We start from the raw sequence: 141383 nt of genomic DNA on the forward strand, positions 1-141383 counted from the left end.
TGATTGCAGTTACTGCTCATTGCCATAGGTGCCGCCAAAGAGAAGGAAACGTAGATCTTCAAGATAGTCACTTAAAAAAAGAATATACAGCACGGATGCAGTTATAAAATCAATCTCATCACTAGGTCAGTTTAGTAGCTGGAGTTCTGGAACTTTCAATCATATCACATTATCTTCATCAGTAGATGGAGTCTTAAAAAGTGTAAAAATATAAAACAATGAAATGCATTTAAAAGAAGAATAAGGAGTCTTTAAAGTGCATCGAGGGTGGAAGACATATCATGATCCTTTTCTTTAATAAAGTCATTTTATAACTATATAAAAATGCTCCGCTACAAGTAAAAGTACTACATTAAAAGACGGTAGTAAAAGTATTTTTGGCAAACTTGTCAATATTAAAATCAATCAATATCAATGGCCCATTTCAAAGTATTGTATATAGAATATAAATGTGTTAGTAGCATTTTACTACTGCAACTGCTCAAGGTTGAGCTACTTTAACTTCATTATATATTGTTAGGCAGTTCAATTAAACAAAAGCCCCAAACTTAAAAACTTTTTTAAAGTTCCTAGAAAACGTATTTTCATAAAAAACAGGGAATAAATCTACAGGATTTCAGATTTTCAACAGATTTTTATTTTAGATGAACTTGTGTAAAGAGCTGACTCCAAACAAGAGTGTACAACGCACATAGTTGAAGTAGACCTATGAAAAATGAAACTTGATTTTAGAAAATACTTGAACTGAATTGGTTTGCACTGAAAGTAAAATAAATGGGTTAGGACACAAATAGCGACTAAAATGACTTGATAAATTGATATTTTTGCAGGGAACAAACATAGGTGACCATATATATGTTTTGTATGAAAAAAAGGAATATGGGTTGTACGTCTACTTTTCTGTTCCAAAATGTGCATATTATTTTGTCACATATTCAATATCGTAAAGTTTATTATATTTTAGCCCAAACTTTAATCTAACACCAAAAGAAATATGAACAAAATCTCAATTTAAATCAATTCTGGACTCATACTACACTAATTTTCCAGTCTGTCTTGGTCTGCTATTCTATCTATTCTAATCTTTGCCTGTTAGCTTTTTTTTGCCTGAGGTAACTGTGTCCACCAAAGTGTGTTTTTTCCAGCTGAAAATGCCAGGCTCTCTTCTGAAAACATCCAGCTCGGAGCACTTGAGAGTCATATAGCGGACTAGATGTAAAAATAGCATCCCTATTCTGACCCTTTTCCACCATCATGTAAATATAAACATCACAAATAATATGCAATTGCGGCAAAAAGCCTCTGCACAGTGCATGAAGAGGTCAGCTTGGTAAGAGAACACGCGACTTGAATCTAAGACTTAGTTTAGACGAGTGCAGATGAGACCAAGAACAGAAAATTTGGACCAAACTAAATATAGCAATTGGAGGATGATTTTTTTTTTTACAGGCAGAAAAGACTAACAAAAGAAATCTCTGCACAGGAGAGAGGTCAACATAAGAAACATAACCGGGAACAAATCATCTCAGAAACCACGACAGAACCTCCACTCATCTCAGCTTTTTCCAAGCCTGAAAATGAGCAGTGCCTTGTTGGGCGCAGGTCGTAGGTGGGCACCTCTTTTCCTGACAGCCTCTGACTCCTGGCTCAGAGTAATAACAAGGCAGGAGCACAGAGCATGGCAACAAACACAGGGCCGTTCCAGTTGAGGCCCGCTGCTTCGGTGTGACCCCTGACCCCACGGATGACAATTTCAGTGCAACCCTTGTTCCCTGTCAGTCAAAATGTTGCCGGAGAGACAGCAAAAGCTCACACACTCACACTCTGAAGCTGTCATTCGGCAGGCAGACTTTGTCTCTGATAATGGGAGGGAAATGGTAATACAGAAAACAATTATACCCTTGCATGGCTCCAGCCCTCACCTGATGAGAGCGTTCATCTCCAGCCATGTTATTCTCCGTCTCCCTCTGAAATATTCATAATGCAAAGATGGGGCTTCAGAGCATGCAGCGTGTTGTACTCGCAGGCTGAAACCATGGGTGAACTTGAAAAATGCTCATCCGTGTTGCATTGCTTTTGTTTAAAAAGGCACCCGGCACACCTGCCAGCTGGAAATACCACACTGATTTGCATTTTTATTTGATTTTAATGTATTCTTCGGAGGTGATGATTTCCAAATATAGAGTATCCCGATTCTTTGCCCTGTTTGCTAGCAACAAGCATTGCAAGTTAATTCTGTTGCGTCGAGTGTTTTTAATAGATCAAAGAGGAAATCTAGGGCTGTCTTATGCAATTAAGGAGATGCATTAAGAAGAACAAACCCCTGTGGGCTGTTGTTTTCAAATGATGCCCCACTGCTTCCACTGGTGCATCACGATTAAAGTTGCACAGACATGCCCTTTTGTTGAGTGCATCAGACAGGAGGCAACATTCTCCCAGACCAGATACAAGATCTGGATATTTTTCCGTTAAACCAAAGGCTGTTGATGTTTTCTGAAATAAAGAGCCAGGAGTCATCATATCCCCAAGAAACTCTACCGATTTGGCAAGAGGCAGGAAAAAAGACACCCTCTCTTTATTCTTTCCTCCTCCCGTCTGGAAATGTGGCTATCAATTTTGTAACTTAAAAACTGCCTTATCCAATCAACACCTTGACACTAGTTCTGTTTATTATTACTTGTTATTTAACTATTTAACACGAGCAGATTTACAACCAGGCACTGCGCATATTCTGCATACCCAGGCTTGAGAAAAACACACAAATCCCAAATGAACTTTAATCAATTTGATTCTGATTTCTGTTAAAAGTTTTATGGACATAAGAAGAGAGATTTTTTTTTTATAATAGAATGTGGTAGAGCTGAGAGAATCAAGAGTGAGACGAGCCCACTGATCTACTTCTATCCTGCAGGTCAAGTGGGGCGCTGATGGTTATTCCCCACAGGAGCTCGCTTGATGGTTCAATTATATCCAGAAACTGACATTCAACTCTTTCTCTCTGTCCTCAATGACTTTAAGCTACTTCATGGCTTAGTTCCCAATTAACAAGTGTCCTATGTAACGAAACCATCTGAAAACTGATGCATCCTCACTCTTGTAATCTAAAATGACTTGACATGTTTTCACAATAACACTTAATTTTAGCATTCAGGCAGTAAATAAACACAAATATATGATTTTTAAGCTATTTTAGATGCCAAACAATTAGTAGATTAATCTGTTATTTAATTAACAGAATGTCATTCTGCAATCATTTCTAACTTGACTCATTGTTTTAGTCATTGCTTTGAGTTTTGGACTGCTGGATAAATAAAACAAGCTATCTGAATAACCTGCATTACCCTAAGGGAAATTATAACAGGCAATTCTTTAACTATTGTTTTACATTTTATAGACAAAACAATTAGTCTATTAACTGGGAATATTAGTCTATATTGAAAATAATTGTTGTTGCTTTAAATCAATGTTTAAACTCCTACAAAACATCTATAATTGTTGTTCCAGCAGTTAAGGAATTGTGTAGCTATAATCCTATATGATGATCTGTTTATAATCCACACTGACATATTATTAAGACTTCAATTGAAAACAAATTTCTTTATCGATTAAACCACCAAGTTCTGAGAGTCCAAGATGACTTCTTCATATTTCTTGTTTCATCCAACCAACAGTCACCAACTCGTTTACTTTAATCCCCTTTATTTAGCATTTTAATTATATAAACATTGAATAAATAGTTTATAACACACTATATTAGTTGTTTGCAGATATAAGGTTTTCATTAATATACAGTATTTATCAACAATTATAACTTTTTCCACTTATAAGTGCCCACGGGAGGAGTTATATGACAAAATACTTATAATTAAATGTTTATATATATTGGTTTTTAAATCTTATATATGATGGGGGCGTTTAAGGTAATTTAGTATAATATAAAAATGCAGAAAAGCTGCCAATCGTCACATTTAAGATGCTGGAACAAGAAAATATTTGGTATTTGTATTCTTTCTCAAAATTGTTGCAAACATTTCAACTAATCAATTAATCTTCACTTCTTTCAGTTTACATATAATTATATGGTTACAACTGCCATACTATGTTTTCAATGGAGTAATTATCCATTTATATACCAGAAATGGATGCTTCATAGAACAAGCTATAAAGGAGTATAGTTACTGACAAATGAGAATGTCTTTATATCCGCTTACAACTATGTTAAGTGTGTTATTAAGTGGAGTGAATGTTTAAATTAACACTAATAAATTTCAACACTTGGCTTTTATATTGATTGAATTAGGATTGACTGAGCTGCAGTGATTAAATGCTTGCTGTTCTAACTACGGTAGTTTTTTTCTAAGATGCTGAATTCCTGCTTATAACTGATCGGGCCTCACAAACCAAAATATTCAAATGTAGTGAAGCGATATATGCAAATCCAGCCATGACACATTTCACAAACCCACAGCTCATTGTCAAACATTACTTCAAATCACTTTGCAGGCAAAATACCGGCAACTTTTTCCCCCTCTCTCTGCTTTTTCTCTCTGCAACCTCCTTGATCTTGTGTCGTGCTGACGGGTGTAATTGTCAGATGGTCCTCTGCTGCACAACTCTCATATGTGGAGAGTCTGAGCGCAGTGGGTGGGAGAGGCCAGCGGTCGAGGTGGGTCGAGTCCGTTCGGTCCAGTCCTCTTAGCCTTCGGGGCAAAGTCAGTAGCTCGGCGATAATTGCATGGTTGAGCCAGTGTTCATATTCATGATAACCCTGAAGCAGGCCTCTTCTCCTACGAATAGATGTAGTTTTCTTTCTGCCTGCTCTCACACATCTCTTCATCAATTCAACAAGCTGCAGGGGTCTCGCTCGCTCAAAGAGTGTAAAGCACAATTATTCTTGTTTACAGGACACTTGTTTAATGTTTCGCACTTATTTTTGATTAAGCATGCGATAAATGCCATTAAGGTACCTTAAAATACATTTTACAAAAGAAACAATGATATGACAGTCAGTAGTGGAGGAAGTATGCAGATATTTTAATAGCAAAAGTAATAGTATTGCAGTGTAATAATAGACTGTTGTAAGTAGAGTTCCTAAATTCAAAATCCTAGATAAATGAAATGAAAGGAGAAAAAAAAGTTACATTCTTTTTCTATTTTTCACTTTGTTGTGACATATTGGATAATGTGAGCATTTATTCAAATTCAAATTATGAGAGAAGTCTAGAGAGGAACTGCTAACAACTCGCATGTGAAACAGGATAAAGGGCCACAAGCACGCACTGCTTTTTAATTATCAGTGTACAACCAAAAAGCTTGGAAACCACTGGTTTGACCTTCAACAATGCATTTTATAGTCTTGTTACATTTTTATCGAAAAAGTTAGTTGTAACTACAGTTTTCTGATTAATTTCAAGGGAAATGTATTTTTCTTCCCAACCGAAAGGTCCCAGTTTGAAATAGTCTGAGACGGTTTGAAACAAGTCAAGGACATAAACAAACAAAAAACAGAGCAAAACTACTTTGTTTGGGTACTTTTTTAGGTTTAGAACAAACATCATGGTTTGGAATAAAATGAAATTGAAATTGAAAACAAACAAAAATGCAATAAAAGTACTTGGTTACGTTCAGGATACAAACAACAATCTCCTTGGCGATAGCCCTGTGTTTTTTGACACTATTCGATACTTTTTTGTGACATGTGGTTATTTACCACAAAATACGTTTCATTGTATGGGAACTCATTTCTTTCTAAAATGTAGTGAAGAAGTATAAGTAGCCTAAAAAAGAAATACTTGAGAAAAGTCTGTTTGGCCACCACACAGTGAGCAGTTCTGTTTGATCCCCCTTGAGATGCTGATTTAATGTAGTATGTGTCTGTTTTTTTTCCTTTCTGCTCAGAGGGGGGCACATGTGAAGTAATCGCTGCTCACCGATGCTGTAATAAAAATCGTATTGAGGAGCGGTCTCAGACGGTCAAGTGTTCTTGCCTGCCAGGGAAGGTGGCTGGAACCACCAGAAACAGACCTTCATGTGTCGACGGTGAGTATTTTAGCAGATAAGGAAAAATAGCATAATGGGTTTTACTACAATGCTGTACAAAAGTGGCACAAAAAAGAAAAAAATAAATCGTAGTTTTCAATGCAAGCCACACTGCAGGAAAAGAAAGGTTTCCATTTTCTTTATATAGTAAAACTAAATATGCACTGTATACAAATAGTAATATTTTGACAAAACTGCTTTGCACATGTATTGTAAAGATACAGAGATTTGTTCAAATAAAAGCTTAAGTCCCCCATGCAATGCCTTGTCCAAGATAAGAACAACATTACATTGGATAATGTCACAGCCAAATACTGGTGCTGACAGACAGCAGAAGGGATCTGCAGGGGTAAGCTTTACTCCAACAGTCACACACAACTGCTGAATATATCGCACCTCAGGGATGAGTAAAGAAGGTAGGAATAAAAAATAAAAAAAGCAAAGAGATGCAGAGGAAAGCGGCTGTTGATTACACAGGTATCTTGTAGATATTTAATGATGGTTTTATACATGCTTTGACATATGTCGTACACAGACTCAATCCTTTGTAAACAATGGATTTGGTGCCAAGGTCTGACACAACTAAAACACATATTGGCTTGAGGAAAACCTCTTACCTGCAGCTTTTATCCTAAATCCTTTTGCAAATATTACTGAAATCTCAGAGCGGTCACGGGGAATAGGAGGTTGCTGGATGTCAACTCTGACAGATCCCTTTCCTCTGCCACACATTACAAACCATTTACTGTCTACTTACCCTGTATTTAAGGCAATTTTCTCTCCTGACGGCAGAAATGTGGCTTGCATTGAAGTCAAGTCACAGTCAAATATACCGATCCACTCACTCGGTGAAAAGCCTCAGTTCAACCCACTGCATTCATGTAGCCTATGACTGCATCTAATTAAGAAACTGCATTGTAATTGGCAAGGGCTTTGCACGGTAACAAGTTGTCGGAAGCACATACATGTGACACAAAACGCCAACTGTCTTACTGCCACCTTTGATGCTTAGAATTAGACACCCCCGCCTAATGGCCATCCATCTGCAAAGTGTTGCGCTGTGCAATCAGGTTTTGCACTCTGTTAGGGTGAAAGGCACCTGCATCACCATTTCTCTTGTCTTCATTGCCTGCAGCATCCATAGTAATTGGGAAGTGGTGGTGTGAGATGGAGCCTTGCCTGGAGGGGGAGGAATGCAAGACGCTCCCTGACAACTCGGGCTGGATGTGTTACGCCGGCAACAAGATCAAAACCACAAGGGTAAGATAACCGCTCTTGACCACGGTAAAACGAGACGTTATAGCAGAGAGGTGGGAGAGAAATGTGCAGCGCTGCGACACTCGCTGTGGCATCAACGAGGCAGCATAGTTGGCGCGATTGAATTTTAGTGGAAATTGACTTGTTAACAACACGCTCCAACCCCTCATTTCCTCTTTTTCTTTTTCTCGTCAGAACACTCAGCCATACACAACATCAACATATTAACACTTCGTGGAATGGACGCAAGGGCACGCCTCCGGTGGAAAGGTTAATCTAAAGGTCAGCCTCTTCATTTATACTGGGACACTGGTATGCTAATTCAGTTCGTAATTGCTAAACTTAGTGGAGGGCGAAACACACAATTTATGATAATTTCTGTGATACTCACATCATCCTAAATACATCTTTCCTTCTTGTTTCAGCACTGTCACAGGACCAATTATCACAAAGACAATGAACCTATTGTTGCTTTCAGAAATGTGAACACTTCTCAGATTAAAGTGTAAAAAGATGTAGAATACATAAAGCACATCCTGCTCAAGGCCACCGAAAATACTGACGCTCCATGATGCCTGCGGGGAACTTCATCATAACCTTGTAATGAGTATATTTTCATCATTTCTTTCCAACTTTGAGATGGAATGTGAATGTCTGTGCATTTGAATTAGTACCTGGAGAGCATTTAACGCGCCTCCTCAGACATCAGTAGGACAGATTTTCACTAACAAGCACCAAACAAGACAAGAATACATCAAAAGGACACGAGATGAGCAAGTACAGTAGACAGCCCTCAGGTTTTTCTTTTTTTATATATATACTGTAAGAGGAAAAATATTGTACAGAAATTGTTTGTCTTTTTCTTGTGTACATGAACTTTATTTATGGTGGTGTGGAAAAACAATCTTTCGAGTCCCTGAATGCAGTCTTGACCATCCCTCTTGTTACCCACAAAACCCAACACAGCCAAATTCTGATGAGTTCAATGATGTGACGTTAAGATAAAACAGATGAAATTGTGAGGAAGACGTTTTGCAAATACAGCTTGTGTGTCTTGACACTGTACATTTTACCATTTTGTTTGTATGGTTCTTGTATGCCTTTGATCACCTCTTAAATGGCTTTACCAGTCAAACTTGGTAATGTGTCAGCTACCCTGAAACTGATTGATTCACCAAAAAACGTGATACCAGTAGGTTGTTTTCGATACTTGAAATGCCTTATTTGTGTTAAATCATTCAAAGATGATATTGTACATATGATTGATATGTGCTGAAATTTCATTAAAGTCACTGTTCCTGTAATAAATGTGAGTGCATCCTTGCTACGGCCCTCACAAGTGTCAGTTACAGTACCAGCGCCTATAATATCTGAATACACCTTGATTCTACAGAAGCCAAACCAATGGGTTTGACATTTTGGAAAATAGGTATACCTTTCTCACCAAGAGCTAGATGAGAAGATAAGTACAACTCTCATCATGTCTGTATGGTAGATATGAACTTGGAATCAGGCACCAGTTAGCTTAGCTTAGCATTAAAACTGGAAACAGGTGGAAACAGCTAGCCTGGCTCTTTCAAAAGGTAACAAAACCTGACAAAAAGCACCTCTAAAGCTCACTCATTAACACATTATATCTAATCTATTTAATTAAACTGAAATGGAATCGTAAAAATTACAAGTTGTGGTTTTACAGGGGATATTCTGTCAGGCTATAGAGAGCCGAGGTGAAACCTGCCCTTTTTTTTTTCGAGAGGTAAACCCAATTCAAAAACATGTTGACACGCAATTAACAAAAAATCCAGCATTGTAGGAACCTGGACACTTGCTGCATTTTTTATGCATTCAAATTCACAGTCGTCAATGTAGGCACGGGGAAGGTGCACAGACGTAAAAGTTATCCCCCGAAGTAAGCAACAACTTAGGCCAAGGCTCACTTAAGCCGCCTCTCATCAGTATGTCATGTTCAAGATAAGGATAGCAATTTTTAAAAAACAAGATATAACATTGCTGCCTATTCAATACTCTATTTTAAGAGGACCTGGTAACCATGCGGATACATTTCCACAGGACCTGTAGGTTTTGTACTTTCACAGAGTAATTGTGGTTGGAGTTTATTAAAATCATGTAGGTTACAATTCCATGCTGCAGTGGATAATAGGACTATAGCTTTACATTTAATAGACAAAAATGAGACTGGTGTTAATCTTACTCCCGTCAAGAAAGCAAATAAGCATTAAATGTCAAACTATTCCTTTAATCATAATTATCTCAACCGAAAACATCTCGGTCATCCCTTAAGACCTGCATCTTTAAGCCAGACACCCAGGTTATCAACTGGAGTTACTCTTGCTCTCTGTACACACAGATATATAAAGCTACGAACACTCTTGCACATAGATGAATGGGTAACGGGACTTGCTCCTGTATTTACAACACTTTGATGCAGTATCACAGTGGGATGCTGGCCATTGCTTTCACAGCCTCTGCCCCTCTGAAATTATTCCAGGAGGAACTCTGGGTGACTGCTGGTGCTGTGGGTCATCCATCTTCTGGAAAAATGTTACCAGAAGAAAAGGAAGAAAAAAAATCCTGGATCTAACACTTGTTTTGTTATTTTCCACTGTGCACTTACTGTGCGTATATTCAGCTTGTCAGTTCAAGCAATTGCACCACTTCGCCCATCCATGAGATCAAAATATAAAAGCTTGATTGTGGTCCATCCTGCTTTTAAACTTAGAAATAAATTTGACTCAGCTTCTGACCAATTATCTGCCATCATCAACAATGTTTGGAACAGGAATAGAGAGCCTCTGCTTCAATAGCATCTTGCACAGTTTATTTATGCAATGAAGGTTTCTTTTATAGTTTTTTCTGAAATGATATCGGGTATCTACCACTGTACCTGTGAGTGACATTTGATCATCTTGTCATTTTAACTTAAATAAAACTGTGATAATTTTTTGGCATTAGACAATGACAGCTTCTTCTCTAAAAACCCTGCTTCCAAATTTAAGACTCTGTGATTTGTTTACACAGTATTAAATCTTAGGAGGAAAGTCACAATGTTATTTTTTACTTGTAATCCAGGATGCATCTTTAAATGATTGTCCTGATCCCACAAATGTCCACTTCATACCCGGTAAGATAAAATAAAGGCAAAGCTACTGATTCAATCTAATATTTTCACAGAATATGTTGTTCTGCTCTTTGCTAGAACATGCGTTAAGTCCATTGCGCTCATTGTTGGATTTAAAAGTTGGTTGTGACCCAAGGAAAAAAATATATTTTTCCTGGGCTGAAAAAAAGAAATCTGTGTGGTCACGACAATATCTCTGAAGACCTGACTGCTGTAAAACAGCTGAAAAAACCCTTAAATAATGGTTTGACTTTTCCCATAAGTTTGATTAGGGAGTATTCTTGTATGTGACAGAATCACAGGGTGCTGATGGAGTGCTGCAAACACAAATCAAAGCCCCAACCAAGTATGAATTTCAGCTTTCTAGAAAGACTTGTGAAAGAAACTCACAGTTCAAAAATGCAGTGCGAAGGCAAGTGGAACAGAGGCAGACCTGGAAGTGTGGTGAGACTTTGGCTCAATAAAACCCTTCTTAAAGATATTTGCATGGCAACTAGAGTCAATTTGCATTGTTGAAATTGTCATTTTTGCAGTTGTCATCCCCATTCATTGCCATACAGATGAAGAGGTGAATTCGACACAATTAAACACTTCAATGAGGAGAGACAACCGTGTTCAGCTGTAATGAGAAGTACATTTGATTGTCAATCCAGGTGAGGCTGTATTAGCAATCATAAGTGAATTAATAGGCATCTAAATTTGCATGTGTTCAGGGTTTCCCTGCTATATTTCTGCCATTGCATGTGTTGTCTGTTAGCTCCATGTACTCCAGCCCAGTATCATGGAAGTTTGTGAAATAGGGGCAAAATGCAGTCTATTGGTTAGTGTCCATGGACACAAATCGTCTTTTTTTCCGTGTAGCTGAGCAGGAAAATATGGCCAATGGAGAGTCAATTAGGAGCTATATTCGTGGTGGAGACACAAATTAAATGCACCCATGTGACTAAGCAACAGCCGTTAGTGGATTTCTTGCCAAACCTTACCCTTCGCCGATTTGTTGCCTAAACCTGAGCTAAACCATGATGTTTTTCCCTAACTTAATAAATTGGTTTTGTTGCCTTAACCTAAGTCGTCATGAAAAGAAAGTTGAGATGAGTGACAAGAAAAAAAAAAAGCAATTTGTGCTCCTGAACATGAAACCAATAGATTTTATTTGGTGACTATTTCACGAATTTCTGTGAGACTGTGTTGTGTACGCTGTGTATCATGCAGCTTAAAGACTGAGGCCAAACTTGAAAGGTGCATTCAAAAGAGTGCAGATAACTGCCAGGTGTGTCTGTAAAAAACACTGCTGTATTGTGTGATTAAATGAATACAACCCACAATTGACTTACCTCCCGTCCAGACACTTATGGCCTGTAAGGCGCTGATAAACACACTTCATCCAAACTCAAAAACAAGCAGCAATGCATGCAGGCTCAAAGTAGGCGTATGCAGCATTTCATCGGGTCTGAGATGCACTCAGCTGTGTTATCACAAGCAGACCGTATCGGTTCTTGAGCCATAACTGGGCAACAAAAATATAATGCAGTTTGCTGCAGCAGAATCTGAAATCAGCTGTGGAGAGACACGAAAGTGCACATTCTCTCGCTCACAGAGCTGATAATTACATCATGCTGTCCATCATCCATCGCGCTTAATTTATAACTTGTATGCAGCAGCAGTGACTGCTAAACATGGCTGCATGAATATAAGAAAATTCTATTGCCTTTCAAACTAGCCTTTCAAATAATGTTTCTGGTCCAACATGGGATTGCTAAATGGGCATAATATGTGCAATATGGCAGCGAGCGGCATCTCATTTTCCGTCAGTCTTCGCTGTGGCTCTCTGGGCTGCCGCTTTAGGCTCTGATGTCTCACATCAAGCTGCAGAACAGTGAGAAATAAGACACAAGTGATGGTGATTTGCCCTGACTTCTTTTTATGATGCACCAGGGATGTCCTGGGAATGGAGGCTCCCATGGGTTTGTTAAGAAGACACATTTCATTCAAAACACTCAGACAGTCTAGTCATGCTCTATTCACTGCACTTGGAAGTCACTACTCTGTTTCCCATGAATATCAAGGTGCAGCTTAAAGCAACAGGATATCATGATAAGGTGTAAAGTGTGAAATAACTCCATCGAGACAAAATCCCCACACACCTCTAATTATCTGCTTGAGAGAGGATCAATGCTTAAGATGCCTTTTTTATTAGTGGTGTATAAAATTAACTGTATGGCTGTTGCGAATACCAGATCTGCACTGGATACACATACAGTAAACTGCAAAGGTGCACATATACTGTGTACACAAAGCATTTAACAAGATAAAAGCCATTAGCTTCTCTTTGCAGTTGTTTTCTGTGGTATCAAGCAATCGGCAAGATTACCCAGTCTAATCACATCCTGTAACCGAGAACAGTCTCCACTGCCCCTGCAGGATTCTCAGATTTTAAAGTCAAGGTAATGCCGACCAAACTGGATTCTAATTAAAGTTGACATCAGGTGCCTCATGCTCCTTCCCCCCCACCCTCCTCCTCAGGCTTTCATCTAAATGATTCATGCAGAGAGCACCAGGCCTTTCATGCCGTTAGGTCCCCACAAAGGAATAACAACTTGATCATACATAGCAAACATAGATAGATTTACAATGACACCGGCACAGTGTCTGTTGCACCGACTTATATCAAGTTATGTCAGACGGATGTCGAGGCACTCAGCTGACATGTTGTGTTTTTTTGCATGAACGTTTTTACTGATATTCGTGCTGACAAATGTGAGAGAGAAAATTAAATCAGAGAGCTAAAAATGGTTTTCTAATTGAATCACATTGCACCGTTGAGACTAAATACAACTAAATGTTGAGTTCCTTGGTGGGATAATTTGACTAGGTTGTGACCTGCTGTGAACCTGAAGTGATTGTTTAGAAATGAACCTGACAAGTGTGTGTCAGCCATATGTTGTGGGACGGAAACTCTGGCATCGTGGAAAAGGATCAGTTTGAGCCACTCAGTGTTGCTCTGGGTAAGAGCATCAGCGTAATGCCTAACGGAAACATTAAATTGAATCCTTGGCTGAAATTGAAGTCGACACAGGTAGGCTAAATAATTGCAGAATAGAGAAATGAATACTTGGAGGCTTTTTTTCTTCTTCCTCTTATGAGTGGGAAGAGGATTTATCTCTGTGTGAGAACGACTGCCTTGAATTAAAGATGAGCTCCCCCTGCATTTTGTCAAGCTATTGTGAACAGCACAGCATATAGTACACAATAACTACAGGTATGCAAAAATAGGTTTGGTATAATGGTTCAGCTTTGTGGAAAAGATGAACAGACTTACCATGGCATGGAAATGACTCCAGGCTGAGTAAGTGGGTTGTGTGTTCTTTTATCGATGAATTGGAAAGCCGCAAACCGTGTCTCTGAAAAAACAAAAAATGTGTTAAATGTTGCACTGCTAATGAAAACAAACAACTTTATTCAGACTGGTAGTTTGGTTTGTCATGTCCATCCTTGAAATGAAAAGGTTTGTGCCTTAAGAAGGGACAGAAAGGACTTCTAACATCATCATATTTCCGATGGATATCCTTGAAACACAGATAGGGATACTATTGTGTTCATCACCAAAAACCGTCTTGTCTGAGATTTTTAATTAGTTTGTTTCATGGCAGACAATGACATAATGTGAGCGTCATATTTTTGAGGTGAAGGACGTGAAATGAGCTGCGACCGTCTCATGTCCAATCCTTCTCTCCGACTGTGGTGTCTTGCTGTAGGTTATTTTCTTCCTCACCACTCTGGCCTCAGCCTTATACGTGACTTTAATGGAGGCTGACAGTAAATCACAATTACCCATACAAGACACTTTAAAAATAGTTTAGGGAAATTAGGCTACCCTAAATTGAAGGGTAAACACATGAACACATGGCCTGCGCTGAACAGGGTTCTGTGAGTGCACGTCATTTGAGGATTCAAAGTTCAGGACAGTTAAGATTTAAGATGTGTAAGAATTTACACCCCAAAAAAAAGAAAAACAGATCAGAGGCAAATTGGCGTTGGCATTGGCACAGCGTTCACTGAGCTACAGCTAATGAGATTGCATCAGCACAACCCTAACCCATGCTACAAAAGTACCTACTTTTTCAAATCTGACTACTGAGAGACACTGACATCACAAAAAAGAAAGACCCCCAGGCACACTGAATACTGTCGGCCTCATGAAGATGGTTCGAAATGTTTTGCTACAGTCCGATACAGAATCGCAAGTATTGTTAATCTCACATTTAAATGTTGCACATTGATGGTTTTTGTTTTTTAGGAAATTTAGAAATGTTGTCTTTACAAATCCATGGTCCACTTTAAAATCCATGACCACATAACCTGCTTATACTGCAGAAATACACAACTGTTATATTGTGTATATGATTAGAAAAAGAGGGAGAAATATAGCACTATCTCTATTGAAAGGATGTGGAAAGAGTAGGCCTACCAGATGTTTTAAGATGAAATGTGATTCTAGTATTAAATACAAGAACACCTTTAGGCTGCATAATATATTTTGCGATAAATGTCAACCTACACACTAGTGGAGCAACATCAGCAACAAGAGCCTTTATGTCCATCCAATAATTAACAACTTTGCAGCCTGTACATGCAACAGATTATCAGTTATAAATATGCAATCGCCTTCCTCAGTGCACCAGCCTCACTAGAATAAAACAGAAATTACGCAAAACAGAAAAAAAGAAAAAAGAAAAAGAAAGACTAATGGACACCACGAAGGGCAAACATTCAGCCGCATTAATTAAATAGTGACTTCTTATAATCAACAGCAGGATTAAACATCACCAAGGCAGACACGAAAAACAAAGATGTATCAACAGTAAACTTAACAGCGTGAGCATCAAGGGCAAAGGAGAAACTCAAAGTAACTAGGCAACACTCTCATCTGTACAGTCACAACTATGCCTGAACTTGTTACTGTACTCACCTGTCTGAACAGGACATTATAATGTGAGACTGCTCGTTCATAGTCAAAGCATAGCATAACCAGTCCACTCAGCCAATGTTCATGACCTGTTGGTGACCCCAGATCGTGGCTGCGTTTGATTTGTGTCACTTAGAATGCTGGCCGGGTTGGGCATATAATTACTGTTTGATTATGGCAGATGAAACCTTTTTTTTTTATATATGCCAAAAAGCATATAAGCCATGAGGCATAATGAACAATACTTGTGCTTAAAAGTACTAACAAATACTCAAAATGGTATGCCTACACATTTTAATAGTTGCCTTGGAAACAAGATTAGGCCTTGGGAAACTTGATTGGTGTGGAGGGCAAGCCGTAGAACAGCAAGAAAACACACATAATATAATACACTGAATATAATAGCATGATCATTTTATTGATGCTTCTTGTCCTAATCTTTAAAGGAATTGTTTGACATTTTAGGAAACACACGTGGCCATTAGCCCTCTTGCTGAGAGTTGGTTAAGGGGATTATTATCAATTTGAAGTAGTCAGTGTATGGTTAGTTTAGCATTAAGACAGGAAACAGGCAAAATCAATTCTTTCCAAATGTTACAAAATCTGCCTTCCAGCACCGCTGAAGCTCGACAACGACAAGACTCCAACAAGAAAAAGAAAAAGTCCTGCACATAAAACCAGTAAAACCACAAATTAACCTATAACAGATCTCACTTGCTAAATTTAAATGTTTATTCAAATGCTTATATTTATTTGTTTTGGTTTTGAAAAGTGACATATGAATAGCGTTTGCACATTGCAACAACCCCGATCTTCAAAAGCCATTCAGTTTCATCTCCTGACCTTACATTTTTATTAAATTAAATTAGAATGAAACCTTATTATCACTTGGTTGAGGATAGTTATTACAATGTGGGATCCATCCACTTTTTTTTCCCACCCTATTTCAGAAATAAACAAAACATTTAAACAATATATATCAAACCAACGTCTATGATTCTCAGTGCAGTTTGGCCCTTTCCTCCCTGAACCAAACAGTGTCTGTTTCATTAGTTCAACATGCAGCCACGAGGCATGAATGCATATGAATACATCACACGGAGCTGATAACATTAATATCGTTCAATTAATGTTTGTTCGTTAAAGTTTAATTGTTCAGCTCTCTCTTTTAATTAAGCAAAAAAATGTAATTTCTTTTCTAGATAGTATGGATGCATAATGACAAAGAAAATAGATGAAACCTTTCAGCCATGACCAAACTACTTTCAGTCTATTGCTCTGAGTCGCCTATATGGTTGCCTGCAGTAAAATAAGGCTAATTTAGTTCACACACACACACACACACACACACACACACACACACACACACACAGAGTAATACACATAGAAAGAGGGAGAGAGACAAGGAGATTTGTGTTTACATTTTTTATTACAAGTGTCAACTCCATATGAGGAAAAAGTTGTTAAAGGGGAATAGAACAGCGTTTTCATTATGTTTTTCATGTGCCCCAGGACAGTTTATTTTCTATTAGTGAGTATGAACTACTGTCCCCAAAAGACACCCACAAGAGAGGGAAGGTTCTCTGCCACATATCACCAGCAAACTGATATCAAATTAGCTGCCAGAATGTGTTATTTGTGAGGGGGTTTGATGTACGAGACTCAAATCTAAAGAATTGTTCAGGCCTTTGTAAATAACAACTCTAAATTGAGGTTACTTCTGTCTCATTTTAGTGGATGGAATGGAGAAAATTGTGCACTTATTTAATCGTTTGTTCATCTGTTGTTGCCTCATCTGTGATGCATTTTTCTTGTGTGCAAACATGTTCAAGCTAAGAGCGAGGATCCCATAACTCCATCCTTAATTACCTTATTTTGGCTGCTTTCATTTTGAATTCAGGATATGATTTTTTGTTTTAAAGCCATGCATTATGACAGGTGCTCAGAGGGTTTCTGCTCAATTTCTTCAGACTAACAGAGATAAAGCTCTTTTGAGTCGCTTTAAAGTTATTTTAAACATAAAAGATAATCAAGCGGTGTGGAAAGATTTCTTAAACTTTTTCTAAGGAATGTGTATGAACCACAGAGTTTACCTAAGACACATCTGAAAGTCACCTAATGAATGTCACACCAGCTCCTTTGAAAACAAATTTGAAAAAAGAAAGTTGTGTGCGCTGCATGGGATTTAAGGATATAGGCACAAATTTGAGAATGCTTGCTGTCATCGTTGACATAAATCCCACTGGGGCGCAAAATATTTTTACCTTATTTCAAACTTTTATCCCAGAAAGTTAGTTCTTGTTGAGAATTTGAAAAACAAAATCTCTTATTTGAACAAATATGGCCATAAAGGTTACAAACAATACACAAGTGCATTATTTATACTGTGTAGTTTATCGAAATGAAAAATGTAAAATCTCAATATTTTTGTGAAAAAATAAACACAGAAGTGAGTGTGAGGATGGTAATAGTATGGAAGTCACACATCAACCTATTCAGTTTAATTCCCAGTGGATTCATTCAGTGCAGCTTCTGTATAGTTGGAGAGAAAATGTAGCTCCATGAGTTCCTGATCTTTCCAACACTTTCTTGTCCAGATCTACTCAGATTTTAAGAACAGTCAGGGAATCTTGGGACCTTTAACTTCAATGAGCTCTGTATGTCTGTACAATATGAATGGTACAAGGAGCAGGAATATCAGATAGGACTACTGTGGGGCTTCTAGCGAAGCCCAACCCGAGTTGAACTTGCAGTATTATATTAAATCTAACTCCTCTGTGTAAACTCAATTTTCAAGCCTGCAAGTTAAATCAGTCACCACAAAGCATCTTTAACAATATACCAATCCCAATCGATTTGCATGAAGACGACACAAATAATTGTTTGTATTTATTGGTTTATTCCCAGAGTTTATGTATAGATCATTAACAATATTCTGTGTGCGTTCAAGAGGAGCTTCAGTTGCCAAAACTGAACTAGATCAAAATAAAAAATGCATATCACGATTTCTTAAAGCCCAGTGTGATGTCTTCAGATTGCATATTTTGTCTGACCAATGCTTAAAAAACTAAATATGTTGAATTAACAACCACATAAGACAAAGAAAAGCAGCTAATCACAATTTAGATGCTGGAACCAGATGATGGTTTTGCATTTTTGCTTGAAGAAATATTTAGGCAGTTAAAAGGTGAAGCCGTATGTTAAGTAATTAATCTGGTTAAGACGTTCTGAAATAATACTGTATAAATGTGGTTTAATCACAAGTCATTGTAGCACTCCTTTAAATCTTAAACATAGTACAATAGAACAGCTGCACCCTGATCAAGCTCGTCAGAGAGATGTTGATTAAAATCATTTTGATGCCACGGAGCAATTTGTATCGTGGTTGGAAGGGATTGCATTGTATTGAAAGCAATTTCTATCATTGCATTCACTTATTTTAAAGTCAGCACTCAAATTAAACACACCGAGGTCTTTTGTAAACATTATGCTGAACCACCATCTTCATGTTACCTGACTGATGTTGTCAGATCGTTTTTATAATACTGTTGTCAGCTGCATCACAAGCTTCTGATGGGTTTATAAAAGTAGTTACGATATGACACATAGTTATGTTAAAAGACGCCCATGAACAGAATCCACAATTTGTTATGTGATCGGCTTCACCAGAGGCATATTACTCCATCCTCTACAAGTGGATTGATTTTGAGGAGGGGTTTTCTAAAATATCCAACACATTCAATATCATTATATTGATCTGAAAACGACAAGATTTTGATGACATTCACAACACTGCTACCATTAAATGACAATCAGAACTTGAATGTTTACAAAACAAAGTCACGCATAAAGTGCCTTGGACTGCATGACAGCTCAGTGAAGAATCTTGTCCCTACCAAGACAACCATAATGTAAAATTGTATTAAGTAAGTGTTGAGAAAACTGCTTAGAATTCAGCAGATTTCATCTAGCACAGCATGAGGCATTCATACAAGTCTGAGGCCTCCGACGGGATGATTTGCAGTCACCGTGTTAGTGTTTTTATAAAATGTCTCTTCATTGCAAAGGTAAAATGCAAAGTGTGTGACTGAACTCGAGAGATAAAAGAGAGGCAATCGGGGTGGGTCCAGGAGGAAATATTATTCATGTAATAAGGACAACTGACGAAATGGTAATAACAGTAAATATTCTGTACTGCTAGTGGTTACAATTTGCTTCAAGGCAGAGCATCTTCAATATTTCCTATCATTACTATGAGCAGAGTTCCCTCCACAGAGAGACAAACAAAGCATGATGTAAATACTCGCAGCAGTGAAGAAGCTCCTCTTCTCCTCTCTCCCATTTCTCCCCATGATTAGCATTTCAAACAGTCCTTGTTTTGCATCAGAGCTTCATGCTTGTGTGCATGCCATCACAGCCTTGCAGGTGGTGGTAAGTCCAACCAATGGAGTTGAAAAGAAGTGTGTTTGTGTTTGGGAAAGTGCCTCTTCGTGGTAAGGAGGAGTCCAAAGGGATCTGACCTCTTTAAAAAGCTCAGAGTAAGTCTACTGGAGGGCATTGTTTACAAATGCTACATAATCATAAATTTCTCAGTATTTGTGGTCTTCTGCCTCGATCGGCTGGGACAGTCACAAGCAAACTGACTGGATTCACATTCTGCCTCCTGAAAATCCACAAAATCTCTTCTTAAGTGTCTGCCAGCAGGCCCATCCAAACTTTGATTGAGTGCATCACAATGTGCCCAGCATATCAAGCGCTGAAACAATGATAGAGACTTTGCAGTAGCTGCCTGTTTGGACGGGGAAGGGGTGATGCGTCATTTTATCTTAAGTCAGCTGCTAATAGATTGTCCACTCCGTGGGATTAACCCCAACCAAAATTGTGTTCAAGCAAAATGGAAATTAAAATAATGAGTTCCTGCAGTTTAAAGCGAAGCAAGGAGATATCTAATTAAATCTATATTGTTCTTCGCTCTATCTGATGGGCGTTCCCTGTCCTCAGAGTCCAGTGTTAGTTGAGGTGACTGCAGCAGACCGGGACAGGCTTGTGCTGATTAAATGGAGCTTCTGTCGTGCTACCGCGCCACCTGAAACAACAATATAAGAAAGTACAAAATGTCACAACTCTGCTTTTGTTCATCGATTATTTCAATATATTTTTTACAAAATCATGCAGAGATATAATACATTTGTATTCAGTATACAAAGTAATTAGTTTCCCCTTTTACCAGCTACAACATTAATATAATTATGCATTAATGAATCAATGATTATAATTTAAAAAATATGAATTATTCTGAAATTGGCCATTCTGCATAATGAGCACTTTTCTCATTTGTACTTAAAGTATAGTTTAATGCTTATATTCTTGCACTTTTACTCAAAAGTCCAGTGTGTAGGATTTAGGGGGATCTAGCAGTGAGGTTTCAGATTGCCACCAACTAAATACCACTCTAATCACCCCTCCCATTCCAAGTCTGGAGGAGAACTACGGTGGCCTTCAGGTAACGTGAAAACGCCAAAGGCCACTAGAGCCTCTGTTTGGTTTGTCTGTTCTGGGTTACTGTAGAAACATTGTTGTTAAACATGGCGTACTCTGTTCAGTCAATTCTTAGTGTCAGGTAATTCACTAATAAAGACATAGTCTTGGATATTATTTCTATTTCTGCCTATAGATCCCTCTAAATTCTACACAATGCTTCTTTTTGTGTTGATTTTGGCAGTCCCTGTGGACAAAAGTGGTAGTGTTTCTGAAAACCAGTGTTCCCATAGATCAACTCTACTTTTATTTGATTAATTTGTTAATTAGTATAATCTGATTGACCACACGACTACTGGGTATCTTGGATCAGTGGCGGCATGCTGCCAGTGAGCCGGTTTGCCTCTGTTTCACTGTAAAATGTTTCCCCCAGGAATCTTACATACATAAAACAGTTCAGCAAAAAAGGCAACTTATGAGAAAGTGCATTTCTAAATGCAGCGGGGTTTCCTTTGGCCGTCAGATTTAATTACATGGGTTTTACTGTTCAGTATTAGTTTACAGCTTATTTCATGTTTGTCCTCTTGGCCCCGTCATTCACCAGATTATAGAACTGGGTTTTGTGAGCCAACTGTGCCGGGCGTAGAGCAAGAGTGTTGATATGGCCAATGGGAGCAGTGATTATGCTTGATTGTGGAATCATTCAGCATCAAAGGAGAGATTACTAAAATAATGCTTTATCATAAGTATTCACAAGTCTGTCGGCCCCTGCTTTGCATAAGACTCTACCGACGGATTGCATTTAAGCCTCTATAAATACCATGCCATAAACTAAAGCCATTTTGTGTTATGGACCTTGTACAGTATTGGTGCATCTGTGATTCAGACTAATGCAGGCCTTACCTTTGTGGTCTTTACTTTGTTCCCTGAGATGCACGACCAACCAGTGAGGTCAGGGAGAACTCGGCACTCTTCCCCCTCCAGACACGGCGCCATTTTACACCACCACTTCTGACGAACAATGGAGGCTGGAGAAAAAACATACCACAGCAGAAGGTCACTTTGTAGACGGAAGGACTTCAAAAAGGACTTGTTTGGAAAAAAGCATTTCAATCAGATGTCACACTCTCTGGTCCTTGTCAGCCTCAGTATCAGTGGATTTTGGTGAAATTTACTAACCTGAATGTACTTTTACAAATAATGTATTCCAGTCATGTCAGACTATTTCTGGTCAAGAGAGGTAAAAGAGGGTCCCACTAATATTACCTTCAACACAAGAGGGCAAAGCCCTCGTTGTCCCCGCCACCTGTCCTGGGAAGCAGGAGCACTTGACTGTTTGAGAGCGTTCCTCAATCTTGTTCTTATTGCAGCAACGATGAGCGGCAACCACTTCACAAGTCCCTGTCCTCTCCTGCGATGACCCTGAGGAAGAGAGAATTTAGAGGAAAATAAGACAATTTTTACACTGTGTTTTGTAGGTAGGGACAGCCTGAGTGACTTCAGCCTTTACAGTTGGCAGAAATATACTCAAATTGTAATGATTTCTTGTTTTTTAGATGTCATTTTGATTAATACAGTAGTATTTTTGTTACACCAAATAAGCAAAGTCATAAAAAGTCTAAAGCTACAGCACCACCAAGTGGATAAAAAGCATCAACACTCATGCCACAGTGAAGGAAAAACACATTTAAATGCCAAACATTTAAGCAGCAATCGCCGTGTTCAGCTGCCTGATCCAATGTTTTAGATTGCGTGAATAAGGAGAATTGGCCTGAATAACCAGCATGAACATACTGTCCCACACCTCCTTCTGCATCATTTAACCCAAAACAAAAACAAAATAACAAAGGCAGTGAATGTTGCTTGTGATGATTATTACACTGCTGATAGTTAGTACTGATACACCTAACCTGAACTTCCAATAGAATGGGTGCAACAATGCTGAAGTTAATACGTAAAGTGAGAAACCCATGCATGTATATTGCTTATTTACAACTGAGGTGTCAGTGTGGCTGCATAAGTGGCTACATCTGCAGGAGTGGAAGGTTTATTCATATTAAGAATAGGGTTTAAAATTTGAATACAATAAAAAAAAAAAATGAAACATGTAATTTAACAAAACAAGGACAAATCTTATGTTTAATGTCCGAGGACTTCGGAAGTAGATTTACTTAAGTGCTGTACTTTAGTAGATTTTTTTTCATTTAATGCCACTATTCTTCTACTCAACAACAACATTTCAGTTGAAAATATTATATATATACCAAACACTGGATGTACTTATGAAATACAATAGAATATTATGGATTAAACCAGTGGTTCACAACATTATCAGCTTGTGATCCCTTACAAAAAAGCTACTGAATATAAATGTGGGTTGCATCATCTTACAGTCTCTCCTTGGAAGAGGCCTGACCCCTAAATTGGGAAATGCTGGTTCAAGGCATCTATATAAAGCACTAAGTATACACCATATGCATTGATTCATCGATATCAACAATCGAATGCAAATACATTATAATTAAGTATAAGACATTAAGTGTAGGACCTTTTTCTGATGTACTTTTACTTTTGATACTCAAAGTAAATGTTCATGATGATACATTGGTGCTATTAAAGACTTTAACTTCTAATGGAGTACTTTTTACATTCTGATATTAGTACTTTCTTTTAATGGAGCTGTGTTAAGCATTTTGAACATTAATGTAGAAGCAAACCATATTTGCTTTGTAAAGATAAAGTGGTGTATTGCGTCTACCTGATCAAAAAATGAAGTAGCTTTGCCCTCTAACTGTTGTGTGCTGTTATCCGAGCTTCTCCTTGCTCTGTTGAAGTCGGCAGGCCAGCCACTCCTGCTTTTAATGCATGTGAGTGTGCCCCATTGGTTAGCTCCAGCTATCTCTGTCAGCACTGTGGCTGTGGTTTGCACTGTTAGTGCTGTTGATAAGATAAAAATAATCCTTTATTAGTCCCGCAGCGGGGAAATTTGCAGGTTTAGCCATGTTAGCCATGAAATGATGGCCATGTTTAGAGCCGTTGAGAGACAATCTAAATGCTCCTAATCTCTGATCTTGCACCTTTAAGTAATTGACCTTAATACTTCTACAACAACTGCCATAATGAATCAATCTGTCTCTCATGTGATACTGCAGAGGTTCATAAGCCATATAGCCTACTTTCATTACAACAGTGGATTATCTGTTGGAGTACAAGGCTCTGAGTAAACAAAGAAAACCACATCCTCAATAATAATTTCTGTTTCTAATGAGACGCATTGTGGGTTTCAGGTTCTTGTTGCTTGAGCTGAAATCTCTACCTGGAGACCAGAATGGTGACCAGGAGCCATAATGAGTCCCCCAGGGGAGTGTGACTGGTCTGGTTGCGTCTCAAACCTACCTGTCTGTCCTCGGGAGCTTTGGTTGCCAGTGGACACAAGCTGGCTGCACAAGCCTACTATACAAAGAAGCAGGAGGCCCCAGTGTAATGGTCCAGCCATCATGTTCAGCTTCATATTGCCTGCACAGACAAAGAGGTTCACGCACTGCAAAAAAAGTAAAATCTTACAAAGTATGTCTAGTCAAAATATTATATATAAAATAACACTTAATATAAGGCACCATCACCTAAAAAGTAACATTTCCGTGAGATATAGGGACCTGCTTTAACCAATTCATCTTTTAAAAAGATACTTCTTTTAAGCATTACAGGCTTATGATGCACTTCCAAATGTGAATTGTAGCTCAAAATTAGTTTTTTCAGCTATTTCAAGATCTCTTTTTTTGTGAAAACCCTTAATATTTCATCTTAATTCAAGAAATTTTACCAAGTGTTTTTTTTTCCTTCTTCCATTAGTAGAATTTGTTGTAACTCTTACAAGAAAAAAAACCTTTTTATTCAGTGTTTTTCTAAATTTTAAGATTCCTTTTTTCCCTGTACGCACAGTAAATCAGAATTAGGCCGATGGTTTCCCTAAAGTGTGTGATCAAAAAGTAAATATTAAATGCATTTGATGTATCCTGACATAAGGTTCATAAGAGCACTGAGCTTCACAGAGGCAAATCAAGGAAATGCCAATAAGAGTTTGATCAGAGGCTCGACTTTGGGGCAGATGGGTCCATGCACTCATTTGTGACTCAGATTATCCCTTCAGCTGTAAACATCTGCATTCAAAGTTAATTCTCCCTCCAAAACAAGTCGTATTCCTCATGAATCAGAAAACGTGGGACGTTCACTTGAATGTCAAATAACAAGAATAACCAATGCACGACTAAGATGAAATAAAGTGAAATGTAGGGCTGCAACTCATTGAACGGTTATGGAGATAATCAATTAATCTGTAGATAATCTACAATTATAAAATAAATATATCAATAAAATAAATGTCTTACACAATTTTCCCAGAGCCAAAAGTCTAAAGAAACATATACATATTTAATTTACAATGATGTAAAACTGAGAAAAAGCAGCAAATCCCTACATTTAAGATACTTAATAATTGAATAACAAGAATAAACAACATATCAAAATGAAAGACAGGTTGAATTGTTCTAGACTTTTGACAATGATTGCAATGAATATGTGAATATTTTAATAATCAACATCTTACCTGTGCTCGTGTTATTGATATGCATGATGAGCAGCTGCAGAAGCCTCCATCAGTTTCTGGATTAGCATCATGCATACTATATATATAATATATAGATCCTTTCAGCAAAGATGCAAAAGTTTGCAGCAGATATGATCATCCAGTTTCAAAAGTTTTCTGCCTGCCTGCTGCTAAATAACGCCCCAGCTGAGGTAACAGTCAACCGTCAACACGTCAGCTCGGTGAAAACGTGCGCTTTCACACTTCAGCTGCTCTGCCTGGAGACACTATACCTCTCAGGCTGGATGTCATGTGAGAGATATGTTGGTCTGTGAACACAGCGGGAGCACTCCCTTGTGGAAAGCCTGCCAGCTTTTCCCGTCAGGAAAATTAAAACTTAATCAAGACAGAAACCATCTGTCCACCCGGACAATATGCGGCCACTTTCATTAGCGCCATAAGAAGCTTAAAGTCAGTATCGACGTCCTGTCACTCAGAGGTCAGAGGAGGAGGGGGGACTGCATCCAAAGGCCAAGTCCTGTCTCCGTTCTCACGAGATATTTTCGATGTGTTTTCTTTAAACTCACATTTGAAAACTATTATTTAATCATGCTGTCACTTTGGGAAACAGAAAAGGTGAGATTTCACACTTGTTTGTTTGCTTCATAAGCACCCAGAAATAAAATGCATATCTGCAAGTCACTAGTGAGACACGAGGCAGAACTTGTTTTTTTTCCATTAGGTCTCATGAGAAAAGTACAAAAAACATTTCCAACATATTTTTAATCGCTCAGTGATATATTTGATATTTTGGGAGAGTTAGATAGGATTAATATTACTTCTCTAGGCCTTTAAGTCTTTGACATAAAACATTTTTTTATTTCAACAAATAAAACATCCATTTGTTTTTCTAATATTAATAATTGACATCCTTCCAAGTAACCAATGTTTAAAAGAAAAACCAATGTATGTGCTGTGGGTGTCATTCAGATGCTTTAAATACATTTTAATTAATAAAAAAAGATAAGCATTTAAGTGGCCCATTTGCTTCTAATTCAAGACAGATGACATAAAAAAAATCTTTTAAAAGAGACTTTCTCTACAACCATGATAATAAAACTTTATTAGAGCACAGTGCACATCATTATTCTTATTTGATTGACATTTGATATAGCTACAATTGAGGTCAAAACAAAGACAAATACATCGAGAAGTAACCGTTGCCAGTAGAAAAGACAAAAATTTGGTTAAAGGATTTCATATTCATACGACAAACAGTCCAATCCAGTGCAACCTCACTCATCCTATTTACATTATGATTTCAAAAGTGCTCCTGCAACATCCCAGTAGCATCAGTTTGCATTCAGATCAAATCTGACCTCAGTTTTGTAATGAATGTTCAGGTGGTGAAATTGAGCTTGAAGAGAACCGTCTGAGGCGTGGTGACATCGGCCACAGCCAGTTCCTGTCCATCCGACAAGCCCAGCTCTGCGTCGGGAAAAAACAAAAAACATGAAATATTATGTTATCATGAAAGTCGGCAGCTACAGGTCACTGGACAGACTGAAAAATGATTGGAGTGCTGCTTCTCATTACCTTTCAAAGTCTTGCAGAGGTTTGGCCTTGTTCGTTCCTCGATGGATTTAACCGACTGGAATAAAAATGCAATCCTAGTTTAATCATAGTTTATTATGAAGTATGGGGCATGCAGCATTCAAATAGTAAAAAGGCAAATGTATATTACCTGCAAATACAGTGTCTTATTCTTCCCTTCCAGAGTTGTGGTGATAGCCGGGGATTTCATTTGTCTGACAAAAGACAAACATTTATACACAATTTTAGCATAGTCATTATTTTTCCAGAAGACGCAATACAAATTGTTGTTTGTTCTGAATACTCACAGTGAAGCGTTCTCTGTAAGATACTCTAAAACCTCCTGTAATTTGGCAGAAGAAGGGAACTGGAGATCCTGAGGCACCTGGCTGCAAGCTGAACAATTTTCCTGCCGATCGAAGATGATGCAGAGCGAACGGGTTATTCTCTGTACGGACGGTTACCGTTGGTTACGGTTGTTAACATTTAGGGCATGACAAACCTTTCGTTCAGCTTCAAAAGTGTAGGTGTACAGTCCATCGACATCATTGAAGACCAGGTAATTGTTTAAAGGTATATACGCACTGCAAAATAAAAATCGGATGTTAAATAATGTTCATTTCACAAATCAATTTAGATGAGAAGTTAAGAGTTGTCCTTTGCTACTAACCTTGTTGCAATTTTAAAAACTTCAGTGGCACAGGCAGCTATGGAGAACAAAGACAAAATTAAGTCAATTTACAGCCGTCCATCCATCCATCCATTCATTTTCTACTTCTTATTTTTTCTGCTGTTCTACACTCTTACCAGTTTCCCCAGCAAACCTCTAAAAGGAGGCGTCCAGGTTTACAACGCAAAAGAACAGCGACTCTACTTCTAGTTCCCTCCGGCCGTCTGAGCTCCTACACTGCACTACTCTGCCTCTGATTGGCTTATCCATGACATAACATAGCATATATGTTTCCATTCTGTCAACATGTCTGAACAGCTACAGCTACTGCCTCAAAAACATCTGAGTGTCCTACCAGCAATAACAGCATTAGTTGATGCCACGGCAGGAATGATCCTCTTCACAACTCCTGTGGAACAAAAACAGTCACCGGTTTCATTCCAGCACACATTTATAGATACAAAAACAACTGACTGACATAACACATTATTGTTGAAAAAAATGTTTTCTTTAAATGTACAATTGCACCTTGCGTGAGTCTGTATGTCACTCCTGTAATCTTAAACTCTGCAGCTCTTTCTTGGGCTCTTTCAAACACCCACTGGATGTGCTCTGGATTGTCTCCATCTAAACTGGTTTCTAGTTGAGAAAAAGACCATGGTAGTTATCATTAATTGTAATAATGTACACAGGCAAAAAAAAATGAGAAAAAGAAGGGAATAATTTAGCTTACCTCCAAATGGCTTTTCTTTGGGCCACTGTAAGATTCTGGCATATTCAATGCAATGTTCTGGTAGCCTCGGCATTGACGCAATGGTGCACATTGGGAAATTAATCTGTGGATGGTAAAATTAGGGTCAAGCATGCAGAACTCTATACCGTCAAAACTATAAAATAAAGGCTTGAAGTAATAGGAAAAGGATTTATCCATGAAATTTGTAGTTAACTATATTTTCAGCATTTATTTTCTGTGTTTTGGCAAGATCTGTGATGCAAAATAGTCACTGCTGTTTTTGCTCAGTCTGGTAGCTATCACTGCTTATGTTTATGACCTTATCTTTTTTTTACCATGCAAACAGCTGTTGGTGCAGATGTAACTATAAAACAGCAGCTTTTAAGCGCCGAATATGCTTTCTACGACCCAAAAGACAAGCTGAACAGCAGATGCGAAAGCTTTTGTGAGAAGTTAATAGGTTAATGAACTATTCTATCATATTATGTATATTTTAATAACAGAAGAACTGATCTTTACTGTATTTATATGAATTTTTAAAGTGAAACAAGAAGATAAACTGCTGTTAAAAAGTGACCTGTGGCGGGTACAGCTCCAATGTGCAGTCGATGCATGCTGTCATGCCGGGGAGAATGACACGAGCGTTTCCTTTAAAGCCCTCTGTTCCTCCATCGATGAGAGGGATGATGGAGCTGGGGTCAAGGGCTCCGTCTTCATAGCTCAGGAGGGAAATCTAGAGAAAGCAACATCAATCATAACTCAACACACATTGCACTTAAACCCTCCTAATATGCAAAGGTATATCAAGCGAACAAAACACTCAAATCTCTCTCCTACCAGCATCCCGTTCATCCAGCGTCTGGCAATGATGGAGTCCAGTCCACAGACGATGATGTGGAACTCTGCAAAGAGATGAGCATTTAAAACCTCTGAGGTGTTTACTTGGTAAGCTCTGCTGATGTGTAGATCTTGTATTAGAAACACTTACGCCTGTAGAAAGACTCCTCAAAGTCTTGGATCTTTTTAAAGTGACTGCATGTTATTATTAAGGAATAAAAATCACGGTCGAGATATTTTTGACACTGTTAAACCAAAGCAGAGTTGTTTTTCGGCTGTTAAAAAAGCGGTTACTCAAAGGATACGGGACAACTTTACATCCAGGGATACGATTATTGATGAAGTCGGCAGCCACGTCTGCCTTTGGTCGTCCAACATCTTTGGTCCTGAACAGCATAGCATAGCAGTTAATAATTGTAGGACATATGGGATGCTGAATGTAATCTGATTGAATCACACTGACACTGAGGGCTATCAGACTATTACAGCGCACTATGTTCTTTGCATAGTAAATAGTTAACAGGAATATTGTAAGAATGTTGTTTTTTCTGTTTCTAAAAATTAAATAAAAATATATTTTTCACAACAAAAAGCATTTCTCAGATTTTAAACTACTGTGAAAACTACAACAAGGAGAAACAATAGAGGTGAAACCTACCTGAACAGAAACTGCCTGTTGAGGTTGGACAAATCAATGGTGTCCATGTCAATCACATGGATGAGGCGAAACCCAGACAGGGCCTAAAGCACAACAACACTGTGTAAGAACTTATCTAAATTGAGTTTGCTCAGCTTATACTTCAGTAGTAAATTAATTTAACACAAATAAACTCTATTTCCTACCAGATTTTTGAGGAGTTCACATCCGAGCCCTCCTGCTCCAATGACCAGAATCTTGCATGTCTCCAACAAGAACTGTAAAGACTGAGGCGAAAGAAACATCACATAATTAAAAGAATAAAAATGTACAGCGATTTAAAATATTACTATCACTGGACATTGGGAAGCTACAATCTTTATCTCACTACACTGTTTGACTTTTAACATGTGAAAAGAATGCTCTCTGTTTCCATTCAAGTATTTCTAAGTCACCTCAGTGCTCGGTTCGAAGTCAGGATGGGTAAACGGGCCAGGTCTCTCCAAAAACTTCCTCACATGATTCCAGCGGCCATCCCAGTCGCAACCAGCCTCCCTGTGTCCGCCATCAACAGCCATTCTGGAAACAAAACACACCATGACATACTGAACTAGTACCATGACTCAAATTAGTACATTTCACCCTACTTATCACTCTATTAATGCTATATATCCCTTATTATTTTTATTTTATATTTCCTAATAGCTGTGTGAAGAAGGCAGTGAAATAAATAAATTTGATATCTTAATATCAGTCATTGGGATTAAATAAATACATAAACACAGTTGAAAGAAGCTTAATGAAAAAAAAAGCTACCATTCTAGGTTTAATATGCTGTGTAGAAATTATAGCAACTAAACTGCTATTGATCACACATTTATGGTAACCCAGCAATCTGCAAACACTTTAAATTGTTCATGAATTAACATCACCTGGACTAAATAAAAATGTAGGTGAAAATGGTGCGTCTTTACTCATCTCTTGAGATTACACAACCTCAAAGTCTTTGATTAGTGATTCCCAACCTGTTAGTAAGGACGCCCACAAGGGGTTGAGCGATGGATAAGGGACCACAAAAAGATTAGCTATGTAGGAAATAATAAAATAAAAAAATATTATTATTATTATTATTATTATAGTAAAACATAATAATTCTGCAGCAACAAATATCAGTTTTATGACTTTACTGCAATATTTTCTTCTTGTAGCCTCTAAAAGATTTTCAAAAGAAAGAGTGTGAGGAGAAAATCACTCATCAAATGATCAAATGAATCATCTCACATATCATAGACATGAACTCAGTAAACATACAATAGTAATTCCTTTTTTTGATGAGTCATAGGCACAAAAATAAACCTAAATGACGTGACTAACTGATGGCAGAGCAGCAAATGTATCATCAGGAAACCAGACTTTCCAGAGAATCTTCATAAACGTGCCTCGTCACTAATCCATACTACATACGAGTTTTATAGAATATGTACCATATACTAACATTTACAGAATACTGGTTTTGCAGCTAGAATATAAAACAAATCAACATACTTTGTGTAGTCTGGTGTTTCATACCAACATCAAATTGCACAATGCATGCCCTGTCAAACACCAAAATGCAAATTTAGAATGCCAATGTCTATTTAACCTTCTATGTTTTTGTAACCTGTATTATTTCTTTGCAAAATTGCATTGTGGGACATTACAGTACATCTCATCCATAGATCAAGCTTATATTAGAATGCATTATTGACTTATTTGAGTGTACTTGGTTTGAACAACCAAAACAAACTGAAAACCAGTTTAGGATTGGTATGAAACGTGGAGTGGAGCTGGTAATGTCCACAGCTGCAGAGTGCTGGTCATTCCGGATGGAGGATGCATAATTGGTGCAGTGCAGGGTCTTTTGCATTATGTTTGATGCTGTGAATGGATGCATTGTGGAAACAGATGAATTGTGCAAAGAGCTAACAGGGTTATTAAGTGTGTCCCTCGCTGACATGTCTATCTCCGTGTCTCCTGGTCCAGCAGTCGGAAACCTGCTGCCAGTCAGAGACCTTTATTTAGCATTCGTCACTAACTTCTCGGTCAGGTCCTCTATTCGCCGTCTTTTCTTCTCCCTGGAGGAAGAAAGTAAAACAGGGTTCAAGCTTGCCAAGTAAGCAATACAAATAGGTGGGTTTAAGGACGGTAAAATCATGTTTGTTCGTCCATTGAGACTTACGGCTCCTCGGCATCCGCCATACTTTCACGGTCCCATGTCCCCGAGTGTGTCTGCTGTGTTTCAGAGTGTCAAAGCTGCACCCAGCAGCGCAGAGTATACCCATATAGGGACATATATATATATATATATATATATATATATATATATATATATATATATATCCCATATATATATATATATATATATATATATATATATATATATATATATATATATATATATATATATATATATATATATATATATATATACCCATATAGGGATATATATATATATATATATATATATATATATATATATATATATATATATATATATATATATATATATATATATATATATATATATATATACAGTATATATATATATATATATATATATATATATATATATATATATATATATATATATATATATATATATATATATGTCCCTAAATATATACTATATATATATATATATATATATATATATATATATATATATATATATATATATATATATATATATATATATAGTATATATATATATATATATGTCTCTATCTTCTCAAAATGTGCCATGAAAGCTGGAAGTGTCATGTCATATTATATGTAAATGTATAGAAGACACTCTGTGTATCAGGCTATATGTAAATAGAATAATCAGTGCCATTTTTATCACAATAAAATATGGGCAAGATATTGCTGTAAGATTAGATAAAATAAGATAATCCTTTATTAGTGCCGCAGCGGGGAAATTTACAGGATTACAGCAGCATAGGGTATAGTGCAAACAAGAGACATAGTAAAAGAAAAACAAGATTAAAATAAAATAAAATAAAAAACAAGTATTATGAATAAGCAATAAAAATAAAAAACTGTACTCATTGTTGATCATAATTGCAGTGATTTACAAATAAAAATTAACTTTACTTACTTAAAGACACTTTTTAAAACAATCAGTTTGTTTTTTAGGATGTACACACATTTAAAGATAAACAATTGTCCTGAAAGTAATTCGAATTCCTGATTCTTCTTTTAACAAACAAAAAAAAACTGTCTATATGTAGTAGTATTTCTTTCTTTAATTTGTCTGAATCAACAAAACCCCTGGAGTTTTATTTAACTGTTTACATTGTTTTAATCATGGGATAATCTTATTATATTAATAAACGCACTTTTTTTATATATATTTACTGTGATTTGGTGCTGCTGCGCATTCTAGAACGCAACTGTGAAACTCCCCCAAAATCACGTCTTCGAGAATCCAACTCTCGCGAGAGTTCACGGCTCGTTGTTTGACACGCTCTGACGGTGGTGATCAGCTGGCCTGTCAAAACATTACGCAGCGTGTGTTAGTTAGTTTAGCTGTGTTTTGTTATATTCGCCACACGCTGAAAACATGGCAGCCAAGATGGAGCTCGCTCCCCTCAGACCGTGGGACGACTTCTTCCCGGGGATGGACCGCTATGCCAAACCTGAGTTCGGGGATTTGACAAAGTGGAACAACAGAGTGATCAGTAACCTGCTGTACTACCAGACCAACTACTTCGCCGTGGCTGCGGTGGTTTTCCTCATTGTAGGGTGAGGCTAAGCTAGCATGTTTAATTAGCCAGCATACCTTTTTATTTTCTCCACACCCTAGATGACAACACAGGCTATTTCTGCAACATTGTGGTTATTATTGTGCCTGTCTTTGCTCTGTAACACTGTTAAAGCCTCTTAGATTTAGCTCCACATTTAACATTAGCTAGTTTTGGCCTATAGCAGTAATAAATAAATAAATAAATACCTTCATATTCCCTAACAGCTGATGTCAGTATTGCTGTAGCTAGATTAAAATGTGTGATTATAAAGGGAATTTACAGATGCTTTTCTCACCAGGATTTTTTTAATGTTTCTGAAAACCTGTGATGCAACATCTAATCTAGAGATCCTACTACATGTATCACTGATAGTAGTTGGATTTTAATTTGCATGTATCAAGCTGGTTTGGTAGTTTTCCTTTTTAATAGAATATAATCATGACTATAGGGCTTTCTGCAGGCATCTTCCTTCCTGATGGTTTAGACCAGCTGACCAGGATGTAAGCTATTGTTGTTATTGCCACCAGGTTGTGCTATTTAAAACTATGCCTTCACTCACATGAGAACATGTACTAACTAAATGCCACTTTCGTCCTCCCTTATGCAGGTTCCTGAACCCCTTTGGCATGTTCCTGGGAGGAGCTGTGGTGACTCTGGTCTTCGGGGGTTCGGTGTGGGCGGGAGAGAACCAGACAATGGTCAAGAACTTCAAAATGAAGAACCCCACTCTGTTCATCATCGGGGTCATGATCACCAGTTACTTTCTGCTGTCGCTGTGTGGCGGTGTCATGGTCTTCATCTTTGGTATCACCTTCCCGTTGCTGTGTAAGTCACAGGGTTTTTCTGTTTACTTTCAAAAAGGGGAATGAAGAATTCAGTCAGAAAATTATATTAAGGCTGTGTCAGAGATCCCTTACTTTATGCCGTATAGAACACTACATTCACTGTCCCCAAATTGTATTGAAAAAGTGTGAAATTAATGCACTTCAGTGACTTGAAAACATTTCACAATGGAATGAAAAATAGTTTCCCACGGCATGTGCAAAACGTTTACTCGGTTGTCATGGCGATGGTTTTTAATTGTAACCTCATGAATATGGAATTTTAGTCACATGATAATTGCTGTTCCAACATCAATAATGAACATTCAAGTTTGACAAACAAAACATTTGACAAACAAAACATTTTTACAGATGTTGCCATAACCTTTCCTGTAGTGGTTTGTCCTGGTAAACTAAAAACACATACATCACATAATGAAACATTATGTACAACAAATTGTGTTGTCAGTTGTTTTTGATTATATTATTTAGTTTCCCACACACTCCCAGTTGTAATTTAAGGGCATGGCTCTTGTAAAGTTAGATTACGTTTTGAGGAATCACAAGCACGTTCATTTCTCTTTGTCTGTATCTTCTACAACGCTGTCATTTTGTCGCAGAAGTGCAAAACATCTGCTAATTTTGGATGTTCAAAATGAGTTGCTTTCATTTAGCTTCACAACATTTTATTTAAACTTATAAAACTTATTAAATTTATTATAATACATTTACAGCTTGGCCTAATCTAATTACAATTGTAACTTGTGATCCATACACTGCTAACACTTATTGGCTAATGTTGTATGATAAACTGTAAAAGGGGAAAGTGAGTCACACAGGGATGCATAACTGAGGTTTCCCTGTGGGTGAACAAGCTTTTCCAAGCGCTCTCCCTTTCTGACTCACTTAAGGGATTGAACAGCATGTACGGTATTGCGTGCGTTCACTGACACAGATTGCAAAATAAAATCAGCATTACAGGGCGGGGTATACTGTAGTTCCGAGGTAAAGTTTTGGGGTTTGCTTCAGCTCTCTAAATATATTTTGAGTCAGCCAGTCAGCATAGCGGTCTCGATAATTGATGGGTTGGATCGTTATAGCAAATGTAGCAGCTTTAACATAATGGCGGATAGATGAGGCAGTTTGGTCGACTCCCAGGGGGCCTGCCCGCTCATGCCTGTGTTGATGGGTTGCTATGGGTTGTTGATTTGGACAGAACTACATTTACTGGCTGATGTCATGCGTTCAGTATCCGCCTGCCATGGGAATATAAGACACGCCGATCCTAACACCTGCTTTAAAGTCTGAGTTTCAACAGTATCACATTTTGTTTTCTGATTTCCACAGATGTATTCTAGAAGAAATCATCCACTAAGTTCAGACACTAAAATGTGTGTCATAATCGTCACATGATATAAATACATTGCTGTTGTGTTTCCTGTAGTGATTCTGATCCACGCCTCTCTGAGACTGCGCAGCGTGAAGAACAGACTGGAGAACAATATTGAGGGTGTTGGGCTGAAGAAGACCCCCATGGGCATCATCATGGATCTCCTGGATCAGCAGGAGGAGAAAATGAACAAGGTTCGGGATTTCATTGAAAGCAAACTGAAGGAATGAGGCTCGCGCCCAAACGTTTGCCAAAGGAAGTCAGTGTCATACAAAATGGATTAAAATGTCCATAGCACACTCCCATGTGTTGAGTTTTTATCCCTCTCTATACATGTAAAGTTACTGATGTTTGCATTCCCATTCTTTTTGTCCATTTGGTTTTACTTTAATCTCTCCTACTTTTGTGTGACATTGTATTAAGATTTGCACAATCACAGCATGGATTGAATGTTGAAAGGCAGTGGGCACCAAAGGTTACCAAAGGTCATTCCCGTGTCAAATTTTTCCTTTTGTGTCAAACATTTACTTTTGTTCAACATGAAGACTGAGTATTTATATTAGCAAAATTAAGAAGAATGTCTAAACATATATCTAATGCTGTTAACAGATACTAATTTTGTTTGTTCTAAAGAAGAAATCTGATCCTTTCAGTTTGCTACCTCAAAACAAGCATGTTAAATTATCCAACACCCAGCGAACTGTTAACGGCTTATTAAACAGCAATAATGTCCATCTTGTCACGTCAGGAGCTGTATGAATACTGATCTGAGACCAGTTTGCTTCTTGTGTAGACATGGTTTTACGGCCTGACTAATAATTGATGAGTTTAAATATTCCTGACCATACAGGCTGGCCTGACTGTATCCCCTCTGATCACAGCTATGCAATATTAAAAAATGAATGGCAAGTGCAGCTTTATTTTTTTTTTGAATATGTTATGTCATGATATGTTTGTTATTTCTGATGTCTTTATTTTCATAATATAGCATGCAGAAATGTGTAAAATGGGCTAAGTAGCCGACATACTTTTGGGAATGAGTAAAAATTATTAATTTAATTAATTAAATTCCATGCTCGTGTTTTCCCATTAGAGGTTGGGATCAAACCCTTTTCCTTATAAAAAAATAAATAAATATATATATATATATATATATATATATATATAATCTGTATTGTTAAGTGTTCATTTTCTACTGTTAGTCCTGAGAGTAAGAGCAGATATTTCCTTTTGCTTCTCCGCACCTGCACATTAACTGCAGTTTGTGCATGCAACCTCCACAAATGGCAGTTCAAAAGTGTTTGTTGTATGGATGCTATATTATATATATTCTCTGCTTTTATGTGATTTTTCATTCTTGAAAAGTGACAATGAAATCACAGAACTGGAAGTAAATAATTGCTGTCCTCTATAAAATTAATAAAGATAATCTGATTTATGTTGCAGTCATGTCCCAATTCAGTCTCAGTGTGAACATATAGACATTCATCACAAAATAAAGTTTTTCTTGTGTTTATTTTGGTTAATTATTTCTATAAAACAATGCAGTGAATTGTAGGCTACTCCTGAAACTAATGAAAAGCATTTCATACCAGTGCTGAAAAGTGAATTAATGAATATCCCCTCCAGGATAGTTTGCGCCGTATGTTCAGTTTGACTAATTATCCGCATGGCATCAGTTTTCAGGATTCAGACTCCTCTACCTTTAAGTATTTTGTCTTTTTTCATATCTGCAACTTTAAGAGAAATGGCAAAAAGCAACTGCAAGAACCAGCAAGGATTCCCTGGGGATGCATTAAGTGTGGCACTAAGAGCTTTTCCATTTTAATAAAAAAAAAAAGAAAGAAAGAAAGACAAAGAATCCCCGGGCAAAGGGTGTAAGATTATTTTATAGCAAAATGCAAATATGGGGAACAAGCTTGCTCCAAAAATAAATGATCCAACATTAAAACAAACAAACCAATTCTAAAAAACTATTTTATAGCACACCATGTTAAGAAATATATGAATGGCAATAGCAAATTATGAAAGAGGTCTTACATTTGAATGCCAATTGAATTTAGGGTCTTCTTAATTTTTATACCTTTGTTGTTACAACCTCCCAAAAACAACAGCATTTAGTTTGACAGCAACTCAAGAGTTGAACAGCAACCAGCCAATATTTTTCTGTGTGTAATGAAAGTTGAGTCTCATTTTGCACAGTTGATCTGAGAATAGATGTAAAATAAACACACTGTCTGGTGAAGAGAACAAACAGCTGATGCTGCAGCCTCAGAGGAGACTCGTTTCACTTGATTCCAGGACTTTAGGGAGCGGCACCTGCAAGCAGCAACAAAGGAGAGAATGAAAAGATGACATCGGTTTTCTAGCGCAGTGGTGTAAAGTTATTATAGAGAACACCTTATAAGCTGTAAGATAATTTAATACATTCATATGCAATAAATGCTCTTGTGTTTTGAGAGCCGAAACACCGATAATAGTAACCCTTTCTATCAGTCAAGAAACCTGACTAAGCAACTGTTAGTTCTCCTAAGTGCAGGATCCAGACTTGATTGATCTCACTGTACAAATTCTTGGATACTCACAGATTTGAGATAGGCCACGCCGCTCTTTTTGATCTCACCGAGGAGCTGATCACGGGGCGTGACGTCAACCTTAGGTGCCAATCGCCTGCGAGGGACGGGCTTTAAAGTCTTAATCACGTCAGTCAGGTTAGCTTTTTCTTCTGCTTCTGTCAACGCTACACTGCCTACATCCTTCCCTCTGGGAGTCTTCCTCAGTTGGAAACTCGCCCGCCCTGGTCCCCTGTTATCCCTCGGGTCCAGGTCCAGAAAAGGGTCTCGCTTCTTGGGAGTCCTCTTCAGCTGGACGTCCTTCAATGTGCTTGTCGGTTCGGCGCTGGGTTGCTTGGGAGCGCTCTTGTGTTTGTGCTGCTTCTGAGGCTCTGGCTGCGCCGTCTGCTGTCGCGGTTGCGGTACAGCGATCGGTTCTGACGAGGGTGGGACGAGCCCGTGCTCCTGCAGGACCTCCAGAGGCGGTATGTAGCCGAGCATCTCAAGTAAACCAGGAGGCAGGTTTAGACTGTTCTCATACTCCTGCATCAGCTCCCTCTGCTCCTTCACTTGCTGCTGCCTCTGCTCCTCCTTCCTCACCTGCCTCTGGCGGTCCAGATTCCTGGTCAAAAGGTTGGTCACCACCATCCTGGGCCCCGGCTGCTCAAAGTGGTAGCCCATCTTCAGGAGGGTGTTGTTGAACTTGAGCAGGCGTGAGATCTCCATCTCCGCATGGTGACCCAACATGTGCCTCTGGTTGTGGAAACGCAGCTCTGTGAGGGTCTCGTTGAATTGGAGGCAGCGGATGATGGCCACGATGCCCTTTCCGGTGACGAAGTTGGATTCGATATTCAAAGTCGTAATGCCGCGATTCTCTCGTAACATGTTGGCCAAGTTGTAAGCAATGTTTTCATCAACACCGGTGTTGGCGATACTGAAGGTTTTCACATGTTTGTTCTTCTTCAAGGCGTTGACATAGTCTAACAGCATCTCTTTGGGAATGTTTTCTATGTTGTTGAGGTTGACCTCGGTGATCGAAGGGTTGTTGTTGCGGATTTTGTCGAGTGTTGACTCCAAGTTTGTCTCATTTCCTGAGGGTCTTGATGTCATTTTTATATTATTGAATGCCAGCTTTGGAATATTTAATTTGTTAATTTTTCTCTCTTCTTTCTGTGGGAGCTTATAGATTGTTTCGTTTATCTCTGGCTCCTCTGAGGCCTCTTTCCCTCTGGGAAGCGAAGATTCGGTAGTTTTAATTTCCTCTTTCTCTTCAACTTGTGATGTTTTGTGTTCTGGGGCTTCGTTCTCACTCTTCTGCTTTGTGTCTGGTAAAGGCCGATTGTCATCTGTATTGTTTTCTTGGACTTTTTCTGTGTTGGTGTCTGGAGCATCTACATGTTTGTTAGTATTTTCATGTTTGTCTGTGATCACAGGTGACTTCAACCCTTCCTTGTCTTTAACATCCACCCCTTTGTCCTTTTCATCCCTCTCATCAACCTCTTCAATAATTTCCTCAATAATCTCTATCATTTCCTCTCCATCTGTACCATTAACAACTTCTTCCTCGATGACTTCCTCTATCATTTCATATTCCACATCTTCTTCTTCGTCTTTCTTCTCAGCTTCCTCCCTCAAAGTTTTCTGATGAAAAAAAACATCAGAACAAGGTTAGAATTGTGCTTTTTCCAAACAAAATGTTTTGTAACATTTGACATGTAAAGGGTTATGGTTTCTAAAGAAATATAATTATTCCAAATAGTTTTTTTGCACAAATATTTAAGAGTTTGACCTCTTACCTCACTGGGCAGCAGAGTAGCAGGCACTCTTTCTTCCTCAAGCATACGGTTGGACTCTTTCTCCCAGTAGAGGTAACCAACCAGGGATCTGTGGTCGAACGTCCCAGTCGGAGGCTTCTCCGTCTGGTCCTTTTGTCTCTGTCCCACCGGTACCCTCTCATCTGGGTCGAGAATAACATCCATCTCACTCTGGAGCTCCTTTATCTCCTCCGGTGAAAGCATAGCAAGGAGTTCATCCTCGTCAATATCCTCTTCATTGAGATCCTCAAGGTCGTTACTGTTTGACATATTTGCCTAACTTCTTTCTTTTGTCGATATCAAAAAGGTAGGATAACTTCTGTCCAATCTATGACTCAGGAGAGAGCAAACCGAGAAGCCTCTGACTTTGACTTCAGCTGGGCACCGTTTGCTCCTGCCGCATGTGGAGTCTAAAATTAAACCCTGTGAACTGCATGGAAGATATTTAAGTAACAGCACAAGCGGGGAGACATGCTTACATTCTTCTTTCAGCCCCTAAACCCAGCTGGCCTGGCCATCAGGATCTTTTGGGATGACAGTTGCTTCAGGCAAAGGACAGTGTAGGATTGACAGCAGCAGGTGCTGGGATGGTGGGGTGATGCGTGTAAAGTCTAGTCTGCACACAGAGCTCCTCCCAGAGCTCTGAAGTGCTGCACAACAAACACATGAGATAAAGTCAGAGAGGAAATTAAGAAGTATTTTGTCATCAGGGAAATGGATATTATCAGTTGTAGTTTTTTACGACTCAAGCCTCAGTTTGATACAAAGCTAGCAGGAATTTGTTGGCACCCTGAAAATTCAAGTTTAATCTAAAGAAGATGTAAAATCCTTATAGGAATAGTTTGACATTTTGGAAAATATGCTTACCTTTAGACGGAGCCAAGCCAGATGCTTCCCCTTTTAATAGAATTTATGCTAAGCTAAGCTAACTGGCTGTGGCTCCATGTTTTAATGGACAGAGTGTGGATGATCTTATCATCTAATTCCATTATGAAAACAAACACAAACCGACAAAAAGTTGAACTACTCCTTTAAAGCGTACCCACATATTCAATGACAGAACCCGAACTGGTTGTTTACCAGCCACAGAGAAAGTGACAACAGCCTTCTATGTGTCACACATTTATTTATTCACATCCTTGTTCCCAGTGGAAAATATTTTATGACAACATCTAACAACATATACCTACACACTGACTGTACAAATATGTATGAAACAAACTACGAGACATGAATATTATGGTTTTCACGGCAGTGGTCTTCTGTTAATATAAAAAGAAGTTCCTATATTAAAAAAAAAAAATAAAAAGATATTCTCACCATGCATTTTAAAACACATTACGCCACCAACAAAGACAAATGGTTCTATAAACAATATTGACAAAATTCATTCTGATTGAAAGTCTAACGAAAGAAATAAATGGAAATAGTCTGCTCTAATGAATGGAATGTCCCATTGTGAAAATGTTCAAGCTTCGTTTTCAATTTGGATGTAATATTTAAGTCTATTTTAGATCATATTTTACTGAGATGGAAGTGGTGAAAATCATTTTTATCCTATAACCTACTGTTTTGTATAAGGCAGAAGATAGTTCCTGTTAAAATACACAGAGTTGGATTTTCGGTAAAAACCAGTTGCCTCTTTTTTCCATCTTTAAAACACAATAGGGTTTGAATCCAGTGTGGTTGTGCAACATCTTAGAGTTCCTTGACACATTCTCATCTGCCTGTACAATTCATCCAATCCAAGGCACATGGGAAAGTCATTCAAGAGTGTCATCACTGTGTTCAGAGGTTGCTTTAACATGAGGACAGCGTTACACATAGACTCCGCCAAAACCTAACAGACAGATCATCTCCCAAGAAAAGGTTATGGCAGCAACAAGAGTTCCAACTTCATCCCCTTCATGTGCTGCTGTCCATGGCTTTATTTGTGCCAAAGTTTGGTTTGGTCCTCTTCAGCGGATGCTCATGTAGCTTCCATCCAGGAGAAATCTGTACAGGCAGTGAAAGAAGAAAATGTCAAATATATTATAGTTTAATTGTTTGAGAACAAAGAACAAATGACTGAACTATGTGGAAAAACAATGGGGAATGGAAATGGAAATGCACTACAGTGAAAAGGCATGCAACTTGACTTTGGCTTTATGGAGTAAAATAGTAACTTCCAATTTTTTATACATGCTAGCTTCTTAAAAGTAGGACTTTTGTCTCAATCAAAATATCTCAACTATAGATTGGGTTGCCATGAAATTTGATTCTGATATCCATTGTCCCTGGATGATGAAAACCTTCGATCTTCGGTGATCCCCTGACTTTTCCTCTGGTGCCACCACGAGGTTTGTCCAATATTTGGTGTGATGACTAAATACCTGCAAAACTAATGGCATTCCCATCAGCCTCACCTGTATTTTGTTTAGTTAGTTTAGTGCTTATGAGCAAATGTAAGCAGGCTAACATTGCACATGCTAATTATCAGCATGTTAATACCGTCATCGTGAGCATGTAAGCGTGCTAATGTTAGCATTTAGCACAAAGCACTGCTCTGCCTAAGTACAGCCGCATGGAGCCACCAGCCTGCTGTCGACTTTTAGTATTTTTTTCTTTCTTTTCATCACATGATTAGACAGTTGCTGTAGGTCAGGTGCGAAATCATCAATATAATGACTGAAACATTATTGTGCAAATACAAAAGCGCCGCAGTGAAAAAAATCATCGACAGATCACAATATGAAAAGGATGGATGTTTTATTAAATATGCTACGCAGGCGTGAAACACGAATGAAGACGGGACGTCAAAATGGAGATGACTGGCAACACGACACAAAGCAGTCCGCTGTGTTCGGTCTCACCCTTAAGTGCTAGATCGGTTGTCTGATGGTTCAGCTGTACTAGTGGCCTCAGAGCCAACCAACTCAACTGACTCAGATTTTTTAGGCATTGGGTCAGACACTTTTTTTTCTGGAGTAGATCTGTACACATGAGCATTAATCATAAGTCATGAAAGAAAGGAGGGAAGGCAGGAAGAAAGAGAGACGGTCCACGTGGTTAGGTGTTTTAAGAGCTCAGTAGTTTCAGATAGATAAAACCTCTTTGCAGAGAAACACAATGTTGTTAGACTTAAACTGCAACATGCATTACAGTAAACATGAGTGTCACTGACATCTGTACCTGTCATAGAGCATCGATGGGGGACATTAGCAGACACATTTTTGTACCCATAAGATAGCAATCAGCATTTTAATATAAAATTCCACTCATAATTGAACTGAGATAGCCCCCAGTTGTCTGTTATTGACTCACTTCCTCTTGAATCCACAGCTCAGTGTGTAGATGTAGCGAAGTGCATCACTCACCTGCTGTGTGAGGGACTGCGGTTGTACGGAGAGGCAGGCGCTCCAGGGTGTGTGTACTGAGGCGTGTCGGGTGTGTCGTAGTCCGTCAGGCCGACTGCCAGCTGGTTGCGCCAGTTACCCGAGCTTTCCACTGAGGACACTGCAAACAAGACAAAAGGCAAAAACACTCAGCTGTTGTTGGCGTGGAGCTCAGAAGTAAATGCCAAGTTCAACATCACAACTGCAAAACAAACAATTACCCTTCACATGATGGCATGATGTTATTACAGTGCGTTTGCTGCCACTTTCAATAGAAACTTCAGGATTCATGATTATAAAGACGTACAAACTTTTTAAATACCATTTTAACAAATTATAAGTACAAGTTTGTGCATCTTTTATATCGAATAAAAGTACTTTCAACCCCTTTCCCTAAATTTAAACCCAATTGTTATCATCATGTATATCCCTCTATATTGAAATGAAGAAGTAGATAAGTCATTTCTGGTAATTTGGATTAGGAAATAATGCCAAAACTTGGCAACAGTTAAAAGTTATTTTTAAGTTTGACGATTCTGGGAATTCCTTTAGATCAGTAGTAAGTCAACCACGAAGCATTAATCTTTCAGATAACAAAAACGTGTTGCTCTGTGACTGTAATGACTGACTGTAAGTATGTGAACGTAATAGTAATATATTTAAGGGAACAAACTGTGACTAAGTCTCTCCTTCTATTCTTTTTAATCCCGGAAAAGCTTTTGTCACACCAAAGGGAAACTCTCCAGTGAATCCTACCTAAATAAAATAGCCATGGGTGGATTAGCAGCTCATTAAGGCATGGTGGAGGAGTGTTATTGTATAATGTTATTGTATTATGATTTTCTTTCCTACGCCAATACATTTGACTATGTTAAACTGCTCAAAGATGTCATCTCACCTGATGAAAAGGAGGTGGTTCTGCTGGAGTGGCTGAACGCTGCTGGCATGGTCTGGTAGCCCAAACTGAGCTGAGAGCCGCTGTCGAAGTCGTATCCGGCCAGCATCCCCCTCCCACCATCCCTGGGAACCCTGCTTCGGTGGTACCAGCCCTTCAGATGCTCCGCCACCAGGGCCTTCTGCATGTTCTTGGCCAACAGCTCATTTCTGGGCCCCTCTCTGTTCCGCGGCGGCCTCATAGTTGCGTAGGGATTCTGGGAGAGATTATCTGCCCTCTCACTGCTGTAATTCCTGAATCTGTCATGTCCATGATACCCATTAATTTGGTAGGAAGGGTTGACGTTGTAGTGGCCTTCTACTTCATTCTCATACACGTAGGCACCGTTAGCGTAAGGCTCCATGTCCGGGCAGGGGTAGCCGGCGACGTAGTAGGCACTGGGTGCATAGTGTGTTGAGTTGTCACATGAATAACTAGAACCAGAATGGTGCTGGACCAAGTTGGGCATACTCCCAGTGTTTCCATACACTTCCACCTTCCTGTGGAGACGATGCATGGTTGAGGTTCGGGAGTCCAGTGTACTGTAGTGGGAGTTGGCCGCCCCGCAGTAGTCAAGACTGGACTGGCTGGTGTAAGAAGAGCAGTCCTCTAACACCTCTGTGCTGTTGCTGCGGTGGGCTGGTGACAAGATAAATATGGGCTTCTCTGAGTCTGTGTCTTTTCTTAGCTGAGGCTGCGACTCCAGACTTCCGCTGCGATGCCTGAAGTAATGAGTAGACCCCTCGGACCTGGAGAAGGGACACAACTTTTAAACGGTCTCCTAAAAAAGTCAATTATGGTATGATATTTCTGGATTTATTTGTAAAAATAAAGGTTAGGGATTTGAAAGAAGTTGGGATAAGGTTGAGAAGTGTTCAAACCTGAGCTGGCTACTGCTGTAGGCATTGCGGGTCATAACAGGGGTGGGAGGCATGCTGCGTGGATCTCTAGGAGGTCTGGGAAGGGTTTTATAGGGACTACTGTGGGTGGAGGAGACCTCTCTTGGGTTCTGGCAATAGTGGGAAGCATCCTGGCCTTCAAAAGCTAATCTAAAAGGGTGTGGAGAGGATCAAAAAAAGAAAAAGGGATGAGATGTGAGGAAAGGAATGAGCATGCATGACAAAGCATATAGTGAAGTCTCTGCCAAATCATTACTTTTTTTTTTTTTAAAGCCAAGAACAGCTTTTCAACAAAATTGAAAGTTGCGAAACAAGTTACACCTCACGCTATACAGAGGAAGGAAAACTCTTTCCACACCTGCTGTGGTTCTTGTTCTGGTGATTTTCCCTCGGTGATCCCTGTCGTTGCACATCATATTCTACTCCCAGCGATCGCATCGGACTGAGCTGAGGGGAGCCTTGGACCGACCGTGACCGCGGCCTCTGACTGACACCGTCTGAGTCATCTGAATACAAACAAAGGCAACCCGCAGTAACGAAACTGTGACGCTCACTCTTTCAAAAGTTGTCATAATTATAAAGGTCAGTTGATTTTTATTTCACCAGAATGTGTGTTGTCTGACTCACCATCATCCAGCGGGAGACTAGACAAAGAGCTACAGTCTGAACGGATAAGTTCATCTGGTGAGAGAGAAAAATAACTCCATGTTTACTGTTATAATATATCTGAATGATAATACAGTACCACCGATTAACAGGCGTCATACCTGCAATGATCACTGAGGCCCGCTGTGTGGGCTTTTTCCCCTTCTTGATTCTGTACTGGTTCATCTCATCCTCTATCTGCTGCAGTCTGTGCATGGCATCCAAACAGTTTCTCCTCCTCTTCTTCTTGACAGTTTTGCACAGTTCTGGCTCGTTTGCAAGCTTCTTAGCCGCCTCCACAATTTTTTGCTGCAGGGCAAATCTGCTCTCCAGGTTCCTCAGGATCGGATCCTGCAGCAAAACACAAGCATCACATCCCCAGACATAACAATTAGTAACTCTACTACACATAGTAGTTATTATCTGATTAAACTATGTTCACCTGTTTTGTTTTGAAAGAGTAAATCTGATAAGGTCTTCACATCTAGTCGACATAATAGATGATATTTTTAAAAACACTATATGTGCAATTCTACAATGTCCTGTAAATTAGTAACAGAGTGCACTTACTGTAAAGGACAAGGCAGACGATGTTATATATTTGTGTTGTCAACAAATTCCATGAAAAGATCAAAACCAACAGTTCACTCAATTCTAAAAGTGGTAAATATTTAAAATTGGATATTAAAAAAAATATAGTTTTATTTTTCTAGATACTTTCCTAAAAGATAACCAACCCTAGCTTTAACCACAGTGTAGCATCAAGGATGTTGCTTTAATAGCTTTTGGAAAATAATAGAGCTCTATTGCACAAAGGAATAAGATATATGAGGTTTATTGCTACACAGAATAAACTTGTTATTAGGAACAATTCATTGTTAGTTCGTCATTTGTTTTTTAATCAAACGTATGTTTTAATCCCCAAAAACGAAAATATATGAACTTAACGTACATGATACAGACAGATAATTAAAATACGGACCTCATTGTAGGGGAAAAGGTCATCCAACTTGAAAGCAGTGCCAACTCGCCGTCTGACGTGTGGCGCTCTTTCACCTGAAGAGAGGGGATACTCTTTTGGCAGCTTGCCAGTAAGCTCCTAAAAAAAAACACAAAACAACATGTCCCCTAAATACTTTGAGCAGTTTGAGCTAAACTGAACAGCAGAAAACATCAATCTTAATAATAGCAGTTGCGGCTGCTGAATTTGGCTGTTTCGAGGGAAAAATATAGTACCGGTGCTAAAGAAGTGTTATTAAAAATATCTTCTCACCGCCTCTCTCAAGCAAATCTTCTTCAGCTCTTTTGTTTTCTTGGCCAAAATATCTTGGATCTCCTGTTCCTTTTTTCTCAGTTCAGAGAGTTTCTCTTTCTTCTGTTCTTCACTCATTTCAGAGTCTGCAGAACCTGTGAAACAAAACTCTTACTATTCTTGCCAACATAGCATGCATCCAAAAAGGACATACTGTGAGCTGACTTTTTACCACATATTTTACTTTTTGATACATAAACAGCTCAGTGTTTATTCTTCATAGCCTAGGCACAGAAATCTGGGAGCATGAATATGATCTGAAATAATAACTCGAGAAAGAAAATGTAATAGACTCTTGCTTCATGAACTGAAATACTTAAAACCTACCTGTAGACACCAGGCTCCCATTGCTGGCTGTTATTAAGTTTTTCTTCAGACCCGCGTCACCCAGTCTGTTTATTTTTGTTCCTCCGTGCTCGGTGAGATCCATGGCAATTTCCTCCACACTTCTTGCTGTTCCTAATTTAGTCTAAAAGAATTCACAAAGAAAATGTACAACAAAGATTAGTGGATGGTATTAAAGGCAAGTATTAAAAGGGATGTAGTTTTGGACCGACACTCACTTTGGTTTGCTTTCGGTCCAAGTAGAACTGGTGCTGGCTTATAGCCATGACCCAAATGGTTTTGATTAAAGAATGGCTGGCATACCACGTGTGGATGAGTAGGCCAGTCTGCCCAAAGGTGCGTTTGGTTACGGCTCTCCTGTTGCAAGAAACAACCCCGAGAAGAAATCACAGGTTGGGATAAAGTTTTATTCAATTACAATTAGAAACAACAGTGATGTAAATATTCTATTTTCGCTAAAGAGAGAGACTCAATAGAAGCTAAGCAACTGTAAGCACAAGAAAAATGAAAACAACATATAGATTAATTTATATCCAGTTTACAAAGAAAAATCTCCTGCTGCTCACCTGTGTGGATCGTTAACTTCTACAGCAAATTTCTTCTCCCGGAAGTACAAGTTTTCCAGCTGCTTCCACTGGTAAAGCTGAGGGTAGAAATAAGAAATATCCGATTAGGGAAATGGATATTATGCTCTGTAATCCACAACCTGAAATGCAGAGAGATGAGCGTTGGTGCAAGGCAATAGATAATGGCTTTAAAATGTGTCCATTTGTGCCTTCAGTCCTGGTGAATGTTAATGTTTTATTTCCAAAACCCATCTGTATTTTTGCTGCCACGACCGTCATGACTGACATCACATAAACTATTAGAAAAAAAAGATTAGTAGAGCAGGTGTTTTGGTTAACCTGTCATTAAAAAAAAGCCAGACAGTAACATGAACTGCCATTAAAGTCTGTGCCGCCCAGCATGCCAAATGTGCAATAATGCAGGTGTTGGAAAGCTAAGAACGGGACATTAGACAAAGACTCATCGCAACACTTTCCATGGTTCATCACGTTCATCTGCGTATCAACCAGGTGCTCACTGACAACAGCCAGATATGAACAATCTATTTGGGTCAGTGACTCACTGTGTGTCTGGCCAAGATGTGAATTAGACACAGACAGCGCACAGAAAACTATACTACATGTGGTTGCTTTGGAGAGTATTTTGTATCACAATGCTGCTACAAAGTTAACATAAGAATGGACAGGCAATCATCCACCCAGTTTTACGGTAAAAATCATAGATCATTTTAGAGATTGAATGTTGTTCAATATCTTAGATGAACATACATAATGTGTATTAAAGAACAAAAGCCCAGTCAACTTGCAGCATTACTTCTAATCATTCAAAGAATGCAGTATCCAGTCTTACCGGTACAATGGACGTTCACAGGTCCCGTTCCTTACGTTATTTAATCCTCCCTAACTTTGCCTATCAACACAAACGCATACTTTGTTCCTTCTCCTGTCAGCTCCTGACTTGTCTCCTCAGGTATTCTCAGAACACGCGTTATAACGCTCCAAACCCAGCCCCTTTATCCTTGACATCACCAGCTCACTCCCTCTTCTCCTCTCCAACAACACACCGCTGCCTGCACACAACCGGCTGCTTGCACAATTCCTTTGGAACACAGCTGGCATAGATACGGATTGCACCATGTCGAGCGATCACCAGGTTAGAACAGGGAGAAAGTGGCAGTAAATTAATGTGAACTGTTTTGAACTTTCCTTCTCGTCTAGAACAGGGCTGCACTGAACGACTGACACAGATTGGACCACATAGCTGATGGATCACTCACATGGGTGTTTCTCCAATCAAATCACACGCTAAAACAATACCAATGAAACAAGAAAAGCAGGTTCATATTGTATGATTGATTCTCACACATATAAAACTCACAAGCCTCATTATGGGCGAGAGCACTCTAGACTGTATATACAATTTTACAAGTCTGGCCTCGTCTGCTGCAGCAGCTGAAGCCCAGCCTTTGTTGGAGTGAAATGGATGATGCATGAATGTGTGCTGGTGATTCACCACGCCATGTGCAACAGCAGCAATCCCTACCCCTGTGCTATCATGTCCACAGTGGGATTAGCGAAGCAGAGAAATAGCAGCAGCCATTTTAGAGGGGGAGCAGCAGGAAATGTTTACCTTTCGAGGTTTCAATTTATCCTGCAGGTCATACTGGCCGATACCCTTATAGCTGATTCCAAGCCACCACGGCATCCCTTGTTTATCCTGGAGAGGCAAGAAACACAGCTTGATGATTGACTCAGTTTCAGACACAACAGCTGTCATTTCCCATTAATCACAGCAGAAGGCCTACCTTTACTTCATAATAATGCACGCCGTACGTGGGCAACGATTCCACTAACGTCAAATACCTAGAACAAAGAGAATTTTTATTAAAACCAGCTGCTTATTTTTTCTGCATGTGCTTTACCTTGGAAATGTGAAAAGATAGAAATTTGACCCCCCTGTCCAGTGAATCAGTGTGATTCACCGGACTGCAACTGAGGAGAAGCTATTGATTTCTATCAGATGATGAGAAAAGGAGTGCCAGAGAGAGACAGAGAGAAGGGAGAGCTAATGGAGGTGAGAGGAAGATTAATGTGCTTAATGCTTAATAGCAATCGTCTAATTACAAGTGTTGAAACATTTTCTTCAATACTTACTGCACAATGGCCTGTCCTCTGGAGACTCCTTTCAGCTGTTTATAATGTTCAATTACTCGATCCTCACTGCAATGTCAAACAAGGAGGACACCTTTTTACGCTTTAAACTGATGTACTCTATCAGATCAAATTATTCTGCATGGATGTATTTTAGCTGCTGTTTTTTTTTTTTTTTTTTCAGGCACTACTGTAGGCACAGTTTGAAAAATAAGCTTTTTCTGTAAGCGTACCAGTATGCAAGTGATGGGTGTTCCTTGAGGACTTTGGTAGGAAGAGTTGGTAGTTTCTTCAAGTCAGCTCTTGTGTTTTCATCACTGAAATGGAAAAAACAAACAGTTGTAATACCAGTTTTGGAATTTGAGTGGACAAGCTTTGTCTACTTTATTGCACTTCTTTTTTTGTTAAGTAAGTCAAGTATCATTGGGAGGTAATTACCGTCTTTAAGTACAAGTCTGAAGTACTTGAGCATTTCAAATGTTCTGCAACTCAGTTTTCCCTGAAGTGCATTTTTCTGACAGCAGGAGTTACTTTGAACAATTTGAAGAGCTAAGAATAACTGCCCAGCAGTGAATACAGTAGCTAAAATTAGATTAATCTCAAGCAGCTGCACATCCCATTCTACATAAGGAGTACTTGTACGGTTTGATCCTATAAGTGCATTTTGTTGATAATACATAGTATTTTTACACTGTGCTATTACATTTTTGATATAAGTAAAGGATCTTAATACTACACCAACAACAATTACATTTTGTGCAGATTGCATTCTCCACATTCCAGGAATAAAATTCTGGTTAGAAGATACTGAATCTGGCCTACCAGCACTGAAATTAAAACTTGAATTGAAACTCCTGAAGTTGCTTAAATCCCCCTAAAATCCCAGAACAACCACAGAGGAGAAGACCTCAGTGTCAGCAATAAAGAATTGACTTGTGTGAACAAAGATGTCTGTATTCCTAAACCATCACACTTCATCAGCTGGTCAAAGCCAGGTGTTTACCTGCACAAAGGACTGCAGTATCCCCTCTGATCGCTGCATGTATAATATCATAAGGCAGATAACAGTTGCTCTCTTGGTGCCTCTGCTCTGCAATACTTGACTTCTATCAGCACTATGAGACTCATTAGTTGCGTGGTGCAAGCTTCACAGCAGTCTGTGGTAAACCTCGCATAACACTGCCATTGATTTTTCTTGTGACCTATTGAATGCCTTCGTTAAAAGCTCACCATTAACGTGCTCTGATGCTGTTAAATACTTCTAACACAGCTGATAATATGCACTTACCTTGTGTAGTCTCCCTTTGCCTCCTGGTGATGGAAAAAAAAATACTCGTTATCAGATTACATGCTTTAAAGGGATTATAGATGCTGAAATTAATGTTTGAATATGAGCCTATTAAAAGCACCTACCTGCAGAGCATTTGCAGCTAATTTGAAGACGTTGTCACTTTCCACTTCTATAAATCCCTGAGAGACATAAAAGATCATTATGGGAAATAAATGAGCACGAAAATGTGGTCCATGTGGAGAAAGCTTTTTAGATCTAAACATAGAATCTCCCTCTGTGTTGCCCTCCAATAACCTCTGCCTATTCTCAGGATCACCCATTATTTTTTTTCATTTTTCTTAGACTGTCTACTTTACATTCCAGCCGAGCAGAGTGGGAAAACTGTGCCCTGAGGCCATTGTCTGCTGAGCTGCAAGGGGTCCAGAGACAGTGAATCATCAGAGAGCTGCTGAGAGCAGAAACAACCTGCCGCATCATTTTTCATTGCTTCAAAAACAAGAGAAAAACACTTACATTGTAGACAGCAGACTTTGCATTCAGGAAGAATAACTCCACCGTTATGATGTCCTTAAGCTGTGTTATGTTTTCTACATAAAACCTATGAAGGAGAAAAGCAAATGCACACACAACAATTTAAAAGGTTAAATATAGATTATTGTCACTGTGTCATTGCCACTAATTATAGGAAATCCTTAATCTGCACTTTCTTTTCCTAGTGATGCTGTTGTTGGCGGTATGAGGTGTTGGTTACAGTGGCAGTTTATGATAACGTGCAAAAAAAGAAAAACTTCACAATCTAAGCTTTTTCAGACACTAGTTGATATATTTGATGATATATATTTACATATACACATAAGACAATCAGGATATGAACTGCCTGGGACATTTTGTTCACAGCTAAAAGCTATACTTCATGTCAACAAAGTAGTGCTCCCTGCTGGAGATCTTACGATTTGCATGAGAAAAAATTATTAATACCTGACCAGGAAGTTTAGGGCAACAGGCCCGGACTTCTTCAAAAAGTCATGTTCAAGAACTCTGCGGTCCATCTGCAACCACTTACGCTGACCACTGTGAAAGCAAACAGACTGAAGCATGAGAAAGCTGCATTTTGCACACAATCATGTATGGACATCCGTAAATCACATTTGAAAAAAAATATATATAACAATTTACGTACTGGTCATCAAAAAATGCAAGTCCAAAGAATTCCTTCTCTTTGAGGTTGAAGTGCGAGGAAACCAGGTCGAGGAGTTCGTAGGACAGAAGCTTAGGCTGTGGGAGAAGATTTAGTTGTTATCATTAGATTGTGTACATTAGATAAACATCCATTGTAATATAACTGATAAATATATCTCAGATCCTTGATGAAATTATTTTCCTTCCCTCAGAAGAGAGGCAAGATTGAAAGATCATTTAGAGCGCAAACATACTCAGGAACTTAACCCAGGGAAGGTGTTCCTTCTCACCAACCTCCTTTACAACCTTTTTACAAATGTTGTTCCACTGAAATGCCACATACAGTATATAATTACATGACAGAAACATATCTATGACATTATCCTGTTTTTTTTTTTAACTACAATTACAGGTCACCTGGACACCTGGGGGCAGAGGAAACAAGATGTGAACACAACACTGACATAATCTTTTAAGTAAAGAACTTCTAAGCAAAACAGCTGCTTATTTACACGCCTAGCAGATACGGAGCAGGTAGTGTAAAGTGGGCGTTTAGAGCTTTTTCGCTGACAACAACTTGTAAAACAAGGCAGTAAACCAAAACAGTACAGTTGCATCCAAAAAAACTAAACAATGAGCAGAATGAGGCTAATTCAAGTGGAGGGTAACTTCAGAGTCTGAGCATTTTTTGTGGGTTCATTCCTACTAGAAACCGATGTTACATATTACACATTTTTATACATGGCCATTATATCAATAGTTATTATAAAAACATTGATTATACCCACTTCACGTGGGGAGCAGTCATACCTGAACCAGCAGCTCTAGCTTCCTGTCCTCCAGCAGCTGCACTTGGCAAAGTCTGCCCTCGGTCATCTGCAGGGAAATGAAAAGAGGAAGTGCAAAGCTTGTGACACGGATTGCAAGCTATTCATCATAACAAGTCACAATGACATCAGGTCTGGTGTACTGGTAATGTTTGTACAGCTATGAGCTACAGCACACATAAGGCCTGATAATAAGGGCCTGTAACAGTGAGGTACCTAAAGAGTCGTAAAGATCAGTACCGGGCAAAGGCCTTGGTGGTAAAAAACAGGAAAAAAAACATTGACGTTGTTCTTGACAATAAAACCATTGTCCAAAGGATTTGTTTCCATAGCAACCGAAGGAAGGATTTGCACCATTTTGAACTTTTCACATTTAACTTTTACTATTTCAGTCTCTCAGTCTTTCCAACATTTAATCAAAGAAAAATCCAGTGGTGGAAAGTTTATTTACTCTCGACTGTACTTCTACTGCTACTAATACATTTCAGTTGGAAATATCATACTTTTTACTCCACTTCATTTATTCAACAACTACTCTCCTTGCATAATAAGATTTTACACACAAAACATATGATCAATATGTACAATAAAATGCATTTCTACAGATTAAACTACCCCACAATATATGAAGTAATTAATATTAGTTTACACCAGAGGCAACATAAAAATGCGCCTCAGGCATGAATGCAACTATAATTGTAAATCAAATAGCATATTATGTAGTAATATAGGCATTCACATGCATAGTAAAAACATTTATTTTGTATTCTTTTCGTACTTTTAGTTGTAATGGAGTATTTTACGCTGTTTTATTGCTACTCTTACTTAGTATAAGATTTCAATATGTCTTCCATTACTGCTAATATCTTTCTAATCACAAACTGTTCACCCCAGTCAATCAAACATTAATAGATCAAGTTTTAACCACTGTGCAACTGTTAATAGTTGTAAACCTCTGGCTAAATTCTGCATCCATTAAATCCAGTTCTCAGGTAGTAGTTATCACAAGATAAGAAGCAAATCGGGTTAGTTGGTGCAAGATCATTTTGGACCACAATGCCCTTCAAACAATGATTCTCATCACACAATCAGTTTGACCTACTAAGAGACACAGAGAGCACCGTACGCCCGATAAATCAAATAGCTGGTAAGAAATGACAGATTGAGGTTGACCAGTTTCACAACAAGACCTGCTCACAAACTGAAAAACACTTTTTTTCAGACAAAAAAGAAACACTTTTTTTCAGACAGATTCAACAGCCTTCTCCTCTGACAGAATGAGGCTGATCACAGCTTCTAACACTTGGCGTGAACCGAGCAGCTGCTGTACCTGGTAAACCTCTCCGGAGAGAGTGCAGGTGTGGATGCATCCCTGACCAGACCTCATCCTTTTAACAAGAGCCTCCTCATGGATCCAAACCATGAAATTGTTAGCTCTGACTGAGCAGCAACAGACGACAGGGATTAACCGGCAACTTGTTCCATCCAGGTTTATTGACTGAGCAGCTAGGCCTTAGAGTAGCTGTGTGCAGCGACGGCTTAAACAGTGAAGCCAGTTAATGAGAAACCAACAGCTGACTGAGGGCTGAGTCAGAATCCTGGCCACAGGGTTTATTGCTTCATAATAAGAACAATAGGGGTCAGACAGGAAACCCGAGTGGTCAATATGAGGTGGTTAAGCATGTCTATATTGTCAGCTGAATTTACTGAGACATTTGAGATACTTATTGCACCGGTGCGCTGTTCTGTGGCTGAATAGGTTGGAATCTGGATCTCAGGTTTCTCTGGTTTCCTTTTTGATGTGCATTTTAACCGATTGATTTGATACAAAATGTACTACAGTGATTGAAACAACTCAAAGAGGCTTTACTTTACACACACTCTCATTCTCATGAGTTCTTTTTCTCACACTGCCACACAAATAAACGATTAAACAAATTGCCCATGCTTCCTGAAAGGGGATGGGACAAACCAGGACACTTCTTTGAATTACACCATCTGTAATGTTTTAACGAGCACTCTGTCAATTACACCATCTGAATGATGTGTCTTTCTTTTTCGCCACAGTCATAAACTGTCCCTGAGGATCTAAATTAAAAGTTACATTCAATTAATTCAATTAATTTGGAGTGTGGCTGCTTGTGGCAATCACATTATTACATTGATTTGAGCTTTGATTTAGTTATGACTGCATCACGGTGGGGTCAAACAATTTGTCTCTGTAGCATTACACAACTCTGGCTGGCACATACAGTAAAGACATTGGCCACTAGGTGGTGCAGGGATTTTTCTTCTTCTATGTGGTGAAGTTATTCATGTGGAGAAAATGGCCTCTTAAACAAGCATGCTCCACTTAGGAATTTTCATAAGCAGTTATTAGCTCAGCAGACAAGATGGGATGGGAGATGGGATGACTTGTACTTATGCAATATAGATGAAGTGAGTGGGAGGAGGAGACGTGGGTTTAAGGAATCAACACTATTAATCATCTGGGAGCTATAATCACTACAAGAACTGCTATTTATATCTGACTGAGCAGCCCAGCAACCTTGACTTACCCAGCAGTTTCTCCATCACAACACACAGATGTCACCAGTACAGGCTGGTATTTTAAACTGGTGGATACGAAATAATCACCAATGTGCATGAGCAACTGGGGCTGCAACTTATGATTAAGTTCATCCCTGATTAAATGTCACAGCATGGTGGAAAATGCTCATCACAATATGCTGGAAACTCAACTAGACATCTTCAAATAGCTTGTTTTTCTCATTCCAAAGATAACAACTTTACACTCACATAAGACAATCTTCACACTGGACAAGCTGGAAACAGAAGATTGAAAAGTGCAACTTAAACAGTTGCAAATGTATTTTCTGTTGATTGATGAATTCACTTATGTCTGCAGCTCTCCTAACTGCTATAAATCTAAATAATCATTAGTCATGTCATCAGAGCGCTGTTTATTCAACCAAACACAACCTATTCAACCTGAATAAAAGGCCAGCCTTGAACCCTGTGGGGTTAAGACAAGCACTGAAAAAAAAGAGTTAAAGAACTGTCAGTCTTTGTGTTTGTCTCTCCGGAGACGCTGCAGGGTGCGTGGTTGGCTCTAGTCTGGAGCCTGATGTTGAAATATAGACAGCTTGTCATGTTGTGCTACAGTGAAGACTTGGAGAAGGTGCAGAAGTGACCTCCTTTCACAAGAAAAAAAAAAAAGAATAACCATTTTTATATAACCGATTTTATAAAAAGATTTATATCAAGTGTAAAAGCTGTACAATTAGGTAACAGGAGAATGTATCTGTCTCCTAAATAAACTGGCTGTCAGTGTTTAATACGTCACACTGGTTAAATGTCATGTCCAGACTGCAGCCCGTCTTATCTCAGTTTCCCGTTTCCATGCATTATTGATGAAGGCTGGTATCACGCACAAGTCAGTGTCTGCTCTTTATGCTTACATGCTTTTTTGAAGACACCCACAGCAATCAGACAAAGCCAGAAATAGTTATAGTTTAGAAACTCCCAAACGATTTTAATTTAGATATTTATTTATTTATTTATGAGAACACCTGTACACCACTAAATTATTTATAGTGACGGGATTGGCCCATTAAGACAAAGACAAGAAGCCAAAATAATTCAAAATAAAACCTGTGCATTCAAGGATGTGACATCCAATACACTGGTGTTAAAGTGAAACACTCTAAGTTATGTGTTCTTTTAGTACATGAGATTTTACAGTTCCTCTACAAGGTTGTAACAATAGCTGTAGCTGATCTAGCTGACCTCTGACCCTGACTGGTTACAACACAGAGACCTTCACGATTTATCATTTAACAGTTATTTTTTATTGTGAAATAACTGATATCGTCATTTTTTTGGGAGGGCCATGCATTATGGGAAGAAAGTCTTTGTTCTCCTAAAGACATCTCGCTGAGAGGAAGCTTAATTAGTAGGCGTATTGGCAGTGCAATAAACAATAAATAAAACACATTAAAGCCCAAACTGCCCAGAACAGTGAGTACAGAGAAGGAGGCCCTGGTTACAGAGGCTGTGGGCTGAAGGATACAGATTATCTGAAACCTCATCTGATATCTCATCATGACTCATGTTGTCAGTGGTCAAAAGGTATCTGTGGAGCATCATCTCCCAAAGACAACCGGCCTGGCTGTTTGTGATATCCGGGATATTCATGACCACAATGAGGCTCAGGATATTATGATGAAATAAGGAAGGAATATCATGTTTTATTTATATATCACAACACCTCAGTGAAACAAGGGCGGGCCGAATCGCAGAGGAGTGATTCATGCGAATGATGTCACAATGCAGTACAAGTTCAAAAGGACGTCTACAAAAGCTGTATGACATTGTGATGTATTTCCTCATTGTTGTCTACAACTGCAAGAAGCAACATCAGACGACTATATTTCATTAGCATAGTGACGGCAGCGGTCAAATCTGCTTCTATCAGTGTCTGTAGGATTGTAATGCTAGCAGTAGAAAAGCTAAATAAGTACAAATATTCAAGTTAGCCTTAGAAAGGGTGTGCGATATGGCCAAAATCTTCTATTCCGATATTTAATTTCATATCTCAATAGCAATATATATCCACGATATAGCAATTTGTCTGGTAATTCAATGAATAAATTAATGGTATACACAAAATAACCACATGGTAAAGTGTATTTTTTTTTATTTTCCTTTGTGAATTAAATACTTGACAGATGAAAAGTACTCACTCTCATTTTAGTAAGAACTTTAGTGAAAAATCAACGTAACAGTTTCATGTGAAATTATAGAGAAAAATGAATAAATAACCCCAGCTATACACTGACTATGTTTACATACATGCCTTCAGAGTAATCAGATTAAGAAAATTGTTTGATTCAACTACTGGGGTTTCCCCATCAGCAGCATCAATTCAGATTTTCTGAGACATTTAAGTTAATATGTTCTTGATCAAAATGGACAAATTAATTGAATATAACGATATACGATTTAATCACAACATGATTCCATTGAAAGAAAAATAAATTACTATATTGTATAATTACACAGCCCTAGGCCTTAGTGATGTTTGCATTTCCTAGATATATATAAGATCAAAGTTTCCGTCACATTTCTTCTTCAAAGCTTCATAGTGCTTGCATTAATATAGTTTCAGCTGCTGTAATAAGAACTGACCTTGAACATTTGTGACTGTGTGTTAATACGAAGAAAAGCTGCCACATAATCAAAGAAAGGGAAAGTTGTTTGCATTTTCATTCATGCCTTTAGACTTGAACGCTGCTCAGGATCTGTAAAATCTCAACAAACCTGCAAAAGTATTTGATCTGTGTCAAATGAACAGTTGCAAAACCTTAAAAGCCATTTAAACATTGTTTAATATAACCAAAACTAGAGTCTGCAGCAATGCTAGCATGTCTTTGAGGCTGTACTTACACAACAGCGCTTTGAGCTAAACGCTTAAAGCTAACATGCTAACAGTGACAGTGTGAACATACTCTCTTTTAGCAGGAACAATGTTTACCTTAGTTTAGCATGCATAACAAAGTGATCTAGTTAGCGTTAAACAAAGGGCAGAGGCTAATGGGAATGTCATTTAGCGTTTGTCTAAAGCTGCTTAAAATGAGTGAGTTCAAACTCTGCAGGAATCAGAGTTAAAGGTTATAAAAAGAGGCCATGGCAATTATTAGAAGCAGAGTCGTTTTTATCCATGAAATGTGCTCAGCAATTCATGGGAATCTGTATTTTATGTTGCTATTATTCTGTGTGCAAAGTTTACACTTCGGTTGGAAGGTGGTGCTGCAAAAGCCCATGGAGTTTCCAAAATGATTTCAATAGGTTCATCATATGGGGAACATGAATGTGTTTGTTGGGATATCTAGACTTTAGTTAGAATTCCTTGTTTATAAATGTGTTCCTGGATCCAAGATACTTGTGTTCTTTTGATCAGTCCATATAGGCAGATTGACCCGGAGGTGCAAAGAAACTTCAATTTTAATGATCAGAGATAAGATACTCTGGTAACATATATATCAAAACCCCCAAATTGTCAAACACCAGCATCTCAGTGCAGAATTTTAAAAACCTTAAAAGCCCACAACAGAGCATACGGACAAACAGACAAGTCTAAAAGCAATCATGAGAGCTTTAACACCAGTTGCCCTCATTCCCTGGGTTTTACAGCTATTCCCACTGGCACTCCTGATATCACAAAACTGCAGAGTTTCATTACAGAGAGCTGCAGTGACTTTCTGCAGTGCTGAGGGACGAGGCACTGAGGCACGGACGTGAATGGGGGGAGAAAACTATGGAACATGACCAAATTTCATAATCAAAAGGAAGAACCAGCGTGTCTACAGCCCAGTGAAAACCATTATCTTCATAGGAATATTGGCAGGGATTCAATCAAGTTATATTTATATGTCTAGGGGCAGTGTTATGTGTTGAAACTGGATTAATCAGTCTTGATTTTCAGGAAAGCTGCACGTGATTAAAAATAAGTACTGACCCCGAATACCATGCCAACCTGTTTCACTTCAGCGATGCTGCTCTCCTTTCACCGTATCATATACATCAGATTCATTCCTTCTCTGTAAAGTGTATGATTACAAGATTACTTGCCTGTCCAAAAATAGATCCCTCCCTCTTTAGCACATTTCTCAGAAAGTCTTGGGAGGCTTTGATTTTTTTAAAAGAATGGTTGCCAACTGAGTGCTGAGACATTTCTCAGCAGCTTCAAACGCCTTCCTCTTTCGGCTCTCAAACTGACAAACAAGTCAGTTCATGAAAAAGTATATTCAATCGTGTGCTGAGTTTTGATTCTGTTGAATATGTATGGAGGGAGTTAACCAGAAGCATGACTTTAGTGACCCTATAAAAAGAGTTTGAAGTCAGAAATTGCCCCCAAGATGTTGACAGTTGTGATAAATGGTACAGGACATCCTCTCCAACAAATAGGAAGAGCACCAACGTTTCACACTGGTGAAGTGTGTCATACAGACGCCAACATCACAACAACAATTCCTGTTTACAATGCCCGATGCTTTAAATACACATACACACGTGTGTCACTTCCTTCGGCTCTGAGATAACACAGCAGGTCAGTGTCAATCTTTGCAGGGCTCATCCTTGTTTTTACCGTCAAAGTAAAAATAGATATCAAGAACAATACATTTAAAAAGAAAAATAGATGATACTTTGGCCTACCTGCACCAAAACTATAACAACCAATGTCCTTGTTAGACATGACTTGGCCTGGATCACCGGTTGTCACCATAGCAACAAATTGCAAACACAAAATGATGATTAAACACAAAAAAAACCCCACCCCACAAAATTTGGCAAAGCATTGGACACCCTCTTTTCCTTACTATTCACCAAGTCACACAACCTAAATGCAATGCATTATACAGCCCGTGTCTCCATTCAGACCAGTCAAATAGCTTAAACCACTCCTTTTTTTTTATAATTTAAAAACATCCAATAATACCATCTTATATCCACTACAAGCAGCAATATTGTCCACAGCATCCTACAATGAGACTAGCCCACCTCAGGGCCAGTTCCCACTGTGCAGGGAGAACAATGAATGTGCCACTGTGTGCTACTGTTACTGTATATGGGTGTTTTCCACCTGAGCCCCACGACCAACACAGATGTGTCAAATAATAAAAAAAAAAAACCTCCCTCAAACACGCCAAGTCGCTGCAGAGAGCCAAACCCATGCGGTTGTAAATTTTCATTGATGCTCTCTCTCTCTCTCTCTCTCTCTCTCTCTCTCCCTCCCCGGATCTGTCTGGGTCTACTTTGTCTCCTCACAGCTCACTGAGGCGGGTTTGAATCTGCTCCATCACATCACATATCGCCTTACCTTGGCTCTCCTTTTTTATCCTTGGTTAGGTATTGATAAGGTATAGCTTCCCTTGCATATTGATCACCCCCCCCAGCCTGTTCAGCTTTCTCCCCGGCTGCTTTTGCCAGGGAGGGGAGCCGCCGTGCAGCCGCTGTCCATGTTCATCCCCCGGTAGTACTGTAGCTCTCACACTCGCCTCGTATTGAGCCACACTCACCACGCCTTCACCCGCCGGCTATTATGTGAACGAGCCCCGCATCCCCTCCCTCCCTGCCTCCCTCCCTCCCTCCCTCCGCCTCTCATCCAGCAGCTGCCGGCCGGCCTGATTCTCTCTGAATCCTTATGATAATGAAGCGTGATGCTCTGAATGCTGTGTGCTGCATCTCTATATATACATATTGTATATTATAATGTATTTTTATATATTTCATTTGTCTTATGACAGTCATTAAAGCAAATTACCTGTGCCTTGTTTATTCTGACCTTATCACACTAAGTGGATTCTGTGTTTTGTTTGTTATCTCCTTAATGATTATGATGTTCATATGGTGTTACATTATGTCTGCATATTTTATACCCTTATTGTATCATATAACATCTGTTTATTGTTTATCTGGATGCTCATTAGTTATTTCCATTACAGCAACTACTCTTAGCAAATTATTACAATGTCAACATTACACCCAACCCTATATGCAATGTAAAAACAAACATTTGACGGGCAATGACAGGAAACCAAAGCAATAAATTAGGTAAGGTTTTAGATTACAGACCGCATATTACTGTGTAAATATCTAGTGTATCAATAAAATACTTATTTGGTACCTGTATGTACTGTAAGTGCAGGGGAAGACGAGGAGAACGATTGCAGAAATAAAGTCTGTAAAGAGGAACCTAGAAATAAAGGTCACGCAAGCGTTTCTAGGTTACTGAGTACCTATTTAATAATCACATTTAGCAGGTAACAGTAACAAGGCAGGAACAATGGGGCAACAGTGTTAATATGTTTAGAAAATAACTTTGGGAAATTGCATGTCAATTCTCTCTTTAATAGGTTAGGTTTATGGGGGGTTATATTCAAGTACCTGACTGGAAATGACATCACACAAAGTTTGTGGTTTGTTTTTTAGCTGCAAGTTTAAGTGCCACACTTTGTTTGTCTCCTTTTTATGACACATCTGTTTCGGAAATGCCCCATTTGAACCTTGTAATTATTCAATATGTACTGGGCAATTAAAAAAGGACTTGTGTAATATAGTTTTATGTCCCCGTAAACCCAAACATGTTCCACTTGTTTTTGGTTGAGGTAGTATAATGTGACAACTTCTCTCTGCAGTGTTAATTTACTGTGGATACCTCCAGAAAGGGATATACCTTAGTATTTTTACTGTATCCTTCTACTATTTTAACACATTTCTTCCAAACATTTATATGATGTTTCTGTCTTTAAGTAAATATGACTAAAGGGTATTCCGGACAATCCAGCTAACAGGCTTTTATGTTTGTTTTAGTGTGCTGGGATGCACTGTATTTGCAGAAGGGATATGTTTCCTTACTCACATTGACCCGCGGCACTGAAACAGGATACAAGTGATAAACAAACGTGAGCTACTAAGGAGGATCTATCTAGCATGTTAGACAACTGACAAAGGACAGGAAATGATAACCATAAGTCATTTTAACACAATGTGTATGACAATCGACACCAGTTGCAATAAAAGACTGTCCACTAATAAACACTGACATTGAGTGACAAATGAAATGATTTGATGTCCCTGACTCTGAGGTTGGTTTCCAGCATATTAAATGGACCAAAACCACAGCCATATTAATAAGGACTTTACAGCTTTAACCTAAGTTGACCTACGTTGAAATGAAATCAACATTCAGCACTGACGGAGAAAGTTTACATGTTCCAAAGCAAAAACTGATGAAATCTGTTTTTAAACATATCTGTTGGCCTCATGTTGTGCAGAAGATATATGCTGAGCAAATTGAAATATCATGTTTGGTGGCTGTTTAATTACACAGTCAGTTAACATCTTTGGCGTGTGCAATTCACGACACGCAATACTGTTCAACCAGACCATGGTTGAACAGATCACGTGTTTCACATGTGATATTCATTTCAGCTCAGGAGTGACGGTGCCACTGAAATATTCATTACTGTCTTTACTCTTTACTCCGCTGGTAATTTTCTAAAGAAGCAAGCAAGGCCGACTTATGTAAGTATTTTATTCTGTTACACATGTAAATATTGAGATAGCTGAATAATTTAAGAACTGTATTGCCACTACTGTATGTCCTCACAGTCTACAGTAAATTCTGCAGCCTATCAGCAGAGAGAGGCTTCCCCACCCCCCCTGTTGCTCTTGGATTTCTGACATCAGACATGAATAAGTATCTCATTAAGATCCCCCAAAACCATCTGTCCAGTGAGTCGCCTCCTTACAGGAAAATCTTCTCATAAACAAAAGAGTGGGATTCCCTTGTTACCCTCATTGGTAAATTAATTAAATCATCAATGGCAATGTTTAATACATTCATGGAACACAACTGTTTTTTTGTTCTAACTGGCATGTAAAACTCTCACAAGATCCAATAATGTTAAGATTTACTGCATATTTTAAAATACAAGCTTAAAGCCAGCAAGCACGTATGTGCATTTAACACTGTAGGTTACTTTTCATTTGTACGGCATATTATTTTCAATCTACAGAATATTATTTGTCTGTATGCAACTTATCATCAATCTTCATCGTTTTAAATAAAAATCTTCATAACTGCTGCATGCCAGAAAACTATGTAATTAGAGATGTGTATACATATTTTGGTGCATAATTGACTGTGTTTGCCATCACTTTTTAGTCCCCATTCATGAATAGTCAAATTTTGCTTGGCAGATGCTTTATGTAAATGCACCCACGCTAACCATAACAACAATACAAACTCAAGGGGCTGAACAACAACATAAAGTAGAAATAACTATCCATATTCTCATACTGGGGCTGTCCTCGACCAAATAAATTCTTCGTCGACTAACACTCATACAATTTTGTTGACTAATTGATAGTTAATGCAGTCTAGAGATTGGGGAAAACTTTCTCTAGTTGAAAAAAGCATTAAAAGCAAAGAAATTGCTTATGAAAAAAAAAAAAATCTTTGCCGGCTAAGCTCTGTCTTATACAAAACTACTTTGAATAAGTGTGCTGCCAATGTTGTGTAGAGATTCTAATAATATGCAATGAACGGAAGAACAATCTCATGTACATTATCAGAATTTTTGGGAAACGTGGGCATAAATAAGTAAATAGATGAGCAAAGATGTTATGACACGTTGGATCAATATTTTAAATTAGCAACAAAGAGAGGAGCCTTTAATGGTCAATGAAACCAACCATAATTGTATAAATGTGTCTGCTTTTGGAAATGTGGTGTATCATAACTGAGATTTGAATGAATATGAGGTTCAACTTTTTTCTAACTATACACAAAAGCATCATTATTTTAGCTTGCACTGATTAAATGTATTATATATTTAAACTTTCCCCAAGAGAAACAAACGTAAGAATTGAGTGAAACACTGTATTTACTTCATTTAGTGTGGACTAATTCATTTTTTATTTTGGAAATGTATTACTGGATCAGCTTTATGTCAGTTAGTCAGTTTTAAAACACGTAAAAAGATCAGTAGACGAAAGTAAACATGAAACTCTAATATCCTGGATCACCCGGACACCTTTGGCTTGCATTCCAGGAACTTGTTTTGACTGCAACATACAGGAAGTGCTTTGTGCCAAACAGCTGCAAGTTGTTGATGATTTGCGGATGGTGTGAACTGTGTGTTCACAACTTTCTCTCCTATTGTTGGCCTACATAGCAGGTCATGCTCGGTCTTATTAGCCAGCAGTGTTTGCACTGGCTGCCGCGGCTTATTAAATCTGCACAACACTGTGCAAACGATGATGTATTAGTCTTGTCTGTAATTACGTCCGTGTGTTCAGTTATCTCATGGCACACGGCCAGTTTGAGGATACCTTGGTCGCTGGACATTTGCTGTAAGTCTCTAACAATGTGTTTGTGTGCTGCAGCCTTTATGCACATGTTTTAATGGCGGAACGCTTGATGTGGAAGCAGTAGAAGGTTAGAAGTGATTGCACATAAGGGGCTTGATCAATTATCACTAATGTAACCTGATGAATTTCTGGGGGCTTGACTACACTCTGATTGCACGTTTTAGCAGCTACATGTTTGAATCAGTCACCGGTAGAGAATATGTTTATGGGACTTTTTTTTCATGCAGTAATCAAATCCAATTTGGGTCAATATAACAGCAACACAATACGCAGTTAAGTTTAGCTTAGTATTCATGGGTTGAAAACCACTGGGTCACCAATCAAACACAATAGAGCGGGTTATTTTAACACTGTGTTTTATATTATTGTTTACCAAAACTCCAATATGGTTATTCTGAGCCACTGTTAAGACACAACAAGATCAAGTTTTGCCTTAAAACTGATTTATTGTCAGTTGTTCAAACAGTGTGCACCTGATATTCAAAACTGCAGGGGATATGAATCATTGACAATCTGTAACAAATAGTGATATGCAAGTTTAAACAGAGCTAGAGTATATAGAAAAGGTCTCAACAGAACCATATTTTAGTTTGGGTAGGTAACCCACACAGAAAATAATATTAACACTAGGTCATAACAACCCCATTGTCGTGGGGTTGAAAACAGATCCAGGACGATACTCTTATAAGTTTCAACCAAATCATGCTTCAAAGACAACAATTTGAGCTGAAGTGTCAAATATTTATACACACTTGAGGAATTACAAAGGGCATTGTAGTCTATAAACTCTGGGGGCCTCGCTCAGCTGGAGGCCCTTTGTAATCAGGGCCACTGTTCACCCCACAACAACACCCAGAATAATGTGTTGTCTAGTCTATTGTGCGTCTGGCTCCGTCCTCTTTGACTGAATGTGAGGCCGAGCAGGTTCCTGCATCACGTCTCCTGTTCTGACTGTAACTTGCTTTACACATGCCTCTGGGCCAATGTGGCAAAGAAAATCTCTTGCGCAAATATTGGCAAATTCTTTCTCCTATTCTGGTTACATCCATCTCCAATCATCATCATGCCATTTTTTCTTTAAGTTTGTGCTTTCCAGCAAAAGCACATTTGCATGCCATTTGCATAGTAAAATGCAGACTCAAACCAGTTGAGCAGGATGAGGCTAATGCAAATATTGAACCTGAATTTACATTTTGTAATTGAAAGTGACCCCAGTGGGGCCCACAACACTGGCTTCTCCGGCTGTTTACTGCCCCCAAGTGGTGCATAGGAGTCTGGTGAGGAGACCAAACTTGGTGAGCAGAGAGAAGAGAGAGGAGCTGAGGAGAAGACGAGCAGCGAAGTCAGATCAGGCTCTCTGCACAGGAAACGAGGGGGGAAACAGAGACATGAGGGTCGACAGAGCCTCCAGGTTAGTTATGATTTATTTCTGGTGCATGATTGAACTGAAGGGACGACACGATGAATGCAGGGTTTGGTCTATACAGTGTATAGTATGCAACAATGTAATGAGTGTCTGACGTTGTGTCTTCTTGGGTGCAAAAGTGGACTTATTCTTTTTCATCACAGAGTATATATATTGTTATATTGATATATATTGTTCTATCTTTATTTTGTTGTATAGTATGTGTATGTATTGTCTGTGTCTGTGTAGTTGTATAGTATGTGTATTTATTGTCTGTGTCTGTGTAGTTGAGCTGCTGCAACACTTGAATTTCCCCCATGGGGATCAATAAAAGGAATATAAAGTATATGCAGCGGTGAGGCGAAGTAAAACAGCAATATAGTCTAATGGAAATATTTTTTTAAAGATTGAAAATGACATCACCTATGGCAGCAGTTTGTATAGGTCAGTCTATAAATATACAGGGAGTATAATAAAGATAATAATTGATTATTTGTCCTCTAATGTGCTTTCCTTCCATTTTTGTGAATATAATGGAGGATAATGGAGGATAATTCAGGTTGTACAAGTTTCTCAGCCTGATATTCATATTTTAAAAGATACATATCTATAACTGTTGTAGAGTCTGATAGTATGTGTGGTTATTGTCTGTAAAGGCAATAAAGCATTACACCACTGCAGGTCAGATCATTAAGCTTTTTTTTTTCTGACTCAAATTATTTAAATAATATATATATATATTTTTTTTTTTTTAAAAAGGCGTAATGATATCAAGCTGTTCACACTGATTAATAATTATCACCGAAGGAAATTAAACTTTATGACACCGACTGTGCGAGCAAATAAGGCAAATAAGCCCCTCCCCCTTTTCCCCGTGTTGCAGCCAATGAAATCCATGCTGACATTGACAGCCGCGGTGCATGCTGGTAGTCGTAGTGCTCTCGTCCGCCTGCAGCCCCGTTCTGCAGCGCTGCGCTCTCTCGCTTGCTGCGGAGGACTACAGAGCTCCGGGTCCCGGTGGTGACAGCGGTCCATACTGAGCGGAGTACGGCGGCACAAATACCCTCCGCCTGGTCGTTCATTAGGGATTCAACGACTCCAACAAAAAAAAAAAAAAAAAGTTGACAGCATCTGTAAACATGCAGGCTGAATCGGGAATAGTTCCCGACTTCGATGTCGGAGAGGAGTTTCAAGAGGAACCCAAAACGTATTACGAATTGAAGAGTCAACCCTTGCAAAACAGGTCAGTTTCTTTTAGCTGCGTTCAGTTATTTCCCACGCCGGAGCCGCACTTTTGTGTATAAGTGATAATTAGACTTGCAGACTTTCTGAGTTGTTTTCCAGGGTCCATGCATCATGTGTGAGGTCTTCTCCACAGATGTTGTTGGATCTGGTCCCGGCTCTGGGATCTGGACTGGGGGGGATCCAGCTTGCCTCTCATTCCTTATGGTTATCCTGCTGGCATGAAGTTATGCAACACTTGGGTGTTGTCTTGTCAACATCAACTTCAAATATTAGCTTGTAGAGGAGCAGACAGGTCCCTTTGGTGAGATGATGAGCCTCACTTGTGTGCTGCTAAATCTAATGAGTGATATGGATTCTCCTAAACAATTGTATTTCATAAATACCTCTGCGTGGGAGAAATGCAATCTGCATGATACAGATAACTGGTTTGATTAGTCAAATAATGTGTTTTAGTTAAGTGAGTTATGGTCGAATATCCTGAAGCATAAAATCCATCTATAATGGATACACTTGTAGTGGAGCTTTTCTCAAAAAAAAGTTTACAGTGGAAAGCTGGTTAGAACTCTAGAAGTGTAAACAGACAACATCTGCTTTTTAATCAAGTATCGTCCTTTCTGTGTACTTATTTCAGGTCTTTAATTAATTCCGCATGTAATCGTTGGAGAATTTCCTGAAAAAACAAACCTTGTTCAGAGAATAAATGATCATTGCAAACATGAATAGTTCCCTTGGAGTCTCAGGACATAAACACTGACTTGTCAGACAGCTATTTTCAGCGTTGTTGAGGCCTCCAATAACAATCAGCGTTGAGCTGAGTCAGGTCTATATGGTCTGATTTGACCTTTCACCCTTTTTCTGGAAACTCTACACATCAAGTTTGCTGTCTGCTACGTCTGTTTGATGTGAGAGTCAGATGGCATTAGTGCAGCCAAATTACTAATAACCTGTCCAGGGATATTGGGAATGCATTGAAGGAACAGTTTGGCATTTTTGGGAAATGCAGGCATTGCAGAGAGTTAGATAAGAAGGTTGATACCACTGTTGTGTCTGTCTTTTGAATATGAAGCTGGAAAATGTTGCTTAGCTCAGCCTGAAGACTGGAAATAGGATGAAACCGCTATCATGGTATCAAAATTTGCAGCACCCCACAGTCTCCCATCAAAACTGCCAGGTTATTTTTGCACTTTAGTTTTTGTACAAATAAAAAAAACACAAGGTATAAGGTGTTAATTAGAGTTAATTTGAGTTAACATACATTTAGACAGAGCCAGGCTAGCTGTTTCCTCCTTTTTCCAGTATTTATGCTAAGCTAACCAGCTGCAGCTTCATATTAAATGGACAGATGTGAGTGTAAACAATATTCTCAATAAAAAAGTATTTCCCAAAATGTAAAACTAATTCCGTTAATGAAAAGAGCTTATGAACTAATTTGATGCTCTTCTTATTAGCTAAGACCTGTCATAACGTCATGGAAGCCTTTTAACCGCAGTTACAAAAAAGGTGTGCCAAATAATGATACCAGACTATCTTGAGTAAGTGACTAACAATATTTAACTTTAGTCATGACAAAAAAAAACCATGACCTCCTGTTCTGGGTGATTTTAATACATTATGCAACGCTTCTCGTCTGTGATCCGCCTGGAAAGTTGTGAAACTCAACACTTACTGCCTCTGTGATGCAGATGACGGTGATGATGACGACAATCTATTAACAGGACGGTGTCTGTTTTTTGCGTCCGAGCGTCTCCGTTATGTTGCTCGGCGGCAGTAATACATGGCTTCATTGTCAGGTCGAGACATACAAAGGACAGACCACCACTGTGTTTAGACAGAGCTCTTAATGCAGTTCTTATTGGTTGACTACTGTTATATTTTTTCCGCCTTTGGACATTTTTTTGCAGATTGGAAGTTTATATCTCTTTCTCCAAATTTTACCAGTTTAGGGAGAGAAAAAAAAAAAGCTGTCCTCTTGCATTGTCCTAACCTTTAACCCAGTTCTGCATTTTAAACTAATTTGTTCATTAGTGAAATGTCATTAAACTGTTACACATTCTAGGCCTGAATCTGAGCAGGAGTTGTTGCTGGCGGAGCAGTAATGCCAACCAGTTTTTAGTATAAGACACGTATCACAGTTTATTTCATTTCATGCCATTTCCTTTGGAATATGTGAAGATGTCTGAACAGTTGTTTCGATTGAATATCCCACTTCCTCTTCCCATCACATGAGGATGATCCGGCATAATAATAGTCACGATGCCCGTGTTGTTTTGAGAAGTTATTGCGCAAAATGGATATAATTAGCTTGATTGATTATTGAGGCCTTGTCATGTCTCCCTCTTGCTGTTTCTAAATTTAAAATATGTAGCGTGACAAAATGTAATTTTAGCTTTCGCCGATATGTTTTCTTGCTGTCTCTTTATTACTTTGACAGTGACTGCTGCAGACGATGTGACAGACGTTTTTGTGCCTAACATAGACGTGAGACAGACGGTGAAAAATAGTCTATGCAGTGTAAATAAGCTGTTTAAATTTAGCAGTGGATGTGTTATATCTGAGACTGAGAGTTCTGGGATCATTACTTGCAGGCTTACTTGGCATGCAAAGTCCAATTAAGGCTGAAAGTCTTAGTAATGCCTTCTGCTGAACAAAGCATATTCTGGCAGAAGCTTGGTATTTTACAAACCTTTACTTTACTTGTCTCTCTCTACCGCAACTTTTTTTTTTAAATTTCATACAAGCCAAACATTTGCTAAGTAATAATGTTTAACGCCGTATAAACACAAAGACCTGTGCAAGAGCTTTGCCTCAAATGTATTCAGTTTGAAATGAACAAAATTCAGATTTAAGTCAGGAAACATTTGATTAAAGACAAACAAGACCACTTTCAATACTAGTTTTTACAGAGTATTGACTTAAATACTCAGTCATATTTCCATACGGCTGTCATGGTAGTAGACTTAATATTGAAAAATGCACTAACAAATACATGGTTATTGCAGATTGGCTATAAACTCAGGTTAAGGGTTATGGAAGTTGGTGCTGTGGAGAATCCCAGACAGAGAAGCCTGAGGGTGAAGGGTTTCATCCAAGATCCAAGAAGGAAAGAGTTTATGGACACGGACAGGTGCTGTGGCTGCAGGAAGGACTTGTTCTGCAGTCATGATCACTTTGCTGCGTCTTTACTACTCCTGTGGCTCTCTGAAGCACATGTGTGCTTTGCACCTCTACATTATAAAATCTTTACAAACTTTGCTTAATGAGTATTACAGATAGCGACGTGTGATCTTTGTCAGCCTCTGTTGGTGACCAGTAGAGACTGCAACAACAGTGAAAACATATCACTTCCTAGGTCACATCCTGCCTGATGCTAAATAATGTAGACACTCAGTTTTCTTTCATGTCAAAGAAGAAAAGCAGCAAATCCTCACATTTGAGAAGCTAAGACCAGTTCATTGCGGATATTTTTGCTTAAAAAGTGACGAACGATTAATTGACCAATTGTTTGAACTCTAAAATGTTAATAGTACATTGACTGTGCTTTCGGTGTAAAAAGGTACCTTGTATCCTTGCACATCCTCCACTGTTCAGCGTTTGAAAAATAAATCCCTCCAAAATTATTTTTAAATTAAATAATTGTAATGTCATCTTGGATTTCACAAGGTTAGTCCCAAACAAAGAAAAATCCTCCTTATAGAGCCTGCTTAGTCCAATCAAAATGTCTCAAAAAAACAACCAAATGGAGCTAGCTTCTCCCTTCAAAATAAAATGCAGTTCTGTTTTTTTCGTAGAACTGTGAATAAGTAGTCCGGTCTTGAGTTGATATCCGGTCCTCTGCTCAATTGTTTTTGTCCTCACATCTCGCACTTCTTTCTTCACATGGATGAAGAACCATCATAAAATGAAGGCTGAATTCCTTTATCCATCTCACATAACTCCTCTGTCTACCACCAAAAGCATTTTTCATTCTCCCCACCCCAAACAATTCTCTTCCCTTTGTTCAGCAGGCCACGCCCCCTTATACCTGTGATGCAGGAGCATCCGACCACCTGACCAGTATGAGCTTCAGGAAACTATACATGTAAAAGCATTAGTGATGACGATAGAGGAACCCAGAGGTTTAACCTTTTAGTATTAAACCATCTGATTTATATACTCTTGCATTGACCCTTGTGGAGGTCAAAACTCTATAAAAACACTTTCAGATGCACTCAAAAGGGCAATAAAATATCAGTGACATACTTTGTTTTTCATGGTTATTGTGCGTGGAAACATTAGAGCTGAGTCATGTCGAGCTATGAATGGTTTCTTTTATAATGTGAGAATGTTTTGGTTGTCACATTCAGGATGAAAAACAGCCTGAAGAGATGTTTGAAAAAGCTGCTTTGTTTTGTTAGTAGAACATCCTTATTTCCATGAACCTGAAAACTTCACGGACACACTTAGCCTGCCGTAGGAAACTGTATGAAAACCTCCTCCTGACTGTCCTTGGATGCTCTGTTTTTCTCATTGTTGAATCACACAGCGATTAAAGGGGAGCAGGAACTAGAGCGGGCCGTCCTGCTGAAGAGGGAATTATGAAGGGCACTTAACGAAATTACCAAAATAAGACACGGCAAGTTCAAGTTATCCCAACCGGTCCTGGCTTCCTGGATTGAACACGTTTTTTTGTCCCTGTTTTGTCTTCCTCTAGCATCTGAAGCTGTGAAACTCTCTAGCAGCCCTGATAATTAGCAAGGAAATAGGGATAACAATATTTAGAAACCTATTATATGTTATTTTTGACATTTATTTCACATTGTATTATGAAAATGTAATGGTGGTGCTTGTTGTTGATAGGTTTATGGACAATAAAGGATTAAGTGGCAATTGGCTACTTTACCAGACAGGCAGGTTTAAATATAATTCCTGTAGAGGAATTTATTATTTCTCGAATAGATTTTATGCTGGGTTGAATTTATCAATATTTAGATTCATGTTTTGACCCTTTGTCGGATAAAAACAAGACATTTAAAGATGTCACCTTGTGAAATTGTGGCATCTTTTATTTCATTTTTGACATTTTATACAAATAAATTATTGGCAGATTAATCAGTAATACAAATAATCAGTAATAAAAACAATCTAATATGCTACTGCCGTACTTGCCTCACAAACTTTTGTCTAGTGTGATATACTGCTCAGAACACATGACAACACACAGACAGGGACATATCTACATACAGATGAGATGTTAATCAATAGGGTGTTTTGTTTATTTCTTAATTGTATATCTGTGTATCAATATCCTTTACACTTCATAGCGATATACAATTGAGTTCACAATAAATATACGTAAATAAACAATTAACCCTGCCTAAATATCGATGTATGTATGTTTGATATCATATGGATTGCACAGTACATTACACTACACACATTTGAATAGCTGCAACTTACATTATCATTATTTAATTAAATTTCAGTGTTGATTAATATGCCGATTATTTTCTCATAGTGAGGTAATTAATCAAGTTAAAATTGAGGTAATTTTTTCATAGACAATTTGACTTCTTTTTTTAACCAGTGGAGTCGCCACCTGCTGGCCATTAGAAAGAGTGCAAGTTTAAGGCAATTCAGGCTCGACTCTTCTGTCCTGAAGCAGCAAAACATTACACTACAAAAACTCAAAGTTTCTTAATATATTATAACGTCAGACATATGTTTTTGTGACTTTAAAACAACGAGAATAGTTGCCACTTAGTTTTTGACAGCTAACTAGTTGATTAATCGAAGAATTCCCATAATATTGCTTTTGCCTGTTAGACACGCAAGATGCACATGTTTATTATTTTGACCACAAGCTGCGTTGGTTTTTTTTAACCATAAAATATTATGCAGAAACTGTATATTTAACTAGTCTCATTTACTTAAGCAAATACAGAGCTTATACCCCAAGTAGTTCACGCGGTTCAACTATTTACCTTGTCGTAGTTTTTTCTGTACAGTTGTTTTCTTCTCTTGCTCTTCTACCTCCCGCTGGTTGCAAAGCCCTACATAATTGATGGCCCAGATGTACCACTTTCACACTTATGCTTCCCATTATCACCGATCTGCCTGCTAGTAACTATCTCCTGGGGGGTGATGCCAGCTGCAGCACGCTGGGGTGTTGTGATCAGCAGGGGAGTTCCAGCGGATCAGCGTTCTGTCACGTAGGGTCATAATCACTGAGCTGTGTTCCAGCTGAGAGGCTGTGTTCTCTGGCCTGATCTACTCCGTGAACGAGGCACCTGCAGTCTGGTAAAGATCATCGCATGCAGCATGTTGCAGGATCATATTTTTGCAGTGTTGTTTCTTGGCTACAGTCCAACAAGTATTTCCACTTTTTTTTTTTTATATTTCAGAGAAAATGGACTGAGCAGTCCCTGGTGGGACAATGACTACAAAGTAAAATGTCTGGATTTCAGTGGTTGTCTCATTTTATTATTTGGGTTATGATTTCCGAGATATATAAACTTTATTTAAAGATATTTGAATCAATAACAGTGTGCACAATGGGTGTTCAAGTTGTTTTTATTACTGTTATATGTATGCTTTGATGATTATTATGCTAGAATTAAACCATGGGTGCTTATATATAGTTAACTTAACACTCAAATCCTCCACATTTGAGATGCTGGAAACCAGCAAATGTTTGGATTCTTAGCTTAAAAAAATGACTAAGCAGTAAATACATTATCCAAATAGTTGCTGATTCATTTCATGTCTGTTTTCTGATTGATAGACCATTTGTTGCAGCTCTACTGGACAATATATATCTCACACCTTTCTGAAAAGCCCATCCTCAGTTTGTGGACACTGGAGGCTTCAAGTTTCCACGTCATATTTTTGTGTTCTCACTCCCAATACTTCAAATACTGCAGCTTGGTCAGTGCTCCTCGACGGCTGACACTGACGCACAGAGACACTGTTTAGCGCTTGTATGCGACAGACTCGGCTTGCAGCTAACACCAATGTAAACACAGGACTTTCATCCAGGAGACTGCTCTTCGTGTCCCGCGTTTAACCGAAAGTGAAAGTTGATATTTTGTAATTCAGTCGTTAGTCACGTGACTCGTTTATCATTTGCTAGTCACATGAGTCGTTAGTCAGTGAAGTTATCGTCAACCACACTAAGTGGGTTTATTGCCTAAACCTGACTTCCTCTTTATTTTGAAAAGACACTATGCATGTCACAAGGATATATGTGACGCCGGTGGGGTACGTAGAGCGTCCACGATGCGGCATACTGGACCACGATTGGCTTACAAACTATTTGAGATGGCACAGATCACACTTTGAGGCGAGCAAAGAGTTACTTTCCCGCCTCCAGCAGATAAGTTTAAAAACGGCCTTCTGGCATCAAAGTCTGCACAAACATCATTCTGCACAGAATCCAAGCAAAACTATTTTTTGAGAGGAGCTGAACTTTTAGCCCACGAAAATGAGCTCACTAAAAGTTCACATGTTGGAGAGACAAGCAGTGACTAAAAGCTGCAGCTGCAGGCCGGCGACCGAACACTTGCGACACATGTCTCAAAGCGAAACTTTATCCGTGTGGTTTGAAAGCAGCGTGTTGATGGGCAGCGTGTTTCCCTTGCTCTGATGTTGCCCTGGATGGGGCTGGTCCTCTGCCTGTGTGGCGATTGGAGATTCCAGGCCGGGCCCCGGAGCCTCCCCCCTCTGACTCACTTTCAGGGCTGCACCACCGGCATGACTTTCATTGCTCTCCCCAAGGGAAAAGGCACCTTCAGGAAAAAAACAAAACAAATATGGAGGCTGTAGGATTGCAAGTGTACAGACCCTGCTCAGTTGACTGTTTGTGAGTAATGCGCCTCGGCACGCTGGCATGTTTTAAGGCATGATTTTGGAGTGTATCGGTGTGTGTACAACGCCATACGTACTCATGAAGGACAGTGTGCACAGAGCTATGTGTGGCGGAATATACAAATCACAGCTTTAGCAGATTTCTCCCTGTGCAAATTTCCTTTGTGTTAAATAGTTTTGCTGCTGGCTCTGGTTAATAATCAACATCATAATTAGTTTGATTTTCAAACATGCATAGACTTGAATGCAATTGGTTATTGATTTTTAACTAAGAAGTAAGCAGCTATACATTTTTTGTGTCACTTTGAGGAACAACACTCAGCTTTTTCAATAGATAATCACGAAAAGAGTTTGAATATGTTTGTTTGTGACAGTAAAATAAATAAGTTCCTAATGGAGGGCTATTAGTTTTTAGGAAAGGTTGTTGTTATACCATTATTGTCCATTAGGCAGAGCTATTAGCTCAAACAGTATCTGTTCTGCATATTATTTTCCTTTTAACAGCTCAGTGTTTTGACTCTGGTCAGACCTCTGTTGCTGCACTGAACACTTTTGTTTACCTACTTTTCTTTCTCTGGTCCTCTACCATCTCTAACTTCATTTCCCTGTTTGCTGTCTGCAATTAAAACCTGAATCAAAGTCTCGGCTCTGACTATTTGACTAATGATGGAGTCTGATGGAGGAGCATAGTGAGCAGAATCAGATGAAGCATGGGTTGGATGGGTGGGGCTCTTCAGCACTGTACAGCCATTGTGTTTTTTTTGTTTTTTTTGTCTTTGAAATACACACAAACATGAGAGGAGGTGTGCATACACACACACACACACACACACACACACACACACACACACACACACACACACACACACACACACACACACACACACAAAGAGGGGAAAAGCTAAAAAAGACAAAAGAGCTTTTATGAGTTTCAGTGGTCTGTTTGGCTAAGAGCCACCAAGCAGTTGAAAGGAAGAAACAGAGAGAAAGAGGAGAGAGAGAGAGAGAGAGAGAGAGAGAGAGAGAGAGAGAGAGAAGAAGAGAGAGAGAGAGAGAGAGAGAGAGAGAGAGAGAGAGAGAGAGAGAGAGGCTTCTGGTCACTCATGCACACACTCACACACACAAACACAAGTCAATCTCATAATCAGGAATGTATTAGAGAAAACCACGAGGTGCTACAACTCTCTGTAGATCTCCACTAAAAAACACTTCTACTCTATTTGGAGACATATTGGAATTAACTTCCTGTAATCATTCAAGTGTAAACTCTTCAGAACTTTTAATGGGGTTTATATTGTAATTATTATATTTTTGAAATCATGTCAAGAACAGCCTGACCGAGCCGTTGACATGGAGGATTTCATCGGCTGATATAAGCTCATCACAGATGTATTGATATTGATTATATGTTGGCTGATCAAAACAAGAAGCAAGAAAGTCCACTATGGAAAAGATTTATTTAAGGTTATTTAGAAACAGTGTCGTCATTACATATATTGTCCACCAGAGAGCGCTGACAAGTTTATATTATTACTACAGAAATGTCCCACTCAATATGGTACAGATATCCATGGTGCCCTCTCAATGAGTCCTAATGCCTTTGTTGATCTCCTCACTCTCCCTCAAGCTCCACCAACAATTCAGACATTTTCTTTGCTATTGCCACTTCATCCATAGCTGACCATATTCACCTTAGATGCATTATTTGTTTGGTGCTAATTAGTAAATGTAAGCATGCTATAATGCTAAACTAAAATGGAGAACATTTTAAACATTCTAACTGCTAAACATCATGTTAGCACTGCCACTATGAGGATTCTGGTTTTTGGCATTGAGCTCAAAACTCAGCTGTGCCTCACAGAGCTGCTAGCATTATTTGACATACAGTAAATTAGGCTTTAATTATGGTAAACGTGGCAGAATTCTGACTTTTAAAGCCTCAGAACACTATTCTATTCTTTTTTTTATAGTTATTTTATTGTATTTTTAAAGTCAATGTGAAGTTTAATGTCTTAGTTTTGTACTTAACTTAATTTAAGTGTGTTGTATAAAAGAGATTCTGTGTGTTAAATATACAGTAGTTTAATCTGAAGCACAGAGACATTGGGGTCCATGGGGTGAAAGACAACAGGTGTGTGTCTCTGGAGGTAGAAACAGATGTATCCTCTCTTGTGCATGGAAGCACTGCGACGCCTTCAGGTTGCCGTTTCTGTTTGAGGTGACGGAAAAGCTGTTTTTGCTCTGATTGCCTGTGAGGGTGTGAAGTTTTAATCAGAACACTCATTGCCAAAACTTTTCAAGCTGAAACTGTAAGACGGAGAGGCATAGGATATGTGTAATCATTGCGTTGTTGTTTGTGAACTTGTGTTCTTCTTCTTCTTCACTACCTTTTTTGGTGAAACCTAATTCAGATGTTAAACTAGGTGCCTTCAAACAAAACATGACCCACTTGTAAAAACTCCACCTGGTACCAGTAGAAATACACAGATAATAGCATTCAAATATATTTCAAGTAGCAAAAGTAAAAGTTTTCATTATTTAAGAATAATATATATTATATCATTGGATTCTTATTATTGATACATTTATGTGTAAGCATCACTAATGTTGGTAAAGATGGAGCTATTTTACTTTATATACTGCTCGGAAACCTAATGCATATATCATTTATTATATCATAATATGCAATTTATTTGTTGCTTGTATATTTTATTAATAATCAAAATCTACAAAGTAGCTGTCGGATAAATGTAGTTGAGTAAAAACGACTTTATTTGCCTCATAATTTGGTGGAGTAGAAGTTATAAGTATGAAATGGAAATACTCAAGTAAAGTATCTCAAAACTGTACTTGGTTGCATTTGGCATTGAAACCCCACTATTGAACAAGTAATTAAATCATAAAGCTGCTGAGCATCTCTTCAAATATATGTATGGTAATGCCATCTGTATTTTCAAATTGTTGTTTATTCTAACTGGAAACAAGAAAGGAAATAAAACTTGTGTTTTTCTTGGAATTTATCCACTCAAGCAGTGAGTCCGATTAAAGGATTTATAAATATTTTTTAAAAATAAGCTTTTTTAACATTAGATCCAGTGACTTTTGTTTGAAACTCAGAGGATTAAAGGAAATACAATCAACCACAGTCACACAGACAAAGGAATTATGCATGTACAAAGTAACTTAACAAACTTAACTTGCTGCAGTGCTTTCAGAGACCAAACCACATACTTTGTTCTGCTGTAACTCAGTCATTAGATCTACTTATAATCAGGTTATCTGCATCAGCATTGTCTACGGAAGTGTATGAGACAGTTCTGGGCTTAATCTTATTTGACTGTGGAAAATGTGGTTTCACGTTTTAGCGTTACATACGGTGTTTGTGCTCTTGTGCAGGGTTCAGTGGGTGTGGTATCAGACAATGAGATTATATGCAGTACTGTGGAGAGAATTATGGTATGTTGAGGACTCAACACCCACTGAATACGCTGTAGACCGAAGCTGTATTTGACTCGCCTGGCTAATTAGTGCGATTACTGCACAGCTGGATTGGCCAGACGTTTTACTGCGTTTTGTCAAAAGGATCACTCATTCGACGGCGGCTTCACCCCGACAACTTCTGCTTCAGCAGAGTCTCTCTATTTTAGTCCTGCAGGCTCCGTCTGGGTAGCAGCCGTCTAAATTTAAAAGAGTGGGAAAACTGAAGCAAGCCCTTTTATGAAAACTGTTCCTCTTTTCTGTTTTGTTTGAGAGTGTAAAAAAATCTTTGCAACTGCAGCTGAAAGCTTGATGCTCTCAATAATCATTAGAATCAGATAGTTCAGCTGTAGGAAATTGAATTGATGCTTTGATACTGAAATAGTTTTATTTGGAGTATTTTTATCCTCCAAGATTAAATAATTGCAGAAAAACAGAAACTGTCCTCATAAAGCGTCCTAGTACAAAGAGTTGCTCCCTGAGAGGAAATTCTAAGAATATTCTTGAAACTATGACTTTCTCTAAGAATTGCAACAGTGTTTAATAGACAGTGTTTGAAATAGATTTCATAGATGCTACTTATGTAGACTGGCCAGAAATAACAAAAATGTAACACTCAAATGACTAACAACAGTAAATATACACAGGGAAATAATTGTAACAACTGTCAGCATGTGAATGGGCTTCTGCATAAGTTGGGATGTGTTTAAACATTGTGCTATCTACTTTTAAAGTAGGCCTATGGCTTTAAATGTTATTTATCAGATATGTGCATTAAATGAAATAATATTCATAATTACACCATGTCTGAATAAAGACTAAATTCTGTGATAAGGTCTATCCATTTCACTGTCCATTGTATGCCTATTAGTACTAAAAGTGCATTTTTCTTTTCTTTTTCTTTTTTTAATAAACCAATTACTCCTCTTAAAAGCATGCCTCATATCTATCAATGTTTCAGACATACTCATCCTCACAAAAGTAAAACTTTATGACTTCCTTGCTGTGAGAAGTTTTCTAAATCATCCTTGGCTAGGAATCCTTGCTAGAATTTCTTAGTCTACCTTAGGAGCTTTCTGAGAGTATTCTCTGATTTTTTTTTTCGGCTCCCGGGCTGCAACCAACAACTAGAACTTTACCAATTATTTTCTTGATTACCAACAAAATAATTTCCTAGAGCCCCAAACTACATCTTGAAAGTGCTTGTTTTGGCCGACCAACAGTCCAAAACCCAAAGACTTTTAATTGACTTTCATAACTGAAATGTGCAGGTGTTCTAGAAGTTAGAATCTGCACATTTTTGAAATTTGTATTAACTATTAACAGGTTATCTAACAAATTTTCTTTTAAAACCAACTAATCGACATAATTGTTTCAGCTCTAGAGTAAAGATTTTCCCTTTGATCTCTGCCCCTTCAGTCATCTTCATATTAACCTTTTTACTCCATCTGCTTTCCCTTCATCTTCTTCTACCTCTCCTTCTCTCTGATCTTTCTCCTCTCTCGTCTCTTTTGCTTGACCTCTCCTTCCCTGTCTGACCTCTCTCTACCCTCTCTCTGTTATCACTCTGTCTTCTCTACTCTCTTCACTTCGCCTTCCCAATCCCCTCCCTTCGCTTTCCCTCGCCATCTTCACATATGCCTCACCGTCTCTGCTCACTCATCTGTAATCTTTCTCTTTTTCCCCCATCTGCAGCGGCCCGTCGGACCAGCACGGCTCCTCCAAGCCCCCGCTGAGCTCCTCGGCCATGACATCACGCATCCTGTTGCGGCAGCAGCTTATGCGGGAGCAGCTTCAGGAGCAGGAGCGCCGGGAGCAGCAGAGACAACAAGCCTCCCTGTACCCACAAACCACGGCGGCCCAGACCCCGGCCATCAATGTCAGTGTCCCAGTCGGTCTACCACCTGCTTCCCAGGTGCCAATGGAGGTGCTCAAGGTAAACAACCGTGGTTCTAGGTTGTAGGGGGGGAAGGGGATATATGGCAGCGTGTATAATTAGCAGGCTGTCAAAGTTATCACAGTATATGTATAAAGTTTCCACCTCTGGAATTATGCATGTGTCATGGTTGCAGTCTGAATGGTCCAGGCAGGGCTGTATTTATAGATTTGATTGACTCGTGTGCGTGTGTGTGTGTGTGTGTGTGTGTGTGTGTGTGTGTGTGTGTGTGTGTGTGTGTGTGTGTGTGTGTGCATGTGTGGGTTTATGTGTGTGTGTGTGTGTGTGGACAGTCAGGCATTTGTGGTTTTACTATGACTGTGTAAAAAAAAAAAAAAAAAAAACACACAGGAGTGAGTGAAGTGTGTTAAAATGCGTATATGGGGATTATCTTTCCTGAGAGAATTCCTCTTTAATGCACGCTGTGCTTCCAGCCATTGGGATTTAGCCATCTTTAATCCTATTTGCTCAGCTAGATTCACATCTTTTCATAGCTTTGATTCCCTGGCAGTCCGAGGGACAGGAGACTTTTAAGATTTTCTGTACGAGTCGAGAGCGTTTTGTCTGAGGGATCATTTTAACGAGGCAGTTTGGTGAGTTTGTCTTCTGCATGTGTTTCCAGAGAGTTATCTATTTTTGAAATATCAACAGAAATGTGTTTGGCTGTGTTGTGTGGCGGTGAACATTTCTGTGTTATATTTTGTTTTCACATCTATTCTTCTTTTAGAAAATGCTTAATTAGCTGATTAGCGGTATAAAAAAAAACTCTATGTGTGATGGTGATTTTGAAAGATTTGCACGATACAAAGATGTAAGGGATTTTAGTTTAGTATTTATACTTTTTTGGAGTACTTGGTTTTTTTTTTGCGAAGTTGGTGGTGAAGTTTGTGGCGTTTGTCACAAGGACACACACATACCTGTGTACTCCTGTGTGTACGTTTCAACCTTTCCATGTGTTTTACATTTTCTACTTCTCTAAAAAAGTGTTTTTTTCACTACCTTGCTTTTTTAAAGGCTGTGCAATCATGACTGCAAGTCTTTTCATTTTAAAAGAATATGCAACACTTTAGGGAATCTTTGCACAAATATATAATTGTGTTTGTGCATTTGAATTTCCAAGCTGATATCTACAGACTTAAATTTAGAAGCGTTGTTTAGAACCCTGAATGGGGAAAAAAGGAGATTTCAGTAAAGGATACCCTTAAAGTTTTATTCGTATAACCTCACATTAGGTGTAGTAGAAGGTAGAGCTATACTGGGGGCTATTGAGTAATCTTTGTTGATCTAAATCCATCCACAACACACTCAGAGATTTCATGGTTACTTGCTCAGCCACACTTTCATCACCCTGGATGTGTGTGGCATGGGCCAGCAGCGACGGACAAATACAGTATATCCATTGAAAACAAGCAGCATAGACATTACTTACTCCCCATAATCTGCAGCTCTTTGAGAGGTTTAGGACACCCCCACCCCGAACCCTCGCCCTGTGTACAATACATCAAGTTAGAGTGATTTCTCCACTTTGGCGAGAGCTTACAGACATTCTTCATTGACTGAAGTCCTCAAATGAAAAGGCCGTTCCAGCTTGGCGCTGTTGAGCAGGGTTAACCTTCTCACCTGTCTGTGGGTAGATTAACAGAGTCCACAAAAAGCTCAGGGGTACCAGGCAGAGCTGCTGGACCTCAAAAAGTGCAAACATTAAGCTTAAATGAGTTTATCTAAAGACTGATTGGACCCCTAATTAACCAAGTGACCTCTGACCTTGTGGGGAATAAGTAAGGGATCAGTTTAGGGATCAAGACAAAGGCGAGCACAGCCTTACCACACACCGAACGCTAATTCAGTGAAGAATGCTCGTAATTAGCCCCCACTGCCTTCATTCCACGGCATATTTTAGAGGAAAAAAACACTGCTTTGAAATGTAGGATAACTTCCTAAAAGGGTTAAAAAAAATGATTTCTCATTCAAAGGATTTATTGTGCCATGAAAAGAACAAAGTACTCTTCAACCCTGTACAAAATGTACCTCTCTTTTGGATTACACAAGCGGTGTAGCTCGTGACTAGTACGCATCGGATAGTATACAAAGATGCTGCACAGATATCTCACATTTTGTAATCTTAAATCTAAAAAAAATGATGCTATGGCTTTTATTTTGCAAAAAAAAAAAAGTGGTCGATAAATATTTATATGCAATATAACATTACGTGCAGTTATCATTTAAAGACACAAGGTTTGTGTTCCACTGGTAATTTACCACATTTTTGCATAATAGCATGACAATACATCATAGGTTGAAAAGACCACAGGTTGCTCTGATGTCGCTGCTCACATTAGCATCACAGTTGTCGTCTGCAAGTTCCACAGAGCACGTTAGCAGCTTAACTGTGAGACAAAGTGGCCTATTCTTCTAGGCTGCGTAGCAAATGGGGGCATTCTTGTTAATGTATCCTGGTAGGACCATCATGGAATGCCCAAAGCATGCAAGTAAAAAAAAAAAAAAAAAAAGATACAGATCAGTGTTTGTCAGCTTGTCAGCATCCTCTCTCAGTACAGCAGGCCGCTTTGTGCGTTTCGGACTGTTTGAGGGGTTATGTTGCCCAGGGCTGAAAACAAGCTGATAAACAACAAGCTGTCTTGTTTACTGTGGTCACAGATGCTGTGAGTTGGCCGTTGACGTCACTTTTCCAAACTGTGTATTTTGGAAAGAGTACATTAAGTGGGGAAAAGTAATGTTAAAGACCTGCCGGCTAAGATCTCTCTATTATCCATTGTTCTGCTCATTGGCTCTTAACCAAGCTGGAAAAACAGAATGATCATTATAAGATATGTATCACAGTGTATCTAGGATAGAACTTAAACCAAAGCTTATGTGCACATCACTGTGTTTGGACTCCTTATGCATACTTTAAATACAGAGACAAAGAGCCTTTAGAAGTCCAGCCTGTATAGATGTGATAGACTTTGTGAACACACAAGGAGAAGGATCCTTTTTTTTCTCTGAGGGGGTTTAAAAACAGATACTTTTTCAGCCTCGGACCAGTTCCTTCTAACAGAACAGCAATATGTACAATATGTACAATATGAACTACAATATGTAGCCTATTGACGTTTCACCGTGAGGTCTGTGGCCCCCAGGGGGCTCCTGTTAACTCAGAGCAGTTAGATCATCTGATTATGTGTGATCATTTTGGAAATCCCTCAAGATTCAGCTGGTTAAGTAAATGTAAGAGGTCTGCTTCTTGCCGCAACAATGAGATTTTAGGGCTGTGACTAATGATTATTTACATATTTCATAATTGATTGATCTGCTCATTATTTTATCAACTAATTGATTAATCATTTAGTCTGTATAAAGAAAATAGAGGAAAAAGGAGATATACTATTTAGACAGCTTGTTTTGTTCGACCAACAGTCGATATTCAGATTGAAACAAAGAAAAGCAGAAAAATCCTCACATCTGAGAAGATGAAACGATAATAATAAAAAATACTTGCAAGATGAATCAATTAAGAGCTGTAAACCATCATTTTCATTATAGATGAATCCGCTGATTGTTTCCTCAATAAAAGGATAAATAGCTCAGTCTACATGATTCCTAAAGCCTAGACTTAAATGATTCATTCATTATAGAATATAATAAAGTTGCAGATTAATTTTCTGTCAGTAGACTCATCATTTTAAACAAGCATTACTTCTGCAGTGAGGAAATCATAAAAAGAAGAAATGCAGCTGTTGCATATACTGAAAAATGTTTATACAGAGAGAAAAGACAGTTGTATGGGGCTCCTACAGTGATCCTTTGTACGTTGTGGTTGTTTCTATTTTTAGACAGCTATCAGTTCTGTGGATGTGAGAATTTCTTCTGTAAGTTTATGTGAGCAGACAGAGAGTCAGTGGGTCTTTGTAAAAAAAAAAAAAAAAAAAAAAAAAAAAAAGCTTGTCATACAGCTGTGGTTTCAAACCAGGTGGTCTGGAACCCCCAAGGGGTCATGAGATAAATCTGAGGGGTTGTGAGATGATTAACAGGATAGAAAAGTAGTGGAAAAAATGCATTTATCTTTCTTTTTAGACTCTCCTTAATCATTGCAATTTTTGTGATATAAAAAAGATTCATATAATGTTGTGGTCACATCATGTTAATGTATGCAACCTGTGATAAGTCCCAAAAAATAGACATGAAAAAAACCCAAATGATGGGAACAACTGGCACACAGCGTGTTCTGGCCAGGACTGGTCACATTAATACACCACAAATTAATGAAATTAACATTCTTTATAGAAATATTACTATATAACATTAGCCCATTGCAGTCTTCAACTGCAATGGGCTAATGTTATATAGTAATATATCCTTGACCTTGTTGAGGGTCATAAGGTCAAGGAAATATGCAAAGCAGAATTCATGGGACTAAGTAAAAGACTGCTAAGAAAATGCGACTCCGTTAACACTAGGCTATTTAAATACGCAACGGGGGATTATGAAAAAATAAGCCATTTAGAAAACAGCTGAACAATCCATGTAAGGATTCTTTTCTAAAACAGAATCTCACCTCCTTAAGACGTTTTAAATTGATCCTCGATGTAAACAGCGACAGCAGACGTTATTTACAGCTGAATGGTGCTTCACTTTAAATGTTGCTGCCTAAAGGAGTTGTTGGAGAACTTTATCTACTCTCCTACATTAAAGGACGGTCCTGTACCTGTACCCTATGATAAAGGAAATGAGAAAGGAAGCTTTGAAGCATGTTTTCTTAGCATTTAGGGAATTCGACCAGCTCTTATGCCGTGAAAAGTTAGAAACCTTCCCCAAGTTAAATACACTATTAGACTGCAGGACCAGGTTTTCATCCAATACCTGAAGGTATGTATGGCTTTACTTTTAGAGCCTGGATGCTGGGTGAAAGGAGTTACCACCGGCCTCCACAGAAAAATGACCACTATTTGACAAAGCTGCAACCAAAAAATTGATAAAACTTTAAATTTACAAGAAGACCAGTGTTAATTATTATAAATTCATCAATTATATTTTCATAATTAACTCACCAGATTATCATGAGCTGAGCCTCTAAGTATCAGATATCAAAAACTAATAGGAAACAACAGAAAAGCTGACACCAAACCACACTTGGTTATGTGTGCGTACTACACAATACTGCTACTTGTATGCAGGCTCTTAGGCTTGATAGCAATCAATGCTGTTGCTGCAGCAGTTCTGGTCATTTATTTTTCCCATAAACAAAACATTAATTTTCAATATTATGACAGCAGCTGACTTACTACAAATTAAAAGTTGCTACTTTGACTGAAAGAAAAAAAAATAGCACTGTGTGTATTTAAATATCTTTGGGGTTTAGTAAATGCAGTAGCGGGCCAGTGCATTTCACACCTAGGCCTTCAGTGATGTCCTACACAGTCCTCCCTGAATGAATCCACCTCTTAATACCATCATTCAAGGTCGGTGGTTCGAACCCCTCTACAGGCAACATGCCGAGGTGTCCTTGAGCAAGACACCTAACCCTAAAATGCAGCCCACTGCTCCTCCGGGATGGGTCAAATGCAGAGAACCGAATTTCCCCATTGTGGGACTAATAAAGGCTTAATTATTATTATTATTATGACGCCATGGCTCTAGAAACTATACATTTAGACAGAAACGCATTATAACTGGGCGTTGCATCACCTTAACATAGCGTAACGAGTACAACAGAGTTATATTAATATTTCCGACGCATCCATTACCCACGTCTGTCGTCTCGTCCACCATAACAGTGACAAAGGGTGCTTTTTTTAATCACCATTTTGATCTCTTCTCCCATCACTTCAGCAATAGCATAAATCAAGTCGTTTTGTATTTTGCCTGACATCCCAGTAAACACTTTGTTGGTGGACCTTTTCCCGGCCATGTCAGGCTCGCTAGCTTCCGGGTTGGCCGACCTCTTCTCACGATGTCTATCTTTTTGTTGAAAAGTCCGTCTTGAAAATGGCGTTGTTTGTATTTCTGCGACCAAATCTATCTCTTCTCCTCCATCAGCCATTGTGGGTTGAAAAAATAACAAAAAAAACAACGCTTCTATATCTATCTACACGAATTAACGCTAGCTCGTTCAGGTCGCCACAGGGTCATCAGGATCAGGTTCAGGTTGCTAGCTCTGCGTAGCTCCGCCTCTCACCAGTGCGCATCCAATCAAAAGACGTGCCCTTGCTGACGTCATTGTACGCCTGCATGCTGGCCCCGGTGTCGCCAACTCGAAATCTGATTGGTTAACACCACAGTTTAGATTCCGTTAACTTTAAGCTACAGACGCCAGCACTGTTGATTCTGAAGGCCTAAGGGCAGATTTCTTGGACCCTAGCAACACATGACGGCTGAAATATGATTGGATAAAAGCTCTAACGCTGAGGCTGGAAGCAGCGCAACCAAGAGAAAAGCTATGAAATGAAGAGAATAGACTATGGGGAATAATTTAATACATATTTGTGGAAAAAATATATCAAAATTAAATTTATATTCTGATGATGTTTAGGCCAGCAGAGAAGGCCTTGCTGGCCCTGACGGCCCGCCACTGAGTAAATGTCAAATTTGACTATTTACTGACAATTTATGGATAAAACAATTAATCAGGTAATTGAAAAGACAATTGAAAGATTAATCTAAAACATACATATAAGAGAGAGAAATACAATTTGTTTAAATAAAAGTGATGATATAATAGTCTAAGGTTATTGGAAAGAGATTTAACCCAACCTGTATTCAGTCACCGTTTAGTGGATAAAGATAATATAGTATAGTAATACTTAACAGGAAGTCATGGTTTGCTTAAACATGTGAATACAAACAACTGGATTGCTCATGTATGACACAAGCATTATGCATCTTGACTGCATTTCTAAATACTCATTACATGTGTTCAGTCTTTTTTCAGGATCAACATCACTCTGATCCATAATGTGTAAAGTATACCATTTTTGGTATAGAAATGCTTGCGTGCCAATGATGACTGTGAATCTGCAGGGGAGTTGATTTATTGCTGTAATCTAATAACCATGGTAACGCTCCTTTAGAAATGATCATCGGTAATGATACTGCAGTCGAGTTAAACACCATAATGAGAACAAAGCAGGGACTATAGGATTGTAGCGACCAACATTAATGCATCTCATTGTTTTACACTTTAGCCCAAAGCGTGTCTCGGCTCTTCTCAGCGAGTAATTGACGTGTTGTAAATATGTCAGCTTTACAACCCTCTAATGACGTCATACCTGCGTGATTAAATGTTAATGTACCACCTTAATGAGTACCCCCCCTGCAGAACAGTGCTACTGTCTCTGGGCATGGAAAAGAGAATCAGGTAAAGAGGTGCAACTAGTGATAAACTAGGCCACTCTCTAAAGGATACATAGATGTAGATGCATGATTAAAAACTTGCATGTGTGGATTTATTTTTAGTAACGTTTTTGTTATCTTAATCATCTCTATGCTTTATTAGCAGCAGCAGTCTCCACAGATGATGAGTATCCATGTGCAGCAACAGATGCCAATGCATTTTGGATATTTTTCTTAGGCTCCACGTGTTTTAATAACCATATCATCTCAGCTGCCTAACAAAGTGTGCAGACTACAGAAGGGTTTTCAAATAAGCAGTGGAAACACCAGCTTTGAGTTTGTCTGGAGCCTGTGACCTCCTCCGCTCTGTTGAAGCCATATCCTCTGATATTATACATGAACAGATACAAATACTTTTATAAACGAAGTAGCGACGAAGCATGCACGTTGTTGCCGATTTTAAATGTAATTTACAGACGAGATATAAGGCAAATCGCAGACATATAGGGACGTAATAAACTGTTTTCTTTGTGCCGTTTTGAACTGGGAACTCACGCCAAGCGTCCACAGGGTTAAAAAAAAAGATGCGGCAAAGCAACAGCCTTGGGCAAGTTTCAGTAAAAGAGGTGGCCTTGCAAAACAAAGGCACTGACTGTTAGCAGCACATCCTGACATCAAGTGATAAATTCAGATTTTACATAAAACAACACAAATTTGAAAAAGCTCATTGTACTCCACTGATATGCATAGCTAATTACTTTTCTTGTCTTTTAAAAAGATGAGCTGGATGTGTCTGCCCTTAGCAGGCTTAGTCTTCTGGTGCAAGCAAGAGAGACAGCACTCCTCAGTTTAGAGAGAAGTTAACACAGAAGTTTAGGTTTTGTTTTCTAATTGGACGGGTCAGTTGACTGTTAATGATGCTTGAGCTGCTTGGATACCAACCTTATGAGGTATGTTTAATATGGATTGTATCTTTTTTGAGAGGTATTTCTTATGTTACGGAAATAAAATGAGACTAAATTTTAAAAATGTAATCTTTCTGTCATAACTAGTTCATGTGTCATCCATCTAAATTTACTAGGGAATTATCTGTTGTGCCGTTATGTCATAAACCACAGAATTTGTCAAGACATTCAGGCGATAGACGGATTAAATATAGACCCTTGATGTGAGCTGGAATGCAGCAGCACAGCTCCATTTAAAATGTGTCACACCCCGTCAAACTCTGTCTCTGAGGTTCGTTTATGTGCCGGCTGTAGCTTTTCTGTATCATTAACGCTGTGTGATGGATTAATGGAATCAAATGGATCCATAACCAGGGGAGTGCAGAGATGGGTGTGCATGTAATTTTTGTTACTTAAAATATGTGGACTATAAACGCAGAAGCAGAACGTCGTAGCAAAAGAAAAATATGTAGAAATAAGTTTTCTCCTGAGACTCTTTTAGATAACAACACTTGACAGCGTCTCAGAAGAAAAAATGCATAATGCATCGTCTGTTTTTAAAAGCTGTGCCAAGTTTATTTTAATATTGTAGTTGGTACAGTGCACTACTAGGACAGGCTTTGAGGTATATTTAGTCTTTATCTGGGTATATTTATCTAAAAATATTTAGTGTTTTTAATCTAATAAAAGACCACAAGAAAAGTATAGTTGTAGTGTAAAGGAGGATTATTTGAAATTCAAATTTGGGATTTATTTCCAATGTTGCACCTGTATCCATCAACACATCCAATATCTTTTATTTTTCTTATTGTCTTTTCATTTTCCCACCTTCCTACTCTCTCTCTCTCTCTCTCTCTCTCTCTCTCTCTCTCTCTCTCTCTCTCTCACCCTTTTCCCCTTCTCTCCTCCCACCCACAGGTCCAGACTCACCTGGAGAACCCGACCAAGTACCACATCCAGCACTCCCAGCAGCAGCAGGTGAAGCGATACCTGGGAAAGCTCGGCTCTCAGGTGTTGAGCTTGCCCTGCCACAACCAGTCCTCTGATCACGGGGGCATGCCGCCAGGGCCGGGCAACAGCGCCCCCAACAGCCCTATGGCCTTACTGACCCTGAACTCGAACTGCGAGAAAGAGGTGACTGCTTGTGACTTGTGGTGTTTTTCCTCACAAATGCATACTGAATAAATGCCTTTTTTGTGACCTTTCGCTCATTTAATCATCCTTTTCTCTATGTCGTCTTGTTTTTTAGATGGATGATGTCATTGATGACATTATTAGTCTGGAGTCCAGTTACAGTGATGATATCCTGGGCCTGATGGACCCAGGACTTCAGATGGCTAACACGGTGAGTGTGTGTGTGAGCAGTCCACTTTTTTTAAGCCACATGAGGGCGTCTCATTTGGTGTGGAAAACTTTAAAATAAATGTCAATACATTAAAAAATACAAATTCTCAATCCTGGGCTTTTGCTCCAGTCAGCTAAGTGGCTACAGTTACTAGTTTTCTACCAGGAAGACCAACAATCATTTTGCAGATTGCCCATAATTTAAAGAAATTGTCACACATGGCAGAGAGTACTTCCTGGATTCTTTCCATCACTGTTAGGTTACCAGGCAACTAGAATTGTAAATTCTACACACATGTTAATTTATGAGCTTTAAAGCTGCTTTTGTGTTCTTGTATGTACCTGTACACTGAACCAGTCTAGATGTTTCCCTGTTTCCTGTGTTGTTGCTAAGCTAAGCGGCTACTTGCTGCAGCCTTACATGAGCGTAGTATCGATTTACCAAAATGTAGAACTATTCCTTTATCAGTGACATCACAATTATTTGCATATACTATGAGCGTAAACCTTTCTCACTGCATTAAAGGGTCAATTATTTTGTCAGCATCCTACCAAACCTGCTCATCTTGTGACACTAATTAGCATCTATACAGGGAGGGTGATCTCTGCTTAATGTCTCTGCCTTGTCCCTGTAGATCCCCGTGAATGCTAACCTCATGGACATGTATGGTAACCAGGGTATGTCCCAGCAAGGTCTGCCCATCAGCAACTCCTGCCCTGCCAACCTGCCCAACGTCAAAAGGGAATACTCTGGTAAGCAATACTGCAAGAGACGTACAAATCATAAATATATATCAAATGTTTACAGATCTTTGAGCTGTGAAAATAAACAGTAATGTCCATTCAGCTTCTCTATTGCATGTAAACTACACATAGGAAGCTTAACTCTCGAGGCCTCTGTGCAGCTCTTAATGTAGTGTTTTATAAATAGTCTCGTAATCCTCTGCATTGTGGGGTTGGTTTGTGCATGGTTTACATGTGTTTCAATGTATTTCTATCCATTCTGCACAATTTTCATATTGAAATCATTATTTCTCATAGTTTCACAATCCCCGGCCATCATGCATATGCTGGATAAGTCTGGATCCTGCGGCAAATTTGAAAACTATCACAGGCCTGAAGGGTTCCCTGTTGGTACGTATGGTTAATGAGCTTCAAGCACATTTGAGATTTGCACTGCTCTGTTTATTATATTGATAATAAACAGAGGAGATAAAAACAGAGATAAAGACAGATGTTAATCGAAACAATTTTTCTTTTCAAAAGCAGAAGTAAGAGCAATGGCAAAGGAAAGGCAGAAGAAGGATAACCATAATTTGAGTGAGTTTTGATTGCATTTTAAGCTTTAAGCTTTATACTCTGTAAATGTGTAAATGTAAATACTTAAGTGTGGTAACAGTTGCCATAATATTATCTTCTTTGTTACTCTGTGTAAAAGAACATTTTCAGATGGGGGTTTGTCAGCTAATCATGGATTCTTTTCTCTTCTGTTTTTTTTTCTGTAGTTGAGAGAAGACGACGGTTTAACATCAATGATCGAATCAAGGAATTGGGAACTTTAATTCCCAAATCGAATGACCCGTAAGTTACTTATGTCATTCACTTACTCTTTTAATCATACTTTATTTCTTATTCAAGACAAAATAAGTAACGCTCCTTGACAACAAGACTCAACACTCTTCACTTAAATAGTGATATCTAACAAGTAAAAGGCGGGAAAAATTTGTCACAAAAGGGTTAAAGAAATAAACTCTGATACACACAAAATATCAATTACACACAGATTGCAAATTTCCCTGCTGTGGGACTAATGAAAGATAATCTTATTTTATTCTATGGAGTCCAGTCCGACCATCATTTGATTGGTGAGATTATGGGGATATTAATCTTTTTTTTCTGTATGTATTGACACTTAGGGGTTAGAAGCACAACTCTTCTCTTCCTCTGCCCTTTGACCTCGCCTGTGGCTCTGGGGAGATCCCAGCAGAGCCTTTTGTTATGTATCTCCACCCCATGGTTGTTTTGCTAAACCCCAGCTGAGTGCTCCACCAACACATAAACCTACGTACACACAGAGACCTGGCCTCACATGGTTCTTACTGTTAATGACACATAATGAAAAAGAAAACATACAGTACCTGAACCTTTTAGCATTTAAAATCTTCAATACTATTATCGATTCATAACTTTAAATCTGAATTCATCATTACAATCATCAACAACAACATCTATTCGCCCTCAAAGCTTCTGACCAATTGAAACCTGAAACAGCTCTCAGCATAATTGATGGATCTATAATGCAGATTTTCCCAGTTAAGTCTAGTGAAGATCGCTTTTGCCCCTACAAAACTTCCACTGCAACCATCGGTTCTTCAGTGATCTCAGTGACCTCGCCTGTAGACATTTACGATGGAGCCTTCACTACAGAGAACTAAGACTTCTAACTGCTGGTCACTTCTGTGACCTCCAGGTCTCCTCTGATTCTCCTCATTATCCTCGTCTGTCTCTTGTTTATTTATCTACTGTACGTAGGATGTACAAATAATGGCTCCTCTGTGATTTCTAGGGACATGCGTTGGAACAAAGGCACAATCCTGAAGGCATCGGTGGACTACATCAGGAAACTACAGCGGGAGCAGCTGAGGGCCAAGGAGCTGGAGAGCCGCCAGAAGAAGCTTGAGCATGCCAATCGCCATCTAATGTTGAGGATACAGGTAAAGCAACTTTTATGGCATCTAGTGTTTTGATGGTACATTCACAGTAGTTGAGCTGTTGAATTGCATCATAAACATCCTATTTGCGTAGTTGTTTTATTAGCATCTGAGAATAAAATTAAAAGAAAATCTACAGTATGTTCCATGTGCACAAAGTTTAAAAGAGACTGGATTGTCAGTATTAACGAGTGCCTCCGCTGACGTCAGAACACATTTTAAGACTTTATATAAATAGGTTAATCTTCAGAGAAAAACAAGCAGAGCAGCTAATTCACCCAGCAAAGGCCACGTATTGAGGAGGGGAAGCAGCTGTTTAGATCAACCATCTTGTAACTAATTAGTCACAAGATAAGAGGTGTCGGGATCTGTGTGATTCGGCTCAGAGGACATTGATTGATTGGTCACATTGTGAGATTTTGTCGCGGTAATTATTTACAGAAGCACTGTCAGGGTACAAAAGAAACCCCAAGTTTTGTTTCAAGTGGGGGAAAGTGAAGGCAAAACAGCTCAGTCAGTCACTGCCAGGTGAAGATTTAAAACTTCACCAGTAACCAAAACTTAACTATTTTGTTTACCAACCATAGACCAAGTAAAACAGTACAGTCATCCTGACACAAGAGTAGAAGACTGTGATAGATATTATGGGAGTGAAAACTCTTCACTGACTAACCTAAGTGTGTCTTTCTCATTGTGTTTTGCAGGAGTTAGAGATGCAGGCTCGGGCTCACGGCCTGGTCATCACGTCTTCAGCTCTCTGCTCTTCTGAACTTGCGGCACGGTCCATAAAGCAGGAGCACTCTCTAGAGGACTGTCGCCAGGACATGTACACGCTCCTCCCCCATCACCAACACCAACACCCGGCCTGCACTCCTGAACAGCCCGGCGCCCTGGAGCTAAACGAAGGCCACTCCAACTACCCAGAGGGTCACTACAACGTTCACGCCAAGCCGGGCTCCAAACTCAACGACATCCTCATGGAAGACAACCTATCACCGGTGAGAGGGGGGGACCCGTTGCTCTCGTCCGTCTCCCCAGACACCTCAAAGGACAGCAGTCGCAAGAGCAGTGTAAGCATGGATGAGAATGATCAGGTCTGTTAGCACCCCCTACTGCAAGACACCCTGCCTGCATCTCCAATCGTCTCCACCCTGCTGCAAGTGTCCCTGTCAGCAGCTAACACACTCCTAGCTGCTGGAGAGGCTTTCTCATTTGTTTTGTTGTGTTTTTTTTTTTTTTTCTCCCCCACCCATGTTTACATGTATTGAATCTTTTCCATTCATATTTTTTTTTTTGTGATATCTTTGTCTTTTCAAGCCCTCAACCTTGATTTCAAGGACTGATTATGAAATGTGTTTGCTTTAATCAATACTTTGATGACAATGAGTTACAAGAGTAGACGTTTTTATATTTTAAAATACATGCATTCATCTTTGAATAGAGGCTAGATTATGTTTATTTCTATTGATTCCAAAGAATCTAGGGAAGTTATAAATCACGGTCATAAATGTAGATATTTTTTGTTAAGATGAACACTGCTTTTTAAATCGCTAGCAATAATAGAAGAAAGAAAATCTATTTATTACTATAGTGCTTTACACTCCTTGTGTCTTAGATTGAACTTGAATGTGCCAATGCCTTATTAAGATGTGTATGCATCGATGTTGTATTGCTATGCACATTTTTTGGCTGTTAGTCTTTGTCAGTCTTCCAGTTGAAATTTCTTCCTTGACAAATATTAATCATTTGTAGATTTGATCTTATTTATGTATCTATGTAAACTGGACTTAATGTACACATTCCCCTAAAATGTATTTATAACAAGGCATTTAAAAAGAGCCTTTTTGAAACGACTGCGATATTAAATAAAAGCACATTAAAAATAGGTAGCTAATAAGTCTCCTTTAAGATAATTAAAATGAACAAAATCAGCCTTAATAACGGTTAATTGTAATCTTTTATTCAGTGTCATAATAAAGAAAAAACAGCACAAGTCAAGTTTACCCACAATGATGGGGAATTGTTACATAATTCTATATATCATTGATAGATAACTAAATACAAAATGAAGATGAATCAGTGAACTTCTTATTATATTCTTGTCTGTAGTGATCAGAACTGGTAAAACTGCTTCTATTTGAGCACACTCAAGTGCTGAGTTTTTATAAAATTGTCCATTTCCTAAATTATTGGGTTTTCTTTGTTGTTTTTTTACACCACTGTGGTGACATTTCACATCCAGGATGTTTTCTTTCCTCCATTATGTGAACATTTATATTGCCAAGGAGTAAAAGGAGACTGTTTTGGGATTTTCTATGACATGCATGACATTGTCAAAACACTGGAATGACTTCTGTAATTTGAAACGTGGTTTGTTCACCTTTTTTTTATCTAAGCATAAAGTATTGTATTTGGCTTTTCAAACGAATACAGAACATTGTATGAGATTGTAGATTCTTTATGGCGTACGGTTGTTGTATATTTCAGCAGTTTGTTTTCAACAGTTGTAGCACATTGCATCAGTATGCCTTTGCTTATAATTACTTGCCAAACATTGAGAGCCCTGTTACAGCACAACCTCCATTTTGTTAAACTATGCAATGGTAGATGTTGTGCCTGAAGAAGGGCATCATGTCTCGACAATGTGATCTCCTTATGAGTTAGTCTAAAACAGTGTCAAAGTAATTATCTTCTTAATTGATTTAAGTGCCTTACAGTCCTTTTTGTTACGATGGTGATGTTAGAGGAGTTAGGACAGTGATGCAAAATGGTGTTGACGTTTATACTGGTGTTTGGTGCTTCATGTATTAACTAAAGAGTGCCAAAGTACTTTAGAAAGCAGTAGGAAAGTCAGTACTAGATAACACTATCAGCCTCTCAGACTCAAGCCACAAGAAATTGTTTGTAATGATGGAACCCCAAAGTGTTCAGTACTGAATGAATAAATAAGGCATTATGAAATAAATTATCATAAAAGTAAAAAGAGTCAAATTCAGAAAGTAAACCACTGAATTCTGCAATAATTTAATATATTATTCAAAACCAGTCATTAATAAATGTTATTTCATTATTATTATTTTCATATGAAGTGTTTTATTTATTTAGTTTTACGTCTGTACAGAGTTTTTGTATTCCAAAGTGCCCTTTTTCAAAAGTCTGTTTTTTACTTAATAATAAGCATTTCCCCAATGACACTTTTATTTCAAAATTGTCACCACCTGCTCTATTTTAAATAAAAGTTCACAACCCTTCACCCCCTCAGCCAATCACTGAAGCCTCTGTATACAAACTATACAACAGCAACAAGCCGCTTTAACTAGAACAACCACAATGCAAAAACTAATACCGACTAGCTGCTGTAGCAATGGACAAAGTAACAAACCGCTAATTTACTTTAGCGCAACATTGCTACAAGTACTACCCAGCTAACTAGCTAGGTTGGCTTGTGAACAATGATTATATGTAGCCAGTGTTGACAGAAGCATCTTACTCATTCATTCAGAGTTACCGTGGCAATGTTGTGCCTTTAAAGTTATTTTTTCAGAGACAGACACATAATAATGAAGAGCAAAAGCATAAATGTGTTTGGTAATAGGAGCTACCTAGCTAGCATGCAGTGGTTGTTCCTGCTAAGAGGGTCATTTGATTAGCTGAAACTACAGTCATGAGCATTTATACAAAATTAAAAACAAAAAGTGTCATTGGGGAAAGTGCAATGCTATGAAAATAACAATGATGAAACAACATTTTATAGTGAGTTGAATTTGAATAAGTTGTGAAATGATTTCACTAGCGGCCTAGCTTTAGGGATGGCAATATTGGTCAGTATATGTAACAACAATAAGATGGATTGCCATGAATGTTGTACAGATATTCATGGTGCCCAGTGGATGAATCCTAATTATTTGGGTGATCCCCTGACTTTTCATCTTGCACCACAAGAAGGTTGACATCTTTGGCTGTTAGTGAAACATCTTGTGCCTCACAGAGCCGCTAGCATGGCTATAGACTCCTAATCTTCAAATTTTTTACTTGTTTATTCATGTGATTATTTAAATCATAATCTTTCTGTATTTTATGCATTTAATATTGAACACATTGGCGTGGCTGTTCATGTTGTTTTATGTTTATTAAGGTCAAACTCTACGCTGAAGGCAGTGTTTCCAAAGCATACTGAATATTCAATATCCTTTTGAGACTACTGTGAATGTAGTTCAATGTGATGACTGCCAAAATGTGTTGCCAAAATATGATGTACAATACGTTTATTTAAAAGGTATAAATAGCAGTTTTAGCTAATGCACCTGTTAGTGGTGTTACTCTTCCATAATGGCAAGCAATACCTAAAGTATGATTTCAATCAGGCCTTTGTGGAAATCAATTCCCATCTTTGGAAACCGTAGTTTTGGAGAAGAAAGAAAACTCAAGATCTACTTAATAATGCTTTTCTGGAGCTTTCAACTGCATCCCACAGTCTTCATCAGCTGTGGTCACATGACAGTGAAGTATCATGAAACTTCTGTAAATGTGTTTTTGAAAGCTTAGAACAAGCAAGTAAATGACCTTTTGTGGATTTCTTTTGTCATGGATGAATTACATACAGCTTGAGTGGACTGCAGAATGGCCTTCATGGTTACACCAATGCCAGCTACTGAGCCTTAATGGTGCAATAGACACAGGTAACATTGCCCTTTGACTGAACCCAAATAAGCTTTTTTTTACACGAATCATCTAAACTCTGAAATGTGACAGGTTAGAATGACCATCAGCATTGAACCTGATGGTGGTGGCACATCATTTAAATCAATCATTGTGACCGATTCCTCTTAATCGATCTTCCAGCTATTAAATATTATGGCACATTATGGGTAAACCACTAATGAAGAACCATGTTAGATCTCTTCTGCTCACTCTCATTCCTGTGGTTCATACAGACAATGTTCTCTGCTGATGTTGCTACTGTTATTATAGTTACAGATTTTATGAGATGAATGTAGCGATAGTTACTGTACGCTTTGGTTTCAGCTTAGTGAACTCAAGCCCATTGGTACTCAATGTGGAAACTATCTTGTGAGAAATATTAAAAGTTTTATTTGAATGTTTGTAGAGCTTGTGTTTTTCTTGCAAATCAAAATCTGCTAATGCAAACTTTTTTTGTGAATATCTTTATATTTATAAATAAGGTTCTCTTAAAGCCTCACTGTGTAAGCAGTGTACAAACGTTTAATAAATGTTTATAAGACACAATAATGTAGCTATATATATATATATATATTGTTACAACTCAACTTTTTCAAATTCATTAACAAACATGTTTAACATTCTAGTGTGTTATGAACCATTTATTAACGTTTAATTTACTGCTTAAAGATGGTAAATAGGGGGACTTAGAGTAAAAGAACAGAAACATTGTTATTTTATGTTAGCATACATCATCTTAACACAGGAATTCGGTTTTACCTGTTTTGTTGTCAGACAGGCAACTCAATGATGCTGCGCTCTCTCATGTCTACTGTCTCCAGCCCCTTTTTGGAGCAACGCTGGCAGGACCTTCTGTGCAATCAGAAACATAAAAAAAATCATTACAATTGTTCTTTGTTATTATAAACTTATACATAATCATAAATCTACACAGAAGTTATTGCCTAATTGGAAAGTTTAGGGGCTCTCCACTCTGTAAATCATCTTCTTTAGAACTGAGTCAGCTCAGTTGACTGTTTGTTTGGTAGTAAATGTAGATGCCTTACCAACAAGACCCAGTTGCATTCTTAATGAGCAAACAAGCTGAAATTGTCCAAACTAATAAATAATTGTGATAAAAATCTCAGAAATATGCTAATCCAATTAGCTGTGTCTAGCCTTTGTTGCCAAGAACTGCAGCCATTTCAGTAGAATATGAAAATCAGCTTTAAGAGACTTGAAACTTGTTTGGGATACATTATCCATCTCAATAAACATTTGGTTTCCTCTATTGAATCCTCTCTTGTAAATCCTGTTAACTTGCAAGAATATACTGTCCGCTTTGTTAGTGGTACTAAGGGAATTCGAGGAGCTCTTGAAAGTCCTTTCTTTTTTCAGTTCTGCAAATAAAAGAACATCTTATTACAATCAATATTCTACAGAAGGAGGAACCAAATTCACATTAGTCTGCTTTCTATCTCTTTTTAATGATTGCCTTGTGGGTTTCATTTCTCGACAACATAGCTTTTCAATGCAAGATTTTTTAAGCGTCAAATATCTAGTCAGAGCCAAAATGAGCCAACAAGAAAAACTGGTTTCTACTTGCAACAGAGGTACCATCTTCCATAGCAATAATTATTCCATACAAGCAGAAACTACAGCCCACAATACATCAGTAGTCAGTCACTTATCAGTAAAAAAAAACATCTGTTGTGCTTTAAAAATGGTTCGCTGTAAGGTGAAAATATACACTGTTGTAAGTGTAATCTAATTAGTGAGTGCTGGAGTCTATAGGGAAAATCCCGTTTTGGACATGAGGCACCGAAATTAGGGATTACACCAAAAAGGGACTTTATTTTGACATCAACTTTCCCATTAACTTTGTCAAGTGGTGGGTCTGTAAACCGAGAAAGATGCATGACATAAGAGATCAGTTGCATGCATTTACACATTATTATCAAACTCAAATTCTCATTGGCTCAGAACAAAGTTAGGTTATATGCAAATACAAACAATACATCAGTTACATACTAGAATCAATCCTAAATGGAACTAAACAAACACATAGCATTATGAGGCTGTTATACCTTAAGTGTAATCTTGAAGATTTTCATTTAAATAACATTGAAGGAGGCAACATAAAGGTGATTGAGCCTATGGCCCAATGATGAAAGAATTGCAATATTTATATATCTGCTATATTGCAAACAATGCTGTACTATGTTTTTTCTCCATCGTATACACACAACAAAAAAGGAACTATGCACACAATTCAAACAAAAGGACTCCAGACAGCTAAACTCTGAGCACCATCCCATTGTTTTCACTCAAATAGAAATTCTAAATTAACCTGGACTGAAATCTCAAGAATTGACACTTTTAAGAATAACTCACTTTTGAACAAAGTTAACAAGCATTAGGAAGCACGGGGTCAGTTGGTGGCTGATCAAAGAGAGCAAATTGTTCTCTTCCAAGTTATAAGAGCACTGATTCAGGGTGGACTCAGTTCACCTGTGTTTAGTTGACTCCTCCCAGAGCTCATGAGGATCATGACAGACATGGAAGACTTTCAACATACACACTTGGTTGTTGTTTATAGGCTACCACATGCAAGACCATCAGAAAAAATCCCTCGCTTGATCAATGATCACGCAATGATGAGCACCTTTAACATCTCTGCCATTATATAAGAGATAAGGCTTGCTTTTACTTTTCATACTTCAAAGAGTCAATTAACTGACAACCATATGAATTTATTTGTGCTGTTGATGGAAGGGGTAACAGACCATAAACAGTCATTTAAAACATCAATGTCTGGCCTAGCAGTTCGTGCGGTTCTTTTTATGTTCTCTACAACTGTAGCATGAAAGCATAGTGAAATTAGCACGCTAACTAGCTAACTAGCCAAGCCTGCTAAGTGAATAAAATTGAACAACTGAATGCTTCATCCACACACGCTTGTCACAGCAGAGGAAAGAACATTGCTTTAGCCAGAAAATCAGTCTTTAACACTGATTCTGTACAAGTCCACTGATAAGAGAGTAAAGGCCTGTGCTGTGCTGTTATTGTATTATACTGGTTACGGATAATGAGCCCACAGAGGAATGGAGGTGTAACGTGGTCTAACGCACTGAAAGGTCAATGATATCCTTCAGATACGATCAAAGCAGGCACCCTGGCATGAGCCGCTAGTGCAGCAACTAGGACATTATATCTGTCTTTGGCATCCAAACCAACCAACATAACCAATTGGAATTGGAATTCAAGACCAAGTTGCATCTGTGCCGGTTTCTACAGTGGTGAGTGTTTTGGCCCTGCAGGACATGATTCACATGTGAGTGACAGAAGCCAAAATAGAAAGGTATTTCCCTTCCCCTAGTCAATGGAGCATACCGATAGATGTTTAACCACAGTGTGAACATACCGTAGGATCAATGAACCTGAACAAATTACAGATTAATGTATTTTGATAAAAAGAGATAGAATATTTCAAGAGAAGCATGCCGTTATTCTGCTAAAGATTGTACTTCATTTCTGTACCAGCCTAATCAAATTCATTCAGAATAGCATTAAACATACAAACCAATTCATATCATATACTACAGAATCTTTTCTTACAATAAATTACAAAAGCAACCCTTTTAATGCATAATATAAATCCTTTTCCATTCACTTACATTTTACCATATTATCATTTCCCCTTGTTGTTGAATCCATGTCCCGTTACTTGGACCAGATTACATTCTGTTTGTAACTTTTGAATGGCTGGAGTTGTTATTTAAAGGAATGCTCCCTGATCCCAGGTATCCTGAATGACCCCAGCCCACTCAGTCATGCTGTATGGAGTGACTCCGGAAACGTGCAGGATGTCAGTGACGTAGACGTGGAAATGGCTCAACACACACACTCTCCTGTCCTCCCTTCCTCTCTAACATTACAGGATGTTGGTATTTGAATGGTTTTCTCGGTCGAGCGAGTTTGGCTTTAACAACATATTAGCTATATTCATCTTTTCTCATAACAACCAACTCTGCACTGTTTCACAGGGTGGCAGTGGTTACCTGCTTGAAGCACACAAGCCAAAGATCATGCGAGTTTCCACATGAGGCCGCTATAAAAAACACCTTAGTGTGCAGGCATAGATCTGAATAAGATGAGACAGAATTTCTGTTTGTGTTGCATTCAAGTTTCTAACATTCATAATGTTTGTGTTTTTTCATTGTGTTTGCAGGCCAGAGGTGAGGAATTTCTCAGCGATAGCAGACCTCTGATATCTCCATGGCCAGCTCTATAAGTTCTCCTGCGTCCTGACAGGAGCCACAGCAGTTAAAGTCCAGCTCCAGCTTTGAATTGCAGCAGTCTTTTCCTTGCTGGTCTCTGTCAGCGGCCGCTGTGATGTATTTGTACGAGGGAAAACAGCTATTTAAAGCCTTCTCACATGTATCCAGCAGCAGAACCATAAATTCGTGGAAACGACAATGCAGACAGGCAAGTAGAACTGCTGCACATTCATCTGGTGGAAGTGAAGAGGGAATAATAGAAGAGAAAAAAAGGAAAAGGTAGTTAGAAATGACACCCTCTTAACGTTTCATCCAGCGCACCTCTGAGCAGGTATCAACTATATCAATTTAATCAACTTAAGGAGTTAAACAATACCTCCACTGCCGGGCTGGTATGAATCATCAGTGGAAAAAACACTGCTGCTGCTCTTAAACTTGTCAGAACACATGGAGCTGGATCCACCCCATTCACTGCCACCCAGGGGATCATGGGAACTGGGATCGGTGTCCAGCTTGTCCGCTTCTTGCTCTGTTATGGTGCTCAGTCTGCATACTCCACTGACCAGCTTGCCCGACATCTTTCTAGGTGGATTGTCCATCACTAGCTTGGGGATGCTGCCTTTGAAAGGATAATAAAAACAATAAGAGAAATGATTTTGGAGCAAAATCATATAAATTCAGTCAGCACATAGTCCAGTCTCTGTTAGATAAGTTGCTCGGATCCTCTATGAGGCCGTTTTAATAATTCAGAGCACCATTAACATTCAGTTTGTCAGGGAGGTGAGACCTGAAGTGTATAATGGAGGAGGCTTGCTCAATAAAACTTCAGCGAGGAGAGATTATTGATTTGGAAGCTTTTATTTGGATCTAGTTTCCTGGATTGAATCGGGCAGGAGGAAAATATATAGAGTGTGAAAATATACCCATCCACTAACATTTGGCATGCACCACATACATCAATCACACTGCAGTTTTATTACAGTTGTGCCTAACAATAAATTCATCTGAGTAGTATTTAGCCGGATCAGAAATGGGAGTACACAACAACAACCTACCATCAGACTCATGTTCCTCTATTTTCTCGAGCTCGATGCCATCCTGATTATTTACAGGGAACTTTAAATGAGCGGTCATCTTATGCAGAGCAAAGTGGAGAGAATATAGAGTGAGACACACATGCAAAGCACCTCCCTAATAATGGTATATTAACAACCTTAATAACTTGACTAAAGACAGACGGCAATAAATTATTATTACAACCCCTGTTTTGTGTTAAGTTAAAGAATCATGCAATAAAAGTGGCTGTATACTAAGGCTGTAAATGAACAAAACACATATTGCTTAATTCATTTTGCCAAATATTTTACTTTTTAAGATTACCTGTCTGGTAAATATCCAACAATGCGATCGTGGCATCTGCAAGTGTGAACCCCCCTTTGAGCTCGAGCACCTCCCATCATCATGCACACACCCACATTGTGAGCAAACTCCACATCGGTCAATACTCGCCAATCAGGAAGCACAACTATAAACCACTGATACATAATGCATAAAACATCCATTCAATTATGGCATTATGTCGATAGAAAATCAAGCCAGGCCACTTATCAAACATCTACATACATTAAGTAATGACAGATGATAACAGTACAACAGTAAAGTTTACATATAATTATCTTACCGCAATGTATCATGATGCTGCAACCAGTGCTTCTAACACCACAGTGGTCTGTAGGCAGTAAGCGGCTGAATTTATAACATTTATGAAACGGGCATACCATAGTACCACAGTTTGCCACTCAAACCATTTGCTTTCTTCCGTTACCTTCCATTAAGGAGCCATTACCGTTGACTGAGAGAAGTGGTGCCGTTATCAGGTCAAAACTGCAACCAGGCATAATTTAATTGAGCGAAACACCGCTGACCACAGAGGAAATCATAAATCTGGATCAAAGACACACACAGCATACACATTTTTCATGAGGGATTTATTATTCATAAAGATGCATTGGTTTACAATAATGGTAAATCTATATTTTTCTACTTTTACAAGCTCAATTAGAGCGGAATTCAGCAATGTTTTGTGGAAGGGGTGAAAAAGACCGACAAGTATAAAGAAGCTACGCATTCTTTTCAACAATTGTCTCTTACCTTAAATACAAATATATCAGATCATGTTGGCAGTGAACATTTAGATTTTTTAAGTAACGTTTTTTTTTCTTCTAGAAATTTTTTATATATTATGACTACTAAAATAAAATTAGGTAGCGAGGCCCCAACATAGCATAAAGCAGCTATACAGAAGGGGGAAACGTTTCATTGTGAAGTGAACTATCAATGTTCCTTTTCCTTTGGCTTCTCTGCTCATCATTGTCCTTTTGTTTCCACATATATATATAGATATATAAAATAAGAAAAATCATGAACAGATGTGTTTTTTGTGATCTCACTCTACTTTACAGAAAGACTTAAAAAAAAAATGCTGATAAAAAAAAAAAATTGTCCCCCAAGAAGAGAGTGTTTGGTTAAGAAGATGAAGCAGTTGTTTTGGGAAACTTTTGGAATATAAAGTCACACAGGCTGTGAGTGAAGCGGCCTTGCAGTGGAGAATTTGGACCTCATGGTCAGAGAGAAGGCACGCGATCGATGTGAAGATTTGGCCTCTCCGGGCTGCCGTTGTCTTCATCGTGGTTCATCTCCGGGCTGTGGCCGAGCTCGTCTGTGCTCTCCGGGGACTCGTAGGGATAACCTTCACAAATCTCCTCGTCTTCCTGTTCCTCTTTAATGCTGGTTTGATAAACACACAGAAAAAATAAATAAACAAACATGTAATCAGGACTTGTGATCACATAATTACATTCATCACAACTCAGCAAAGGGGAAGTAGCTCTAGACACTAGACACTTACAAAGCTTGAGGAGGGGACTGTGTTGCACTGCTGTCACTTTGGTATCCAGATCCATTAGCAAGGGCTCCATTCATCTGCTCTTGGAGAATATGAGGCAGCGAGTGAAACGGGATGCTGCCCATGAAGGCCGGGTTGTAGAGAGAGTTGTTGCCGTCTAGACCACCACTCTGAAAACGTTAACGTTCTCATTACAGCACTGCATCAACACGCAATACAACATATAGTTTGTGATATGCCTCGTGTTAGACAAGTTGTTCGGATGTATTATATTTACCTGAGGAGCAGACCCAGCAGAGCTCTGATGGTTCTGTGAGTTCTTCAGCAGAGACCTAGAAGTACAGAGAAGATACAAAAAGTTCATCTTAAGTTAGTTTCTTTAGTCTTTCTTCAGTTTACTTTAGTCGTTAAACACAATATCATGCCATGAAATGCATATTAAAAACCCTTTTACAGGGTTCTCGTTTTACAACAGGTCAGTTGCAAACATTAAAAGGTCAGCAGGAGAATGTATTTTAACCAACTTTTGGAGCTGACATTATCAGAAATCAGACTTGTCTTCTTTAAAGAAAAAAACTAAGAATTTCAAGAGGTATTCTGCAACTGTTATAATCATAAAATGCCTATGTGCCTTGCTAGAATGGGATACTTGACTGGCCTAGCAACAGTAACTAAGGAGAGCAAGGCTTAGTCGGATATCCTTAAACTACTGGCACTATGGGCAACTGCCAACATACACACTGCACTTCCAGGTCTCTTTGTTTAATAAAATCCAGTAAAAAGTTTGAGTAACCTTGGCAAGAAATGACAAGTCAACTGAAACAATCACGAGGCGTTCACTAATTATTCTATCACAAACCTGCTGACAGTAGCCTGCTGTTTCAGAGTGATTGAGGTTTTGTGGAATTTCACTTTGTTCACAAAGGCGTCCATGTGCTTGTGTGAACATGCTAAGTCTTATTTTGTTTGTAGCACACTCAGACTTAGCCTATGAAACTTGCTTACAGTAAATATTGTGTGTACTTATTAGGTGGAGCTAGAAGGTCAAAAATGTCAGGCTTATCTGACTTATATCTGAAAACACAAAGGGCTGCTCTGGCTTCACGTCCAACACGTACCCGTTACCAGCAGTCTTCTGGGGCCTTCTCCTGTGGAACTCAATCTCATCTACTGTCCACACAGCTCCCTTCACATTTTCCAAACGCACAAAGCATTTATGGAGGCTGAGATTGTGTCTGACGGCATTCTGGAAAATGAAATAAAAAGGAGTAATATCAGGACTTGCATTTGAACATTAAAATATTAACACAATCAAATGTTTCCATAGACTTTTCCTCTTTCATATATTAATATCAAAAGAAATTCAAACTGGAGTACAGATCATACCTTCCACGTGGCTGCATTGCGCCTGAAATATGCAAAGTTTCTTGTGAACCAGTTGTAGATTTCATTTAGCGTCAGCTGATTGCGAGGTGATTCAAATATCGCCTGAAAGAAAGAAAGAAAGAGCATTTAAGGAATTCTTACCATCAATTTTTTTTGGGATCTACTTCATTTAGATTTTGAAGGCAGTATTATAATATTTTTGTGACTGTGTAAAAGCAAAATACAAGTTACCTGTCTTATTAGAGACGCATATGTAAATGGAGGTCTAACTTCTGTGCTCAAGTAGAACTCCTTATTATCAACTATATCTGTGGAAAGACATTAACAAGCAAAATTTAAACATAAACATATACAGAATGACAGTGTAACAAAGAAGAAAACTTTTCCAATTGTGGAAAAGAGAAGTAGTATAACAAATAAATAAGAAAATAAATATGAGTGTTAATAAGAAAATATGCCACTTCTCTGTGGCCTCTGAGATTATCTTTTTGTGCATCTTTCCATCGGCATGTTTGAGCTCGAAATGTGAAGGAGTTCCAATTCATGATCTCACCGTTACCTTGGCTCACCGAGCGGCTATATCGCCTCCGCACAGGGGTTCCAGTGAACATGCTATTGGGAGTGAGGACTGACGGTGATTCAGAGAGCGGCGTCATGGGTGTGGATGGAGCCATGGCACTCTGAGACAAACTCACAGGAGGCGAACATTTGGGCAATGTTGCCTGTGTGAAGGACACATTAGACACCAGATTCACCTGGTTAAAAAAAAACAAAAAACAACAAAGCGGTTAAGTGAGGACAACATCTGTGTAACTACAAGCAAAACAATATTTATTCTAATTGACGAAAACAGTCATAGCATGTACTTACAGGCTGTGCTGCGGGTTTGGGTTCAGAGGACTTCAGATGAGCCATCATAGCTTGCAGCCGCTCTTTGTCCTTCCTCAACTTTGAGGGATGAGAAGACAGAAATAGAAGTTGAGAGTTGGTGAATTCACGGCGCATGTTAAATGACGAAATTACAGTCAGTGTCGGTTTCTGGCATTCTGAGAAGTGTAATTATCTAAAGACCTCACTCCTTTTTCTAGCCCTGGTGTGAAAACACATCACCACTTCTCAAACTTGTCATGCATTCACTGTCAAACGTTTTTAGAAAGCTCTTCATTTTTCATTTTTCTTTTTACAATAGTTTGAGGCAAAGGACTGGATTCTCCACTCAACTTAGTAAAGGTTAAGGTATATGTGTACAATTAAGCGATGTTAATAAATCAAAGATGTTTTGTCCCTTTTGTTGTTTGATTTAAAAAAAATGAAATATTAGTTATAAAGAGAATAAATCAAATTGCGTACCTGCAGTTCCAGCTGCTGAACCACTTGCATCTGCACACGGCACTGTGCTGTGCTCTTGTCATCCAGTATATGTTCACCGTTCAAATGTCTGCAGACAAGCACATCAAAAATCATGACATGCTTTAGAGAAACCATGTGTTGTACAGGATATAGCAAAACATGCTAAAATAATGACCTCAAGAATTATTGCCAGATTCAACACAGAGCTTCACACCACAAATACATGATAGTAAAATAAGAGGAAATAACTTTTTATGAACTCTGACCGCAGGCTCTGATTAAAATGTGACATTTACAGCTCCTGTGTACACAAACACATTTATTTCCTATATCTGATATATACTACATCATGTTATGAAGAAGTTTCACCACTCACTTGAGAAATGCCTGAAAGTCTCCAAAGACAGTTTCACAGCCAGGCCATTTACACATGCCGTTTCCATACAGTGCATGGCTGTTCTGTGCGTTTTCATCCAGCGACCCTCTGCAACAAGTACAAATCAACCGTCAATTACACATCTCAGAGTCAACACGTTGGTACTGGTCAAGCCCAATAAAGACATGCGACATAGAAACTGAGGCTCTCACAGGACAGTTTCATTTGCTAACGCACCTTTCTTTCCTCTTCAGGAGAGTGTGATGACCGTTGGTGCTGGATTGTTGACTGGAGGACTCTCTGGTGTCTCCAGCAGCAGACAGGATGCTACCATTCTCACAGCCTGAAATGCAAATGTCAATAAACTGTTGTGTAATAATACGCTGGGGTGCCACTACGTTTGCATGAGTCACTTGTAATGTCAACCAAATTAGTTTTAAGATCACAAGACGTGAGTTTACAGTGAGTTTATTAGGTCGAGCTAGCTTAAAGCAATTCAGTCTGATATAACAGCCCTGCAATAAATCCTATCTTCATGAAGGTCATAATGCTCGGTTTGTGTTAAAACAATTTAGAGAGGCCATTCAACTTTATGATCATTTTGGAGTATGCTGTCGTACGGAGAGGAGATCCTGTCATGCGGGCTACCTTCATTGATAATAAATGTGTCAGTATGAATGATAAAAGGCTCTAAAGACCTCATGTACGAGCATTTTCATATTCTTATCTTTACTTTCTCTCACTTTTTTTTCATACCGTGGGCTCGTACAAGTGTGCCACGTCAGATGACAGCAAACGCTCCTAACCTAAGATGACTCTGTAAATGACCAACGTAAACATGAAGAATGCCACCGATGCATAAATGAGCGTGGGAGTTCATGAGGATTGCAAATTAGCGTCCTGCCCCATATGTCCTGTATTGAAGTCCTGCTTTCAAAGATCCACAAAGGAAAGTCTCTAGTTTTTAAGAGCGTCAGCAGCTGAATTAGGAGACCTGCTAGGTCCAAAGAATGGGGAAAAATTTGGTTTGGGGAAAAATAACGAGTGCGGTTTATGCCGTGTCACCTGCAGTTCAGACTGTCACTGAAATAAAGAAGAAATGGTTTAATATTGTAGTGTTACACAATAGCATCGATAGCCAATTTAAATAAATGGGGATATTGTTAGGCTATTTGATACATTTAGAATTCTTTCATTAATTAGATTTTTAGAAACAGGATAAATCATTTTTATTAAGTGTGATATATTCAGGGTTTTCAAAGTAATGAAATATACAATCCATTAGTAGATAACAGCAGACTAACTGCACGACAGGTCTGGACCACAGATAAATTGAGTTCTTACCTAAGAGAAAACTCAAAATACGAGAAATATTCACCAGTACACGCCACAGTAGAACGAATCTGTTCGTGCGTCTGGTTCTTGCTTGAGGCAATTTACATTGACCTTTGCCTCAGTGTTGCTACCTGAGAGTATTTCAAGTGTTTAAGTCCTCAAACAGGAATGCAGTAGGGCTGTAACGCAGCATACCTGTGAGTGCAAGGGGGCTGCTGGGAAGGACAGACAGCAGGCCTTGTCTCTGCAGGTTGAGGAGATGTTGCTGCTGCATCTGAAGAAGCTGCTGCTGGATGGCAATCTGCTGGGCTGTCAACTGTGACACAGAGAGGACACAACATCCGTCAGTCAGTGCTTAGAGACTGTGCAGGACCACTATATACATCACAGTGGAAATATTTAATTGGGTTGAACACACAAAGCTCTGTCTCACTGACCATAAAGTCAGCTGCTGTCATCCACTTAACGTACAAAGGTCATGAAATAAGCTTATGTCATTAGCTATTTAAAGAAGCAACAAACATCTATTTGAGCAGTGATTATGTCTGGTGCTGCTTATTTCTTTATTCATATTATTCTCTGCTGGTCAAACATTATGAGTATAAACAAACACTACCAATGGAACTAATGGAAGGAATGCCCACTTTGATTTTCATGTAATTGGATAAAAACCATGTAGAGCACATTTCTGCTTAGAGCACATCCAATTATCCTCCTTTCCTCCAACACCTGCTGCCTTGTGCACGTTGCCAAGTGCCTACTATGGGTTAGAAATTGCCGTTAATTTATGATATCACGCAAATACATGCACACATGCACACATGCTGATGTGTTAGTCACAGGGAACTGGGCAGGTGATATTCAAGGCTGTGCAGATGAGGAAATGGTTATTATAATGACTATAATTTTAGTGTTAAGTACTCTTTAAGTCTTTAAGCTTTAGTCCTACTGAACTGAATCAGACCTGCCCCTCATTCAAGAATACATTATCCTTGTTGCATAATGAATATTACTACAATGTGAAAAATCAACGACCTGAAAAAACATACTCATAATAAACCATTTGATTTAGGAAGCACTTTTCAAGGAAGTCAGAGACACTTTTCAAAGGTGATGAAATGGAGAGAAATATAACAGAAAATAAACATACAGCACAGGAGTAGGAGTTATATGCTATAATGGAAAGAAAGTTACCTCTTGACTAACAATTCCAGCATTCTTCTGTTGCAGCAGCTGAATATTTAGCTGCTCTTGCTGATTCTTGAAGACCTCTTGAATTTGTTGCTGCAGAAATGTTGATGAAATTTGAGTTTAGAGAAATAAAAGCACCATGTTTGATGTGGGCTGTGACAAAACACACAACTAATACATCATTCTAACATTACCTGGTGTAACATGAGTGCTTTTTGCTGCTGGAGCAGGGCTTGGAGCTGCTGAGGACTGAGGACCTGCTGCTGGGGTGTCTGTTGTAATTGCTGAGGGGCCTCTGCTGGTGGGGTCATCATAGATAAAGACACTGGAACCTGCATCATAGAGAAAAACAACATAAACCAAATGTTAGTTAAAATCTATACCACAAAAAAACAAACATAGGTAAGCCGTTCTCGGTGTGTGTTTATGCGGCCAACCTACTTTCATACAATCTATTTGGGCTGGATTCTAGTGCAGATAATCAGTAAGTTTACATGTAAACGAGAAACCGTATCTCTTTCATCAGGGTAAAGGATTACGAGACACAGCTTCATTTCTGCTGGAGCCACCTCGTGTCTTTGTCATGTATGTATGTACAGAGTAGTTTTCTACAGTGATTTCAACAAGAGCACGCATGCAAGATAAAGACGTCAGAAAGGAAAAGTTTCACCCTGACAGCTGTGACAGGATAAAAAAGGAAAAACTTGTAGTGGTGATAACAAAATAATTCATCCAAAGTTCAACTGACACAAACAGTTCCAAACAAGTTTCCACAGCTGGACAGTAGGTTATTTGTGAAAACACACACACACACACACACACACACACACACACACACACACACACACACACACACACACACACACACACACACACACACACACACACACACACACACACACACACACACACACACACACACACACACACACACACACACACACACACACACACACACACACACACAATGTGCGTTCTCACTAAAGAGTCTGTTCTCTCACTCAATAGCTCCGTCAATCTAAGTGCTCTGATGTCATACATGCCTGCCTTGGTGCATGTGGTAGAATGTAGAGTAAGAATGCAGTTTACATAAATTGCATAATCTCCACACCCTTTAGCAGACAAAAGTACAAATGCAGTCATACATTTGTTGTGCCAAAGCTTTGCAGTAATCAGGTAATATGAGTGTGCATGTCAACATGTTAGCCAACAAACCTTCATTTTTCTCTGTAATTGACTAAAGTGACCATTCGACTATCATAATAATTGCCACTTAAATTTCTGTGGACAATTAATCAATTAATTGTTGCAGCTAAACTATTATGCCTCTTGTTCAAATACAAAAAAAGATAAAGTTACTCCTTATTTATTATTCTCAGTTCACTGGTCAATCTAGCTATATGTACTTGGCCCTCCTGCCATTTATGCTAAAAATGAACCAAACTACAACAACAACAACAACAACAACAACAACAACATCGGATGTCTTAGGGGAATTATAATTCCATCAAAAAACAACAACAACTAGAAGCACTGCAAAAACAACAACAACAACATCCTCTGCGAGGCAGCCGGCAATTACCACACCATCCCCCTCACTGTCAAGCCCCACAGCTCAAGGAAGGTTTACAGTAAACATAAACAGAGTAATCAAAAATTGCACAGACATATAAATAATGACTAAAAAAAGCATACAGAGCATGTTTATGAAAACAGAACTTGAGATTCGTATTTTAATTAAGGTCTGAACCACAAACAAACATTTCTCTCCAAGGCAGAGTCTGTTTTGAATCGGGTAAACAAACTGACAGTGAATTTCACACAGGCTTTGGGCTAACAATCACAGATGACTGCCTCCTACTTTGTCCTTTCTTATGAAATCCAATGCTCCAGAGGTGGCCACCAAAGCAATGAAAACAGGTCTATCCCACAAACAGAGCCAGTTGGCCCCCTCTATTTTTCTGTGGACACCATCAACACAACAACAGCCTCGGCCTAATCCCTGTTGCCATGGCAGCCAGCAAGTCCAAACATCTTCTGTTGTTGTTATTGTTGAAAGTCATACCAGTGAGCAATTGAGTGTAAACACAGAACTGTTCCCGCAAGACTGGTCTTGTGAACTCTGAGATGACTGACAGCAAATAGGAACGCTGAAAACTCGCTGAAAAACAAACACAGTCTGCTTTCCCTTATGAGATTTAATATCTATTAATATGCCCTGATGGGTGTGGCCCGAGAAAGAGTGCTATTTGCAAAAAAAAACAAAAAAAAAACAAGTGAAAATTGAATAAGAGAAGATTTAAAAATATGAATCACACAATACAATAGCCACAGAAATGTGACATTGTTTTCATTGACACATTTTTGCGATGCAGATGATTAAAACCGGATATTAAAAATAGCCTGCTATTATAAAGAAAAACACAGAATGAGTTGGACAAACCTGATTGTCTGTTTCAGCACTGAAAAAACAAATGCTGCTCGCCAATGGCAGTCTGCCTGAAAGAGCTTCGTTAACCTACATGATGAGAGCATGATTACAACCAACAATATAACACTGATCCCTCCGCCCAGCAGGAGCTTTGCTCTCCCTCCCCTTCTCAACCCCACCCCCCCATCCCTGTGCTCCCCTTAAGCATTAATATAAACCACTGCCGTTTGGAGAAATGTAGACATTCAAAGTGAGATGTTCAAAGTGATTCCTTTACATGTACAAGTCATGTAAATACCCCAAGTTCTCACATAACTGTATGCTTTCTGCCCTATGTTTATGAATACTGGCAAGAAAAGATGGATACAAAACCAGCTGTTCAAAAATTTAAATGCACCATAACTAATTGTGATTCACACTTGAAGTGAAAAGCAGCTGCTTCAGTTGCAATGAATATTTTTAGTGTTGAGGACAAACATTTACACATGCCCTTATGCAACTGTTAATAAAACTGCACACAAAAAAAAAGGCTATCATTTTTTTTTTTATTAATAGCTTTGTTATCAAAAGTCCACCACAGTTTCCTGCAGCCCAAAGGGATGTCGTAAAATTGGTGGCTTTGTACAACAAACAGTCCAAAACGCAAATATATTCATCACATGAAGCAAAGAAAGCAGCCAATCCTCACAACTGAGAAGCTGGTTGTCTCGAATCAATCACTTGTGTCCACGTTTTAAATAAAAAATAGTCAGAAATAAAAACTTTGCTGTCCAAGATCCTGTCACACATAACCCTAGGTGTTCTTTTGATTTCAATGCCACCATAAAATTGTTTTATCTAGCATGTTTTGAGAAAATGTTTCTTATAATAATATCCGCAATATCCCATTATAATTTAATAGATCTTGACTACATTAAGAGCAGAAAAACTCCCAGAACAAACATGTTATATGAATAAACAAACAGTCAGGAGTGCAAAGATATCCTGCTTACAAGGATGTAAGACACAAAAAGCTGCAAATTCACATCTGTAAGGCTAGAGACGGAAGATTTTTGCTATTTATGCTTGAAAGAGGACTCAAGCAAAGAAGCAACTATCAAAAAAAAGCAGCAGCTTCATTTTTTGTTTTATTACTCATCAATTCATTTACAAACCATTTCAATTTCGGCATAATAATGATGTCATATTTTAGTGAAATATGCAGAAACTTAACACTAAGTATCTCACAACATTTGTTAAAATAAAAAGAAGACTGACCCTTGGTGCCTCTGGAGGAGGAGTCTGGCTGCTCCTCACTCGACTCTCATTCTCACTATTATTCCCGTTCTCTGTCTGAATGGCTGGAATGATGTGGCTTGTTGGTTCTGACCCAGACTCATGCATCTGGACTTCACTGAGCTGAGAAAGGAAATGTATATCTTCATATATATATATATACATACCACCTAAAGCAGCACAATGACAGACAGGGAACAGGCAGGAAATCAGAATAGCCCTTTCTGGGTGTGTTTGACAAGCTTTTCATTTCACAAGGAGATAACGCTCCTTCTCCCCAAAAAAGTGTATCAATATATAACAGTCTCTGAAATTAACCAATAAAATAGTCATTCACCATTTCAAAGAAACATAACCTGCCGTTAATGTAAAAAGTGACAGCACTAAAAGTTAAGAACTACACTGTTATAGCTCTACCCACCAAGACAAACATTCTCCTCTATAAGTGAGAGAGGAACATGCTAGGTCTATTTGTTGAACAACCAAGTGCTGCCATGACTACTGTAAACACAGGGGCCCTGGGTCCGTGTTTATGTGCAAACATATTTTCCTTCTGGAACAATTTACCATTAACCAGGTGGTGCGATAAACGGCTGTGGCAGGTAGTACAATGCACAAGTAGGCTTTTATGTATACAGCTTGGGCGTGTTTGAGTCAAAAGCTAAGCAGCATAAACAAAGGTAAATAAAGAAGGCAAACAAATAATGTGAGCAGATGGAAAGCTACACAGAAAGCCTCAAATGAAACAGGCCACGTAGTCTCAAGGATAAGTCCAACTACATTCACATATTAAAAAATCAACCTGTTAATAATGCCATCAGTTAGGCACCATCGAGAGCCAACATCAACATTTAGGCAACATCTGACAGATGATCTAATTAGACTTCCCCTCGTGACCAACAACTGTATCAACAGTCAGCTACAAACAAATTAAAGAAGAAAAACTGTTTTTCCTGCATTTGAGAATGACTAATAAATGACGACCGAATAGGGAGTTATGTCTCGCTACAGTAATGTGTGTAGGTGGTTAAAACTGAGGCAACTCCTAGCCCTGCAAACCTAAAACAAATCTAATCAAAACAGGCAGTTGTTGGTGAGGTTTACACGGTGTTTACTTTTGCTTTCAGGATCAGGATAAGTTCCTAAGACAAAGGGCAGTGTTTCCTTTGGACATTTTTTGAAGATGTCAGGGGAGATTTGGGTTGTAATAACCAGGATGACGACTGGGTCCATTCCACATTAGTCCCATTATGCGTTATTTCAAAAACAGATATTATCTAAAAATGCTGAGGGATTGTGATAAATGAATAGTCAGGATGGACTGTGTAATAAGCCCACGATAAATATATATTTTTGTTCTTTCTTTAAAGTATGCTCACCACAGGGGCAGCTCTCCGGCAGTGAGGGGCACCACTCTTCAAAGAATGTAGAGGAAACACTGCAAAGAGGCCTAGAAAGAGCAAAAGAGTAAACAACATACAGCCTCTCACATAACAATGTAGTTTATTACAACTGCTTTCCCCACAAGATTGCTTACAATTTATCAGAATGAACGCAAGTTATCATTTGTTGATACTGCAGACCACACAGTATTTGATAAACTATAACAACTATAATTAACTCTATGTTAATTAATTGCATACAGTTTTTTTTCTCCTGCTGCAGTGCATTGAAATACCAGCTTTTGTATAGTGGTTAAGGATGACGTATCACAACCAATTAAGGGACACAACAGTTACCTTTCCCCACCATCAGGCCAAATGGTATAAATCAAATGTATGGATCAAATCTCGTCCATTAATATCACAATTTGTAATGCACTCAACCAGTTATTTGCTCCAGGCTGCACAGGTCCACACCATGTCTCTTATCTTCCCGATTGATCACTGGCAATGCGTGGAAGTATGATTTTTCACATTTGAAGAAAAGCTGTGCTCATGTTGTGCTAAGTTCACTCAGATAACACATTTCAGCCTACAATCAACCCCTAAAGCATTATACTTCAATATCTGAATGAGCGTTATCTGACGGGGAGCGTGATTACAGCAATGCGGTCTGCTTTACGTTAACAGCACAACAAAAGCTAACAACCCCTTTCCTCCCCACGCTAGCTGGCAAGAAACCTTCCTCTTTTCTTTTCTTTTTAATCACACAATAAGTCTAAGTTATATTCAGTGGGTGTCAGCATCGACGTATACTCACAGGAGGGTGTGCGGGGTGGACAGTCTTGGGCTCGGGGTGGTGTCTGAGGCGCAGATCTCGGAGCACTGCCTTCCTCGGTAGCGAGCTAGCCACAAGTTGCTAACAGAGGGCGTGGCTTAGGTAAAGTAAACATTGGGGGCGTCACGTGTTTAGACCTCCAGCTCACATACATTGTGGCGTCGAGCTGAAGAGATACTTCCCACTAAAAAAAAGTAATTAATTATTAACAGATTGTATGCTAAATTGATTCCTCTATTAGTTATATATATATATTAAAAAAATGCATTCTGTCCATTTCAAAATAAGCCCCCCCATGTGGATATACTGTATATTTTTATTTTTATTTTTATTTTTATTTTTATTTTTATTTTTATTTTTATTTTTATTTTTTTTTATTTTTTTTATTTTTATTTTTATTTTTATTTTTATTTATTTTTTAACACAAAAAATGCATTCTATCCATTTTTTAAATGAGAGCAATTTAAAATGTATTAAAGATAAGATAAAATAAGCAGTGGGGACATTTACAGGATTACAGCAGTATAGAGGATAGTGCAAACAATAGACATAGTAATAAAAACAAGATCAAAGTAAGTATTATAAATAAGCAAATGAGCAATAAAAAAAGAAGAATCCACGGTAACTATTATATATACTATATGTAAATATTATATATACAGACAGAAACTATTATAACTATTGTATTGCACAGTGTATTAGTGTCATAAATTACCAAACCTGTAAGATGTGATATTATGCATCATTTAACAAAAAAAAAACGTCATACGCAGGGGAGGCTTCTTAGTCCAGTGCCAAGGCAGATGTGCAAAACAATGTCTCCCTGCATCATTTATCATGAAGATCACAGTCTGTCATCATTTTTATTTTTATTTTTATTTAACACAAAACATGCATTCTATCCATTTTTTAAATGAGGGCAATTTAAAATGTATTAAAGATAAGATAAAATAAGATAATCCTTTATTAGTCCCGCAGCGGGGACATTTACAGGATTACAGCACCATAGAGGATAGTGCAAACAATAGACATAGTAATAAAAACAAGATCAAAGTAAGTATTATAAATAAGCAAATGAGCAATAAAAAAACAGTAAAAAAAAACAGTAAAGAATCCACAGTAACTATTATATATACTATATGTAAATATTATATATACAGACAGAAACTATTATAACTATTGTATTGCACAGTGTATTAGTGTCATAAAATACCAAACCTGTAAGATGTGATATTATGCATCATTTAACAAAAATAAAAATGTCATACGCAGGGGAGGCTTCTTAGTCCAGTGCCAAGGCAGATGTGCAAAACAATGTCTCCCTGCATCATTTATCATGAAGACCACAGTCTGTCATCATTTTTATTTTTATTTTTATTTATTTTTACACCCGAATTTCCCCCATGGGGATCAATAAGGGAATATAAAAAAATCATACAGAGTATCGGCCATTAATTCATCCATGCTGTGAACATGTTTAGTATAGAGGCAGGCTGATCACAGTGCAGCCTACATGGCGCATTGGTCACTGCAATAACTACTTTTCTTTATGTGATTATATAATTACATTCAATTGAAGTGATTGTAAGGACAAGACAGCTAGGGGATGATATCAGTATGTCTTGTCGTTCCAAATGTAGCCTTCATGTAAATATTTTTTATGTCTATGCATTGATTCAACCACAAGAGGGTGACATGTTCCTTCTGGCAGCCATTAAATGGTCTCTTCCTATTCCTACGGTACACAAGGGGCATAAGCCCATGTGAAATAAAGGCCTTTCAGTTCCTCAATACACTGTCAATGTTGTTCCTTTGACCATAAAAAGATTTGCATTTATTCAAATTTGTGAAAGATCTGCTGCATAAAAAAAAAATCCTTGAAGTTGCATTTTATATTATCTTACATTTGATTCAATGCCTGGTAAAAATGACCAAATTCTTGTAGGCGTGTGTATCTTGGAATCTAACAGCAGACCTTGAAGGATTCCCTGCCAATGAGCAGCCTGAGGACAAAGATCTGACAATCTTTCCAGAAAAACTAGTCTAAAAAGGTCAAATGTAACATGCTGCTTTTTATTCAGAGCAATATTGATATTCTCATCACACACACAGTAAGTATTCCAAACAGTAATAAATTGTAGTTTAGGCGCCTTTATTTTTCAAACACGTGTAAAACTAACAGAGAATCATGACTATATACAGTTTCAACATGCTGAACACAGGCGACATTCTAAACTGCTGGTAAACACAAGGCACCGTCCAAGATCAACAATCGGTAACAAAGTCTGAGATCTGAAGTGACTGATAAACTGTATATGTGCAAGGGTACAGTACTCTCTTATCCAACAGTATGTGCTTATATTACAGGAACTACAGCAGTATAAAGGGCAAATGAAGTTTGGCAAAGTCAGTGTACTGAAAACTAACTCCCCCTGTGAATATTATTTAGCAGCAAATCAAAGCCAAGACACCAGCATCATAAACACTTTAACATTTGATTTGATTGAGAAATCAGAGCAGCAGTCTTTCTGTGGGTTTCAATGCATACCCCATAGCTACATATAAATGACCTCAACTGTGTAAGTATCATAGTACTACTACTAAAAAAAAAAAAATACTCTGCTCTATGCAACATAGAATAGTTAATCTCACTCCCTCTTGTACACTCTGTCACACACATAGGGAAATGTGCCTGATGTATAATGGTTCAACTTCCTTAATTTCAACATATGTTCTAATATGATTAAGGTTTTCAATAATAAAAATACAGCATTTTACATTACGACAGAAAACATCTTAAAAGCTATGGATTTGAGAGACACAGAAATGTGTTTTGGTGCAGCAGTAGTAAACCATTTCTGACCAACTTGTCTCAGATTTGACCCTGCTTCAGTGGTTGCATCACACCCACAATTTGTACAAATTCACCGGAATAGGCCTCAAGCAATCCCTGAAGGAGAGTTTGTTTAGAGCCACAAATGTTTTTTTTCTGGTGTTCCTGTCTGTGACAGATTTACATATGTTTATGCGTTTGTTCATGTTCCCTAGGACCAATTTTATCTAAAAAAAAAAAAAAAAGGGTAGGCTTTCCAAATTCAATTTTAACACAGATCAGATGAATACACTAAAAAACATATCACATCAAATATGTCACCTACACATATCAAGTCACTAATAGGAAAAGAAACAAAAACAGCTCTACACTTCAACCAGAAAATGTGACACAAAACCAAAGTGTATTTGGTCTCATTTATCAAAGCTCTCACACACAGTACTGAACAAAAGTGCTTGATTTAGGGCAGATGCTTGACCAAAACTGACCACAACAATGCAAATTCTACAGAATAGAAATTATTGCATATATTCCTCAGCATCTACTCTTGTTGATTTGTGTACTGAGGTCATTTTATTGTAACAAGATCATATTCCTTTAACAATCTACTCGTATTCTAAAAAAGAGAAATAAAAAAAGGATGTGCAACTTTCTGCTCATATATTGGCAATACAGCATACTAAATATTTATATCAGGCAACAGTATTTTGGCTGTAACAGCTCACTAGAAAAGCCTTGTATTGTATTGTTTAGATCAAGGTTGGCTTTGTGGAACTAACCTTCATCTTAGATCCAAAAACTAGATTTATTTCAAAGACCTAGCTTTGTCTGTGCTCAGGCACAAAATATGCTATAATACATCTAAAAAATCTGGCATGCCCATGTGCATGATCTGTTGTTTTGGTTAAGGATTTGAAACAACGTAGTATAAAGTATAAAAACACACAACACTGTCACAAATAAGATCTAACTAAAATGTTTTTGTTTTTGACTAAACATTTTGGATATTATTATGAATGACAGCAGTGCTCTAAAGGTGGTCAATTAAAAATGATAATGGACTACATTTTGAGGTAAATAAGATCATTTTGTAAGCAACCATGAACTCAGTTGCTTCAAAATGTCCCCAATTATTATTCAAAACATGTTCATAAGCAATAAAACACAAACATAGAGTGTTTTGATGTGCAAAAATATGCTAATGTCTTCGACCTCCCTCAAAAGCGTGGTGCTCCTCATGTGCTGCAACAAACCAAAAAGAACAATGACTTACAGTTTATAGCGTTATTGTCAATCAATTTTGGAAAACCGTTATGTAAATAATATTCCAAGAAAATACTCACGTTTGTAAAACACTGCTTTGAAAGGTATTTGTGGAAGGAGCTCATTGATCCTCCCTAAGATGTTTGACTCAGTAGCACAAGAAGCGTTTCCGTTCCAGACCTGAAACACGTCTTCTCTGTCTCTTACACTGACGCTGACGCCGACTACTTCATCGTCTGCAAGAACAGATGCACAGAATCAGATTAATGCAATCAGGGTTTGCAGCATTGTGAACATAAAATGCGAGGCTCTGCAAAAAAAGTGGATTTTCACATAACTTAAGTGGGAAATTTACCTGAGGCACAATAGTCACTGAACTGCTCTCCAATAGTTGCCAACAGCAACTCCTTCCATACAGCAGACTGTTAATATGAATACAAATGTGTTAAATAATAAATAATCAATAAGCAAAATAGTACATAAATATATTGATTATGTCACTCACAGTGCATTCTTTGGGTACTTTCATCTTCCAAACACCCCCTTTAGCATTGCTTTCTTCTTCCCTGCAAACCAGCAGGCAACATACCACAATTTTAAAAACAGCTTCAAATGCTATTAACACATGCACGTATTTATCTTAAATTCAAACTAACCAGAGCGGTTTTCTTTCTCCTCTCATCAGATGGTAGCTACATCTCAATGGCAAGCTGGAGACGCCGGGTATGTTGTTGTAAACTCTCCAAAAGTTCTACTCCAGTGCCATGGGGAGGAGAGGAAACAGGTTATTTTATTGGAAAACCTACTGGCAGACAGTTGGGCTTGTTAATAAGTCGCGTGTTTTACGATGTAGAAAATCACAGTTAACGTTCTTTTCCTCATTGCTCTTAACCACACACAAACACACACATATACTCATCCATGAGTCCACGTCCAACACAGTTCTGGTTAGGGATTATTAAAGTGGTATTTGAGCTTTTTAACCTCCTGCCATAAACACAATGATACATTAAAATTAACCTGCCATGCTAAGTAGTTCAGTAATCAGTAATTCAGTTTTTATGTTATGTTAATTAGCAGATGTTTCCATGCATACAAACTTGTTTTAACATGGTCAGTAGCTCTCTAAGCTCTTTATTAGTAAGGTATAGCACGTAATGACAAACATTATTGTTGGGGGAAAAAAAATGTGTAAACCTGTTCGACCTTGTAATGCTGATGATGTGGTTTGACCTGTATCACTGCATGCATGGATGATACTACTAAATCCTGCATACTCTTTACAATCAAGTAAAAAAACATCAGTCAGGTATAAAGCATTCCGTTTGGTGCATTTGGGAGGAAGAGACACTCCAACAGTAGTGTGGAAATAAATCACCATATCATAGTGGAAGTAAAGAAACTTGCTATTGAAATGTGTCATCACATCCACTACTCCTCCTTGACCCAATAACCCCTAGTGTGGAAGAATGTGCCAACACTGTGCCAGCTGTGCTCTTGCATCAAGACTGTGAAGCATCCTACCTGGACGGTGTCCACGGTGTAGATTTTCTTCAGGTTTGACTCACATTCAGCTGCTGTTGTTCCTGGTAGAGATCTGACGAAAAGAAACAGACATATACATTTAATTTAATAACGTTTATTTTTATTTGAGTCTTTTAAAAAATGACAAGCATGTAAAGATCCCAGGTCCTCTGACTTGACATGTTCTTTCAATACCCAGACATGTTTCAGAGAGCTGGCCTCGGAGCAAACAGGTTGGTTGGGGGGTGTGTGTGTGTGTGTGTGTGTGTGTGTGTGTGTGTGTGTGTGTGTGTGTGTGTGTGTGTGTGTGGAGGGGGGGTCATCTGTCAGATCAGATGACAAATAAGGCAGTAAACAGTAAACAACACTGACCCCATTTGACCACAGCAACCTCTGATTTGAACACACGGGGGATGATCAGGCTTGTGTAACTCACCGTCACCTGTGTTCAACTCTGCTGTGATTGCTTAACATTAATTCTGAAATCACTTATCTAGCAAAAATTCTGAATTTAAAAAAAAAAAAAAAAAAAAAAAAAAAAAAAAACTTTGTACAAAGCAATAGTAAATTTGAGCTACATAAGTGTCAATCCAACAGAAAAAAAATGACTGAACCACTGAACCATGGCAGGAGGAGTGTCACAACAAGTTTTTGACAATAACACCCAGGCTCATAAAAATACAAACAAAGGCTGAACTCAAACTGACCTTCACTGAAATCAAGTGGAGTTATTATGTATAGACAGTTAGTCATAATTACGCCCTTGTGATTGTATTAAGATCCTATGTAGGTCACAGAAAAGAAAACAACTAGTTGGTGAGCTGCATTGACACCAATAACAAGCAATTTGTTGTAATGTTAATAAATAATGGGATTTATTAGGACAGACATTCCCTGTAATCACAGATCCAGACATTCACTGTTAAAAAACATCTATAAGGTTATCTGATCTGCAAAAGCCAATAAATAAAGCAGGCCATCTCCCTTCTTTGTTCTCACTAAAAAAGGTCAGCAACAAAGAGTGCACCCTTTTTGACACTATAAAGATTAATATTATTACTATAGATAAATAAAAAAACAAAACAGTTTCTTACCTATCAAGCCAGAAGGTCCATGGAGAATGTAAAGGCAGAGTGTTGTTATCATTGTCACTTGAAATCCTTCCCAAATCTCTGTCGCTGATGTGGATGTTGTGCTCCAGCAGAGCCGGGCTGGATGATGTGTTCAGTGGTAATGCAGCTACTGGAACTGCCATCGTAAAACCTCTGAAAACCGTATGACTTGGTCAAAAGCGAGCAGGTCTCTTTGTGCAGATGTTTTCTATGCCAGGGCTGTTATACTTATATATAGGTTGGTTAGGTAAAATTAACCCCGATCAGCTGCTGACTCACTGCTCCGTCACAACAACACAGAAACGATGACGCCCGCAGACTGCCTGCGACATCTAGAGCCCAGCAGAGCGATCCAGAAGTTTCTTTCACTAAAGTTGGATCATGCATTTAACAGAAAACATAATAAATTGCGCTATAACACCAAAAAAACATTTAAATTACGCTGCCTTTTTGCGTTGCACACAAGCGCATTCAGGTGCTTGTTGATCTCTCGGATTGAACTCGAACGCACCTTCCGTAAAACGTGACTACGTCATTCCAGACATGCGCAGTCGGAGTCTTCCCTGCCAGCAGCTTTTTGTCGGGGGTTGCTAGCTACATGCTACTGCTACCTAGCTAGCAAGCATTTCCTGCCTGTGACTGGACACAGCTATGGACATCGACGCGTTGTTAGAGGCGTTTCAAGGCAATGTTTACAGTTATTTAAATAAGTTATTCGTTATGAGGGATTTTTTTTTTATATTTGCTATAATGCCTCCGAGAACAACATTTGTAATGTTAGCTTACTACGCTACGTGTGTTTCCTGTGATTGAACATTAGCTAACTAACAGGTGAACCCAGTGTTTAGGAGAGGAGACATATGGACAGTCTGGTGTGTCTCTGCTTTGGCTTCGACAGGTCAATGTTCAGTCCTCTAGAAGAAATAAGTTTTTCCACATTTGACCCATTTATTGCCGCACTGACAGTTTGGAGATTATGTAAACAGCTAATGCTAGCTGGATAGCATCACAAAACACATGCTCATTTCTGGACTGAAATTTGTGTTTTGTGATGTTTGATGTTTTATGGGGTTTTTTTTCACTTTCTTGTTTTTGCATATTTCCACTGTGATCATTGTCAATGGTAATATGCTTCTGGGTTGTTTTGACAACTTTCAGGTTAAGGTGAATGCATGGATTGTTTGCATTTATGTTATTACCAATAATTTTTTTTTTTCATTTTGTAATTTACAGATTTTGAGAAGACAGGCAAGAAAGAGACCTGTCCTGAACTAGAGCACTTCTTGTGTCATGTTGCCAAGACAGGCCAGCCAATGTGAGTAGTCCTCTAGGGCTCACACACACATTAAGCTTTAACATCTACAAGTCTTCACACACACTAATTAAGACATCATCAGTTTTTCTGTAATTGACCTGCTTGGTGAACTTTATCACTTTGTGTTAAAATACTTTTTAAATCTTTTGTGTTTATGACGTGCAGACTTGCATTTCCAATCTCTTCCAGGATCTCGTGGTCACAGTTCAAAACGTACTTTGTGTTTAAGTTGGAAAAAGTCATGGACGATTTCCACGCTTCTACACCAGAACAGAGAGCGCCACACAATCCCAATGTGGACTATGTTCCCTACGAAGAGATGAAGACGAGGATCCTCAAAATAGTGGATGGTTACAATGGGTGAGTAAAGCTGATAATAAGCCACTTAAGAAACCGCAAACAACCCCATACACGAAACTAAACATAGCAGTTCAGTGACATGTCAATGCCTGTTCACAACATTATTTGTGCTTTCAATGAAGTGAAAACATAACCACAAAGACAGAGATATTCAAGTGCATTAGATATTTTTTAAAAAGTATAAAATTAAGGCACTAAAATCAACATAGATTCATTGAAATCAGGTCCCACTGTGTGCTCTAATTAATTCACTCTGACCTCCAGAGTTATGTTATTTGTGTGAAATGTATTCAAAACTGAGCTGCAGTGTCAAAAGTAAAGGGTTTGTTTATCATTGACAAGATTGAACGTTGCTCAACTTAATGTTTGGCATTTAAATCTCCCAAAAACCTGTTTACATGAACACATTTTATCATCAACCCTGGAAATCTTTTTCTTGGATTCCCACGTAGCAAAATAACTAAAGGATTTAAAAAGGGAACTAAAGGTCTTTCACACCCAAAGTTAACAATGACTTTAGCTTATGTCAGAACGTTTGGCCAGCTGAGATGAGGGTTGACCAGTGCAGTTTAGATTGATCCAAATTTTTCTTCCTCATTCAGCTCCAGTGCTGTCAGGTTTGTCAGGTGTTGATGCTGGCTGTGAGATGGCTATGTGTTACTAATCCTTAATATATCTCTTGATAACTTATTCAGAATCCCGTTCACCATCCAACGTCTGTGTGAACTCCTCACGGACCCCAAGCGCAACTATACAGGAACAGAAAAGTTTCTCATGGGTTTAGAGAAGGTGAGCACTGCACAGCCTGTAAACTGCATGTTAAAAGTTTTCACTCAAGATAAACAATATTGAAAACAAGAGTATTGTTTTAAATATACTTTCTATTACTTTAAATCAAATAGTAATATATCGTATTGTTTCTGTATTGCAGAACGTAATGGTGGTCAGCTGTGTGTACCCCACATCAGAGTAAGTACAACAGCTGTTCAGCTTTTGCTCCCTTTGCTCTGCTGGCTGCAGTATTTCTGTTCAGCTGCTTCTGATGCACATTGAAAGCTCCCTTGAATATGCTTATTCAGTCAAACTTACAAAGTTACAATTAACAGCCAGATGTTTTGTGCCTTTCTACTTCTTTCGAAGGAAAAATGGGGCATCCAGTGTAAACAGAATGAATGGAGTGATGTTTCCTGGTAACTCTTCTCTATATTCAGACAGGTGGGAGCCACATACTTGTCAGTGATTGACTTCCACAAATCTAAAATAGCCTCATACACCACCAAGTGGAAAGTTGAAATAGTGTAAAGTCAAATATCCAAAATCCAACAAGGCTATAGTAAGGGCAGTTACCTCTTGCCCGTCAGTTGGGTTTTAGTCGTTGTGCTGATTTACCATCTTGTGTTATGACTTGCATAGGAAATCATTGTTTTCTCTTTTTGCAGCCGAAATGTAAACGGGCCCGACACACCAAAACCGCTCAACAGACCGAAGCTGTCATTGTCGGCTTCTCTTTCCAGCAACGGGCTCCCTGACTGTGCAGTTAGTAAAGAGCCAGAGCCGACCACAGAGGAGGTAGAGGAGCACCATGTCAGGTAATTGAAATGCGTGTGGTACATCTGAGGCACTGTGACTGAGTGTGCAGTATACTGAGTGAGTCTACTCAATATTTGTATTTAAAATGCAGGGGCACTGATGATATCTGTCACACCCTGAGATTTTCCTCCGTAGGCGTATTCATCTCTCCTTCTTTAAAAGGAATATATGAGCTACTGTTCCTACTTTAATTAGTATGCCATCTAATGAACTGATTCCCTGTTTCTTTCATTTCTGAAGTGATTCCTCGCCAGCAGAGGGTGAAATTACTCCGAACAGCAGGACAAAGAACAAACACCCTGCGGAGGAAGAGGAGGAGGAGGAGGAGGAGGAGGAGGATTCTGGGACTGGCAGGCACCAGGTCAAGAGGCTCAAGTTTGACGAAAAAGAAGAGGATGAAACAGAAAGTGAAGAAAACGAGTCGTCTTGTAGTAAAGGGTCAGAGAGCTCGCCGGAGACGTCGCAGTCCTCGGAAGACTCCTGTGGCCAAGAGTACAAAAGTGGAGCATCTTGTGAAACAAATTCTTCTGCAGAGGATCATGGTAAGACGTATTAAAGTGTCCCAGAACCAACACTGTAGCTATGTGGGGTCTCTTCATAGACAAGAGGGTTATAGTATTGGAATGACTGCACAATATTGTTGTCTGTTTTTGCTGTCAGGTAGCATTGTGGGTAATGTAGGCGCCAGGGTTTGACCAGGGAGAAGAGTGCATGGAATAAAAAAGACAAAATCAGGTTCTGCTGCATCAATTTTGATCCTTTGAGACTAGTCTATCATTAGCTTTGACAGCGTTCTAGAAGTGCAGTGCTGAATATATTATAAATAATACATTTATTAGTCAACAACCACAGACCACAGTTTGTTATTCAGAATGTATCAGTAAAATGTTTACAGCTGCAAAGAGTAGTCGTTTGATAGGTAATTAATCCGCAACTATTTTGATAGTCGATTAATCGTTTAAGTCATTATTTTAAGAATAAATATCAAAAGGCTCTGGTTCCAGCTTGAATATATTTGGGTTTTTGACAAAACAAATATTTGATGGGCATTTTTCACCATTTTCAGACATTTAATAAACAAACAATTCAACAGATTAATTGATATTGAAAATAAGTGTTAACGCTGTCCACTTTGGTCCTCAGAGCCTAGTTGCACACAGACGGAAGCATCTGAAATGGATGAGGACTCGTCAGAGAGGGGGGATGTCCACGGTGTGGAGAAGGACAGCACTGTGGATCAAGCTGAGCAGCCTGCTCCATCAGAGAAGAGTACAAGCTTTGAGCAGGAGAATGGGGAGAGCAGCAGCAGCAGCAGCAGCAGTGACGGAGAAGGCGTACCCAGCGACAAGCACATCCCCTCTTCAGGTAGTTCACCTGACTTGTCAACAGAGGGCGACGCTGACAGTTCAAACAGCACAAAGACTGCAATCGAGCCAGGGGAACATGACTATCTTGAAGCCCAGTCTGCAAACTGACTTTTGATTTTTACACTGTATGATACCGTATTATGGGTATATCTGTAGCACTGTGGACCTCTGGACTTCAGGACCAGGAGCGATGTGAACCCTCAAGATTCCTCACAAAAGGATCTTTTTGTCCTTTTCAATTTCAACTATTCCAGTCCAAACATCACCTGGTCTAAACTGGAAGGAAATGATTTAAAGATTATGGAGACTCAGCTTTTTTCACTGTTGACTAAAAAAATTTTCTAATCTTTTTTTCCCAGATTTTTTATATGAACAATATAATTTAACCTTGATAACTAATGTATTCAGTAATTTCATTATTCTTAAATTATTTGGCATGCATTTCCCAAAAGATACATTTGACAGTTTGAGCTGTGTTTTGGCCTAATCATCTCTCCTGTTGAATGAGGACACATGCCATTAAGAATGTGAAGACACTTCTGTTTGCTTTTTCTATGACAGCTTCAAATGTATTTCTTATTAACATTCTATTGCACTTGTTTGCATTTAACCCTTGAAGGATGTGGAATATGTCACCGTTTTGCTTTGTCACTGTATAAAGCCAATATTAACACACATTATTGCCAGTAGTAACCAGTTTGGTTAGATAGAATATTAGTTTTGCTTACGGGAAGCCATTTCTCTATCAAAATCTGTCAAAATACCACAAGGTACTTTTACACTTTCTGTATGTCATACCTTAGTTGTACAAATGTCCCTTTTGATAGCTTGGATTTTTACAGTACGCATCTGTAAATCAGTTTTTGTAGACTTGTAATACATGTCCACTGCCTTCATAGAACTGATAATAGCTGGAAACTGAATGCTTGAGCTTGTATCATAGTATTCATGGAAAGCAATAAATGCTAAAAAATGTGAAGTGTAACATGCTCAGTTAATGTAAATGTTTTTTTTTTCTTTTCACTTTTATATCTGAAGAACAATGAGTGCCACTGAATTATGGGGATCACCTTTTAGCCGTACTCCAGGTGTCACCCATCAATATCTGTACGGGTGATTCCACAACCCACAGAAATTCCTCTTGTCTAACACTAATTTCAAGACGGTACACGTCTGAAACTAATTCATGACATATGAACTAAATGTTTGGTGCTAATTGGCTAATTTTTGCATGCTTAAATGCTAAACCAACACGGTCGATGAACACGGTGACATTAAAGCTGCTGAGCATCAACATGTTGCTGTTATCACTGCAAGCATTTAGCTTTAGTACAGTTTCACATAGCTGCTAGTCCACATGGCTAAGCCAAAACAGTATCAGTGATATAGAGATGACACTGGAGTGAAAGAAGCTTGGGACCAGTCCTGTCAATACAGGCCAATCATGGGTACAAAAATGGTGGTTCTAAAATGTCTCTTGTGTAAGAACAGAAGATTTGAATCTTTTAATCGTGAGGATAACCTCCAGTGACACTTCAGACGGCCTTGACACTTCTAAGCCATGATTATCATTATCCCTGTTGTCAGCACAGGAAAGTATTGGGCGAGGCCAAGCCTTCGTCTGTAATCAATGGCTACAGTTACCATTAACTGTGACACTCTTATTCTGTTGAAAACATGCAGTTATATCCAATTGCCCATTTAATATAACATTGCCCAATCCTCAAACGATTGCTAGATGTTTCCACCCTTTTCCCAAATTCCCCTCCCGACGCCTCAGTCGTAATGTCCAACATTATTGAATTTAGCTACAACACATCTATTAAAGGCTTCAGTCAGACTGAAGGAGGCATGTAAACAGTAATCAGGGGGAGCAGTAAATAACATGGCTTCTGAAGGTCAGAGCTGTCAGGGATAACTAAGCACTTGGCCTGTGTGAATCAACAGACTGGTTTGGGAACTTCCAATACCAGGAAAGATTACTTAAATGAGTACATCAGCAATTTAGAATACCACTTTCATAAACCTTGGGGACTCGAAGGAGACGATTAATGAATAATTGTCCAAATCTAAAACAGCAGTGCATGAGATATCCAGATTTTTATCTGCTAGACTTGGTCAAACTCTACCAGAAACGCTAAATCCTACATTTCCCATAATGCTATTTATAACATCTTTCCATTAGACCCTCTCTGACTGTTAACTGACATTGATGTGTAAAATGTCATATCACTTAATCGGGCAATTCCCATTTGTTATTATCATACATACACACCTTAAGTCTGAGTTTACCCGTTCATGTTTTACCATGAAAGCTATGATTAGTGTATCTACGATAAGTGTACGTTCCTACAAAACTAACAGATGGACTTGCTAGGAGAGGTACAAGCAGTGCCAAAAGGAAATCCTCTCATGATCTGTTTGTGAACTAATTGATTTTGACAAGTGCCCATTTATAATCCTTTATCGTGTGATCTATAGAAGCTTGTGTCTCATCCTGACTCACAGATTTGGCACAATAGGAAGCCCAAAAAACTGTTCAGCTTGCATGGACATTCATGCCATTTTGATTAATTTGATCTTCGTCGATTGGCACGAAGATCGTTGCAGCAATCGTCCCGATAACCGAGGACTAACATTTGTAATGTAGAGGGAAGATTTAAAAGAGTTACCCAGGTCAAACAGTTTCATGTAATGCAAGAGAGTTTTTTAGGGAGCTGAAGGGAAGATTTCCACAATGGGTCAGCGCCTAACCGAGGAGAGTGACCCAGACAAGGAAATCGATGCGGCAGAGCTGCAGGAATGGTACAAAAAATTTGTTGTGGAGTGCCCAAGTGGAACTCTCTTCATGCATGAGTTCAAGGGATTTTTTGGCGTTACCGATAACAAGGAGGCCGCAGATTACATCGAAAATATGTTTCGAGCCTTTGACAGGAACGGCGTAAGTACAAACTCCAGTTGTGTGGAAGTACAAGCCAAGTACGCTGACATTTGTCTCATATTAGTAACAGTGAACATGTGTTTATTGGAAACATACCAATTACCAACATGATTGATCATTTCTGTTAATGCCCATTATTGAGCACATGAGCTGAAACCAATAATTGGTACTCTATTAGTCAATCGACAGAAAATTAATTGGTAAAGATTCTGATAGTTGATTAATTAGATATGGAGGTACAGGTTCCTGCTTCTGAAATGTGAATATTTGCATATTTCCATAGTCCTCCATGAAAGTTAATTAAGTGTCTTATCTGAATATCAGACATTTGAATATGTCAACTTGGGCCCTGGGATAAAATGATGGCCATATTTTGGTATTTTTGGGCAAGTTGAGGTCTAAACAATTAATTGAGAAAATAATTGGCAGATAAATCAAAGGCAGATAATAATCCTTAATTATTACATTCTTGAACATTGTTGTATGATTCAGCTCTCGGGCTGTTCTGCTACAAAACCAATAAAGATAATGTTGAAAATAATCCTTAGCTGCAGCCCTGCATGTTGTATCTAGAAGGAGCACTACTTATATCTAATCATCTTACTTGTCTAAGTACAGAAACATTTTGCTTCATAAAGTTTTAATGCTCTCTCTTCATGTACGCAGGACAACACCATTGATTTCCTGGAGTACGTGGCAGCCTTGAACTTAGTCCTGAGGGGTAAACTGGAACATAAGCTTAAATGGACATTCAAAATGTACGATAAAGATGGAAGCGGATGCATTGATAAAACAGAGCTTCTTGAAATTGTGGAGGTAATATTAACTATCATACAGTAACGATGTGCAACTATTGATCTCTGAGGCTTTCAAAACATTTGAAAGAGTATTTCTAAGATAAATCAGTGGACAGTAATGAAACGCAGTCAGAGCGAGAGTGGTTGTAACTTACTTTCCTGTCACTCTCAGTCTATTTATCGACTGAAGAAAGCCTGCCATGGAGAGCTGGGAGAAGAATGCAATCTGCTGACCCCAGACCAAGTGGTTGCCCGCATATTTGAGCTGGTTGATGAAAATGGAGATGGTGAGTGTTTGTCACGGTTTTCTGGCAGCTTAAAGAAACTTCATGAATGATTCAAAAGCTCTGTGTCAGGCTGCTGTAAAAGCTTTGTGGGGTGTTATAGTAAAAATGCTTGCTTTTGCTTCTGTATATTAAAAAAGGGGAAGGTGAAAATCAGCTTTACAATGATTATCCGAACCAAATTAATGAATTCAGGGATGGAGAAATGTATGGTAAAATAACAACTGTCCATCTTCACATAGGGGAGCTCTCATTGGATGAGTTCATTGATGGAGCGCGGAGGGACAAGTGGGTGATGAAGATGCTTCAGATGGACGTCAACCCCGGGGACTGGATCAACGAGCGGAGACGCAGCTCTGATTTCTAAGACTGGAACGTGGCCTGTCAATCTGTCACATACACACATCATTCATGTGTGACCAATCATGTTGTCATTTTTGTATATATTAGAGTTTGTATGCAAAGGACGACCGCAAAGTCCTCCTGGCATTGTTCTGTATGCTGTCATACAAGGTTAAGATGGATGTTTTCCATAATGCTATACTCTGCTTGTTAAGGGGCAACCATTTACTTTTTAATAAAGTTTAGAGTCAACACTTATGCAACAGTAGTTTTGACTATTTATTGGCAGCTATATTTTGGTTGTCTGTTTATATTTCTGTATTTTATAGATGCTTCCTGCAATTCCTTTTTGGTTTTGTGTCAGAAAATGTGCATAATAGTGATTCAATATACATAATTAAAGCCCCTACATAACCATAGAGAGGTGTTTTTTTTTATTATTTTGAATCATTAGATCTCTCATTTATTCATGTTGCATTGACACTAACACTTTACTGTAATTTTTACAGTGAAATTCCACATAAGGCCAAACAATAATAGTAATTGGCATTATGGATATAGACCAGAAAAAATATGTCATTTACAGACGCTTACTGTATTTTTTTTTCATAAAGAAAAGTGCATAGTAGCTGAATGGGGTCTCACAAGTACTGGTGGAAAAGTAGTTAATGAGCTGAGAGTGGTGGATGTGTCTATCATCAATTTGCAAGTCTGTAAGGAGAAATGCTGCTTTTTCCTGACGATAGTTTCTGTGGAGGCAAAGGATTCTGTCAGGTAATTTAGAGAAAATAGAAAACGCATGAAACACATAAGTTATTCATTATAGTAATCATTACATTTATTTCATTCCCTTGTCAAACTGAAGCTAAGTTACAAGCAGGAACAATTTTGAAAACATTTTTCTTGGCACAGCTCTCTTCGACAAATGTTCATTGGAGTAAATTACTGTGAAATCTCGTAATGTGCTGTGATTGTTGTACTATACTGAAATGAATGGAAAGCACAGGTTTGTAGAGAGGAAATGTATCTAGAAAAATATAATAATGCTTTGAAAGTGGTCAGTATGTTTTTCTAAACAGACAAGGAGACCAATATGGAAATGAATCCTGCCAAGAGATTATTAGCAGCCTTACGATCATCATTCAATTGTGATTTTGGGACCATACACAGTTTTACTTGGAGTTAAGTTTGGTGACATAATGTTTTCCCATCATGGCAACTTGAACCTGAATAAACTTTAAAGAATAATGAATGAATGATCACATCTATGAGGGTTTGCAGGATCTTAAAAAACAACAAATAAATTCTAATTTTACACAGCCTCTTTTGTTTGATGGAAATCTTATGTATCCCATTAAGTAAACAAGCCACTAATTTTTGAATTTTAGTTATTAATTTGTAAACTACAACTTCACAACTTTCAGCTACAAAAATGTTGGTGATAAGAAAGTTTTTTTGTAAATATCTTTATGAACAAGTTTTATACGAATAAGATATTCAAATTCTGGTGTTAATATATGCTGTTTATACAGAACACCATCCTTAAACCTGCGTTTTTTCATAAGGCCCCGCCCCTCCCCAAAGTCCCGTTTTTTCTCGCGAGAGGATAGAATTGCGCTTTCTATTCTGCTACGTGACTAGTCCACTGTGCCATGAAAAAAGCACAACGAAAGTACCTTTATTTGGCATTAAAACGACCACCTGCAGGCAGCGTTTTGTAAGCTATAGGAGGCACTTTTCTGCCGCATGATAAGTTAGATAACACGTCTTCTGGCAGTTGCTTAAATGTGTGTTCAAGACTGCGAATCAACTCAACGTGTTCAAACTGTTGTCAATGTCGTCAGAACTTGAGAAACCAGTCAGCACTGACAACATTAAGGTAAAGCTGACACATGGAGGAGGGGGGGACACATGTTTTCTGTCTAAATGTTTTCTGTCTTGGTTAAAATGGTTGTTTCTGACGTGTCCATTGATGTTTATTTCTTGTTCTGTCATTATTGCTTCGCCACATGACTCAATGCTGCCCCCTCCCGGCCAGGCTCCAGAAGACAGCTGGAGACTGGACTATGTCACTGGGAACCTGTTCTCCTGCCCTGAGGATGAGGCTTTGGCCCACTGCATCAGTGAGGACTGCCGCATGGGGGCAGGCATAGCAGTGCTGTTCAAGAAGAAGTTCAAAGGGGTAGATGAGTTAAAGGGACAGGGTGAGTAGGCCCTTTTTTAATAAAAAATTCATGAGGAGTGAAAATGTTTTATTTTCCGGCTCATTGATTCCCACACCATCATTTTGTTCAGCACAGAGAAACTGGCTTTGTTCTGAGCGGAGGTCTTAACTTACCTTCATAATATCACATAAACTGTGTATTCTGTATCATAGTTTGATGCTTATCTGGCTTCACCATCCCATCATATGAAAATATTCTTAATGTCTTAAGCATTATTTTGTAACACATAAATTGGCACGTTTTTCCTGCACAGCATGGATTTGTAATGACTTGTCTTCCAGTGGATCATTAGGGTTTAAGGGTTCTTAAAAAATACTATACCTGGATTTCTTATTGTGTTTTGTTCTGATGTGAATACTATCTTTTTTTATCTCAAAAATAGGGAAGCTGACAGGAGAGTGTGCTGTGTTAAAAAGAGACGGACGTTTTGTCTACTATCTGGTAAAGATGTAGCAGTTAATTAGAATTGATTCCTACGCACATTCTCTTTGTAACATGAATATTTCAGTTTAATGCTTTCCTGTAATTACATTGCAGATCACAAAGAAAAAGGCCAGTCAAAAGCCCACCTATGTCAGCTTGACACAGAGCCTTGAGGATATGAAGACGCACTGTGTGGAGAACGGAATAACGAGAATATCAATGCCTCGGTTAGTGTAATTTCCGCTCATTTAGCGATACTTAATCAAACCAGGTTCAAGAGAGAAATATTAATTTGCTCAATGATTGCATTGCAGATGTGACAAGATGTGTGTTGGCTCTCTCTTTTTACTGACAGTATCGGTTGTGGCCTGGATCGCCTGCAGTGGAATAAAGTGTCAGAGATACTGGAGCAGGTCTTCAAACACACAAACATCTCCATCACAGTCTACAGCCTCCCAGAGAAAGCAGAGACCACAGTGATGAAAGAAAACATGCGCAGATGATTGATAGAAAAAGCTCATTTATTGTAATTACAAGTATGCATTTTTTCTGTAATGTCAGTACTAATCTTGTTAATTGAAACTAAAATAAATGATCTTTTTTTTTGTACATAAAAATCCGCCAAACTCTCATGAACTGATGAGGGCTGCTTCCTAAACACGCTAATCTAGATTCATGGCCGACTCCAGATGATACTGGGATTTGTTCACCTGTCCCTTCTCGTCACGTTGTTTTTTTATACACCAGGACTTCTCTTTATTTGCTCATTCATCCACCTGGCAATTATGCTGTCGATTGAGCAAACAAAGTATTTGCATTTCTCTGTGTATATCCTATAACTTCTACAGTGCTCATTGTAGCCTCTGTAGATGGTTGAGGTATCCTGTGATCCATTATCTGCTCGGGTATTGTACTCCGGTGCAGCTGGGACACACAATCGGAGCTACCAGATGTGAGTCAAAGAAAGAGTGGCGGGGAACCTGACACCACAAAGTCAATCCCACATCCATTTTATCCAGGATGGGGGAAGCAGAGAGAGAGAGAGCTGAATCGGCACAATCTCGAATCAGAGCTTTTGTTGGTTTAAATAATCTAACTGAAGAGGAGCTCAATTTATTAATTTGTCGACCTGCACTTCAGGTTGTGCGTAATTATCATAAACCTCAGTAGCAACGAGACTGTCTGTAGTTGGCTGTCTGTGACCCTCCCACTCTCCTTCGGGGCACCTTCAATAATTCATGAGGAAAAGGCATTTACTGCTGTACACTGCGGCTGCCTAGCCATCCCCCCCCCATCCCATATATCCATGGTTGGCTGGAAGACTGTACTTCAGCATCACTGCAACCAACCCCCTCTCTCCTCCTTCCTCCTCCTCCTCCCCTCCCCATCCCCCCTTCTCTGCCTGGCAATTAGACGCCACACTGCAGCAGAGCCACCTTCGCCGCGCTGCAGTGAATGCAGGGAAATCTCCCTCCATCCGACCTGCTGTCTCACCTCAGAGTGCTGAGACCCCCCTCAAAAAAAAAAATCTGCCCTCACCCCATCTAATAAGCCTCTCCATCTTTGTTTCCCGTGCAGCTTCTGCTTGTCCCACTGCGGTACACTGGTTTTCACCGCCGATGCACTCCCCCCATTTCCCTCTCTCACTCCTTTTTCTCTCCCACATACTCCCCCCCCACCCCCCTCTGTCCTCCATTCCCTTTTTTTTTTTTTTCTTTCTTTGCTCGATGCGTATGAAATTGCAGAGCTCAGCATTCTTCTCCACGGGCACTTAGGATGGGGGGGAGGAAAAGAAAAAAGAAGAGAGATGAGCTGGGCGGGAGGGTTTCTGGTGCACCACACAACTGGACCCCTTCCAATTAAAGAAGAGAGCTTATGTTATTGAAGAGCAGCTTAGCCAATCAGGAGGCAGTGCAGGCAGAGACAGCAGGAGAAAAAAAAGCAGCAGAGCGAGTGGGCAAGAGGAAGGAGGAAAAAAAAAACAAAAAAAACTGCAGTGTGTGAGTGTGTGTAGTTTTTTTTTTTCATCCCTCCCCTGAGCAGATCTTTATCAATTTGTGTACTCCAGTCGTGGGGTTGCATTTGAATGGGTGTCTGTGTGTGCATATGTGGCAGAGTTTACAGGAGGACAGGGTAAAGGTGTGTCCAGAGGGCTGTGATTGACTCCTCACTTACTCATTCTGAAACTGGAAATAAGAGAAAGTAAGAGAAGCTTGATTCTTTTTCTCTCTATATCTCAAAGTGTCTGGGAGCCTGTGGAGAAGGGGAAGAGCTCGGTGTCCAGAGGAGAGCGACCTGCACTGGAGGTAAACAGCTATGTTCTCATCCTACTACAAGCATGCTGGGTTTTTGGTTTTTCTTTCTTTACACTTCTGAAGTAGTTTTTTGTGTTCTTCTTCAGGGTATGTTCTGTCTTATCTGCCCTCTCTTAAGTCTTTTCACATTGAGATATCTACATAATACTTTGGATTATTATTATTATTATTTTACATTATAAAGACTTGACAGAAAAGCAGAGGGGGCGGCAGAGGAAGAGAGGAGAGAGAGAGAGAGAGTGTGAGGGAGGGGGAAGGTTAGTGCGGGACTCCCTGATGCTTCTAGGCAAGTTTCTGTGCACACGGTTCTCTAGTGCTGCAGTATCCCATTACATCCCTGGACGGAGCTGCCTCAGCATCCAGCCACTGTGAAGCAGAACGATTCATCTTTCAGTAATGACTTTCTCCATTTTTAACTTATTTGTGTTGTCTTGGTGGGATAAAAGTAAAGTTTTGCCCCCCCCTCCCCCCTATAGTGTAAATCCAGACCTCACTGATAAGCTCAGTTTGCCAAAAGACGCTGCTGCAGCCTATTTTTTAGTTTTGTCGTGCATGCCTTCGTTGTGTATTCGGGGTGTCGTTGGGGTTGCTTGGGTGACTGATTGATTTGGCTCTGATAGCGTTCCAGCATGGTGATGAGTTTTTATTTTGTTTATCCGGTGTTCTGGGACTTCCTTCAGTCTGAGCCTGCAGCAAAAGTAGGCTCTCTGATTGGACAAACTGTGCTTACTGACTACATTGTACCAAAGAAATGGGGGGAAAAAAATAGTTTACCCTCAGTGGAGTATTTATACTCAGAACATATGGTTCATCATTATTGTAAAATAAGCTCAAAACAAATGAAAGTGAAGTTTTTGTTTATTTATAGCGAAAGACAGCTGATTTATACTAACGCGTGTTTTGATTTTTTTCAAGCAAGCATTCATTATCAGCTTGCTTTTAGCACATTCATAGTTTATTTAATACATCCCACCATCTTTTCTTTTGAAGTCTGACCTTCATCATTTGTGAATGAAGATACGATACTGTCCAGCAGTGGGCAGTGTGTGTTTTCTCTGTACAAAATGTCTGTGAGCACTGGCCTGCTGCAGAATGGGAGGAAATAATGGATGTCCTGAGTGTATTTTGTGTGGGCACGCTGTAAAAGCGCGTTTAGACAGAATGAGGAGTACAGTATGTACTTGCGTTTTCATATAACGAAGCAGTAAGGATTATACCTTTCACCCTCACACAGTAGATATAAGCGCAAGACAAATCATGAAGCTGACACGACTCACTGATCCTTATTACTGGTTTTAAATCATGTTTAAATTATTCAACAGTGAGGGGGACAGGGAGCAGGGCTGGGAAGGAAGTCATTTTAGCACCATGGACAGAGCTCCCCTCCAATTGTGTGAAGCAGACCAGTGTTTTGTAAAGAGTGTTGGATGAGAGTTCATTAGTAAAGCTAATTCTACAAAAAAAATGTCTGGTTAGATCACCTGTTAAATTGTTTGGCTATACATATTTCAAAAGTCCTTATTTGACATGACAGGATAGCAGTTGGCTGAGCACATCTGTGCCTTTGCCTTTCTCAGTTGAAAACACTTTTCATTATTCATGCTCCTTTTCTAGAACACATTCCATCTTAAAGAGAATTATCTTTTTTGCAGAGGTGCTGAAAACTCATTTCCAAGCTGTTTCCTTAGAAAGAAAAACCCCCACAAAAAAAACAACCTGTCCTTCCTGTCCTTGTCTATCTGTATTATCACTATATGCTCCAGGTGGGAGTGTCACTGCTGTGGTTTTGTTTCCACCTTCCTTTTCACCGCAAAGCTCCGAGAGGCACATCCAACTGTGGCATGAAATTGACTGCAGCAGCAAAACCATTGGGGTTTGACACCTTATTACATGGGTCTATTTGGGTGGTAATACAAAATCAAGAGGATGATATTATTATTATTATTATAAGGGCAGGAATTATACATTGTGTATGCCGATGGTGGCCTGTAAGTCATTACGTCTCCAAGAAATCAATTTAAAAATAATTGAGGAGGCGCTAAAAAGGCAGCGGTGTCATGTTAAGTCATTGAAAAGAAAAATGTAAAACATGTGATGGCTGCAGCCCTTATGGTTCTAACGCCCGCTGCTACACAGAGCTCTGTTTCATATCATTGTTGAGAGTGGGCAGGAGAGTGTCTCTGCAGGATGCAGCCGGCAAACTGAGAAAGTCATTCGGGTAGCGATGATTAGAAACCTCTGGGCTTTAATGGCAAACGGAAATGAGACCCCCCCTCGCTGTTCCCAAGAATTAGCCAGTGTCCATCTTTAAGATAGAAGCGAGTGTCAGAGATTTAACCAATCCTAATTAGATAGAATGACTAGTTTTGAACACACGGCCCTGTATGCTGCGATTTATCTTAAGTCTAATTCAGCGATTAAGCACAGTCTGCAATCAATGCTCTTCAGCGTCACAACATAAACAGTTCTGGCCACGTGCAAGGATTTAGTTAGGTTGCTGGACGAGGATTGCCGATGGGAAACCCAAGTTGCCCTTCAAGGTTTATCTCTTTTCTGTTCCTATGTGTGAATGTGTATTATGTATTGGGGTGGCTGTGGCGTAGTGGAGAGTAAGGTAGTTCTCCAATCAGAGGGTCGGTGGTTCGATACCCGGCTTCGGCAGTCGGTGTGTCCTTGGGCAAGACACTTAACCCCAAGTTGCTCCCGAAGGCTTGCCATCGGTGTGGACTGGATGTTGCATGAATGTTAGTTAGAGTCTGATGGTGGCACCTTGCATGGTAGCCTGTCATCAGTGTGTGAATGGGTGAATGATATGTAATATACTACTGATTGTAAGTCGCTTTGGATAAAAGCGTCTGCTAAATGACTGTAATGTAATGTAATGTAGTGTAACTCTTTCGAAGATTTGTTGGGTTTTCTGGTGAAGGGAGCAGCTGCTGGGCTTGTCATTGCTCATCCTGCGTGTATGACACCCTCTGTCCCAGACTGTGCGACATGGCCGTTTAGTGTGCCCCTGTAAGTGATGGTGTAGGCAACATAGCGGAGCAACAACGGCTGTCCTACAGTTAGCAACAATCCCCCAAACTCCGCATATCAGGATGAGAAGAGGTACTGTAAAAATAGTGTTAGAACCTGTGTTGTTTAGATTGTGCAGATGGAACGTTGCAGGTGTTAAAGGTGAGCAGACTCTCTTGGTGATACTAGAATGATAACCGTGATAAATGGTCAAGTGCTGGAAAAACAGTGTGTGTGTGTGTGTGTGTGTGTGTGT

At 38.7% G+C, this 141383-nt stretch overlaps 13 protein-coding genes across 20 annotated transcripts in view; 6 read left to right on the forward strand and 7 right to left on the reverse strand.

The window, feature by feature from the left end:
- Window positions 1-7524, forward strand: part of LOC129100247 (chemokine-like protein TAFA-1) — a 19843-nt gene extending 12319 nt beyond the window's left edge. The window contains exons 2-4 of the mRNA XM_054609833.1: window positions 5899-6039; window positions 7175-7299; window positions 7492-7524. Coding sequence (XP_054465808.1) covers window positions 5899-6039; window positions 7175-7299; window positions 7492-7524 — 299 coding nt within the window. The remainder of the gene's footprint in view (window positions 1-5898; window positions 6040-7174; window positions 7300-7491) is intronic.
- A 12951-nt stretch (window positions 7525-20475) lies between these two features.
- Window positions 20476-24390, reverse strand: LOC129099495 (chemokine-like protein TAFA-4). Its single transcript, XM_054608749.1, has 4 exons — window positions 24276-24390; window positions 22146-22301; window positions 21783-21907; window positions 20476-20487 (listed from the first exon to the last, which is right to left on the reverse strand). Exons 1-4 carry the CDS (start codon window positions 24388-24390, stop codon window positions 20476-20478), a joined length of 408 nt encoding a protein of 135 aa, XP_054464724.1.
- Window positions 24391-26567: 2177 nt separating this feature from the next.
- Window positions 26568-32211, reverse strand: LOC129099610 (NEDD8-activating enzyme E1 catalytic subunit-like). 3 transcript variants are annotated; one of them, XM_054608909.1, is made up of 18 exons: window positions 32153-32211; window positions 32010-32048; window positions 30390-30513; window positions 30141-30221; window positions 29956-30038; window positions 29603-29683; window positions 29449-29492; window positions 29298-29362; window positions 29038-29193; window positions 28461-28563; window positions 28256-28366; window positions 28083-28136; window positions 27728-27764; window positions 27560-27641; window positions 27366-27466; window positions 27209-27272; window positions 27061-27115; window positions 26568-26952 (listed from the first exon to the last, which is right to left on the reverse strand). In XM_054608909.1, the coding sequence occupies exons 1-18, from the start codon at window positions 32170-32172 to the stop codon at window positions 26864-26866; spliced, it is 1389 nt and encodes a 462-aa protein (XP_054464884.1). In that variant the 5' UTR covers window positions 32173-32211; the 3' UTR covers window positions 26568-26863. The 3 variants fall into 3 exon arrangements, with proteins under 3 accessions (XP_054464884.1, XP_054464885.1, XP_054464886.1); XM_054608910.1 differs by lacking the exon at window positions 32153-32211 and having other exon boundaries at window positions 31986-32027; XM_054608911.1 differs by lacking the exons at window positions 32010-32048; window positions 32153-32211 and adding an exon at window positions 31480-31534.
- A 1241-nt stretch (window positions 32212-33452) lies between these two features.
- Window positions 33453-37414, forward strand: LOC129099874 (PRA1 family protein 3-like). Its single transcript, XM_054609295.1, has 3 exons — window positions 33453-33717; window positions 34327-34544; window positions 35985-37414. The coding sequence occupies exons 1-3, from the start codon at window positions 33536-33538 to the stop codon at window positions 36158-36160; spliced, it is 576 nt and encodes a 191-aa protein (XP_054465270.1). The 5' UTR covers window positions 33453-33535; the 3' UTR covers window positions 36161-37414.
- Window positions 37415-37811: 397 nt separating this feature from the next.
- lmod3 (leiomodin 3 (fetal)) lies at window positions 37812-40774 on the reverse strand. Its single transcript, XM_054609738.1, has 3 exons — window positions 40279-40774; window positions 38516-40123; window positions 37812-38249 (listed from the first exon to the last, which is right to left on the reverse strand). The coding sequence occupies exons 1-3, from the start codon at window positions 40564-40566 to the stop codon at window positions 38202-38204; spliced, it is 1944 nt and encodes a 647-aa protein (XP_054465713.1). The 5' UTR covers window positions 40567-40774; the 3' UTR covers window positions 37812-38201.
- Window positions 40775-41412: 638 nt separating this feature from the next.
- frmd4bb (FERM domain containing 4Bb) lies at window positions 41413-61791 on the reverse strand. Of its 2 annotated transcripts, XM_054609141.1 has the most exons (23): window positions 61702-61791; window positions 53803-53868; window positions 52994-53088; window positions 52792-52884; window positions 52327-52411; window positions 51936-51992; window positions 51811-51833; window positions 50756-50839; window positions 50526-50591; window positions 50177-50234; window positions 50002-50088; window positions 48372-48448; window positions 48024-48162; window positions 47788-47929; window positions 47422-47555; window positions 47131-47247; window positions 46271-46499; window positions 46131-46184; window positions 45862-46009; window positions 45486-45653; window positions 44569-45353; window positions 43653-43791; window positions 41413-42291 (listed from the first exon to the last, which is right to left on the reverse strand). In XM_054609141.1, exons 2-23 carry the CDS (start codon window positions 53866-53868, stop codon window positions 42255-42257), a joined length of 2883 nt encoding a protein of 960 aa, XP_054465116.1. In that variant the 5' UTR covers window positions 61702-61791; the 3' UTR covers window positions 41413-42254. The 2 variants fall into 2 exon arrangements, with proteins under 2 accessions (XP_054465116.1, XP_054465118.1); XM_054609143.1 differs by lacking the exon at window positions 45486-45653.
- A 6427-nt stretch (window positions 61792-68218) lies between these two features.
- LOC129099280 (microphthalmia-associated transcription factor-like) lies at window positions 68219-95230 on the forward strand. Its single transcript, XM_054608457.1, is given in 9 exon segments — window positions 68219-68407; window positions 81424-81664; window positions 90856-91185; window positions 91187-91282; window positions 91917-92034; window positions 92551-92601; window positions 92787-92862; window positions 93848-93995; window positions 94697-95230. Coding segments are annotated over 9 exon segments (1563 nt in total). The 5' UTR covers window positions 68219-68303; the 3' UTR covers window positions 95096-95230.
- A 7692-nt stretch (window positions 95231-102922) lies between these two features.
- LOC129100410 (myoD family inhibitor domain-containing protein 2-like) lies at window positions 102923-103551 on the reverse strand. The gene is made up of 2 exons (XM_054610029.1): window positions 103329-103551; window positions 102923-103185 (listed from the first exon to the last, which is right to left on the reverse strand). The coding sequence occupies exons 1-2, from the start codon at window positions 103549-103551 to the stop codon at window positions 102923-102925; spliced, it is 486 nt and encodes a 161-aa protein (XP_054466004.1).
- A 1385-nt stretch (window positions 103552-104936) lies between these two features.
- On the reverse strand, window positions 104937-117493 carry LOC129099611 (forkhead box protein P1-B-like). Of its 4 annotated transcripts, none has more exons than XM_054608915.1 (17): window positions 117404-117493; window positions 116581-116651; window positions 115184-115324; window positions 111690-111827; window positions 111499-111588; window positions 110500-110620; window positions 109207-109312; window positions 108970-109077; window positions 108594-108681; window positions 108114-108191; window positions 107803-107998; window positions 107475-107551; window positions 107244-107345; window positions 106976-107103; window positions 106135-106189; window positions 105861-106027; window positions 104937-105739 (listed from the first exon to the last, which is right to left on the reverse strand). In XM_054608915.1, the coding sequence occupies exons 3-17, from the start codon at window positions 115307-115309 to the stop codon at window positions 105577-105579; spliced, it is 1743 nt and encodes a 580-aa protein (XP_054464890.1). In that variant the 5' UTR covers window positions 115310-115324; window positions 116581-116651; window positions 117404-117493; the 3' UTR covers window positions 104937-105576. The 4 variants fall into 4 exon arrangements, with proteins under 4 accessions (XP_054464890.1, XP_054464887.1, XP_054464889.1 ...); XM_054608912.1 differs by having other exon boundaries at window positions 107797-107998; XM_054608914.1 differs by lacking the exon at window positions 116581-116651 and having other exon boundaries at window positions 107797-107998.
- A 2057-nt stretch (window positions 117494-119550) lies between these two features.
- On the reverse strand, window positions 119551-124468 carry LOC129099328 (eukaryotic translation initiation factor 4E type 3-like). 2 transcript variants are annotated; one of them, XM_054608526.1, is made up of 8 exons: window positions 124412-124468; window positions 124136-124306; window positions 123042-123114; window positions 122174-122268; window positions 122023-122083; window positions 121873-121939; window positions 121598-121753; window positions 119551-121496 (listed from the first exon to the last, which is right to left on the reverse strand). In XM_054608526.1, exons 2-8 carry the CDS (start codon window positions 124294-124296, stop codon window positions 121453-121455), a joined length of 657 nt encoding a protein of 218 aa, XP_054464501.1. In that variant the 5' UTR covers window positions 124297-124306; window positions 124412-124468; the 3' UTR covers window positions 119551-121452. The 2 variants fall into 2 exon arrangements, with proteins under 2 accessions (XP_054464501.1, XP_054464502.1); XM_054608527.1 differs by lacking the exons at window positions 124136-124306; window positions 124412-124468 and having other exon boundaries at window positions 122174-122271.
- A 243-nt stretch (window positions 124469-124711) lies between these two features.
- Window positions 124712-130025, forward strand: LOC129099327 (serine/threonine-protein phosphatase 4 regulatory subunit 2-like). Its single transcript, XM_054608525.1, has 9 exons — window positions 124712-124838; window positions 125387-125468; window positions 125658-125828; window positions 126524-126617; window positions 126760-126797; window positions 126969-127043; window positions 127268-127417; window positions 127659-127960; window positions 128562-130025. The coding sequence occupies exons 1-9, from the start codon at window positions 124805-124807 to the stop codon at window positions 128891-128893; spliced, it is 1278 nt and encodes a 425-aa protein (XP_054464500.1). The 5' UTR covers window positions 124712-124804; the 3' UTR covers window positions 128894-130025.
- A 1497-nt stretch (window positions 130026-131522) lies between these two features.
- On the forward strand, window positions 131523-133174 carry guca1b (guanylate cyclase activator 1B). The gene is made up of 4 exons (XM_054608528.1): window positions 131523-131726; window positions 132393-132542; window positions 132696-132810; window positions 133050-133174. The coding sequence occupies exons 1-4, from the start codon at window positions 131523-131525 to the stop codon at window positions 133172-133174; spliced, it is 594 nt and encodes a 197-aa protein (XP_054464503.1).
- Window positions 133175-134745: 1571 nt separating this feature from the next.
- oard1 (O-acyl-ADP-ribose deacylase 1) lies at window positions 134746-136402 on the forward strand. The gene is made up of 5 exons (XM_054608529.1): window positions 134746-135028; window positions 135188-135353; window positions 135757-135815; window positions 135912-136024; window positions 136153-136402. The coding sequence occupies exons 1-5, from the start codon at window positions 134984-134986 to the stop codon at window positions 136298-136300; spliced, it is 531 nt and encodes a 176-aa protein (XP_054464504.1). The 5' UTR covers window positions 134746-134983; the 3' UTR covers window positions 136301-136402.
- The last annotated feature ends 4981 nt before the right edge of the window (window positions 136403-141383 follow it).

This window comes from Anoplopoma fimbria, chromosome 12, assembly GCF_027596085.1.
Source record: "Anoplopoma fimbria isolate UVic2021 breed Golden Eagle Sablefish chromosome 12, Afim_UVic_2022, whole genome shotgun sequence".
Lineage (NCBI taxonomy): Eukaryota > Metazoa > Chordata > Actinopteri > Perciformes > Anoplopomatidae > Anoplopoma > Anoplopoma fimbria.

Coding starts and splice junctions, on each gene's coding strand:
- LOC129099495 (XM_054608749.1), bottom strand. CDS start 24,390: ATGAAGCTGAACATGATGGCTGGACCATTACACTGGGGCCTCCTGCTT. Junction 22,302..24,275: donor AAGCTCCCGAGGACAGACAG/GTAGGTTTGAGA, acceptor TCTCTTCCTCAG/GGTCATCGCAGGAGAGGACA. Junction 21,908..22,145: donor TTTGCCCTCTTGTGTTGAAG/GTAATATTAGTG, acceptor TTTTTTCTCCAG/CCTCCATTGTTCGTCAGAAG.
- LOC129099610 (XM_054608909.1), bottom strand. CDS start 32,172: ATGGCGGATGCCGAGGAGCC. Junction 30,222..30,389: donor ACTTCGAACCGAGCACTGAG/GTGACTTAGAAA, acceptor CTTTCGCCTCAG/TCTTTACAGTTCTTGTTGGA. Junction 29,684..29,955: donor AACAGGCAGTTTCTGTTCAG/GTAGGTTTCACC, acceptor TATGCTGTTCAG/GACCAAAGATGTTGGACGAC.
- LOC129099874 (XM_054609295.1), top strand. CDS start 33,536: ATGGCAGCCAAGATGGAGCTCGCTCCCCTCAGACCGTGGGACGACTTC. Junction 33,718..34,326: donor GTGGTTTTCCTCATTGTAGG/GTGAGGCTAAGC, acceptor TCCCTTATGCAG/GTTCCTGAACCCCTTTGGCA. Junction 34,545..35,984: donor TATCACCTTCCCGTTGCTGT/GTAAGTCACAGG, acceptor TGTTTCCTGTAG/TGATTCTGATCCACGCCTCT.
- lmod3 (XM_054609738.1), bottom strand. CDS start 40,566: ATGTCAAACAGTAACGACCTTGAGGATCTCAATGAAGAGGATATTGAC. Junction 40,124..40,278: donor CTACTCTGCTGCCCAGTGAG/GTAAGAGGTCAA, acceptor TTTTTTCATCAG/AAAACTTTGAGGGAGGAAGC. Junction 38,250..38,515: donor GCGTGGCCTATCTCAAATCT/GTGAGTATCCAA, acceptor TGCTGCTTGCAG/GTGCCGCTCCCTAAAGTCCT.
- frmd4bb (XM_054609141.1), bottom strand. CDS start 53,868: ATGACCGAGGGCAGACTTTGCCAAGTGCAGCTGCTGGAGGACAGGAAG. Junction 47,556..47,787: donor TGGGAGCCTGGTGTCTACAG/GTAGGTTTTAAG, acceptor TTTGTTTCACAG/GTTCTGCAGACTCTGAAATG. Junction 42,292..43,652: donor CGCAGTCCCTCACACAGCAG/GTGAGTGATGCA, acceptor CTGCCTGTACAG/ATTTCTCCTGGATGGAAGCT.
- LOC129100410 (XM_054610029.1), bottom strand. CDS start 103,551: ATGGACAATCCACCTAGAAAGATGTCGGGCAAGCTGGTCAGTGGAGTA. Junction 103,186..103,328: donor ATACCAGCCCGGCAGTGGAG/GTATTGTTTAAC, acceptor CACTTCCACCAG/ATGAATGTGCAGCAGTTCTA.
- LOC129099611 (XM_054608914.1), bottom strand. CDS start 115,309: ATGCATGAGTCTGGGTCAGAACCAACAAGCCACATCATTCCAGCCATT. Junction 111,589..111,689: donor AAGCACTCATGTTACACCAG/GTAATGTTAGAA, acceptor ACATTTCTGCAG/CAACAAATTCAAGAGGTCTT. Junction 108,682..108,969: donor GACTTTCAGGCATTTCTCAA/GTGAGTGGTGAA, acceptor GCTTGTCTGCAG/ACATTTGAACGGTGAACATA.
- LOC129099328 (XM_054608526.1), bottom strand. CDS start 124,296: ATGGCAGTTCCAGTAGCTGCATTACCACTGAACACATCATCCAGCCCG. Junction 123,115..124,135: donor TGGACCTTCTGGCTTGATAG/GTAAGAAACTGT, acceptor TCTTTTCGTCAG/ATCTCTACCAGGAACAACAG. Junction 121,754..121,872: donor CAGTGACTATTGTGCCTCAG/GTAAATTTCCCA, acceptor CTGTTCTTGCAG/ACGATGAAGTAGTCGGCGTC.
- LOC129099327 (XM_054608525.1), top strand. CDS start 124,805: ATGGACATCGACGCGTTGTTAGAGGCGTTTCAAG. Junction 125,829..126,523: donor ATAGTGGATGGTTACAATGG/GTGAGTAAAGCT, acceptor TAACTTATTCAG/AATCCCGTTCACCATCCAAC. Junction 127,418..127,658: donor GTAGAGGAGCACCATGTCAG/GTAATTGAAATG, acceptor TCATTTCTGAAG/TGATTCCTCGCCAGCAGAGG.
- guca1b (XM_054608528.1), top strand. CDS start 131,523: ATGGGTCAGCGCCTAACCGAGGAGAGTGACCCAGACAAGGAAATCGAT. Junction 131,727..132,392: donor GAGCCTTTGACAGGAACGGC/GTAAGTACAAAC, acceptor TCATGTACGCAG/GACAACACCATTGATTTCCT. Junction 132,543..132,695: donor AGCTTCTTGAAATTGTGGAG/GTAATATTAACT, acceptor TGTCACTCTCAG/TCTATTTATCGACTGAAGAA.
- oard1 (XM_054608529.1), top strand. CDS start 134,984: ATGTCGTCAGAACTTGAGAAACCAGTCAGCACTGACAACATTAAG. Junction 135,354..135,756: donor AGATGAGTTAAAGGGACAGG/GTGAGTAGGCCC, acceptor TCTCAAAAATAG/GGAAGCTGACAGGAGAGTGT. Junction 135,816..135,911: donor GACGTTTTGTCTACTATCTG/GTAAAGATGTAG, acceptor ATTACATTGCAG/ATCACAAAGAAAAAGGCCAG.